The following is a 144,179-nucleotide window of genomic DNA, read 5'->3' on the forward strand; positions in this document are numbered from 1 at the left end:
CTTTTCAGTACATATTCTTTGTCCACATTCTATTTTTCAGGACCACTTCCAACCAACTATTGCCTGACTTCTGTGTCTCACTGCTTTAAAAGGCCCTGGCCACAGCACCTTACTGAGACTTTACCTCTGAATTTTGTGTATCTGCATATGGCCAGTGGCAAAGCTGTGATATAGCTTTGGCAATATGCATGGATCATCAAAAATGACTGTTATGACTCATTTAGGCCATAATAAGACAAATCAAATAAATAGATCTATTAAATCAAGGTCATATATGGGTTATTGTGGTAGCTTCACAGATTATATTTCAATTTTAAGTATAGGCTCTTAGAAAACAACCCTATGACCTATTTGGAAATTTAAAGTGCCATATTGTGATCAGTAAGGATTACATTGGATGGTTCAGAGAAGGTGCTCTTAGGTACTGGGATCTGGAGGCAGGTCCCAGAAATTTGCCTTATGTGAATAAAAAGGGTTCCCCTATACTCTGGATGTGAGTGGGGAACCTGGTAGTGAACTTTACACATTACATTATGTGATAGTAAGATTATATGATGAGAAACATATTAAAACTCAAACTCAATAATGTAATGAAATGTAGATTCACATTTCAGGAAAAGAAAAGTTATGCTGAACCTGGGAAGTATTCCCTTTTTTATTTAAAGAATGAATAATTTAAGGGAATAATTTAATGGAGGTAAATTGATCTTCAATACAGATGCATTGGCCAGAATATTAGTTAACCCTTTAGGAGGAAGTGGTGATTGGAAAAAGAGCTGACAGAACTTTTTAGACTCCTGATAATATTCTGTGAAGTTTTATTGAGCTCTATTTCATAATGTGTGTGTGCACATGTATTTATATACATATATTCTATTTTGAAAGGTTTTTTTTTTAAATATGACAAGAATTTTTGAAGTGAGATCTTTTTAATCAAGCTTTGTCTCTTTTCCATGTAGGCTCATTCATTCTACCTCTGTATGCCTTTCAGTTTCTGTTTGACCTATGAGTTTTTTGAGTTTATCCTATTCCAAATGGGCCTAGTTTAGCAGGTTTGATGAATTGGAAAAAAAAAAAATAGTAAAACATGCAATAATAAATCTGCCCACACAGGATGAGTTCATAAATCATCACAGCCTCTCTGCTCCATGGAGCAGTCCCAGCATGGGTCAGTGATAAGAACCACTTATACCTGAATAAGCAGTGAGAACATTTTACTGGATCTAAATAGCTCAGGGTTCTTCTACTTCCATTTTAAGTGAGGGTAAAACCCAAGAGCCAGAAAACCTCGCAGCAAGTGAAAATTTCAACACATTTTAGAGATCATTATCACTTTTTATTTCATAAATGAGTAAACAATAGCCAAGAAGTTAAGTGAGTTGTAGGAATCTCCCAACTAGTGACAAAAACAGAATCAGACCTCAAGTCTCCCAGTTCCCAAGTCAGCACGCTTTCTGTCTCTGGGCTTCCTTCCTCCCCCCTACCAAAATACTGTTTATCTCCAGGCCCAGACAAAAATTTACATTGGGCTTGTGTTGTAAGAAATGTACACTTGCTTTTTTTTTAAAGTCAGTGCTTAGAGGAATGGATCTCTTTTCAAAGTCTTTGGCTTTTTAGTTAAAAAGTGCCTTCCCAATGTACTCATGAGCCCAAATGCAGTACATAGAACATTTGAAACACAAAATATATGTAAATTCTTGAAAAATTATATAAAGCATTTCAAACAGAGCTGCCTAATCAATGGAGGTTGACAGTTTAATAAAACATGTTGGAAGGTGTCTAGGTCTCTGAAAACTTTTTTAAAGGGTCCTAGAGGTGTCAAGACATTGAAAGCAGTGTTCTAAGTTTCAGTATCATTCTTTCCTTAAAAATAAAAGAATTAATATCCAGATACTCATTTTGAAATAGTGTTATGAAAACTTATAAGCAGATTCATACCCCCAAAGTTTCCAAAAGTGTGTTTGGCCAAATTTTCCCTATAAAATGGTACTTATAAGAAACTCACAAATATAGTTATCATTTATATCTATCATATAAATTGTAATAAATTATCTACATACTATCATTTGAAATGTAAAGTTTTTAAAAAGTGTTTCAGTGCTGATATTTCATCTCAGTTCTTTGTATTGTTTTTTCTCTTTTTAATCCTAGAAATACATTTTGATTCATTTGTTAAGTAAATGTATTTCAAATGTTCCTCTTGAAAAAAAACTTTTACCTAAATGATAACACCATATGTCATATTTCAAGAAAACCAATATCAGTAAAATCATACTATTACTGAATATCTTACTCTTTGTGGGTATATTATTTATCTCCATGTGTCTTTATAATTCTTATTTATAATAGAGAAAACATGAAGCTATTTCACAAAGTCATTAAGAAGAATTTAATTTATGATAAAACTATTGATAATAAAGGGCTTCATAAGAAGTTGATAAAATATTTAAGCTCTTTACTTCCAAATCAACCAAGATTTATACAATAATTTGTTGTGGTCTTTTATTTTACTAGTTGAATGAATTTGGCAGAAAAACAATAAACAATAGATTTTATTCAACCATTTGTCAATACAGTAATGAATACCCATATTGCTTGAGGATATAAAGCATACATCCTGTGAAGGATTATTGACAAATATATTTATGCTTTTCTGCTCTACTGACAAGCTTTTAAACATAAAGTAAATATTTGGTCATTTTATTCTTTTTTCACGTAGAAAAATTGGCTATGTTGGGTTAAAATTTAAATTTAGTTTTGATGCTCTTAAGCTCAGTGAACATTTCTATCTAAATTAAATTGTCGGTGCTCGTTAGAATAGGTAGGAATAAAACATAATATCGTATTCAAATATTCACAATTAAATCAAATATATATTTACATAGATAAAAATATTTTGAGACAATACAATAAAAGAAAGCCAGATAAATGACAGTAAAGATTATTTTTCTACAATAATACTATGCGTTTTTCTTTTCACTGTTTCATACTGAATAGGAAAATGTCTTTAGTTCTTGTCAAAAGCAAGTCAACACAAGATACAATCCTGATATAAAATCCCAAAAAGTTAATATAAGTAATAAAAATATAAATAGTAATATGAATAAAGTATAATATAATAGTCATGTAAGTTTAACAGTGTACAAATATAATCATATAAAGCCTGCCAAATACAAAAAAAAATAATTAGAAATTGAATAAAAACAGGTTAGAATTCATCAGGGCATGTTGCTAAACATCTGTTGGTCAAGATGATAAGTTTATATTAACTTCAGTTTCATTATCTAACAATGGTTATAATCATTTCTACCTTAAAAGTTTGTTATGGTGATAAAAATATATAATGTACATCAAAGACCTCACTGATAGTAGTCAACTAATAGTAGCTTATGTTTTTATTCCATTAATGAGGACAGAGCATGATTTATATTTTGTTTATAAACAATAATCCCTTGGTATCCATGGGAGGTTGGTTCCAGGACCCCAGTGGATACCAAAGTCCAAGAATGCTTAAGCCCCTGATATAAAATGGCATAATATTAGCATATAACCTATGCACATCCTCCTGTATACTTTAAGTCATCTCTAGATTACTTATAATTCCAAATACAACGTAAATGCTGTAAAGAGTTGTTATACTGCATTGTTTTTTTATTTGTATTATTTTTTATCTTTTTTGTTGGTGATCAAATCAATAAAATTAGCATATTCATTATTACAAATCATAATTATTCTTTATGCCCCTTACCTAATCTCTCCCCAATGCCCCTGTCTCTCCCTACCTTCCTGCAGACCCCCCCCCCTGCCAAGTAACCACAGATTTGTTCTCTCCTTCTGAAAGATCAATGTATTATTATGGGCTTTTCTTTCTTTCTTTTCTTTCTTTCTTAACACACACTTATGAGTGAGAACGTGTTATTTCTCTTTCTGTGTCTGGCTTATTTCACTTAACATAATTTTTTCCAAGCTTATCCATGTTGCTGCAAATGGCAGAATTTCATTTTCTTTACGGCTGAGTAGTATTCTATTGTGTATGTATACCACATTTTCCATCGACTTTTAGGTGTATCCATATTTCAGCTGTTGCAAATAGAGCTGCAATGATCATGGGAGTGCAGGTATCCCTTCAACATGATGATTTCCATTCCTTTGGGTATATACCCAGAAGTGAGGTTGCTGGATCATGTGGTAGTTCTATCTGTAGTTGTTTAAGAAACCTCCATAATGTTTTACATAGTGGTTGTACTAATTTATAGTCCCACGAACAGTGTAGGAGGGTTCTCCTTTCTCCACATCTTCACCAGCATTTGTTATTTTTTGGTCTTTTTAATACTGGTCTAACTGGGGGGAGATGATATTTCAATGTAATTTTGATTAGCATTTCCCTGATGATTTGTGATGCTGAGCATTTTCTCATGTACCTGTTGGCCATTTGTATGTCTTCCTTTGAGAAATGACTATTCGTCTCCTTTGCTCATTTTTTAATTGGATTATTTGGGGTTTTTTTCTGTGAAGTTGTTTGAGTTCCTTAAATATTCCGGATATTCATCCCTTATAGGATGCATAATTTGCAAATATTTTCTCCCATTCCATAGGTTGTCTTACTGCTGTGTTGATTGTATCTTTTACTGTGCAGTAGCTTTTTAGTTTTATATAATCCCATTTATTTTTTTCTTTTGTTGTCTGTGCTTCTGAGGTCTCATTCATAAAGTCTTTGCCCAGTCCTACTTCCTGAAGTGCTTCATCTATGTTTCCTTTTAGGAGTTTTATGGTTTCAGTTCTTATACTTAAGTCTTTATTCCATTTCGAGTTGATTTTGGTATATGTTGAGTGGTACTGCTCTAGTTCCATTCTTCTACATATAGACATCCAATTTTCCCAGCTCCATTTACTGAAGAAGCAGTCTTTTCCCCAATTTATGTTCTAGTTGCCTTTGGCAAAATTAACTGTCTGCAAGTATGTGGATTGATTTCTGGGTTTTCCATTCTGTTCCTTTGGTCCAAGTGTCTGTTTTATTCCAGTACCATGCTGTTTTGGTTATAATAGCTTTGTAGTATAATTTGAAATTGGGTAGTGCTGTGCCTCTGGCTTTACTTATTTATTTTCACTAAGGATTGCTTTGGATATTCATGGTCTTTTGTTTGTTTGTTTGTTTCATATGAATGTTAGGATTGTTTTTTTCTATTTTTGTGAAGAATGTCTTTGGTATTTTAGCAGGGATTGCATTTAGTCTGTAGATAGCTTTGGGTAGTATAGACATTTTCACAATGTCTGTTCTTCCAATCCAAGAGCATAGAATGTCTTTCCACCTTTATGTGTCCTCGTTAATTTCATTCAGTAATGTTTTATAGTTCTCATTGTAGAGATCTTTCACCTCTTTGGTTAAATTGCTACCTAAGTTTTTTTTTTTTTTTTTTTTTGGATGACTATTGTAAATGGTCTTGCTTTCTTGATTTCTTTTTTTGCTAGTTTTTCATTGGAGTATAAAAATACTATTGACTTTGGGGTTTTGTTTTTTATCCTGCAACATTACTGAAGTTGTTAATCAGCTCTGAATGTTTTTTGGTAGAGTCTTTCAGTTTTTCTATATATAGGATCATGTTGCCTGCAAATAGGGACAGTTTGGCTTCATCATTTCCACTCTGGATGCCCTTTATTGCTTACTCTTGCATGATTGCTCTACCTAGTACTTCCTACACTATGTTGAATAGGAGAGGTAAGAGTGGGCATTCTTGTCTTGTTCCTGATCTTAAGGGTAAAGCTCTCAGCTTTTCCTCATTCAGGATGATACTGGCAGTGGGTTTGTCATATACAATTTTTATTGTGTTGAGATACTTTCCTTCTATACCTAATTTGGTGAGAGCCTTTATCATAAAGGGATGTTGAATTTTGTTGAATGCTTTTTCTGCCTTTATTGAGATAATCACATGTTTTTTGTCCTTGATTTTGTTGATGTGGTGTCAGTTAATGACTTCCATTTGTTGAACCATCCTTGCATCCCTGGAATGAATCCCACTTGATTACAGTGTATAATTTTTGGAGGTATTGCTGTATTCCAATTGCTAATATTTTGTTAAGGATTTTTGTGTCTGTGTTCATCAAGGATATTGGACTATAGTTTTCTTTTTCTGTTGTATCTTTGTTTTTGATATGAGAGTGAGGCTGGCCTCGTAGAATGAGTTTGGGAGTGTGGCTTCTGTTTCAACTTTTTTGGAATATTTTGAAGAGAACTGGTATTCCTTTTTAAAGGCTTGGTAGAATTCAGCAGTAAAACCATCTGGTCCAGGGCTTTTCTTCACTAGGAGACTGCTGATTACTGCTTTAATCTCACTGCTTGTTATTGGTGTGTTCAGGTTTTCTTTTTCCACTTGTTTCAGTCTTGGTACTTTGCATGGGTCCAGAAATTTATCAGTTTCCTCCAGGTTTTTATATTTGTTGGCATATAGTTGTTTATAATAATCTCTAATGATTCTTTATATTTCGGTGGTATCAGTTGTAATGTCTCCTTTTTAATTCCTGATTTTTGCTATTTAGGTCTTCTCTCTTCTTCTTCTTCTTCTTCTTCTTCTTCTTCTTCTTCTTCTTCTTCTTCTTTTTTTTTTTTTTTTTTTTTTTTTGTTAACCTAGCTAATGGTTTGTCTATTTTATTATCTTCTCAAAAAAACAACATTTTGTTCTATTGATCTTTTTGTATCATTTTGGAGGTCTGTACTTCATTTAGTTCTGCTCTGATCTTAATTATTTCTTTCCATCTCCTACTTTTAGGATTGGATTGTTCTTGTTTATCTAGTTCTTTGACGTGTATCATTAGGTCGTTTATTTAAAGCCTTTCTATTCTGTTGATGTATGCATTTATTGCAGTAAACTTCCCTCTTAGTACTGCTTTTGCAGTATGCCACAGGTTTTGGTATGACGTATCCTTATTTTCATTAGTTTCAAGAATTTTTTTGATTTCCTGTTTAATTTCTTCTTGGACCCCTAGGTCACTCAGGAGCTTGTTGTTTAATTTCCATGTATTTGTATAGTTTTCAAAGTTTCCCTTGTTATTAACTTCTAATTTTAATCCATTGTGGTCTAAAAAGACCCTTGAAAATATTTCAATTTTTAAATTTGTTGAGATTTTGTGACCTAACGTGGTCTGTCCTGGAGAATGTTTCATGTGCTGGTGAGAAGAATGCATATTCTGTAGCTGTTGGATGAAATGTTCTATAGACATCCGCCAGGTCCAACTGATCTAAGGTGTAGCTTAAATTCTGTGTTTCTCTGTTGATTTTTTGCCTAGATGATCTGTCCAATGCTAACAGAGTGGTCTTCAGGTCCCCCAAGTATTTTCTATTAGCACAAAAGCAGAACCACAAATACAGAGGGCCAACTGTGTATTTAAGGTATACAACATGGCATTTTGATATACAGATACAAAGTGAAATTATTGCTATAGCTAATAGCAATAATTAGCTATTAAAGAGAAATTAAAGAAAGAGCCCCTTCTCTCATATATTCATAGTCATTTATTCTTCTGATCATCCATTTATATGATGATTTTGTCTTATGGCTGAAGCAAATGGCAGCTGCTATTTCAAGCAACAATTCAGATATGACAATGTTCACAGGCGGAGGAAAAAAAGTGTTTCTTCTGCAGCTCTCTCTTAAGAGTGAAGCATTTTTTTCTCTGGAAGGCCCTTCATGTCATATTTCACAGTACTGAGTCTTAAGCTCTGCTAGTATATTAGGCTGCATATAACAAAGACCCACAATGACATTGTTTTTAGATTTGCTTTCTCTCTCACTTAAGCATTTAGATGCTGACAGTTCAAGACTAGTACAGTGACTCTGGTGTCTAGACAGAGTTTAGTCCACTCTTTACTCCACTATCCCTAGGACACTAAGATGTGGTTCTAATTCTCATTATCTAAGATAATGCTGTAGCCTTCATATCAATATTGAATGTACCAGCATGGAGGAAGTGGGGAGAAAATGACCTGGTTCTTACTTTAAGAATGTCTCAGAACTTGCACAAGTCACTTCTGCTCCTGCACCATTGCCAGAACACATATGGAGACATCTAACAAAGAAGATAGGCAATGGAAAGTATCTTTATTCTGAGTATTTTTGTTTCTGGATAAAAATTAGAAATTCCATTAAGATATAAGGAGAGAATATTCTGTTCTTATATTTATTCTTATAACTATTATTCTCGGCCAGTCTGCCCCTTTGGTCACTGAAACATTAATGCTCATCCTTCTTTCCACAAGAAAGAACATTTTTCACTCTATTCCTAAGAGAGACAAGCAGCAAGCCACATCACGTTAGTGCATCCATTAAGAAATCCAGGATCCGATAGTAATTCAGTCCTCTGCAAATGTAGCTCTTCATGGATAAGTAACCTATAAATTAAAGTTGTCTACTCCCAAAACAAATATACAATAAGAGCTTACATTTGGAAAAGTTCCATAGCAATTTTCACATCCCACTGGACAGCAATAGCAATATGCTCTTCTCTGTAAGTAGATTCAACTTCTTCATTAGTGAACCTGGAAGCTGCTGGTTTTGTTCTCTGCAAAGAAATTCTTTGTCCATTATCCTCCATAGTTATAATTGACATGCGTTTTAAAAAGAATGGTATTCCTAGAGGCTTTTACGGTCTACTACCTGCTGGTGCAAGTTTAGGAATCAGGTCTTGTTTTGTCAAGCTTTTGGTCCTTTGGAAAAACAAGCCCCTCAAAAACTTGGTAGAGTTTGGGTTTGTTTCTAGTTAATTCCATGTGTGAGTTACCATAGCCAAAGTTTTCATCTAGCCACAGTTTTTTCAGCCTTAAGACACTGTTACTCACCTGTTATGCTCATTCCATTGTATCTCAATCAACTCTCCTGAGGCCATTTGAAAGTATAAGTTTTAATGGTGTTTTAGCCTAGGTCTCCTCCACATCCAACACAGAGCTCAAGGTTTTTCTTGTGTGCAAGTAGTTTATTTGGGAACCTGTTGCAAGGATCAGGCGTGAGGGTTTGGAAATTGAATAGAGAAAGAAGGAAAGTAATTTCAACAGGGCCACCACAGCAGATGACTGGCTTTATGTGAGACTTTCTCAAGAGACTCAAAACTTTTCACTCAGAAGAGACACAGAAGGGCATCCAGCCATTAGCTCACATACTCCATTAATTAAAGGTCACCCCAATTTCCTAAATTATGAGTGTTGAGAGGACTTCCACAGGGTACCATGCCCCCAAACTAGAAAATCTCTGAGTCAGGAAAACATAAATAGACAGTACATGCTTTGAGGTAGGGTACTATAATGATTAAATTTATGTATCAGCTTGACGGGGCTAATCAGTGCCCAGATAGATAATAAAACATTATTTATAGGTGAGTCTGTGATGATGTTTCTGGAAAAGATTAGCATTTGAATCAGTAGACTGAGTAAAGAAGATTGCCTTCACAATGTGAATGGCCATAATCCAATCCTTTGAGGGCCTGAATAGAGCAAAAAAGGAAAACAGAATCACTTTGCTTCTGTCGGAGCACAGACATCCATTTTTTCCTGCCCTCAAACATTGGTGCTCCTGGTTCTCATGCTTTGTTCTCAGACTGAATTACACCACACACTTTCCTAGTTCTCTAGCTTGCAGAAGGCAGACTGCAGAATTTCTCAGCTTCCATAATCACATGAGAAATTCCTATAATAGGTATAGATGTAGATGTTGATACAGATATAGATATACAAGTAGATATACAGGTAGATATATAGATGGATATAAATATATATGTTATTTGTTTTGTTTCTTTGGAGTATCTTCACTGTAGCAGAAGCTGGAATCATAGGTGAAGTCCAGAGAAAGTGAGGTGGTGCATAAGAGGTGACTGATACAGGTGGTAGGATATTCTCTGAATCTGACTTTTACTGCTGAAATTGTAACTGCTTCTATTTCAGGTAGCAAAACAGTTGGGTTCTAACTTATTGTACTCTCAGTCAGTTTAGAGTGTAGGCTGCAAGCAGATAACTCTTCCTTCCATCAAAGCAATATTCCCTTTCCTCTGCATTTTCAGGTTGGCTAGCTGTAGCCTGAGTTCATCTCTCTCCTGAAGAACTTGCAGAAAGCAGCAAGAAGCAGCAATACAACAGCATTCTAATTATTTTTTTTTTTTCCCATATAATAAGACATAGAGTTAGGTCGGCCATTGCTGTCCTTTAAAATGTGGGAAGCAATAGTTTTATCACCAGTTTTGCCACAGCATATAAGAAATTTCAGCAACTTTCCAGGACACCGTATAGGTTACATATGGCAGGGCATATGAGTAAAAAGATGATGTCTAATGTCTGGAAGAGGAGGACTATCCAACACAGGAGACCCAGAAGAAATGATCAGTGAAGTCAGAGGAAAACTAATAGAGGGTGGTGGCATCAAAGCCACAGGTAGCAAGTGCTTCAAGGAGGGAGAGAGTGACTGTATCAAATGCTCATAAAAGGTTAGAAAACAACTTCTGGGAACTGACTACTGGACTTGGCAATGGGGTGACAGTGAGTGATAGTGATGGGAAATGTTTCTTATGAAAGCAGATCCCTAGGCTCCTTGTTTTTCAGAGAATGTCTATCAACCCTACATAATCTCCTTAAAAAATCATAAAAAAAGAATCCTTGCTTTTCAGTATAATGGAGATGATTTGGAACAGTCCTACTAACAAGATTAGTGAAAAATAGGTCAATCTTCAAATGTAATGATATTATTTACTCAAAATATAATGTCAAAAGGCTCATATTTAAATTAATACTATTGCTTACTGACAAACTTTTAAAACAAATATTTGCCAATAATGGGAAAAAGTATCAAGTTGTAATTCTTAAAGTTATAAAATTATTAATATAATCTAGTTAAATGTCATGAAACCCAGTCAATATTTAGACAATAGAAATTTTAGTAATAAATAGTTAATGACTTCATGAAGTCAATGAGCAATCATGATCCTAAATTTTGATTTTCTGATATTTCTCTAAGTAGCTCAAGAATATGATGAAATTCACAATCTCTCTCTTTTTTTTTTTTTTTTTTTCTTCTTACTTTAATGAAAAATAAGCACTGGGCTGGCCAGTTGGCTCACTTAGGAGAGTATGGTGCTGACAACACCAATGTCAAGGGTTCAGATCCCTGTACTGGCCAGTCGCCAAAAAAAAAAAAAAAAAAGAATAGGTATCATAGCTTAGTGTTTGGAAAGAAGAGGAAAATATGTCACTACAGGGGGCCTAATTGAAGAACTGTGGATAGGATTTCCTGTTGATATTATATACATATACAATTATATATTGCATATACAACTATATATATATTGCATATACAACTATATAATTACGTATGTAGTAAAAAGTTATGACTGACTTTAAACAGGACCCTTACGGGGTGGGGAGGGGGATTTAGGCAGTTAGAGATCCTACTGCTACATGCAACTACTCTTTTTTATTTATTTATTTTTTTGGCAGCTGGCTATTACGGGGATCTGAACTCTTGACCTTAGTGTTGCAAGGCAGCACTCTAACCGACTGAGCTAACCAGCTAGCCCAGTGTAAAAGACAGACCGGTTTTTCCAAGGGGAATTCTTAGATTCATGGTATTCCCTATAACTAGTTTCAGTTAACACCACAAAAAGGGCGTGGTGACAGGCTATTTTACCTACTTTTCCTTCTCTAGATGATTAGTTAGGTTCATTTTTAAATGAAAGATATACTCCAGATATTTAAATGTGGGGCATCTCTTCCTTTCAAAACTCAGAAATGAAGACATGCCTCAGTTTCTCCGTAGAAAGCTCTGGTACCTTGCCCGTCTTTTGAAAGAGGAGTAAATCCTGCATTCCCTATTCTTCTTTGCCTTCTTCCCTTCATCAGCATTGAGCTTCTTGGTTTTTTTTAGCCTAAAGGTTAGTTTGTCTTATTCCAGGACATTCAAAATTTGTACTTTGGGAAGTAAATAGAAAATGTTTATCTTTAATAATAAAAACAGAACAGCTGTGATATTGGTTCTTAAACAGTATAAAATGTTAATCCCTCACTATATTAGAATGCCTTCTTAAGACCTAGGGTTCAATAAAAAGCAATACACAAAAATGTTTTGACAACTCATTTGACAGCTTTACAAACAGATTTTTATTCACAATGGTCAATATAAGGCATATACTGGTGCTAGCCAATTAAAATTGAATAATATTTAGACATTTTAAATTACCTTATTAACTTTAATAAATTGTAAAACTGATCCATAAGGTAAAATGTAGTATTATACTTTTTAATGAGAAAAATCAAAGAAATGTGCCTATATGCATAGAGCATATAATTATAAAACCAACTAATGTTAACTGGTCACTTTATTAGGTGTCTCAAGCAGTACTAAGCACTTATATGCATTTTTTTAAACTCAATATTAGAACTTTTAACATGTCCATATTATAAATAAAGAAACTGAGTCATGGAGAGATAACTGACTTGTATGAAGTTGCAAAGCTTATAAGGAGCAAGGAAAGACTCAACCCAGATCTCTCTGATTCTAATTCCCATGCTTTTAGTCACTATGGCGTACTATAGATGATTAGAGATAGGATTTGAATTTGAAAGCTTGGATTCAGTTTCTAGTGTGGCTACATCACCATTCCTCATGTTCAAGGAAAACATCCAATCTGTACTGCCATTAATGAAAATACTACTTTAGAAGAACATTCTGGAGGGAAAGGATATGACATAAATGTACTTCTAAAGCTTAGTTTTTTTGGTTTGACTTCATTTTCTAACTTTTTCATGCTGGAATGGAAGGGAAATAGACTAAACTAACAATTACAACTTGTGTGTGTGTGTGTTTGTGTTTGTGTTTATGAATATGAAAATACAGCTTACATGAAAAGAAAAGGTCCAAGTGTGTATTTGTGCAAATGGCAAATAGATGGAAAGCCATTGGCCTCCATTACAATTAACTATAATTTTTCTTTTATTATAAACCAAACTAAGAATATTTTAAACTTACATATTTCAATTGAGGAAAGTATGTCCATTTTTGAAAATTTATAAATGTAATGTATATTCATTTAGAAAATTTAGTATTTTAAAATTTAAAAAATATTATCTCTTAATACCTAAAATATGTGCTTTTACCTCCATCATATACATGTACACATATACATCCTATATATGTATATGATGGAAATACATATACAACATATATATACATATTAATCATATATAAACATATGCATGTACATACTTATACACTGTGAATATATATTTATGTATATAGATATTAAAATTTTATTTATTTATATTTTTTAAAATCACATTTATTATGATTTTTATCCTATTTTTAGTACATGATTAGATGTAATTTTTCTAAATTTCTATGTTAAAAATACTTTTTTAAAGACATGTTTTTTGTTTGTTTGTTTGTTTGTTTGTTTGGTGACTGGCTGGTATGGGGATCCAAATCCATGACCTTGGTGTGATAAGGTGCACTCTAGCCAAATGAAATGACTGACCAGCCTAATGACATGGTATTTAATAGCTCCTAGATACAACTTAATTAGAAGCTCTCATGAAAATGTGTTTCAAATGTTGAAAAATAAAGTAGTCCAACTGCTGCCGGTATAGATCCCAAGGAAAAGAAAATAGTCAGTTGCTTTTGATCCACAGGAGCAAATGCCTAAAGATCTCTGATTACTTGGGTTAGTGCAGCTATGGACAATGCTTATTTACGGGAATAAATAGCCAGAAAACTAAGAATTCCAGTGCTGAGAGTCCAATGAATCTCTGTCATTCAATAAGGGACAAGCAATACCCTGGAAGCTCATATGGTGTATAAGGATCTGGATCAACTTTGGGCCAGCATCATCTAATTAGTACGTAAGACTATTTGTCCACAGCTACCTAATATGGCATCAAAAAGCGATGACAAGAAGGAGCTAATCAAAGTCCACGTTTGCCATACTCAGGTAAATGTTGAACTGCTTCCCACTTGAAGTGCATTAAGCCCAGAATTTTAGGATCATTCAGGAGAGAGGATTTCCACAAGAGGGGAATATTGATATACATAGTAACTGGCAAATGGGAGCTTGAGCTCATTTTAATGTGTAAAGCAAAAAAATGCATGACGGTATTTCTCCCTCAATTTAGTGAACGGTTCAGAAAATTTATCTTATAGTGCTCTCACAGGCACCATTTTAAAAAAATTGTTAAATATTCTGATAGTAAAAAATGTATCTGTCAATCTATGTTTTATTGATTACAAAAGTTGCTGAAGGAAACAAACTGATTAGATAAAGAATGACTGGAGGGGGAGTGACCTATTTTAGAAAAGGTGACAGAAAAGGTCTCTAGGACAAGGGGATATTAAAGCTGAAATAAGAGGATAAGAAACAGGCCAGATAAGAGGAGGAATAAGAACATTAAAAGAAGAAGCTACCTACCCAAAAGCCTTGCAATGGAAAATCTTATAGCATATCTGGGTAAATGATGAAACACCAGTGTGGAGGAAATACACACAAGATGCAGCTGGGCAGATTGACAGGGTCTAAAATCTCCAAGGCTAAGGATTTTTATTTTGTTTTAGATGCAAGGGAAAACCATTAATAGTTTTGAGATCAGATTCATATGGGATTCTAGGTAGGAGGCTCTTCAAATAAAACAAGGGAGAAATGTAGGTGGCATAGACACACATGCTTGGAGGTAGATTCCAGAGGACTCCCTGATGCAGTCTATGCATAAAGTGAAGAAAAGTAAAGAATCAAGCATTATTCCTAGCTTTAGCTTTGAGTTGCTATGTGGATCATGATGCCATTCACTGAGGAAGAAAAAAATCTGCAAGATTTCCATCAGCTGATATAGAGTGATTTCTACCATACCTTAGAGGCAAAGTGCAAAAGAGTATCTATAAGTAAAAAAGAATGAAATTCTGCCATTTGCAGCAAGATAAATTAACTTAGAGAAAATTATGTTAAGTGAAATAAGCCAGGTACAGAAAGAGAAATAACTCATGTCCTCACTCATAAGTGGAAGCTGAAATAAAGAAAGAAGGAAAGAAGCAAGGGAGGGAGGGAGGGAGGGAGGGAGGGAGGGAGGAAGGAAGGAAGGAGCAAGGAAGGAGGAAAGAAAAGAAAGAAACAATCACAATAATACATTGAACTTTCCAAAAAAAAAAGACAACAGAACTGTGGTTATTATTAGAGGTGGGAAAGGGAGAAGTGGAGAGGGATTAGTGCGAAATTAGTTAAGGGTCACAAAGATTGATTACATTATGTAAACATGATTATAGTAATTATCCTGATTTGATCACCACATATTGTGCACATGTATTGATATTCAAATCAGTACCCCATGAATATATACAATCAATTATGTTTCAACAATAAAAAAAGTAAAATAAATATCCATAAGTCCATCCTGATATAAATAGATAAATAAATAGGAAAGAACAGCTTTTCCTTACAGTTAAATTATAATCAATAACTGAATAAGTAATGATGGGACTAGAAAATGACCGTTTGTGAAACACCACAGTAATTGTTAGAGGCGGGAATTGTTGGTGGATGCTAAAATTAGTGTGGGTGGGCTGGCTGATTAACTCAGTTGGTTAGAGTGTGGTGCTGTTAACATCAAGGCCCAGGGTTGTATTAGTCCATTTCTGTTGCTTATAACAAAATACACAGAACTGGGTATTTTATAAAGAAAATGAAATTTATTGCTTACAATTTCTGAAGCTGGGAAGTCCACAATCTGGGTAACACAACTGGTGAAGGTCTTGGTGGTGGCAACAGTGATACCACAATATCACATTGTGAAAATGACAGAGCAGAGAAAGAGATAGCTCCACATGCACCCTCCTTTTAAAGCCCTCAGAACCATGCCCCTGACTATCATTATTAATCCCTTCACTACAGCATGGTTCTATAATCTAATCACCTCTTCAAGGCTCCACCTTTCAATTACCATAAAAGGATTTCCTTACCCTCAACAGATACAATGGGGATTTAGTTTAGGAGAGGACATTGAACCCAAGGCAAGGAGGGTTCAATCACTGTACTGGCCCGTTGCCAAAATAAAATAAAATAAAATAAAATTAGTGTGGGAAAATGAAACAAAAAACAGAATATTGAAAAATCTCTAATTATCTCCCCAGAAAATTCTAGTTAATTATAGAGGGAAAATAATGATTACATCTGTCCCTATAACCAAGTCATCAACGTTAACATCACCCGGTAATAAGACATACGGATTGCTCATACTTCCTAATATGGTGCACTGAGAAGGGCATAACATCACTCCTGTGGTGTTCTTGTCAAGTAATGCATAACCTCAGTCTAACTGCAAGAAAATATCAAATAAACTCAAATTGAGAAACATTCTACAAAATAACTGGCTAGGATTCTCCATAAGTTCAAGGTCATGAAAGACTGAGAAACTATCCTAAGAAGAAGAATTATATGGCAAATAACTCCACCAAATGATCCTGGATTTAAACCTGGACAAGGGAACAATAGGCAGTATTTAAATATGGTCTGTAAGTTGGTTAATAGTATGTGTCAAGGTAAATTTTCTGGTTTCAATAATTGTAACTATGATTGTATAAAATGTTAACATTTGGAGAAGCTGGGTAAAGGCTACTTGGAAACTCATTTTGTTATATTTGAAGTTTTTTGGTAAATTAAACTTGATAATACAGAGTAATAAAAACTTAGTTTGGAAATTTCTGAGCTTCTTTTTAATTTCTTTATGAAGAAAAGCATCTCATTTACGGATATTACTAATTCAACAGTGAAGATAAGATTTACAGATCAATTCCAACATTCGCAAAGTGCAGCACAGAAAACAATCAACTGCGGCCATTTCAAATAAGACAGCATATACTTGTGTCATAAAGAGTACAGTGCATTGACGACAAAAAGTTACCAGGAGTTAGAAAATCATAAATCCTAGAAGTTTCTCACTGTAAAGGTCCTTATAATTTGCTTTTCCAGCTTCTTATCTTCAAACTCTGCTAAAACACTGAGACAAGGAGTTACAATTTTAAAATGCAGTCTGTTTTATTGTTGAAAGGTTCTAATTATTAAAATGATCATCATTTTATCAACTTAAACCTGTCTCGTTGGTCTAAAATCTTTGGTTTGGAACAGTCTAAGCCTTCTTTCACAGGAGAACTCCTCAGATATTTCAGAGCCAACACCTAGTCCCTTCCTAGTCTTGTCTCATCTCATCTATTTCCAGTTCCTTTAGCTATTTCTCATATAGTGTAGATTTCAGACACTTCAGGGCATTCATCACTCTCTTCGACATAATAACTCATTTGTCAAATGTGGTTTTTTAAACCTGGAAGGAATTGTTTACTGTAACATGCAGAAAATACAAATGTAAAATTACCAGTCGTCCAATCACACGTAATGTGATTCATATACCACAATTGATAAATAAGAAAAATCCCAAAGTAATTCATTCTTAAAGAGTTATTGCAGCATATACTTATGTATAGTGTGCAGGCAATGTGAATTTTCTTTCTGCAATATTACAAGGGAAATGAAAATTGCTCCATTGATACTACCTAACAATGACATTATGTGATATCCTGCTATGAACTAAGTAGTCAGATATTTGAAAGCACTCTTTTTCCCCAATACACATACATAATACAGCTTTCTTCTCTATTCTTTGTGTATCTTTCTTATTTATCTGTGTGTGTTTAACCACATTTACCAACCTGTATTATAAACATCAAAGTAGACTATTTCACTTTATCTTTCATGAGATTGTTATACTTAACAAATATTTGAGCTTTTAGTACAGGCAAATTATCCTAGCCAGCAAAGTTCAGAGATTCAAAGAATGGAACTGAAAGTGTAACATCTAGATTTAAGCATCTCACTTAATTTCTCTAAGGCTTCATTTACTTATGTGTAAAATGAGAATAATTACAATACTGAAATCATAGGTGCATGATAGAAAACATTTAAGAAAGGGTTTATTTGACTGCGTGGCAATAATAATTTACTAATTGTCAATGTGATGATGATGATGATGAAGTTACGCGCAGGTGCCCTTAATAAGAATGGGTGAATACACCACAGGATTACATCTTGCACATTTGCTCTCTAAGGCTAAACTTGACTTTGCCTTCTCACCCTCGGTTCTTGAACTCCATCTGTTGAAATACCTCCCAAGGTATCTTAGGACCTCTGCTTTATGAAGCTTGTCTGAACTACTCCTCTAGAATGAACAATATATGTTGTTTGCATTTGTGTTGTGTACAAACTTCTGCAGTAAAAACTTACAACACTTTATTACAATTTTTGTCCCTACATCAGACTGCAGCTCTTTTGAGGAAAGAAACAGAATCTTATTTCCAGAACCTAATATAGTACCAACCACATAGTAAGTGGTCAATAGGACTTTTTTTTAAATGAATGAAGTAGTAAATAAAGAAGAAATGATTGTAATGACATTCCTTGCTCTCTAGGAGCCAAATCATAAATGCTTTGTTAAGCACATTGAAGTTATTTTTTCTAATATAGTATAGAAAACTCTTAATAAAAGGTCAGACACATTGATGTGCACACAATCTTAACAGAGGACTTTTGCTTAATGTGCATAATTCCATATGCAACCCTAACAAGTGAAGAGTAATCAGTGGCAGGCTCCCCTGCATTTGTGTTTACATGACCTCAAACTAATTGAAAGTCCATCATATCTTTCTCAGTTAATGTGCAAACATTAAGGGTTTTAATGTTTAAATAAGGATGAGACTAGCTTTATAATTCTGTATTCTCATATTTAAAAATAGTGTCAAAATTTGAATTTCTCTGAGTAAGTTCTTCATCTTCTTCCAAACTTAAAAGGTGGTTCTTAACCTAATCCCAAATGTATGGAAACTAATAGAAGAGGATTAAACATCCAATGACTTAACCTCTTTTAGCCAGTCACAACATTTTTTCTTCATTTTTTTATTTTAACGAAGTTGATTGTACAGTCACAACATTTTTTAAAAAATAATTTTCATTTACCACAATATCTGCACGTTCAGTCTTTTCCTATAAAAATAAGCACTCATGTTGACAGTTCAACAATCATCCACGAGGGGGCAAACATGCAGCATACGCACAATGGAGGGGAAATTAGCAATGATAACTTGGATTCACTGGAGAAAAAAATCAAAGTGGAATCAGTAATACATTAAGCCCATATTAGAAAGACAATGCTAGCATAGCTATTTGAAGATAAAGCATTTGTGTAAGTTTGATTTTTTATTCCTATTTTCAGTGCCAGTAGAAGTACCATACATCTGAGAGTTGGAGTCAGGTGTAATAAAGTCATGTAAATGTCTCTCTAGAAATAAGTGCTTGAAAATACTGCAAGCTCTGTTATACTTATTTCTATTCTGACAACTTTAAAATTTTAAAGTAGCTCTGTAAAGTACATTTCTTTTTTTTTTTTTTTCGTGACCGGCACTCAGCCAGTTCGTGCACCTGGTCATTCCTATATAGGATCCGAACCCGCGGCGGGAGCGTCGCCGCGCTCCCAGCACAGCACTCTACCGAGTGCGCCACGGGCTCGGCCCTGTAAAGTACATTTCTGAAAAACTTTATAAAAAATGCATACCTCACCTAAGATGATGTCATTGCTCCTAAAATGCATACCTCACCTAAGATGATGTCAAAACATTACAAAGAGGAATTCAGCTAAAAGAAAGATGAATTATTCCTGTATAACAGAGTGAACTACAAGGTGTTCTAGTTGTGTTTATTCTTAATATATTGCTCTGAGTCAGGTGTTAGAGGGTGAACAAAACTAATGCCATTTTGTGTCCTGACTGCCATCTTGACTTCTTTTTGTTTATTTTATTATTATTTTATTTTATTTTCGATTTTATTTATATTTATTTTTGTGGGGTACAGTGTGTTGTTTCAATAAATGCATACACTGCACGATGTAACCTCATTTAACCTCATTCCTCTTCACTGGCTAATTATACCTTAACCTTAGGACAAACTGTAAAAGGAACATAGGTTTCAGGGAATGAATGATTTATTACAGCAGGTGCCATTGGTGGTCTGAGTACTAACATCAAAAGACACCCCTCCCCCACCACCACCTTGTGAATCAGTAGACACTTGAATGATGCTATCAACTTATTTTTCTTAAGATGTTTCCTTGAAGTTTCTTTTAGTAATGGGGACTTTTGCTATATAAACATTGTCTAACCTGCAGAGAGCTATAGCTCTCATCTGCTGATAAGATTCTGTAAGTCACCCCCATTAATAAATATTTCTCTATATCTCTAAATGGATCTGCCCACTTCCTTCTTTGGTCTCAATTTGGAGGGTATCTTACTTTAACTCCATCCTCACACAGGGTATTCAGCCCTGTGATCCAACATAATGTCAAAAGCAAGTGTGAGACTAGTTAGTGCTCACAGTCCAGTTCCTTAGTTCCCTGCTTACCCAGATCAGAGTCTAGGGTTCAAATTAGAATTGCTCAGCTGCATTCACCCTCAACTCCCTTGACTGTCACCTCAGTTGTACTGGCTGTGCAAAATGCCAACACAAGCAAAACAGAACCCTATATCAACTGAGCACCTACACCAAGCACTACACATGGCTGGAGAAAACCCACCAACCTTGCTAATTGGTCTCATTTAAATTCATAACCATTAACCCCAAATGAACTTTTAGTACTTATTAGACAGCTCAGTGCTAATTAATTCTCTTTTCCTCTTTTCTAAGCAATGATTTCAAAACTTTCTTTTCTCACATCCTCAACACCTATTTCTCTCTAGATTTTCAGGTGTTGCTTAATTCACTGGGAATAGAGGGAGGATCAGAAGAGAACTTTCAAGAGCTCCAAACATCAAGTTTACCAACCTACCTGGGTCTATATAAAATCACATGCTCTTCCTTCCTTCTTTCTTTGGAAGAGGAAATGTTTTGTCTTCTGCTCTCAGGCCAAATCCTCTGCTCTGCACTGGATTCCTTCTCTCTTACCTGCTCAAAGACATCTCTTCTATAGTATATCCTCTTTCCTGTATCATCAATTATTTGCTCTCTACCAAATATTCCCATCAGCATACAAAGCTGTCCATCTTAAAGGAAAAATATCCTTTTCTATTCCCATTTCCCATTCTAATGATTGCCTCATTGCTCTGCTCTTTTTTACAACAAAATTGCTCCAAAGGATAACTGTCTTCAATTTTTCTACTTCTCTTCCTTTCATTTACTTTTTTTTGTCTACTCCACTATACAGAAACTATTCTTATTAAGGTAATTAGTTATTTCTATGTTGCCAACTCCTATACTAAATTATCAGTTCTCATCTCAATCTACTAGCAGTGCAGGAACAAATAGGAGCAATAATCACTCTCTCTTCCTTCTAACGCCTTCGGCACTTTGCTTCTGGAACAATTCTACCTACTTCTTCATGCTCTCTGCTGGGTCCTCTGGAGTGTTCCATGACTCAGTCTTTCAACATCATTTATTCTCTGTCTACACTTACTTCCAAAGTAATTTCATCTGGTCTAAAGACTTTAAATATGATAATTCACAAATTTTCGTCTACAGAAATGACATCACTCCCATAAATTTCAGACTAGTATATCCACTTGTCTGCTTCACATCTCCACTAAGATCTAGTCATAATCACAAATCTAGCAAGTCCAAAAATAGAAGTCCTAATCCTCCAAAATTCACTGTCTAAAAGGCTCTTTCACTCACCTACCTCTCTAACATCTCCCAACAATTTCCCGCTTTGATCATTTCACTGTTAGCAATCTAACCCTCCAGTTTCTGGAGCACCTACTTGCATATGCCAAATTTCTCCTTCAATGTGTTCGTATGTCTTGTTCTCACACTTCTTTCAAATCACTGCCCAAATGTCCCCTGACCACCTTATGTAACTGCCGTCATGCCCGCATTCTTACTCTGCTTCTTCACGGCCCTTTCCACCAACTAACATGCCATATTTACTGGTCATCTCTTTCCACTAGAACATAAGATCTATGAAGAAGAGATTTATTTGTTCACTGCTGCATCACCAGTAATTAGAACAGTAATACCAGTACATGGTACTCCATAAATACCTGCTGAATATCAACCTGTCTGATGACTAAACACAGTTGATTGAAACTGTTGGGGCCCAGAAAGCGATGTCCCAAAGTGAAGGCCTCAAAAGAGAAGATTTCCTCTGACTTTTTCCTGCCCTCCTGTCTCTAAGCCTCATTCTCCCTGGAGGCAAGCTACAGAAACTAGAATCCCTCTTCCCCAAGGCAGGTCATAGATATACTCTAATCTTTCTCCCCTGCCTCTCTGTCTTGGAGCTAGCCATAAAGAAATTCCCTGACCTACCCTTTCTGATTGCACATCATAAGACCCAGAAAGAGTCCTGCCCCATAACCGGGAGGAAGGAATGCTACACAGAGAGGCCAAGAAGAATCTGAACAAACAGGCCTTGCTGGGTTTTCCCACTGTCGATTAGCATTAGATCATACTTTTCTTGTCCAATCACATTTCTACATGGCTGTGCCTGCTTCATAGCACCTAAGTACAAATGTGGCCAATTTTCCCTACCTCTCTGGGTCTTCATTCTGAAGGCTCTCATGTCATGTAAAACTATGATATAATAAAATTTATTATGCCTTTTCTTCGTATTAATCTGTGCTTATCAAGTCATTTTTCAGAGAACCTTCAGGGAGTTGAAAGGGATGTCTTCCCTTGACCCCAACAAAACTTATTGTTTAATCAAACTTATTAGCCTAAATAGGATTTAATAAGAAATGGAATATCTCTCTTACATTCTTGTAGAAATGAGGATAAAAACAAAATTCTTTATAAATATTATTTAATAGTCTTCATTGCTATAAAAATGTTTTTATTAAAGTGAACTTTTCTTGAGAGGGAGATTTTATTGGTTTCATCGTATTCTTAGAAAGACTTGAGGTGAAAAATATGTAAAAGCTTTGCCTAAATAGATTATTATTTATTTTTTTGTGACCAGTAAGGGGATCGTATCCCTTGGCTTGGTGTCGTCCGCACCGCGCTCAACCAGTGAGCGCACCGGCCATCCCTATATAGGATCCGAACCCACGGCCTTGGCGATCTCAGCGCCACTGAGCTCCAAGCGCCACACTCACCCGAGTGAGCCACAGGGCCGGCCCCTAAATAGATTATTTGATCTCATAACTTCATAATGATGATTTTTTAAAAAAGGTTTACTTGAGAATTACCTACACATGCTATTGAATGTGTCATATGCCATTTAATAAGTATTTCACTTAAGCAAATAGACATTTCATAATTAAATATAGAGTTTCAATTACAGTATATTAGCCATAAAGTACAGATTTGGAATTATATGTCAACTTCTTACCAGTAAAAACCAGGTGATTTCTTAGCACTGCCTGGAGAAATGGTTTCTGTTCCGTTTATAGTCACTGCCCCTTCTTTCATTGTCCTATTTCTGTTATATGTGCTGATGCTCTCCAATATCTAATACCAATCTTCATATAATTGATAGTTTTTTGTACCCTGTATAGTGTTTTCATATTCATACAGGAAATTCTTAGTCTATCTATAATTACTTGAATGTGACTCTTTTTCTATTGCTAGCCTTGCTATCCCTGAATTACATTTGTACTTATTTTACATGATATACTTTCTGGCCTCATTAAAAGAGCAGATGTTTTGTTGTAAAATTGTAAGACTTCTGTAGGGCATGATTCATCAACACAAGCCTAGCAGCCACAACACACAAAAAATACTATTACCGTAGAATTCCTCCTTCTACCTTTTCTCATAAGTCAGAATTATGTAAAACAATATTATTTGTCATGCACTAAGTGCCCAATTCTTTTCTAGTAGACCAAGCAGACCCTTATGGAGTGATGAGAGCAAGAGACCTGGCAGTCACCCATTGGGTGACAGATGCTGTGGCCAAATCAGCCTGACAACTCCTCTCAATAATAAATCTGAGAAACTAATCTCTGCTAAATTGTTAATGGCTGCTAATGAGTTACTCAGTTACCCTTCCAGATAGAGTATTTGCATTTAAATGAGCCCATTCTGGAAGGACTCCCTAAACCCAAAGGAGTGGTGCTAACAGCTGACAGCTCCAGGCACACAGGGCAGCTGGCTCTGGTTTCACATTGTCCCATGCTGAGACTCCTTACATCATTAGACCGTTTGATCTCTATTTCAAGAAAATCAGAAAGGAAACAGTGCAGGCCTCAAAGTCAAGATCCAAAGTTTAGCTCTTAAAAAAAGATTATGCAATGAAAAGTTATAGAGTAAAAAAAAAACCAAAAAACAAAAACCAAAAGATCTCTTTCACCCTATTTTACTCATTAAATTAAACTATTTGGTGTATATACATATTTTGTATATATTTGTATATTTGTGTGTGTGTGTGTGTGTGTGTGTGTGTGTGTGTGTGTGTGTGTGTGTGTGTGTGTATTATGGCAAGATCCAGGAAGACAGATTCAAATCCTGTATGTTGACATAAGACATTTTACATTTCTTTTTCTTTTTCTTTCCAGTTTTCCTATGCCACTTACGATGCTTTTAGTATCTGAAGCAGTTAAATTCTGCCATTTAATGTCTTTAACTTTTGGGTTTTTTCCTAGCACCCTCAACACGCTGATATCCATTCCATAAATAGAAAGCACCTGGCAAGAGTACTTTGATAGATGAGTCTATATTATATCATGAGCAACTGTCTTTGTCTCCAGGAAGTCTGGCTTCACAGAATGAGAACTGCACCAGGAAGGTCAAGAAAACATGGACTGTTACTGTCCCAAGTCTCCACACTTACATTCCACTGCTTTGGAAAAGTTAAAGATCTTTCTTTCTTAGGACAAACCTGTGTAACAGCCACAGTTCTCATTTCAAAAAACAAGACAAAGTCAGGCTGTGAGTGTAAAGATCCAAACCCAAGTCTGTCCAACTACAAAACTTCTAAGCAGAGTCAGCCAGTCTTCTGGTTCCCTTAACCTCCTCGTCCTCTCTCGTCTTTACTTTATATGGCCCTTTATCTACAACACCCAATACCTAGCAACTTGTTCAACTAAATTATACATTATTAAGGCTGAGCATGTTCTCTCTCCTAAGGTATTTAGAACTTTCAAAGGAGATGAAAGCCTGCCCAAGTGGGCAAGAATAACACTTACTGAGTGTGAGCTACCCCAAAGTTCTGCACTACGCGATGTCTCAGCCACTTATACCTCGCGGTGATCCTCTGTGATTGAGATTCTAACCTCCTTCTTGCCGTGGACCCCTTTGACAACCTGGGCAGCTTATGTAACCCCTCTCAAAATAATGCTTTTAAATAAATAAAATATAATATGAAAACTTGCAAAAGAAACTATCAATTTCAAAATGCAGTTATCAAAATATTTTAAAAACAAAATTCATCATATAGAAATATATGAGCATTTAAACTCAATAAATAGGATATAGGAGGGTTCTATTAACTACTATATTTAAAAATTGTGATGGCGAAATGGGTTAACAGCTTTGATATTGCTATACATATACTCTGCAAATGAACAATTAAGTAAATAAATGGGGGATGGTTGGGGCTATATTTCTCACTATTGGAGTGGAAATTTACAAATAAGCAAGGGAAGGAGGCTATAATGATCTATGTGTTAACGGATTAAAGTTGGAGACATCAATCTGCACTCATTTTTAGCTTAATATAGATACAGATGGTTACATAAAGAAGTATTTGAAGATATGTGTGTATAAGTGGGTAAGATACACATATTTTTCTTTGCTTTCTTGCTTTCTGTGACCATTCTCTAATAAAAGAAATCAGGGCTTCTTGAAAAAATGGCTGATTCTAGGTTTGGAGCAGGAAATGTACAAGATGAGCCTAGAGTGCGTTATAATGCCAGAAGGTATGGAATTGTTAACACAAACACACACACATACACTCACATATCAAAGGGGGTAAGTCAAAGGAGCACAGAAGTCAACCAAAAAAGCACCCAAAGGCCAAAGCTGGAATAATCTGAACAACAAAATAAAGTAGTATTGAATTATTACCCAATGTATAAAATAAATACCCCTGAATCTTTACTGATATAAATAAATAATTGAATAAATTAATATTTGGGGAAGAACAGACAGATCTCCTGTGCAGAATTCCAAATACTTTATGTCCGTTCTCCATCCTCTAGGAGGTGGAGCATTACTCCCCACTCCTTAGCTTTAGGCTTTTGACTTTATTCCAAGTACAAGATGGATGGGCTAGAAAATAACTTTACAGTGGAGAAATCTGACAAACACATCCTCAGCAAGGTGATAAAGGTCAACATCAACAGTTATTAATCACATTGATAGTATATAAGCTGGATATGATGTGATGAAAATGGAAATTTATCTCTGTGGTTGTCCTCCCAATAACCCACAACACCAGTCTTATCATGAGAAAATCATCAGACAAATAGCAATCGTGGGGCATTCTACAAAACACTTGGTCATTGTTTCTCAAAACTGTCAAGGTCCAAAACAAGAAAAGTCTGAGGAATTATCACAGCTTAGAGGATTCTAAGGGGACATGTTAATTGAATGTAATGTGGCATCTTAGATGGAAGCCTGGAATGGAATTAAGGATGTTAGGAAAAAACCAGGGAACCTGAATAAAGTATAGATTTTAGTTAATGATAATGTTATCAATATTGGTTTAGTAATCATAACAAAGTTACCATATTAGTGTAAAATGTTAATAAGGAAAATGGGAGCAGGGTATATTCCTACAGCTGTGCTATTTCCTCAAATGTTCTGTACATAAAAACCCATTGAAAAAAAAATAGTCTGTTAAATAAAAGAGTGATGATTTGATTATAACATCAGAGTAGTGATATTTTGATATATCTATAAAAGCTGCAATAGGGAATTACTGGTGTTTTCTATTGGGGACAAAGTCACAGGTATTCCTAATATTCTTGGGGTTTGTTGCCTACATTTATATTTAAAGGACATGATAAATGCTAAAATTCAGTTAGAGGTTAGTGAAACTAAAGATGTAATTTTCCCATCCAAATTTGACACTCCTGAAATATATTCGTATTCATACCCCTTTTGAAACAGATTGAGAATCCCTTGCTCTATGGCAATATTTGTGACCTAATTTTGTAAAAGTGAGGCTCAGCGAGGGGAACTAGGCTGTTTCAACTTTCAAAGAGCATACATTCTAGGGCCAAAAATTCTGAGGTTTTTTTTGGAATTCTGTTGCTACACTACTTCCCAATTTTGAAACTAATAAACAGAGGGATGAGAACACTTCATTTAGCAAAGGTGTTTCCCTGGCCTTGCACAATTCCACTGTTTAGGCTGCTGGACAAATCCACAGGGTAAAACTGGCCTGGACCTAGTGATGGGCAATTCCAAGAGCAGGGCAAGTTAAATGAGGGAACTCCATCTCCACAGAACCCTAGTGTCAAGGAACCTCCGTACTTGGAAATGACTCAACAATTGAAAAAGAAACCCTGGCTCAGCTGCAAAGAGGGCAAACCACACGGCCATTTTTCTCTGGAACACCCAACCCCCCCTGAACTGCTGATATGTGGGAAAGAAGCGCATTGGGGGTGGGGGAATGGGAAGGGAGGGAGGGAGAGAGAGAGACAACCCAACCTTGGAGTCTTATATGCTTATTTTACTCCTAAGACAAATTCGGATGAATTCTTTGGGAAAGAAAAAGATGCAGCCATCTGTTAATGTGGACTCTGCTTCTAGGTTTCCAAACGTTATAGCTGTCACCAGAGCAGTCTGCTCAATTAGGTGGCAGGGAAGGGAGGGGGCGCGGCGGAGGAGAGGGGGAAGGAAAGGGTGTCAGAGGAAACATCTGTCCGCTCGTGCACCACTGAACAGCACCAGAATTCTGGGGCGACCCCTCTCTGTCTCCTTCAGTGCTCTCTCTGGTCGGCCCCACTTATCCACTCCTTTGGGAGATCCCGTTCTATTACGTAGGCGCCAGGGCGAGAGGTCCCAGCTTTCATGATTGTGAGTGGTTTGGCCGTGTGTGCGCGCGCGTACGCGTGTGTGTGTATTGGAAGGGAGGTGGAGCGTGCGAGAAGGGGTCTAGAAAGATCGATTACCAATTTAAAACATTTTCGGAATGTTTGAATGTTTATCTTAAAGGACAATCCCCGCTCTCAAATTCAGCGAAATGAACAATACTGATAAGATGAAGAGGGTGGGAAACCCACACAGTCGAATGGAGCTGTCCATGCAGCCGGAGTAACAGGGGAGCGCTCGGAGGAAAAACGCTTTGCGGAGAAAGCCTCTCCGGCTCTTCTCTCTCTGTCCACAACCCAGCGATGCTGCATCTGTAAAAGCATTGATAGAAAATAAACCTGCAACCCGGAGGGGCAGCGCTCGTCCGGCGCAGTTCCCGGGCGCCCTTCCCCCCGGCCGGGAGCGGTGCCGCTCCCCCTGCGGCTGGCGCACAATGGGGTGATCCGACCCGGGGCGGGGGATGACTTCATGCGGCCGGAGCTGGGCGGCGGGAGCGGCAGCTGCAGCTGGCAGGTGGGGCGGGAGCCGGCGCCAGCTAACCACGCACTCGGCCCGGCCGGCGGGGCTGCCGCCCGGGACAGCGGGCGCCCGGGACCTGTGCTGACTCCGCCCGGGGAAGGTAAGCAGCCCGGCTCTTCTGAGCCTTGGCCACACGGCGCGGTGCTTTCGGCTGGGTTAATACAGGGTTCGCGGTGCAGAGGGAAGAAGGGGGATAACCCTGCTGCATTGTACAGCGGGAAAAGGAGCAGCTACCGGGGCTGAAATGTCGATCGGACAAGTGCGGGAGACTGGAGGAGCGGTGGGACCGGGCGAACAAAGAAGGCGTTCGACCTCTGCACCCTGTTAAAGATGATCGACCGTTTCAGTGCCAGGTTCGTTTAGACACTAAAGAGGATTGGAAATGTAACATAATTTGAGTCGCTCTTCCACCTTTCTGCCTTTTCCCTTCGCTGAATTATTTTCCGGTTCTGGGGCAGCAGGTCCCTGGCAGTAGCCTGGGGAAGTAAGCAAGTCTTCCCTCTCTTTCTGTCGTCCTCGGTTCTCTCCCTTTCCAGTCATCAGAATGGAATCTCAATGTCAGAGCACTTGCTTCAAGATTGAACCTTTAGAAAGAGGCTTTATCTGGAGGAGAAACTTCTCTTATCTGCCGGAATTCAGCTTGGGTTGAGAAGCACTTGACATCGCTTCTCCGTGTACCATATCTTCTGTCAATCATTTCATTGATCGTTTTCAGAGATGTGCCCATTCACAGGCTAACTCTTGTCAGCTCGCGTCCACCGCCTCGGGGTCCATGACTATTTTGTCAAGGACCCAGAAAGGGCATTGCTCACACAGCATTTCGTATTGGGCATTTGCTCTATATAATACCACCTGAGTCTCTCCCCGAAATACATGGAATGGAAAATCCTGCTTTTAGCCCAGTACCAACATGGATTCCCGTAACTCCTTCATTGTAGTCACTGCGGCTGCCAGCAGGGTTAAGAGGACCAACAGAATATATTGGGTGTGAGGAAGGCTCTCTATGCATAGGCATAGGTGGGAGTAAAAATGTGATGCCTGTCTATCCAGTGTCTGTTGAAGCTATTTTAGTGCGGCTGGGTTGTGAGACAACTAGCTGTTGGGATTTGTGGCAAATCTTCCCCAAAAGCAAACAGCATGTTTGCCCTAGAATTCCCCAATAACCTCAAAAGAGTTTTCAGAGAGGCTTTCCCCATAAGCAGTCAAAAGCTAAAGGAGCTGCCCCACCTAAACCTAAGCCTCGGGTTATTTGTGCATACTTAAGTCTCCTTAAGTCCTTAAGTCTCCCCATTTACAGGTTCCTACAACTTGTCCTAGGATATCCCCCACAGACCCCTTGCTACTGAGCTCAAGTGCCTATTTTTGTGGCCACCTAGGATGTACATTTGAAGAATATGCTGTGAAATGGTTAAGATGGCTGTTATGGGGATTACAAATGTGCCACTTCACCAACACAGAACAATTGCAATAAGCCAGATTGCGAGGTGTCTGTGTACCAATATTCTATCTAAAAGGACCTCTATTATCTTTAAACTTGAAATTAGAGAGATGGTGTGACACAACAGCCGTGTAATTTTATTTTAGCAAGTTAGAATAGAAGATCAGTGAAAAAAGAGGGGCAGAGTTTATAGATAAATTTACCTCTGCTGACCTTCCTCTTTTCAATATTGCTTTTGGACAAAGATCTGAAAAATCGTCTTAATTCTATTATGTATTATTGTTGCTTTTCTGATTACAAATTCTCTTTTTATAAAGGATCTGAATTTCTTTGTCTCCACCTTTAGTATATGAGGCAGAGAGAGTGGAGGGGGTGGGCAAAGCCCACTACAAAGAGGCCCAATCCAGGAACTGTCCCCTGAGATCTTGAAAACCTCAGGACCAATTTTTTGTTGTTTATTGTTATTGTGCTGAGCATTGGTTGGGTTTAAAATATTACATTTTCAAGACTGTAGAATTGTGACTCAGGTACACCAACTAGAAGAGGTAACAAAGAACAAGATCAACAACAAAACCTTCTATTCTACCACCTTTCTTTCCTAATATTAAACTACTTAACAATATAAATCATTATTCTGAAGAATAAGTAATGACAAATGTTAATATAATAATTCTTTTTAATAAATTAGTCCAAGGTATATGAAATTACAGATTAGTGTAATTGATCTGAGAATTACATTAAACACTTCTGTAATGTTAAGAGTCACTCTCTGTTGAAGAGCAATGCATAAGAGTATCCCAATAATGGTTAGAATTGAAAGTGTCTATTATTTGGTTTCTGAAGAAAATGAACCTTCAGCAAGAAATAGGATCAGGATCAGAGGACTGGTGCTACCTAATGCAGTGATTTTACAGGTGAGATTAATCCACTAAGTTATGGACTGGAGTTGGAGAAACCTTGTTGGGAAGAAAGAAAGCAAGTTAGAAAATTTAACTTTTATTTTGGTGCCACTGAGGAAGATAATTAAATTTAAGGAATTTCTGAATTTAGACCTTGTTATAGTTAAACAATTTTGGGGAAATTTTCTAAATTCGAAGCCCTAAGTGTAAATACCTGTATGATTTTTTTGTCTGAAACTGATTTATGACTTTATTTCCTTTTCTATAAACACTTCCCAGGGAAAGGAAAAATCAATTGGCTGGTGTTCAGAAATAAAGAAGGAATGAAAAATAGAAGGATATGCACGATTAGATGCTAAATGAGCTGCAGGCACTTTCACAGATTTGACAAGATAGAATCGAAGCCAATCTATTGCTTTTTAATCACGTAAAAAATGTTTAGACTGACCGGCAGTCAGTGCTATTGGCAACTTAGTACAAATTTAGGAGTCAAAAGTTGCCCTCTCATAACAAAACAACATTTTCTGGTACTGCTTTACTGCTATAAGCTGCAATTGAAATAGGCTTATCTTGAGATTTTGAAAAATGAAAAAGAAAAAAAGGTAAGGGTAAGTAGGCTGAAGAAGAAACGTCATTTCTATCCAACCAGTGCCTCCACTGAGAATGGGTAGAAAGAAATGCTATTTTGAAAGTTGTCCATACCTCTTAATTGTCACATTTCTGTAATATTTCACCCTGTTCATGATGTCTTTATTTGTAAATTCTATTCTATGTTCTTTTTGAATTAAATAGTTGTGTTTAAAAAGTATTATTCATAAGTAATTTGTACCAGGTACCTTGAGACATCTTAATCTCATTTCTCGGTAATTCCTTAAAGTACCCCATGCTCAGCCTAAACCAAGGGACCTTTATTTCCAGTTTGTGCTCCTTGATAGCATGTCCATGTGTCTTCATTTGTTCCTTTAGCCCGTGCTACTACCTATTGAAACCTTGCTCACATCAGACACTGCCTCTTCCATGAAGCCTTCCCCATACCCACCTTCCTTCCCCTATCAGATGTGCTTTCTCCTTTGTCTAAATTCCTGTAGCACTCTCTATCCTGGTTTATCCTTCTTGTGAACATGTTTTGTCTGCTCTTCTAAAATAGTCCTTGAGAGCAGGACCTGTACTGACAACCTTTTATCACCTGCAACACAGTGTACATGCCTAGTTATGTCATAGTAGACATTTGCAACTTGATTTTAGCAAAGAAATGAATTATTATTTCTTGGGGGTATATATATATCTATTTACCTACCCTTCTCCACCAACCAAGTTAGGCTCTCAATATATGAGCAAATACTAATTTAGTTTTTTTCTTAAAAAAAAAAAATCCTTATATAATAGTAAATATAGTGAAAGTATATTCAAATAACTGTATTCAACAAATGGTGGTGTGAGCTTACATGCCCTTAAATGTATGTGAACACATATATATTTTAAAAGCATGGTAAGCATAACAAAATCTTTGAAGAAGACATTGTACCTGCTTTCAAGGTGCTTGCATTCTAAGCAGGGGAAGGCACTTTACCCATGTGAGCACTAATCTTGTTTTAGGACACTCTGCTAGGGACTTTCATCTCTGGTGTCTCATTTAATGCTTCTACTATATGCTAATTTTGCATTGAGAAAAGTACGGCTCAGAGATGTCACCTAAATGGTAGGGATTCTTTCCACACTACCACATTGCTCTTTGAAGTGTTGCGGAGTGAAGAAAAGCACTCTAAATACATAAGGTCAAAACTATCAGAGTAGTTTTAAATTGTTTTGTGATAATCTTTTCAGTGCTTCATAAATTTTAGTTGTAAATATCCCCTTTGATAATTCGGTCATGCATCTTCTCCCCAAGTACATACATCAACACACACACGTACAATTTTGCGTACAATTGAGGGTGTTTAAGGACCCACTAAAGCCCTCCATAGCAAATAGCTAAAGAACTCTACTATGGGCTCATGTTCACAATATGTGTGTCCTATATTGAGCCCACACATTTTCTGTTCTTCATATGAGGTTCTCTTTCTATTGTTCTCCCTGCTGGGGACCTGAAATGAGAGCCCTTCACTAGCCCTGGCACAAAGACAGCTGAGATGAGTAGGAAGCAAGTGCCAGTGAGAGTAGTGGCTTAAAGGACCTTGATTCATGGAAAAGGCATCCCAGAAGGAGCTCTGAATGTTACACATTCCAAATGATCTATTTAGGGTTTTCTAATCAAAATTATTTTTACAAAAAAGAAACAGTTCTCATCCTCAGAGTACTGTACTATGAAATGTAGAAGAACATTACCAGCAGTTGATTGGTGCATTCTACTTTGAAATATATTTAGGTTTCTTAGGATAGACTTACATGTGCCTCAAAGTTACTATTTTTTTCTGGTAATGCTGTCTGCAGTAATATATTTGCTTTCACCAAGTTAGTGAAGGAATGACAAGTTATGTTCATCCCTCTTAGGTTCTAAAACAATTGCCAGCCTGAAAGAGCTACACAGTAAAATTCTTAGCTGATACTTAAGAGGGCTGGCACTAACATGGTTTCTGCTGATGCTGGTATTCAGAGGTATGACAAGAATGACATTAACCTAGGAAGAAAAAAAAAGAGACATAGATAGAAAGATAGAAAATTCAAGAGGACAACTTAAACTGTTGCTTTCTTTCTATTCCCTCAAATAGCTTTTTTTGTGCCCAAAATATGATAATAACTGTATATAAGCTTCTAAAATAAGTGAAATTTCATGGAAACTTCATAATGTTCTCAATATGAAGTAAATTTGTGCTTTATTTTGTAGTAGATTTTATAGGCTTTTAAATTTTTTATTGTAGTAAAATAGCCTAAAATTTACCATTTTAACCATTTTTAAGTGTACAATTCACTGGTATTAAGTAGATTCACAATATTATACAACCATCACCACTGTCCATTTTCAGAACTTTCACATTATCCCAAACAGAAATTCTGTACCTATTAAATAATAACCCTTCATATCCTGTGCCCCTCAGATCCTGGCAAACTATTCTACTTTCTGTGCCTATGAATTTGCCTATTCTAGGTACCTCATATAAATGGAATCATGCAATCTTAATCCTTCTGTATCTGGCTACTTTCACTTAGCATAATGTTTTCAAAGTTCATGCATATTTCAGCATGTATCAGAATTTCATTCCTTTTTAAAGCAGCATGCTATTTCATTCTATGTATATACCACATAGTACATATAGTAAATTTTAATTGCAAAATTTTCAATACATTGTCTGTCTATTACATAAAAGATATCATCTTTACTAGATGCCTAGTAATGTGTACTGTGAGTGTACCATAATTTATTCACTCAAACTCATTGATAAACATTTGTTAAGTTCCAAGTTGTTTTGTGCTGTCAAGCTATGTGGTAATGCACATAACAAATAGTACATTTTGTCATTACATGTTGGTGCTTTTACTTTTTATGGAAGAATTCTTGGAGTCCTATGAAATGGTATTGTTGGGTCAAAGATTAGGCCCAAACATTTACAATTTGGATATGTACATTGACTATAAAAATCATAATCTTCTTCAGCAGAGAGAGTTTATATATTTTCTGGAACGATTTCAATCTTAAAAATGAATGCAAGTAATATAAAGGAACCCATTTAACATGGTCTTTCAAGAAATAAGGAAATATTCTCGCTTTTTTTCATTTCCATTTCGTGGAGGAAAAACATATGCATGTATGGAAAGATTTCAAGTCTCTTAATGACACATTTAATCATTTCAAAATATTACAGAGTGCATCGTAGATGTAAGTCGCATTTTATGTCAGCAATGTAGAAAAGTAGAAACATGTATCACTGTTTTTTTTGTTTTTTTTTTAAGTTTCAGTAATGGGTCATTTGTATCCAGCCTAAATTTTGCTTTCTTTTAGTTCAAATTTATGTACCTCCATTATGTTGTAGCTTTTTTTACTATTTTTTTCTTAGTTTTCTTTAGTGTATCCTTTTAAATTTATCCTGAAACAAGAATAAAGCCCACGAATGACAGTCTTATTTAAGCTAAACTACAGAATGTATGGAATATGTGAAATATCAACAAAACTGGCAAGACTTTAAACTACTGTCCTCAGTAGAAGACTGTCTCGACTGCATTGTCCACGAGAGGATAAACAAAAGGCTTGCTAGAGATTGCATCATGTTTTACTTGAATTAAATGTTAACATGCTAAAAGGGCAAAGATGAACCAACATCCTCATATTCAGATGTTTTCATAGTCAACATCTTCATAACATATTTCAGATGCTACTTAAAACTGAAAGGTTGCAAGGACATTTAGATGGATAGACACAATTCACAACATAGCCAACCTTAGATATGTCACAACAGTATTTTAAGGTATGATTTTTCTTTGGTTGATTGAGGTGGAGGGACTTATTAATAAACATTTCTCATTTTATTTACTTTGTCTTTATTGCTGTCTGTGTAAACTTTCTTTGAAAAGTATATTTAAAACCAATAAGCATTCTGACCTTTACCTGAGTAACCAACATGGCCACACCTTCTCAAACAAAGTATTGCAGTGGTTATGAGAAGAAAGGGTAGAAGAATCAGTTTTGGGTCCTTGCAACAGTATCAGTAACATAACCTGCTGCATTCTTTCTGTTGTATACTGCAGAATCTAACTGAATAAACATGCAAAAGTCAGTAATATTTTTAATGCCATTTTTTAAACTCCTCTTTATGAACTGTCACATTCGGTTTCTCTGATAGTTGAAATGTAGTGGAAAACAGCCAGGATGTTAATACCTTCTATCCATTTAGAAAACTTAATCCTGCTAGGACTTGCAGAAATAATGTTGAATCTCACTTGGTGGGCACCCAGCGGAATCACTGGGAATAATCTGTCAGACTCACCCAAATCCAAATTCAGATTTGACACCAACAAATTTTATAGAGTAACTATAGTAATATATCAAAATTTTCGTGTATATACGTGTGTTTCTAATTATAGGATATGCTGACTGGAAAATAATGCATATTTAAGAAGGATTCATTCTGAAAAACTGTATTAGCACTTTGTTAAAACCACTACTGTCAAAAATAAATTGTGGTAAGTCATTGTCATCTAAGTTAATCTTTCATCTGGCTCTCAAGGAAGTGAGTAGTTTTGGGGAAACAGCCTTCATCAAATTTATGCTTTCCTGCAGTGAGTCAAGCTGAGATAAAATACAGCTGACGTTCCTAACTATTTGTTACATGCTCGTATTTATTGGAATTACCTAATGATCAGAAAAGAAGGATTTTATAAGTAAAAATGTACTTATTGAAAATCTCCACTGATAAAAGTTAGCTAAGACACAAGTGGTGATCCGGTAGAAGAGAAATCTAAATTACATTTCTTTCATGTTCTCCATATTAGAGAACAACCCAGGATTGTAAAGCAAGGCACAAGAGAGTAGCACTTGATATATCTTATAAATGTTAAGTTTTCTAGGGAGCTTATTAGAATCATATACTATGATAAGCACTCAATAAATGTAAACAGTTATTATTTTATAACAGTAAAATATCAAGAGCATAAAAATTTCTGCAACTCAAGTGGTGAGAATGGTACTTGGCAGAGGCATTTATTGCATATTTGTGGAACAACTAAATCAATTAATACCATTTATTTTTGAAAGCTGCCCTCCTAATACAAAATACTTGGCATTCTACACAAGTTCATTATTATTTTTGCATATGTGGAAGAGTGAATTTTGGACAGGACTACCCTTTTTTCTTTTTCTTTGCAAACCATACTCTCTTTCCTCTGAGGTTTTAGTAAGATGAGAGTTAGAGGAGATTCGTATTTTACTTTGAGATCTATCTAGTAAGCAGTTCAAGACACTCAACCAAGAATAGTCCATTTACCAAGGGAAGGAAAACATGTGAAAGTTCCTTTTTGTCTCCAGCTATAACAGATTTGGACTTTTAGAAAACTCAAAATACAGAATACAGATTTTAGTGATAAAATATTAGTCAGAGGATCTTTTATCTCTATGTCTTTATCAATCTCATTTATTTTGAAGAACACAATCATGGAGAAAGTGAAATCAACAGTCAAATGAAACTTGTTCCACCTGCATGCAGGTTTGAGATAGTGGACCTGTAACATCTTCATGGGGGTTCATAAAGTTACTGTTTCACTGCACAATTCTAATAACACTAAAATGATCTGACACTAGACAGTCAATTGAATAAGAATATGAAAGTTGGCATCTTGATCATCTGTTTAGAAAAAAATTACTAACCTGTTTAGATAAAATACTTAAATATTTAAATTTCCCCTTCTAATAAACAAATGAAAATAAAATAAAGTGGCATTACAGTGTTATGAAAGCAAAACAATTGGGTTGATCTCAATGTCTTACTATAAAATTAATGTTTTTTAATCACATTAATAATATTATTCTTAGAGTTCTGAGGCAGTGTTTGGTCACTTTCAAGATCAATCAAAAAGCTCTAAACATTATCTTCAAAGTATGCTGATTCCTGGACCTTCCCCTTCCCTTTCTCTGTTTAGTTTTATTTTTTACTTATTTGTATTTGGGAGTTTAGCTTCCATTTATGTCCAGATCATGTCTTTCAGGAAATGGATTTGAGCTTTGAATCCCACTTCTACCATTTATTAACTATGTAACTTGTAAGTTACTTAACATCTGTAAGTTATTCCCTGATATTTAAAACAGGAAAATCACAGGGTTGTTGTGAGGATTGAAGAAGAAAATATAAAAGAGAACTTTTGTAGTGTCTGAAACATACATATTAAGGGTTAATAAATGTTTTCCATTTTTATTCTCACAGGTAATTTATAGCCAGACCTCAGTACCACATCTTTTCCCAAATGTTTATGAACTCTTTTTCCTACCTCTCCTCATGTAAGTTAAACTAATCCTTGAAATGACTCTGAATCTCACGGGAAGATATCTTAATAAATGTATGCAAGTATCGGGAGAGATTGAGACCACCATAGTGCAGGATTGTCAGGCTCTGATCTGTGGGAAGTAGACTTAGCTTCTATTTTTAACTCTTCAAGTAGTTGATTGGATGACCTGGGAAAAGTCAAATGGCTATTAATTCTGAATCTTATTTTCTTACCAAATCATACCATATGTCTAATCACTCTTTTCACTGACTCATTATCAGAAATGGTATTAAGGATGTTGATAAGTGTGTTGATTTCAGAAGCAAAGTGCCGTATAAAATAGGAATGCCAAACCCTTTTGAAGATCCTGCTAATTACCTGGCCGATACCCATTGTAACTCCCTTATGCATCGTCTAATAAGTACTCTGTTTGGTCTGTGATACATTTCCACTTTATTGAAGCCCAAAGAATTTACAGAGACCATGTAAGCATTAATATTCAGGGCCTTGTAGATTACTAGGTACTACTTATCAAATCATATGAATAGCAACACTTTTAAACTAAAATAAAAAATAGAGCCATACTTAATGTGAAAACACTATCATATAGAAGCTGTTTTTAGTACATACACATACTTTAATATGATGGCAATTTGGGAGGTGGGGGACTTGAGAAGCACATAATTTTATTTTATTTTTTCTTATATGGCTTTCAATTATTGACCATTGAAATCCGTTTGGATTTAAGAAAACAAGTACAAAAACTGCCTAGTATTTGTAAATCACAGTTGTTCATAAATGTGAATTTTGGGGTGATTAACAACTCCAGCCAAATTTGCAATAATTCATTGTGGTTGGTAGAGTCTCTACCAAAAGTTTGTGGAGCCAATTTTGGGCATAGTGTGATTCTAAGATGAGATGTTGCAAACAATGAAAGTACGTGTTTTAAATATATATGTACATACATGTATACATGTATACATTATAAATAAATTTATATTTTATGTGGATTATAAACTCATATTTAACCAATTATGCTTGTGAATATATGTGTGTATGTATGTATTTATGAATCTTTTTCTTCTATTTCAAATATTTCATTATTTTAAAGTTGGATTTTATTTAAAATAAGCAGACAAGTGCTTGGAGGGGCATTAGGAGAACCTTGATTTCCAGAGTCAAGTTTTGCAAAGGAAACCTATTTTTTCACTGGCAGTTTATTTCTCAAAATTATAAGTACATTTATAAGATTTCAAAGTGATTCTTTAATATATGGGTATGAATATGTATTTCCCTATTTCAGGTTGCTATATATATGGTATATTAACTTTAAAACATATATATTTATTTAAATATTTCTAAACTACCTCTTACCAGGTTATAACTACTGTTCAGTTATGTGAGAACAGTGGTATAGTTGCCTTTAAGCTGGGAAGTGCACCTGTTTCACTTTTTTTTTTATTTGTAAGTTCTTCTGCCTTCCATCAGTTTTTCTGCTTTGAGGAATACAAGTACGTTGTCCAATGCATGAGAAATTCTCTTGGACATCTGTGATCCATGTCATAATTTTCCAGTGCCTCACAAAATCCTAATTTGGAAGATTTTCATTTGAATTGAGTGTTTCAGAATAGATAATTATCCTTGGTGAATCATCAGATCTATTTGTTAGGTATTTCTCCCATTTTTATGTTGGAGAATGAGTAGAGAAAGGGAGAAAGAAAACTGTGTGCACTGTGGGACATTTCAGTTCTTTTTCTACCCTTATACCTAGTAAATGCCTCTCCTAGTGAAACTAGAAACCTGACAGTGGCAGTTACATAGCCCCAAGTTAGGACGTAGACCAAATATACAGTAATTTTTTTCAGAAGAACCAAATTTGGTCTGGCATTTATTTCAATCTTCCACACCACCCTAACCCAAGTGGTATACTATTAACTAGATTTTTTAAAATAGCCATGTGTTGATTAATGATGAGTATTTTTTGGTTCTACTTCAGTTCAACTTAGTTTCACAGCACTTTTATACAGAGGATTATTTTAACAAATGCCATAAGTTGGATTGTTGGGTTTCCTCCTACTTAATATCTGATCAGCTCTACAATTTAAAAATGCTTAAAGGTCATAACTGTCAATTAGAAGAGATAAGCACAGTAAAAGTTATGATTCTAAAATTATCTCTGGAATACATTTCTCTTAATGTTAAAGATATATATTCTTATAAATGTGTGTATTTGAATACTTTATAAAGTAATATGTTTAATCATGTATTAACTTATACTACCAGAAATTCCCTCTAGATCATTTCTAGAACACAAATAGTTCTGACATTTTTCACTGTTTTCATTTTATTAACATACTAAGGTATTGCATATTTCATATTTTATATAAACTTCCAAAATTTAATACCAGTTTAAGAATTTTAATTTAATATGTAAATACACTACTTTTGAAACCAGTACAACTTTAGGGTCAAAATTAATTTGAAGGTTATTGGTGTTATTCTGGTTTCTAATAATTGGTGTATCAAATAAATGCATTATAAAGATAAAAATACCTCTGGTTTAGAATTTCTGCTGTATTAATTACATAATAAGATATACTTTACAGATATTAACAAAATGTTGTCTTTTAGAACATAGCCTATAAAATGGTTTGCCAATTGGCAGGCAACCTTTGGCAATACTTGATACTTCATTTTTGCAAGTTCGTTGTACCACAGAAATGTAATCATAATAACATAATTGGTAAAAACCTATTAATTCTTAATCATTCTCTATAAATGCCTCTTATCAGTTATTAATAGAATATGGCGTAAGCAACAATTCTGTAGTATTTCAGATTTTTGTTAAAACTCAAGTGTGATCTGTATTTCTTTAGTGCTTTTATACCTACCACTTCACTTAAGTAAAAGGAAGTTTTCTAGAACTTTTATGTCAGCTTTCAAATAGATTGGTCTTTATTTCACATTTTTTATTTGAAAAATACTAAAAATTTATACATGGTATTTAATTAAATATAAATATTGGGATAGTCTATAAAACATTTGAAATTATCAAACAAAAATATGGCAATATCCTTCAAGGCATATAAATTTCTAACATATTTATTTAGCTTATTTACGCTGAACTTTATAAAGTTCAGAAGTGCTGCCTTTACTATTTAGTATTGTAAGATGCTTAGAGTAGGAAATAATATAGAAACAAATAAATTAAAATTTTATTTTTGTAAAACTGAGTGAAAAGAGCAGAATGGTAAACAATAAACAATGCATATTCAGAACTTGGTTTTGAATACCAAATACATAGAGAAGAAGATCCAAAGAAAATTTAACATTTAAAAATCAATTATCAGTGATAAAATCAAGAACTAGAGAGTCAGTGTGATGCCACTGTGTATTTCTAAATTCATTCTATGTTTACATATTACTTTTAGAACTGTTTAAGAAGAAACTTACATGTTTGGATGTGTTTTTCTTTTTTAACATCTAAACATTGCTAAGTGTGGCTAAAACGTTTAATTTTTATATAGATTTCTTGGCAGATCTAGGTTGGCCCTGAAAATACTTAATATAGTCGAGGAAGGTGGGCTTCCTTCATTCTGGAATAATAATAACAATTACATTTTAAAAGCATTATATAATTCTCAAAGCAATTTTATATCCATTCTGTCATTGGGCCATGCTCTCTAAAGTTGGTAGAACAAGAATTATCCTTATTTTGCAAACAGGGAAATTGAAGTTCATGAAATTTAGTGATTTGCGCGCTTAGGCAGTATACACATTATTAAGTGGCAGAGCCAGAATTCAAACCTGTTTCATGCCATGGCCAGTCTTGTGCTTTCCTCTATGCTATAGGAAGTGGACATGTTTAAGAGGTAAGCACTAAAATGGAAATAGGTCTGGTTCTGCTGCTAATTAACAAATTTGCCTACAAACCTCACTGGATCCTGAACCAGGAATATCTGTACGGATTACTTTCATCAACCCAAAGATGGGCATGTTAAACAGGTTGTTAGGTTTAATTAAACCTAAACAAACAGGTTGTTATGTTTTTTCATCATATTTCAGTTTGTATATCTTTGTGTCTGTCAACAGCTTCTCCTGAGTGTACCGTGCCTCTGACTTATAGGGTTCTGTTGCTTAATAAACAAACATTGACAATGCTGATGGCTTACTGGAGTTAAATAATATGCCAGTCTAGTTTACATGGACATAATGCTGACATTCAATAGCTTATATCATTTTATTTATTACACACACACACATTTACTAGGTCTAATTTAAGTAGTATTTTTTTCTTCATAGTAGAACATTATTTATATAGTTTGCAACCTAATTGCAACACATGTCCATATAATCTACCATTTTAAAAGATAACTAAAATTCACAGAAAATTCTCTCCTGTGAATTGTCTACACTGGACAATTTTAATGCATTTCTACTGTATCTGTAAAGTATAAGATTATTTAAAACAGACCATTTATGAGATCTGCCTTAGTTTATTTAGGCTTCTGAAATATCAGCACTATAACCTGCTTTTTAAAAATAGATTGACACCTACTGAGTACTGATTCACCTCCTACAAGAAAGCAAGAAAAAGGAAGCATTTCTATTTTTATTTTTAGTGAGGGTTCTTGATTTAAGAATTAGTCATTTGCTGTCATTTCAATTTCATGTATGCTATAAGTACTTGAGGTTCTTTCTGTATGCATTTTCTGTACAGTTTTCACATATATCATCATTAATTTCATCTTTCATTTGGAATTAATGAAATCAAAAAGTTGATTTTCTACTGTTTCTTATTCCCTTTGTTCCAAATATTCAGAACCTTCTCAAAAATAATATTATGGTTTGGGACTGCTTATTGATAACAGATAAAGCCAGGAATTGATGATTCTGAAAAAACAAAATGAAAAGTAAAGAAATAATTACTATTGCATTTTTTCTTCATTTAGCTAATCAGTCATTCACACCAATGACTGTTATATTTTGTGACAATGGATCCAAATACTAAATGTTTTACATATTCAGTGAAGTGAAAAATAATAGTTATTGTGCTTATTCTGTGATAAACATTGTTCTAAAACTAAATGGATTCCCCCACACAACAATCTACAAGGTAAGCATTACTGTTACCTATTTTACAGATGCACAGACTGAGGCACAGAATGAATGATTGAGTAAATTACCTGTATTAGTCCATTTCTGTTGCTTGTAACAGAATACCTGAAACTGGGTAATTTATAAAGGAATGAAATTTATTTCTTACAGTTTTAGAGGCTGGGAAGTCCAAAGTCCAGGAAATACGTCTGGTGAGGGCCTTCTTCTGGGTGGTGACTCTATACAGCAACTTGGGGCATCACATCACAAGAAAAAATGTCATGAGCGAAGCAGCTAACCTTCTGACTTACTCTCCTTATTAAGCTATCAGAGCCACACCGATGACAACCCATTAAACCATCAACCCTTTACTCCATGAATGGATCAATCCATTCATGAGGACGCAGTCCTCACAATCTAATCACCCCTTAAAGGCCCCATCTTTCAAATACCGTAATTGGATTTTCCACCCTCTTAATACTGTTACAATGGGGGCCAAGCTTTAATGAGTTTTGGGGAGACATTCAATCCACAGTGTTACCCATGGTCACATGGCTAATAAAGCACAGAGATAGGATTTAAAACCAGGTAGTCTGTTATAGTGAGAGTCCACATTCTCAACCCCTGTAGTGAATGTAAGGGTTTTGATCCCGACTTTTGTTATATGCCCATTTACTTGCTCTGTGGAAAGAAAGGGAGGGAGCGAGGGAGGCAGGAAGAGAGGAAGAGAGAGAGGGAGACAGAAGAGATGTCACAGTCCTTCTAGTTTGTTGATACTGTGTGCTATAGCTTATAATGAAGTTCAATTTAAGAACTTGAGATTTTTAGGGTAGCAGAACTATTCTGTATGATAATGTAATGCTGACACATGACTTTATGCATTAGGCAAAACTCATAGAACTGTACAATACAAAGAGGGAACCCTAATATAATATTAAATTAGTAATAATACTATATCAGTATTGATTTATAATTGTAACAAATGTGCTACTAATGTAACATGTCAATAATAGGAGAAACTATATGTGGTGGGGGAGGGGGAGGTATGGGAACGATCTATACTTTCTGCTCAATTTCTCTGTAAAACTAAAACTGCTATAAATATAAAGAAAATAATAATTAAAAAAAGAACTTGTAGAGATTTCAATAGAATAAATACTTTCAAATTTCCTCAAGTGAAGTCTCTGATAATATCAGATGGAGACAGCAAGTGAATTTCTATTTAATTATAACCAAAATTGAAATACTGTAGCAGTCTCATATTTGGAACAAAAACAGTTCTAGTAATTCTAGCAACAATAATTCTACTCTTCTTAAAATTATTATTAGATTTCTTTTTACTCCCAACTCTCTCAACTTATTTAATTTCAGTACTTAAACTTTTTAAAAGTCCACAAATTTTAGTAAGTTTATAAATTAGGCTTAAATGATAGGAAAACTGAAGACAATTTAGAGCTTTTAGCAGAAAGGAAGTACCCAAGCCCACATCTGTCCATTTCCATCATAGCTACTCTACCAAGAAGGAATTATTCTGATTGGCCAGATTTAATTAAACATTCACTAAGCCATATTTTACTATCACATAGGCTCACTGTGTGTTAAAGGTACACAGCAATGGTTCCCACATTCTTTCCTACCCCTGCCTGGCTCTATGAGAGCAAGGGCAGTGAGTCTCCTTGAAATCTGAACTTTAATCTCTTCTCTTTCCCACTCCATGCACCAGGGTGGGCTTAATCTGACAGAACAATGGACTCTTTTTCTGCCTCACCTGCTGGTTCCATGAAGATAAGTCAAGCTCCATTTGGAGCACAGTCATCTTTCATGCTCTCTACTCTACATTTCTGCTTTTATTTATGACACATAGTAACATTACTGTTTTGAGAAACTAAGCTCTAGCATTTCGGAAATTAGGTTTTACTCATTGATTGCAATTCTAATAGTTGCCCATTAGTTTTATTTTGCAACTCTAAAATTGGATTAGAACTTTCCAATTTTAAGTGAAATGCTGGCATATTTATAGATTCTAGGGATCTGAGTTTTGTCATAAGAAAAGGTAGGTGAGAAGAATCCCCAGCTCAAAATCATACCCAAATTCTAATTCTGACACTCTTTTTTTTTGATTGGCTAGTAGATGTTGGTATCACAGCATCATCTGCAATGACAGAGGGCATGGTCAACTTGTTATCAGCATTCAGTCCAGCACTAGGTTTTGAGAATTTAGTATTTTTTTTAACTACTTTTTCTCCTCCTGCTCCACAACTGGTTGCTTCCAACTCTAAAAGTATCTCAACTCATTCATGTATATACGTTCAAGAAATAGTTACTGATCACATATAATATTCCATATACGGTGCTGGTCACTTGGGAGTCAAAGATGTCTAAGGCACAGACTTGGCTCTCAAAGGCTCCCAATGTAGTGAGCCTCTGCTTCTTACTCAAGTGGCATCGATCCTAGGCAAATAGAAATAACAGGGAATTAAGTAGCATTCACACCATAATCAAATGTAAATTGGGCCAGATGATTTTTCAAAAATCTGGTTCAATCAAAGAAAGCACATTAATGTTCTTTGGGATTTGCCTTTGATGAGCATCATTATCTATCATTGAGTAGTAATAATAGAAGTCAGTGAGTAATTCATCAAATGCAGCCCTATGGGAACCCAAATGAATGATATTTTCTCCTTCAGTCGTTGACTTTCTATAGACATAGTCAAGGCACCTAAACTGTTCCTGCCAAGAAATTACCAGAAAAAAGCAGTGGTAGTGGATGCAAGCTATTTTCTGCCATTGCTTAAAAAAAATAGTAAGCTACATTATGACTGTTTGTCAAGCATTTTGACATCGTGCTTTTGAAAGTGCCGTTTAAATATAAAGAACATTTTGTAGTGAATTGCTGTTAGTCATCCTCATGAGGAAACGATTTATCAAACATAAGACTGGAGTATAGGAGGACTGGCATGATATAAAATTGATTTTTGCTAAAGAGACCTTAAAGCAACTATATATTTCAATTTGTGGTTGCTTCCAGTCATTTGTAAATTACCCACAGTAAATACCCAATATAAAAAGCTATTCGAATTTGCTTTCTAGCATACTCTCCTGGGCATTTTTTTTCCCCTCTTTCTCTCTGTTTCTCTTTTTGCCTGGAAGGGGAGCAGCAGGTCTCGAGCTTTAGTATGGGGCTCCACTTCCAAGTGACTGATACAGTAGGCCTGGGTGGGACCTCAGGCTTTGCATTACTAACAAGTCTCTAGGAAACACTTTTGCTGCTGGGCTGCGGTTCGTATTTGACTAACCATTGCTGAAGTGAAATGATTTGAGAAGCGGAAGGAAGAGCTCTGGAGAGCTGAAGTCAGCCCCCCGATCGCGTTCACCAAGCTGCCCAAGCTGGTGTGAAGATAATCGCTGCTGCTGAGGAGCACGCTGAAAATAAATGGCTAAGGGAGTGGCTGGCCTAGGGCAGAGGTAGAACACTCCTAGCCTTCCCACAATTAAGTCCAGGTTCACAGCTGAATCTTTACCCTCCCTCTGCTCCAGTCTTTCTCAGCTTCAAAATAGTAATGCTAGTTTCTCTTCTGTGTTATTAAAAAACAAGACAAAAAAAACAAAAATGAAAAGTTAGGCCCACAAACAAACAAAACCCTGTAGAGACCGTAAGGTAAAATCTATGGTGTATTTTTAACCTCTTAAATAACTTGCCTTATTAATATTTTAAGTTAGGAGTATATATTTTTCTAAATATAAATATGTACTAAGTATGACAGCCAAATGATACCTGTTCCTTATTCAACATTAGTTATAAATAAAAAAGCAATTCCAAGCAAAAATAATAATAACACAACAAAACATGTAACCATATTTTGTGAAATAAGTACCTTTGCCTCAGGGACCATGAGAAGCTATTAAAATAGTGCAGGAAAACTATTTGTCCTCTGGTTAGAGACTCTGGAGGTAGTGAAGACAAATTTCTTTGGAAGAAAAAGAAGAGGAATCTGATGTGGGTAGACAGTCCAGTTCTAGTTACTATCTTTGCTTATTAGTGATGGTCTGTAGTCTAAAAAGGCATAAATACTATTATTAGCCTGAGGACAAGTTGACAACTGCATCTAATCCTGAAGTGCAAAAATCCAAGGAAGGTAGAAATAGCAGTTGCATGAGGATTGTTACTCAATTATTTTTTGTCAAAAAGTTATGTTTCAATTTTTTTTTTTACTTTGGAACAGCATACATAAGAATTTCTGTTGACTCCAAACATTACATGTATTTACCCAGAAATATTGATATGTCTTGGTACTGCAACAGGATCACAAAATACATTACAACTCTACGGTAGAGAGAAAATATAAGAATGTCTCTTGTTAAATCTATAAGTCATCTGGATAGCTATAAAACACACACACACACACACACACACACACACACACACACACACACACACACACACACACACACACACACACACACACACACACACACACACACACACACACACACACACACACACACACACACTATTCCAATCCTGCTGTCTCCTCCAACCCCCCAGTCTGAATGTTTCCTTCAGGTAATGCTTCTGAGTCTCTAACTTTACCTCTCCTTCTCTAATGCAATGTCCGGGTTTATGGTGAGAGAGACTTTACTAGATAGATCTAGACAGAGCTCTGGGACCAGTCGTACTGGGGTTGAGGGAATCTGCAGACACTTCCTTTTAAACACAAACAACACTCTGTGCCAAGTCTTCTTATTCTGGGAGGTTAGGATTCCCCAAATCCCCCAGAATAAGAAAGTTTAGTTTCTTTTAAGCTCATTCATAACCTCCGTCTTCCATGGCATACCCTAATGGCATTTTCCTAAGCAGAAAATTTGTTTGATTTATCCATCTATTACACTGATGTAGTAAAGAAGAGCAATAAAATTTTAGCAAAATCTCTCTCCATGAAGATTTTAGACTTTGAAGCTTAACTATTTAGCTAAAATTATTAAATACCTGTTCTATACTGCCTGGAGGTTAGACATTTCCTTGGCTCTGAGAGTGGGGGAGCCACAAGGGAACAAGTCCTTAAAGACAGCCTCAGAAGTCCTATCTAATCTGTACCCCTCCCACACCACCAGCTCTGATTTTATTTGCTACTCTTCTCACTATCTCCACACCAGGAACACCAGCCTCCTTGCTGTGTTTTCAACACACTCAGCAGTCTCCAATCCCAAGACTTTACACTTACCATTTTATCTGCTGGACTATTCTAGAAAAGTAATTCATATGCATACAAATAAACAGAATATTATAATAGAGGGTGTTATGATAAATACGATAGAACTACCTTCAAGTCTTTGTCACGTCACTTTATCAGTGAGGCTTTGATCATCCTGTAAAAAAATAACAATGTGTATGTAGGTGCACTCATTTATTCTTATAAACACTCAGATACACGTGCTGTATACATCCCTGATATATTTTTCTTCATACATTTGTCTGTCTGACAGACAATGTATTTTTGAGTTAGTTTATTTTTTGTCTCCTCTCAACTAGAGTGCAAATTCCATCAGGGCAGCGTTTTGGTTTTCATTGTTATTTTTTCCCCGCAGGACCTCGCTACAACAATCAATGGCACAAAGCCACTCAGTAAATACTTTTAGAATGAAAGAAGAACGGTGATATATCCTTACAGTAGATTAACCACTGTGCGTTTTGGTTGCTAACCATCATGTGTCTTTTGTACCACTGGCTCAAATGGATCTTATAACTGCGGTCGTAATTGCCCATCAGCAGTTCTTTAGAACCACCATGGCTTTTTATGCCTTCTTGCTTTAAATCATGCTGTTGCCTCTGCCAAGAAGGTTCACTTCTGGAACTTTTTGTTTTCTTTCACACTTCTACATTTTCTTCAGAACATGAATCAGGTGTCCAGGTCTCCAAAATTATTACTTGATAAACTTGTTCTTTCTCTGTGTCCGTTTGCATCCCAGCACCCTATGCTGGCACTTAACCCACTCTATACTGTCCTGTCTAGTTGAAACTCATCCCTGACTTTACAATGGACCACTCAAAGGCAGGAACTGTTCGCTATTTCTGGCATCAAAAGCACAATGCCTGAACGCCTGGCACATGACATCTGTTCATAAATGTCAAATAAATGAACAACGATTCACATTTTTTCTCATCATGATAAGCTACTCTTCATTGCTCTAAACTTCTAAAATTATTCTGGCAGACCTGAGAGTAAGAAGGAGTGTCTCTGCAAGTCAATAGCATGGACACTTATGATGATAACCAGCTTGAAGATCAACCAAGTCAAAGTTTCAAGGTTAACTAGAATAATTCTCAAACAAGGAAGAGGAGAGAGGCATTCAAGCTTATTTTGGGATAGTAAGGAACAATGAATCTTGTGTCCATGCTGCCATGAGAAAACCACTGCCATATTAAGCTCCTATTGATAACAAAAGTGTCAGGTATCTCTTGGGTGTGTGGTAGTAGATCATGACAAAACTCTTAGAAGCCCTGTTTCTGGACTTTACCTCATTTGGCATCACTTGGTGTGTGCTGAGTGAATATATTAAGTTTACTATATAATTAATCTAGAAACTATTACTCTAGGGAAGAAAAATGGTTAAGAGTTAAAGCTTGTATTAAAGTTTATACCAGAGAGCTGGGCGGTTAGGTCAGTTAGAGTGTGATGCTGATAACACCCAGACCTGGAGCTCAATCCCTGTATCAGCCAGCAAAAAATAAATAACAGAAAAGGAAAGTTTACAGCCTGGGAGACAAATAGAATTTGGAGACACAACTGTAGTATGTGTGCCTTAGTTTTGCTTGTATTCAGATGATACAAGCAAGAGAGATCATCTCAGCAGAGAGATCCTGCACACACTGAGGAAAACACGACTCGGCATTGTGAATGAGAGAAGTTGCCTCACAGAAAAGCATTAGGTCTGTTTCTCCCACTTCTGCGAGTGAATCATGCATGCTATTACGAGAGGATTTTTTACAGATGAGAAATCTAAAGCAAAAATGATAGACAAAAAAAAAAAGCAGAGAAATAAGGTGAGTGAGTAATGAAAGGCACAGTGGCTTGGTAGCCTGGAAATCAAGTGTGAGTAATTTAAGTTGATTACATGTAGCATGGAACGTGGAGGAAATGGCTGATGGGATCCAATTAACAGGCAAAAGGAATAATTTTCTGAACAGTAACATTTGTGCTCCATGAAAGGAGAAAGCAGCACACGTAAGCGATGGAGAAAAATAAGTACAGCAATCCTTTTGTCAGATGACTGAATCTAAGGTAAAATTGAGAACATTTCTCAATGTAAGCAAGGAATCATCTTCAGGAAATGGCAATTACATAGGTTTAGAAAAGAGAGACTCAGAGGCGTGAAGCAGTAGTAAGAACTTCTCTGATGTATTCATAATCAATCAGATTCAATTTAAGTTTCTTCCTCAGATTACTTGGGAACTGAGAAGTACAAGGGTGCTTCAAAAATTTCATGGAAATATTTGTATTATCTTTTAATTCTATTTTTCCAGGAATTTTTTGAAGTGCCCTTTGTGTATTTTCACCATAGAGTTTGTCTGTCACTTCATTCAGATGTAGGATATCTAACATCAGTAACTGATTATGGAGTTTTGTTGTGTTTTTCTCCAGCTCACAGTTTTATCTTAAAACAGCTATAGGCAGACTTTAATCCATAGGCCAAATCCATTCTTGAACGAAAAATGGTTTTTGCATTTTTAAAAGAATATGGAAAAAACAAACAAAACAGGATATGTGATCAAGACCATGTAGCCCACAAAGACAAAAATATTTATTACCTGGACAGCTTAAATTTAAAGGGATAAAATTAGAGAAATCCTTACATTTGAAATTGCATGCTATATATACATATAATTTGAATGTGAGGATTTCTCTAACTGCATATATATGCACACACACACATATATAAGTGCACACACATACATACAGTTCATACATTATGAGAGAACAATTTTATCTTACATATTATAGGATTTCACACCCTGAAGGATGGATTGCTAGATAAAAGAGAAAGAGAAAAAAAATATTTAGCAGTTTCATAGTTCATTGGGGTCAAGAAGAAACAGGATTGAGGTAAGTTCACTTTATTTTTGCAATTATAACATCAAAGAAAAATAAAAAATGTGAATCAGAAGCCTGATCATGGGAGAAGCATGAGAGAATGAATAAGGCAACAAAAGGATGTGAATCAATTCTCTGAGAGCTCTGATGCCAGGGGGAGAGTGAGATATAGTAATGCAGGTCCCCGAGGGTACCATCAGGCTGACTTGCCCTCTGAGACTTCTCTGCCGTTCCCACTGCTGTTCTTGCCCTTAGCAAGTGTCAGGGAGGGTAAGAACTCGATCTGCAAAGCTCGTGCTGACTTCTCCAAAGAGACATTGTACAAATAGACCCACATATAGAGTAAATATATATCCATCTCTTTTTTGAATGGTCATATTTAGCTGCTTCTGCTTGTGTGTATAAAGCGCTTCAAACATGCTTCCCCCATTCAAGTGCCCACAGAGCCAATCAAATTGTGCCAAGTCAAAGGCAAGAGAGAAGGCAGAGGCCTGTTACAAACAGGAGAAATTGTCCCTTTCCTAAAACAATTAAAATTGTGTTAAGTTAAAAGCAAAGAAATAAAGCAGCTAGAAGTCACTGGTTTTCAACCCCTGCTCTCTTTTCTGTTAACCATTTCTCTTTTTCTGGAAGAGTGGGGTAGGGGTGGGGGGTTTCCTTTCATTTGTTACCTTCTTGAAACTCTGTTCTAATCCAATTCAGCCCAACCTCAACATCCCTGCATTTCCCCTATGAATGCATCTGTTACCATCATCTACTCGCCTAACTCCTCCTGATAAACAAATAATATTCCTAGCTGCAGTTATTGAAAACTTAAATATATATCAATTACTGTTTACCAGTGGCATTTAACTCTCAGAAGTATTCACATTTTATGAATAAAGATAGATTTGAAGAAAGTAGGTAACTTGTCAAAAGTTGCCAAATTAGCCAACAACAGGTTTAGGATTCAGACCCCAGAGACCAGGCTCAACCATAAAGCTAACCCCTCTTTGAAGAAGTTAACCCCTACTTGAGGGAAATGAAGGTCACATACTGACTCACTTATTTATAACACCAGCCAGAGGGGAACGTTTGACAGGAAAGTATTCCCATGGAACACTTCTGTTTCTCTAACCATCGAATTAAACAATAGCACATCCTTGTTAAACATGATCTCTCTTTTCAAACTCAATTCAAATTTTCTGATAGTTCCATTCCAACCTCAATTCAAACTTTCTGATAATTTCAGAAATGTCAAACTTTCTGATTATGTCATAAATTAATATATATATATATAGAAATATTAGTTTTAATTTGAACTTTTGTTAAAGTATTGCAAAATACCAACTGAATTGTACTTCAAATAAATATATTGTTTTCCTCAATATTAACTTAACATGCACTATAGTTCATATTTTTTCTGGTTAGCCCACAATTATTCAGCAGTAACTAATGAGTGACAAAACCATGTTTTAACCCTGGTTTTTGTCATGTTTGTAACAAATAAACTGTATCACTTTCTTCATCCTTAACATATTCTGACTTCTTCAGCTCAATTGAAATTGGGATTTTTTTCAAATTCCATCTGCTATCTCCAACAGAAGTCTAGCTTTCTCTTTCAAGAATATAAGAAGAGACAGGCTGCTCCTTACATTTATGTCACTTTCTGATTCCTATTCCACCACCATACTGCACTGCCTTAGTTGGAAGTTCATGTTAGGAAGTAATGCTGGCCCCCTCTCTGTTCAGACCACTACATTTATCCAGAACCGGTGGTCTTTTATAGCTCCCTGAATGAGGTCAACTACAACTCACCGAGATTCCTATTATTTTCGTAGTTTCATCACCCATCTTCATCTATGCCGTAACTCATTTACCATCCACACCTCAAAATGCACACTTCCAAAACTCCACAATAATCAATAATAATCAGACATCATCTTTTATTAGATGACCAGAAATTAACTACTGTAAACATCAGGAATATAAAAGTTCAACCACTGTCTGTTCTACAAATTAATATATGATCAATAATAAACTGTAATTTTACAATATGAGCCTGCTTTTTCCAGCATTTGTTATATTCCTACTATATGAAAAGATTCGTGTTATCTTTTAGTTCTATTTTTCTATGAACTTTTTGAAGTATCCTCATATGCCAGGCACTGATTGACTATGTGGTTTCATTTTTTCCCCAAATAATGACAATTTTTAAAAAATTTGTTTTCCAAACACTGAATGACAACTTGGTAAAAAATGCTGTGGTATGTACCAGATTCCAAGACGTCCCTCCTTCCCACACCGGCTTTTGTCTTCCCACTCCTACCACCGTAGTTTAGATTCTATTACTTTTCGTCTCAACTCTTACGATGGTGTTGTGTCTACTCCCCATGTCTGTCCATCTGTTAATCTTACTAAAGATGCAGAGTGTTGGGGTGTTCCTTCAGGGAAGAGCCATATCCACCTCCTAACTCACGCCCAAGGTCTCAGAGGCTAGAACTTCCTCCTTCACAAATGGCAGGAAGTGGCCAGAGGACATGCCACAAAATTCAAAGAAGACAGTGTTTATGAACATTTTAATCCCCTCTCAGAAAATGTACATACATATGTATGTGCGCACAGAATTTTCAGTGTGATTTCAAAGGGATTCTTAGATATCCTGTGTGCCTTAAACATTGCAATGAGAATCTTGGTTCCAGGTATTCTAAGATTTACTCTTGAATAATGCAACCTATAGTTGTGTACCTGAATTAAATTATTTAGATCCTTTATAGTGTAGCCTCTGCTGAATTGCCACATCCTTGGTTTGTATTAACAGATAATTGCAGGAGTTTCTTTTCTGTCTAATGATAGAGATCGTCATAATCATATCTTTCATACATAACCTATACAATTGCACGCAATCTCCTACATATTATTTCAAGGGCTAACAGATATTGGAGTCCAACCTAGAGTTCCATGGACTCCAGGTTAGCAACATTCAACAAAGAATAAATTAGTTCTTTATAAACCAGACTATATTTCTCAGCATTTCCCAGTTATTCTACCTTCTTATTTCTTAAACTATTTTGATGTTTTAGCTATATCATATGAACAGAAGTCAAATGAAGCAAGACGTTTCTGTTTTGTCCACACTTGGACCCAGGTGTTAGAGTGGAGGCTTAGAGGCTGACCTGGCAGTGATAATCAAAATAAGAGAATCCCTAAATGAATGCAGGTTTCCTCCATCACCTACCTGGAGATAGTTTGTCAGTGCTAAGACTGAATTTTGCTTTTATTAAGAGAACTGGTGTTTCCTTTCATCGTGAGTTTGTTTCCTCTAAAATTACTACATCTTGTTATTGCCTGTTGAATAAATCCCCTAGCTGGTTCCTCCAGGCATTTCTGTTCTTCTGATCTATTGCTGCAGCTGCTTCAACTCCTCTTCCCCTGCACATAGGCCTGTGCTGCTGTCAAACTACATAAGTTTCTTCTCAAGTGCTGGTGAGTTTTCTGATCTCTGTGCCACTTTTCCTGCCACTGACTGTGCCAGACATTTGATTTTCTCAGAATCAATGCATATTATAGCCATGCTACTAAAATATGTTTTTACAGATAATAAATTAGACAAAAGTATTAAATGACACTTGATGATGGCTATGTTGTTATAGAATGGGATATATGTACACACACACACACACACACACACACACACACACACACACACACACACACACACACACACACACACACACACACACACACACACACAATATTCTACCCTATGACAAACCAGTACCTTCACGGTCCCACTCCAGCTCACCTCTACAGCCGCATGTCTTTCAGCATTTAACTTCACACTCTGTGTTCTCATCATACTTAAAAATTTATTGAATGTGCTTTGTCATGGCATGTGGTGCTTTCTCTGCCTGGAATTCTCTTCTTCCTCCATATTTCTCCTGCCTGCCGCTCCTTCCCCATGTAATGACACACTTTGGGGAAGGCTGGTTTCGACTCTTTCCTCAGTTCTCCTAACATTCTATTCTGAATCCTGTTACAGCACACTGTATTTTAACTCCCTGTTCCTTGTCTTGTTTCATCATGTGTCCCCAGTGCCTATACAGCACCTAGCACATGGGAAGCACTCGAATGAATGAATGTTGATGATACTGTAATATATGAGTAACTGGTTTTGAAGAGTTAAATAGTAATAGCTATTGAAAGTCATAAAAATACTGATACCTTTTGTTTAGTAATCCAGGAGTTAAAAACTCAAATGCTTTCAGGGGTAAGGCAGGTGATATAAATGCAGTATGGCAGGAGAGAAGAAAATGGGATACAACTGCTGTACAAGCCTCACCTAAACACATTCAGTTTTACATTTTTGCAAATACTATTCCAGCCAAACAAACCATAAACCCTGTCTCACTCTATTTAAAGCATTCTGAAAAAACAATTCCTTAGAATAAAAAAAATAATAATTATAAAAATGTGCTTGTGAATTTATCTGTAATAAGGAAAAAAAATGAATACAAATTAAATAGCTAGTAATAGAGACCTGGTTAAATTAAACAGGGATTATAGCCACTAAATGCCATATATTTTAAAATATTAAAATAATTCCTCAAATTATAATATATGGACGATGCTTTCACTATTGAAAATAATGTGGGGGGGAAGCAAAACTTGTTTGCTATAATTGCAGCTATGTAAAAATATGCATCTTTTCTTGTTAAAAGAAAAAGACTCAAAAGGATTATGCAAAACGAAAATATCTACTAGGATGCTCACAATAGAAGTGATTTTGTTTTAATTGAGCATTTAGCAATGCTATTGTTTTTCCATTCCAAGTCTTTGGAGAGAATGTTGGGAATATTTTTTTGACTCTTAGAAGATGACACCTAGCAAGCAGAACCAGGTTACTTGGGGTGAAAGCTGAATTGTGGGCTGAGATAGAAATACCATTGTCATAGCAACCACCAAAGATTTCATAGAAGAGACATGGCTTGGATTTTTTTTAATGAAGATGACTAACAAGAACCCTTTTGAAATAGTTCTGATATAGTGTGGGATAATATACAGTAAGTCTGATAAAGTTGTGCTGGAAAATTGGTATAAACTGGCATAACCTTAAAATCAGAAGTTAGAATCCCTAACGTTTCCTGCCCATTTTGTGTACTGATTAGCTTTTATTGACATAATGCTGATATAAAACAAGTCTGTCTTCCCTGCATATAAAAATTATTTATTTAATAATAATTAATACTATAATCTATAATGGTAATAATTGCTGTTATTAATTTTAAAAAAGCTCTGTTCTTGTCAGGAGAGATTTAATATATTTTTCTGATTCTTTATGAAGATTTATTAAGTGTCTTCGGTGTTCTTCCATGATACTATGTAGGAGCATACTTCAAAAAGTTTGTGGAAAAATGGAATTAAAGATAATACAGTATTTCCATGAGCTTTTTGATGTACCTTCGTATAACCTACTAGAATCAGGGACTTGTGGAAATAATAATAGTATCATTGTGACTTCTTCCTTGGAAAGGGCATTTCCATCAGTCCCATTTGCCTCACTTGTTAAGCTGCGTTTCCATCCTAAGTGACAAATCTTTTCAGTATCCAAACTTCCTGCAAGCATTTATGTATTTAATCCGATTCTGAGTTTAGATCTAGAATGCCCTTTACATTATTTCATGAGCCCAGGTTTGCTGTAGTTTGCAAAATCTGGCTCAGCCCACTAGCCACATGGTGGTTCTCTTTATACAGTGAAGGTTTCTGAATAGAGAATGAAATTCTTGGCTTTGTGTGATACAGCAACCAATGCACTAAATCTGCTAATTTTGCAATCATACTGAAACCATGGCTAGTTTCTTTGGAAACTTCTGCAAAATCTGCTTTGCTTTGGAAAATCTCCTTTAATGGCATGCTTCAGTGGTGACACTGGTTATCTTGCACAAAAAAAGCATCCTAGATAAAGGGCCATATAGTTAAGGAGGAAGAGACTGTCAGTCATTACATTCAAGGGGAAAATTCTAATTAGCATTTCTTTTTAGTTTGAGGTAAACTTATGTAGATCTGAATTGATCATAAGTAGCAGTGTATCCAAAGCATCATATTTCTCATGCCATATACAAACTTTTGATCTAGCTTCAATGTAACATTAACTAAAAACAACAAAAAAACTGTAAAATTTGATTACTTCAAAATAAAGGACTTTGTGTCAACATCAAGAAGCATTATCAAGTGAGTCAAAATTAAATGAGTTGTGGGACTGAGTTTGAAACCCTCATCATTGCAACTGGCACCTGACTCTTGTTACAAATAATTCGTGTTCACTCAGCTCACAAACCAGTTAAGTATATCGCATAAATATCATGGTTCTTTCAACCTGTTCAGTCTATTGTTTTCTGAAGTCACCCATAAAGCTAGTCTTATCCAGCTACTGAAGACAGAGGTCATGTTACAAATCAAATAGAAATATTGACTTCTGTTCTCATTTTTAAGCATTTGGCCACAAAATTAAACCTCAGATTCTTAAAGAAAAATTCAGACATTATGATAGTATAAATGGGATCTGTCCACTCATTCATTCAACACTTAGTTGCTGAACTACTACATATAAAAGACTGTTCTAATGGGTTAAAAAATGTTTGAGGAGCTTACTGTCTAGTTAGTCATACAACTATTCATACCGAGGTTTTGAATGAGAAAAGAAAAAACGAGCTGACCAATGTTTTGTTTTGTTTTTTAATTTTGCACACAAATAGCCATAAGAAATACTTTTCTATTGAATAATTGTGACTTTTCATAATAAATTAATATTTATCTTAGCCACCTATGTTTCAATTGAGGAAAATATTAATCTACCAAAATAATTCTGTAAAATCTTTCCCACTTGAGTCATATGAAAACTTGTTGCTAATTTGAGGCTTTTTGAATTTAAAGTCATAAGTTGAGTAATTAATAACTTTGAAATTTAATTAGAAAAGTAACTGAGGAGGCTAGCCAGGATGTTTGCACTCATTTGATTTATATAACCCTATCCTAGTTACTCTTAAAAATCAGCCAGACAGTAAAAATTCTCCATCTTCAAATATTAGTAAACCTCATGATGAAGTTTTCCAGATTAATACAAATGCAGTTCAAATGTGAAGAAAGAATGGAGGTTGTCTTAGTTTCTTTAACCTGCATGAGCAGCAGCATACTTTGTTCAATTTACTTAACTTCAGAATTTTCATGTGCACAGTTTGAAACAGGGGACGTACCTTTATAGGTCCGTTTCTTTTCTAAAATTCTAAAACTAAATAAAATATTTTTAAAGTCTTAATATTATCTCACAAGAATATTGAGATAAATAATATGAAATAACTGAGGTTTCTCAAAATGTTATTCAGCAGAGTATAATTTCTAAAAAATATATCTCAGGAAGGATTAAACTGCATTAGTATAATGTTTAGTGCACTTTCTCAAAAGACAAGAACTTACTATCAGAAAAATGTAACATTAATAACTTCATAATGGAGCTGAGATTCTCTCTTCAGCAGAGAACCATCAGAGGATATATAGTTAATGTTTTATTTTTTTTTACATTATGTTTCCTGTCATGGTCTCATAGTGTAATAGCATTTGAAGTGTATACTTAACCATTCGTCAATTAAATAAACTCAACATAAAGACCCAATTTGAGCTTGCTGAATAATGTAGTTAATACAAACTGTGGGTCATTGGAATCTAGTTTGTTATAATATTATCGCATACCTAGCTCTTAAACTGATTTCTTTTGGATTCTGGGCCAATTTCTCGGTACCCTGGTTAAGTGGTCTTGTAAAGAAATTTTGATATATGTATCCACTTTGTATGGAGCTAATAGCTATGTGTTTGACAAGTATTTCGTGGAAACAAACAATTAAAGAGCAAAGAAAGCCAGATTTTCTAAAGAACAATGGATTGCAATGTGTATGTAAAGTTTGGGTAATTACTGTAGAAAAACAGCCCTGTCAATAAAAGCCAAATATATGCAACTTTCTTCTTTTGCTGAAAATCTTAGTCATTTCATATTAAATTACATATTAAAAAAATATTGCACTTTCCAACAATGATATTATTTATCATAATGCAGGGAATATGTTTCTGACCAAAGACTATACCTACAATATATGATGAAAGCAAAGGTGTAATTTACTCAACTCATTGAATGAGTAAAGCATATTCTCAGCCTCATTAAATGGACAAATATATGCACTGTAAGATAGCTATTTGAGTCTACACTATACATGAAAATTGTATATATTTTGATATTAAAGCCACATTTCTACTCTGTCTTAAATTACAACAACATAAAACTAATTTTCTAACTTTAGTTATTAATTTACACCAACATAAGTCTGTTTCCAAACAAAAAAGGTATATATGGGTGTATGTATGTGGGTGTTTGTGTGATTTAGATGACTGGCACCTTTTTAAAAACTATCCAAGGAAGTTTGAAGTAATAATTTCCATGTAGCATGAGGACATCAAAGTCATTCTCTGACATTTCCTTAATTCTTAGGTGCCATGTGTTGTGTGATATGACGTGTATATCATAAGGTAGTAAAACATTTTAGGAGGAGAAAAAAATCAGTACAGCAAATGTGCACATTAAAAGTCAAAAATCTGGTTTTATAAATTTTATAATGAAAAATGTCAAAATGTAGGAAATATTTTTATTTAACTTACAACTAAGAAACTGATATTTATTTTCCATCAACCTTATTTCCATTTTGCTTAAGAGCTTATGGAAGAACAGCTTAAGACCACTCAGTGGTTCCTACCCATTCAGTGGCCTGAGCAATGGGAGATGCAGACCGGTCTTCAGTAGCTGGCCAAGCACTCCAGTCTTCAGTAGGGAACTGTTGAATAGGCACAGAGGGCACCTGTACACCATCAGACCAGTGTGCAACCTCAGGTTGAGTAGCAGTAAACTCAGGAGCTGGAGCAGTCCATTCACACGGAAATTCTTCCTTGGTCACAGCTTTTTCAGCAGGGCCTTCTCTTCCTTTTCAACCTCTTTAGGATCTCTGTAGAAGCAGAGATCAGGCATGACCTCCCACGGGTGTTCACGGGAGATATTGCCACGCACATGCAGAACTTCTCAGGCCATCATACACCACATCAGACCCACTGAGTGAGCTCCCTTTTTAGAATCTTATATCAGGATTCATCAAGATGGTCTGAAAACAGCATGATACTATGCAGTGTTTATTGAACATTATTTATAATATTTTGTGATTGATTTAGAAATTTCCATCAAATTTTAGAATCAGAGTTCTGGGTAAAACCATCAATCATCTGAAATCTTCTCTCAATCTAGATCACCCATGAAGCCAGGTGTCTAAGTTGGTCCTATAATGACCCTCATGGAAAGTAAAGAAGGCAGAATAGGGAGAGTCCTTATTGAGTAATTTGTAAGTGATGGACACGATGAATTACTCCCAAGTTTGTTCGTAATTTTGAACCTTTGAAATCATTGAAATACCAAAAGAATAAGCACAAAACTACCAAATGTGTGCATGCTTTAGCCTACGGACAATCTTATTAAAACAAAAGCATATTTTGTGCATAAGTGTAAAGACATATATTTTTGGAAAAATAATTCTAGTTACAATCAGACAATGATGAACTCTGAGGTTTCATTTATTGCTAGTGAGAGAGTTTAGAGCCATTTTAAATAGTTTCCTCTAGATATTGACCTGATAGGCTTCTTTTAATCAGCAATTACAAAGGTTGACAAAATCCTAGGCATCACTGAATAGAACATTAGGCAAAAATCACTTTTGCTTCCTTGTGCAAAACCTGAATGCATCTTTTCAAAAGACAGAATTAAACAGGCAAAGGAAGATTTATTCAAGACTCTTTCAATAGTGGAGAGATATTAAACAGCTCTTCTGAAACTCTGCCGAAAGGCAAGAAAGTTTTTAAATACTGGGTGAGCTAGTGGTAAAGCGCTAGAGAACATTAGTGGGAAGATTGGTCAATGTAATTAGGCCAAAATTGTTAGCTAATTGGAGCTTATTCCAATTAGGCTCCTACCCTCCCATAGAGATTTTGCAATAAGGACACAATCATTCTTGATGATTACATTTCAAAATGATGGCTCCCAGGTCTGTGAGAAAGACATTTTGGGGTTGTAAAAGATTTACATCTCAAAGGGCCAGAGAAAAAATTTACAATTACAAATTTTCTAAGGTAAGTGCTCTAGAAATAGAAAAGTGAGGGGCCTGTAGTCCCAGAAGGAAGAAACCTGCCTGAAGTTAGTCAGGCTGAGGAATACAGATGCAGATCTGATTGCCAACTCTGGAGAAAAGCCAAAGACGGAAGCTCCCCGGATCACCCATTCTCTCTAATCTGATTTAGATATTTCATTTTCGTGTTCCTGTAGAGGCACAGGATTGCCAGTTTATCAGGCAGAAATACAATTTTTTGTTTGTTTATGATTCTTGATAGACTGATCTTCATGAGAATAGGGATCCTGTTACTTCCGTAACCTCAGGACTTAGTGTAATGCCCCTCACCTCATAGTAACTCAGTGCTTGCTAAAATAAACTGAATTCTAAACAATTCAGAGAATGAGATAGGAAATAAGAATGTGGGAATAAGAGTGTGGGAATTACAGAAAAAATTAAGAAACTTTACTATGGTAAAATGAAGGTTGTTAAGGGAATATGATTGGAGGCCATGTATTCCTGGAGGTATAAACTTTTCTAATAAATCCTAAAACACTAAAAGTGGGCCACACTCAGTGAAGGTAGGAAAGGGGGCGCATGTCTAAAGTATGCTATATGATGTTTTCATAACTAATTTAACCCTTGATCTGTGAGGAAAGCATTACTACTTTATAAGTGAAGAAACTGATGCTTAGAGTAACCATAGAGCTACACTCACCCTCACCTTTATCTCCCCAAGGCATAAAGCCATTAAACTTGGCTGTCTTAAACTTAAATTGTAACAGAAGAATGGAAAAAAAGAGCTTTTAAAAAAAATTTTTATTCAAAATATTTTAACATTTATTTGTACATATGTGTGGGATACAGTGTGTTGTTTCAATATGTGCATCTACTGCACAATGATTCACTTAGGATAGATAGTATTAACTTTACATATTAGATCACACCCTTAGAAAGGATCATCCCTAAAATATAAATGAAATGTATACAATGTTAGATATATCTTTAAGTGCTAGAGACAAGGAAGGTTATAAAGGTAACAGGTGAGGTTTGGGGGCACCCTCCAAAACTCTGGAAGGTGATCTCAACACAAGGAGAATGTCTTTTGGCAGAACCATCAGCAGTGTAGACTGGGTTGGATGGACATTGAGATGGAAATTAAAGAGGCTCTTCTCATATACTTAGAACATTCTTTGTGATTCTTTAGTAATGAAATGTCTCTTTGTTTCTTTGGTTTCATTATCACTGAAAAAGCTTGTTTAGGGGAACAACCTTATTGTTTTTTCAGATGTTCAGTGAGAATTCTATTTGTTAACTCCCATTATGTGCTAGAGAGGTGTTGGTAGTCCTTGTGTATATCTCTATATATCAGGACACAAAATACTAAGGCTGCTGGTGCCAGTCCCCTCTAGTTAAACAAACTGTTTAAAGGAGGATTTTCCTGAACTGAGGAGAGGTCTTGGATAAGAGAAAGCAGGGTAGAGAGAAGTTAATCAAAAATTTAGTTTTATCTGAAAACCCCGTAAAATTCAAATACACATGTTAGGCTGATATGGAACTTATGTTCTGAAATAATATAGCTTGATAATTTTTCTTGAGAACTTGGGGTGAGAAGAAAATAATAATGTCATCTAGTGAATACAAGGGATATCTATTTTCCTTACATTTCTTTGAAATCTTTGACTTGTCATCTGACTTATTTTACCCTTCCTCAGAAAAAAAAATGCTTACTGGGAGGAAGTACAACTTAGTGCTTTTCCAGTGCACTGTTGGCTGGCATTCTTCCAGTTGTGCTGGAAAACACTGTTCTATCATTTACAATCCTACAGAACTATGAGTTGAAATGAAACACCCTGTACAGCCTCTCGGACAAAATATTAAGGTATTCTTAAAGGGGCCATAGCCAAACAGACATGTTTGAAGTAATTGTTAATTCAGCATCATGTCCCAACAGTACTGCAAGGTTGCTTAGCAACAAAAGCAGGCACTCTTAACAGGAACATACATGGGAACAATTGTGAAAAATGATCAAAACCTTAAAGAAGCAAATTCTTTGAACTGAATCTTAGTGAAAAGACAATATATCATGGTGAGAATGAGTTTTTTAACTTTATTTTAACTTTTAGCTTTATTTCATAGCTAAACATGAACAGCTTTGAAACATGAGCACGTAGAGCAGTGGTACTTTTAGTTATTACATAATTTAGGGCACTTAAAACAAGATTATTTATCAAGTTTAGCTCAAAAATGTGTAATATCTCTACTCTGTTCCATTAATTGTCTTTAAAACTGTAGAGATATATAAAGAAAAGAATGTTATTACAAAACTAAATATTGCAAAATATTTGGTTAACTGCAAGAGTTCTATTATCATGTCATCACATGTAATTAGAGTATCAAAAACCTCAAAAATTGTATTCTTATCTTTTCAATTTGAGTAATATATAATTATACACACAGGCAAACAAACATACATTATCTAATTCCCTTTCAGCAAAAAAATAAAATTAAATTAAAATAAAGCCTACAAAGCACTGACTTTTAGAGAATGAGATTGAATTTTTTTTTTTTACTAGTTTGACAGAATAGGCTGACTTTATACTGCAATACCTCTAAAAGCACTGTCTTGTTTCTTTTAATAATAATGGAAATGAATCTGGTGCATGTGGCCTCTTTTGATGTAACACATAAACATCCAAAACGTTTAGTGAAAGAAGAAGCTTATGGTCCTGGATGGGGAGGCAAAAAACCTCACCTCTGATCATAGTCCTGTGTCTTGCTCTGATACCTTACACCCTAGTCCTCATATTCCTCTTCTGTAAAATGAGACTTCCAAAATCTTTTCCAGATCTAATACTTCTGAGTCCATGTCCATCACTCAAGTAGTGTAACTTTTTTTTCTTACAGAGGAGTTGGTCATTTTATTGAGTTGGTTATTTGGCCACTGTCTTTACGTACATATGAGAAGTAGCAGGCTTGTTCACCAATACCATTTGAGCATCAGGCAGAAAAATTTTATTACTGGCTTCTTTTTGGCTTTTCTTTGTGTCTGATTATATATTGCAGAGCTGATTTTTAGTCCCTAAAAGCTGAAAACATACAGGTGCTTAAGTAATATGCTGCAGCCCTTTATAGTAAGCTATTCTGTTTAAAAACAATTGGACTTTTTTTTTTTGCACAGTCTTTAGAACAGTGTTGATGAGCATATATGTTTTCCCTTTCTTGAGAAGTTTTTTTTTTCATTTCTTATTTTATTGTAATATATCAATATACGATATAGTTGATTTTCATGTCCCTTTATCAATTCCTCCTTTTCCTCCCTCCTTGTCCCCCCTCCCCCATCAATATCATGTCTGTTCACATGTCTTAACAAAACCAAGGAATTGTTGTGATTGTTGTGTCTTCTTTCCCCACACTCCCCTCATTCGTTCCTTTACTTATTTATTTTTATTAGCTCCCACAAATCAGTGAGTACATGCAGTATTTCTCTTTCTATCCCTGGTGTATTTCACTTAATATAATTCTCTCTAAGTCCATCCATGTTGCTGAGAATGATAGTATTTCATTTTTTTAATAGCAGATTAGTATTCCATTGTGTAGACATACTACATTTTCCGTATCCACTCATCCGATGATGGGCATTTAGGCTGGTTCCAACTCCTGGCTATTGTGAATAGCACTGCAATAAACATGGGAGTACAGATGTCCCTTCAAAATAGTGATTTCCATTCCTTTGGGTATATACCCAGCCGTGGAATAACTGAGTCATATGGTAGATCTATCTTTAGTTGTTTGAAGAACCTCTATACTGTTTTTCATAAAGCCTGCACCATTTTGCAGTTCCACCAACAGTGTAGGAGTGTTCCTTTTTCTCCACATCCTTGTCAGCTTTTATCATTCTCTTTTGGATATTTGCCATCCTAACTGGAGTGAGATGGTATCCCAAAGTGGTTTTGATTTGCATTTCCTGGATACTGAGTGATGTTGAGCATTTTTTCATGTGTCTTTTGGCCATTCATAAATCTTCCTTTGAGAAATGCCAATCAGCTCCTTTGCCCAGTTTTTAATTGGGTTACGTGCTTTTGTACTGTTAAGTTGTTTGAGTTCCTTTTATATTCTGGATATTAGTCCTTTGTCAGATGTATATTTTGCAAATATTTTCTCACACTCTGTTGGATGTCTTTTTGCTCTGTTGATTTTTTTTTTTTTTTTTTTTTTTTTGCTGTGAAGAAGCTTTTTAGTTTGATATAATCCCATTTGTTTATTTTTCCTTTGGTTGTCTGTGCTTTTGGAGTCATATTCGTAAAGTCTGTACCCAACCCTACTTCTGGAGTGTTTCCCCTATGGTTTCTTTAAGGAGTTTTATTGTTTCAGGACATATATTTAATTCTTTAATCCATTTTGAGTTTATTTGGTATATGGTGAGAGGCACAGGTCTAGTTTCATTCTCCTACATATGAATGTCCAATTTTCCCAGCACCATCTACTGAAGAGGCAGTCCCTTCCCCAGTGTGTGGTCTTGGAGCCTCTGTGAAAGATCAGATGGCTGTAGGTGCATGGGTTGATTTCTGGATTCTCTATTCTGTTCCATTGGTCCATGTGTCTGTTTTTATACAAGTACCATGCTGTTTGGGTTACTATCACTTTGAAGTATAGTTTAAAGTCAGGTAGTGTTATGCCTCTGGCTTGATTTCTTATGCTCAGGATTGCTTTGGCTATTCATGCTCTTTTGTTCTTCCATATGAATGTTAGGATTGTTTCTTCCAAATCTGAGAAAAATTTCATTGGAATTTTGATGGGGATTGTATTGAATCTGTGGATCACTTTGGGTAATATGGACATTTTCACAATGTTAATTCTTCCAATCTCAGAGCATTGGATATCTTTCCATCTTCTGTATCCTCTTTAATTTCTCTCAACAGTGGTTTCTAGTTCTCATCATAGAGATTTGTCACATCCCTGTTTGCAGATGACATGATCCTATATATAGAACAGCCCAAAGACTCTACAAAAAAACTCTTAGAGTTAATAAATGATTTTAGCAAAGTGGGAGGATACAAAATCAACATGCAAAAATTAGTAGCATTTCTATATTCTAACAATGAACTGACAGAAAAAGTAATTAAGAAAGATTGCCCATTTACAATAGCCAACAAAAAAATAAAATACTTAGGAATAAATTGAGAAGTTTCATAGTATCACCAGAAGGTTATTCATAAACAGTCAGACAAGATCAACCACAAAACCTTGGAAAACAGCCAGTGCACCAACAAAACAAACCCAGTGGACTATTTACAAACGTTAAGTTTAAATAGGCAGGAGAACACAAGAGTGGAGAGGAAGGGAGAGAAATACTTGACAGAGCAAAGAAATAGCTTCAAGAGATGCCCCATGACATTGGTCTGTTTGGAAACAACAGCAGCAAACAAATCTGACACCCAGCAGTTGGTAAAGATTGTATTCATATAGATGTTGGAAGCAGCAAGTCTAAGATCATAAGGCAGAGCAGAATCATGCACCACACCCATAGTGGACTCTTATTGCAGTTTTTAAAGAAAGAGAAATTGGTGGAAATATTGTAATTGAGAATAAGTGAAAAATTGTTTTGTATCTCCACTAGTTGATACCTGGCCAGGTTTGAGTACGCAGCCCAGGATGTAGCCTAAAAGTTTTGACTGCGAAAGAGTGGGGAAGACACTCTTTTCTTTCCCTCTGAATACCTCTTTTCCTGCTAAGGATTCTAAAGGAAGAGAAAGCCTTTAACAGAGAACACTTTAGAGGAAAGCCACAGATATTTAAATCCAGGAACTTATATTGACCTAAGAAGCAAGTAGCCTGAGGAAGAGAGCAAGCTGCGGAAATCAATGATGAAGGCTTTGCATTTCTAGTTGAAAATTTTAAAATTATGAATGGGAATAGAGAATTCTCTGTAATTTGTATTTTATCCATGATTCAAGGAAGTAGCTTATTAGAAGTTTGCCAGGGTGAAAAGTAACCAGCTGGGGAATGTGGATGCCACTAATATAGAAATAATGATATAAGGTAGAGATATTTCTGTAGCAAAGGATTTCACCAACTTCCTAAGCGAGGCTTTTGTGGTTGACACCAGAATCAGATTGTAGTTATACCTAATATAAATTTTAGATTATGGAATAAATAAAGAAATACTTAGGAGAAACAGTCAATAAGTTGTACATAATGTATTGCAATAGTAAATGTTATGTTCTTTTCAATGAGTTATTTATTTATTTATTTATTTATTTATTTATTTATTTATTTATTTATTTATTTAATTTTTTTTTTTTTTAGGCAGCTGGTCAGTACAGGGATTCAAACTCTTGAACTTGGTGTTACAACACTGCACTCTAACCAACTGAGCTAACTGGCCAGTCCTCAATGACTAGTTTTACAGTCTCTTTGTGGTCTTTTTAAAGGGTATAATTTTAAAAATTGTTTTAAATTTGGGAAATGGAGTTTAAGATAAGATGAACCAGATTTCTATAGTGCAGTTTCTGATCCTTAAAGTGTGCTGGCTACAAGACAGTGCATGCCTGAGGCCTATGGGAACCTGTGTTCCCAGCACTGTTTGAGTGATATTATACATTCTGTAATATGCAGGGGTATCAAGCACTCATAGGTTATGCTTTTCAGGCAAATAGCAGTTACCTTCAGAACCTTCTTTTCTAACTAATTAGGAGAGACCTTAGGCAAAACTGTGATGTCTGCTTAGGTTTCATCAAGCTCCACTTTCTGAGTTTCTTTCCCCTTTGATTCTATTTATTACTGTATCCTCTCTGTTACCTAATACCCTCTGCAGAAACCGTATGCCCTAGAGTTCTCTTCCCTCCTCCACATCATCGAAACTTGCTTTTGGATCATTCCTGCTGCAGTAAAAATGACTAAGATCTAAAAGTACAGATATTCGAATTTCAATGGGAAAGAAAGATTTGAGCTAAAGAAATGAGGTTCTCAGATAAAGGTATGAGAGTTGAATGCCAAGGATCAGTTGGTAGGGGAAAGACATTTTTAGGCAGCAAAACTTTTCTGCTTCTCCTGATCATAAAACTAGTTCTACAAGCCCTGTAGTTGGAGAAAAGTAACTGTACAAAAGGTACAAGGTATCAGAAAACAAAAACAAAAATCATTTCTACTTTTTCATAAATAGAAAGTAAGTTTACTTAAAAGAACCCTAAAATTGTTCTGTTTTCTGAACCCAAACCACCCAACAGGGAAAAGGAGTTGGATAAAGTGGCTTTGTTGTTGTTGAATGGCAGGGAAAGTTCAGTGTGGAATTACAAAAGGAAAGCAAATATCAAGATAATGTGTATGCCTGTGTCCGTGTGTGTTTATATAGAAGCCACTTCTGTCATCCAGGAAAAGACATTTAAACCCACTAAAGTTATTACTGCACTGAGAAGAAACTATAAACATCAACATCATTGTATTGCTAAATTGGGTCATATTTGAAGGCTGAATCAATAGCAGTGACTTCCCTGAAAGGTCTCCCAAGACAATTGATTTATTTTATTTGATTTCCTTTATGGCGCTTGTATGCAAGAATTTGTCCTGAAAGGACAAATCAGGTAATACTATCAGTCAAGAATTTTGGCAGTAGTTGAGTAAAAAATAAAATATAATAAAAAGCACAGTTTGTTTTCTTTGTTTCATATACAAAGTTAAAATGAAAAAGTGAAAAACACTGACTTTTATTATTTTATAGTTAGACTTTTATTATTTTATAGTTAGCAGTTATATAAATTGAAACGAACTGATCTTACTACCCATTATGTTTATTAAGTTACCAGAAGAACATTTTCTTTGAAAATGATTTCTGAATATGGATCCATTTTTCTTTTAACAGAATCAGACAGCAAAAGAAGACTCCCTGTTATCTACATGGTCATTATTTAATAATTGTTTATCATTTTAGATGGAAAGTAAATGATTAATTTTCTAACATTCCATTATTTAGAATTATTTTTTAACAAACGTGGGATTTTGTTTTTCTTATCAAGTGTTTTGTTTTTCTTATCAGGTGTTCTGTTCAAAAGCACTCACTTATTCTAGACAAGTCAGCTCTTTGATTTGCCTCATAGTTATGAATATGAATGCAGGCCTTCTCTACCATACTGTAGCTCTTAATCAAAAAATGACTGGCTCTAAAATACTCTACAAAGAAAACGAAGTTCCCCAAGACATAGCCATCCTTTTTAATTTCTTGAGGTTTAAAATATTAATGTACTTTGCATGAATGTTTACATTTCACATGAATAATTTTTACTATGGAATTGACAATGCTATATAAAACTATATTTATGAAGAAACTATAGTATTTTTCACATATCTCCATATTTTACATTGATGACATTTCCATTTGAACACTAATTTTTATTGTTTCATCAACTAGGAGAGAATTGATCTTATAACAAGCAGAAGAAGCTGGCAGAAACAATAGATTTGCTTTCTGTTGTTTGCAAGCCTAATTACTCCAGTTGGCCAATTACTGGCAACACATTACAAAATTTTCCTTACTACTAATTAATTGACTCTAATCTCCCTAGTTTTGTTACTGTCAAAGCTTCCACTAATTCTTTACGTGCATAGCTTACCCTACTCATTCTGTTTTCCTGCCAATTTTCCTCATACTCAGAAAGCCCATCTCACTTTTTTTTAAATTTGATTTTATTTATATTTATTTTTGTGGGTACAGTGTGTTGTTTCAATACATGCATATCCTGCACAATGATTCACTTAGGGCAGATAGCATAGTTTTGTCCCCATTAGTTCACCCCTAATTTTCTCCCCCAGCCCTGCACCTCCCAGCCTCTGGTAAACATTTTTCTACTCTCTACTTTTTTTTTAAACACTCAGAGATTAATATCCTTATTGCAAAAAATTTCTGCTTAGATATTTCTAATTCATTTTTAAGAGTTCTTTTTCCATCTCACTAACTTCAGATTCAGATAGTACTTGTTATAATCAAGGAAAAAGCTAAGAAGAATCAACGTAATGCCAATTAATGTAACTACTAATTAGAAGCCATGTGTTGAGGGCATTAAAACAGGAGGAGGAGGAGAAAGGATAACAGCTTAGTTTTAAGAAAATTATAACATATATATAGAACTCAAACTGGCACCACAGGTAATTTTCCAGGGACTTAATACTGTATACGTATAATACAATTTGTGCCCATGGATAAGAGCAACTGGTAGTAAAGGAGGATCAAAGAGTTACTTATCTGGACAAATCAGATTACCAAAACAAAGAAATAATGGCATTGTTTACTCGATAATTAATTAAGCTTTCTTTGTTTATTATGCTAGAAATTACATGAAATTATCTGAGTAAAAGTATTGTGGGACTTCAGCATTGTGGTACATGAAGCAAAAAGAGAACGCAGGGCAGGGAAGGAAATAAGTAAAGAAAGAAGGGAAAAGAGAAAGGAAAGAGCTGAAAGATTTATTACATGGCTGTCAGGTGCCAGGAGAGATTTTTTATGCTCTAATAATCTTCATAATGCTCCTGTCAGAATGGTATTAACATACCCATTTTATAGACAAGTGAATGAGGCTCTTCCACTGCAGGTTGTTTTGCAGGTATTCATGCCTGTGGTGGGGACAATCATGTCAGGAGTTTAAATCCCAAGACCTTGGGGAGACACAATTGTGGAAGTTTTGACCCAAATTTTGACCACATTAAAATATTGCTTGTCCTTCATCAAGATGGTATCTGTGTTTCAAGTAGAACTACAACTCTTTCCTCTGCAAAAATTTTTCTGAGTTGTTTGTACCAACTACAGCCTTTAGTTTGTCTGGCTTTGTATTAGCAAAGGCTTCGAGTTACACACACAATGTTGTGCACAGTTTTTTTGTTTTTTAGTGAAGGGATGCAAAGCCATTGTCAGATTCTCAAAACAAAATCAAATTATCTGATATTTTACATTAAATTGGGTGATAAATGCCTCTGCTGAATCCAAATGCTATTTTAATTATTTATAATCCTTACGATGTCCCTGAAATATTTATTACCTCAAATTGACAGTAAGAAAATTGAGGCATAAAAGGTCCAAGTAATTGGCAGAGATGGAATTCAAACCCAGGTCAGTTTCAGTCTTGAGCCCCACTAATTCTATACCCACTAATTCGCTGCCTCTCACTGTAGATAATCAACAGATGTTCATTTATTCCCTTTACCCCAGATGGGAACAAAGAACACAGGTGTGTGAAAGAAGCAGAGTCATTAAATAATACCAGAACCATTATTTTCTTTAAATCTCACATATATACTATGACCTACCCTGGGAAATAGCTAAGGTGATCAAAATATCGACATGATCAGGTACCAGCAATGAAATGAAAAGAGGTGTCTGGGCTGATGGCTGAATTTTGATCAAGAGATTAAGGAGAGAAGGGAAAGGCACTGGTAGTAAGACTGAGAAGCTATTCAAAGCAGGGAGGTAGCACTACTGTATAGCATTGTATTGCTTGCTTAAGAACTTTGATAGCCTGAAAACTGAGGTTTCGATGAAAACTGAAGAGTGGTTTCTTCAATGCAGTTTGGGAAGAAAATACACTGATACCTATTCATCTCTTCATGTTTGAACATGACTGTTTTGCAGGTGTATTGAAATGACTGATCTCAAGTTCTCATTCAAATCTGAACTAAGATTTATGCCTGTGTCATGGAGGTAGAGGCCATGAAGCATCTTTCCCAAGTCCATAGGGTATCCCCCCAACCACCCCAGCCTTTTTAGTGTTTTACATTCTTGCAAAATAAATAAAAAACAACAACGACAATAAAAATGTAGTTCCTTTTATCAATAGTTATTATGAACCTAGTCAAAAAAAACCCAATTTGATTTATTTATACCAAGGGATAAATGAAATCTGAATTCATTAGATTAGTTCTTTCTGTAAAGTTTTATTAATTCCCGTCACATATATTATCATATAAAGATTTTTGGAAGTATCAGTACCGAAGTGATCATCTGATTCTGTGTTTTCCATTTAAGTAAGAATAAATCACACAAATATTTCTGAAGCAATATTATAATTAATCCCCAAAGGTAATTAACAATTCTACATGCACTGCTTTCACACGTATTTGACATCATTTTGACTTTCACTGTTTATTGTGTTTGCAAGCCTTTTGTTAAAATAGCTGGTACACAAATCATTTCCTGATTGCCACATCTAGAAAACCAATTATATTTGTATTTTAGAGTTATTATGCTTTAAAGCTAGAACAGACTCTGGGAACTAGCAGGCAAAACTGTTCTTCCTTCTGGCACTTTCATAAAAGGACATTTGCAAATCTGCATTACTGTTCAAAGAAAGCAGATGTATTTATCATTCTAAATTTATGTGACACTTTCTTTTAAACCCATCTTGAAATGTAAATTAGACTTACTGTCAACTGTCTTTTTACCCCCAGTTTTAGTACAAAAAGAAAAGATTTTCCTCTCCACATCTTGAATCATTGCTCTCCCCCTCTTTGAAAGTTACTTCTGATTAAGGTGTATTTTATGTCTTGGTGAAATCTTTGACAAAGTGAGCTCCGCTATTTCTTTGAGTAATGATTTGTCTCACATTGAAATATCTTAAACATATGAACAGTAATAACTGAAGAGACAAACACCAGCAATATTGAGGCGATTCATCAAGGAGAATACATAGGGAAAGCAGATGAACTGTGAAGGAACAAGAATTTTTAGCTAACTGTGGGTTTGATATTTAGACCAATGGCTAAAAAGAAACAAAGAAGAAACACGAAGAACATGAGAACAGGTTTCATCCATTCCAAGGAAGCAGAGTATTGCACTTACCATTTACTAGACATGTTCTAACAAGATAGTCTGGAAAGATATATAGCATTTTATATGCGTCATTTAATTTAACTACATCCCTCTGTTATAGATAGTGTTATTTCTATTTACAGATAGAAGGCAGGCTCAGAAAGATTAAGAATGTTACTTAATTCTTACTTAATTCTTTGGTTAGTACCAAAACCTTAGCTGATCTAATTCCAGAACCAAGCTCTTTCTGCTTTATCAATGTGGGTCTTTATTCTTTGAGAATGGATAAACTCTATGAGCCTTCTTCCAGAAAAATACATAAACAATATGTGGGATGGTATATCAGTAGAAATCTCACTAAATGATCGGTGTGGCAACTTGATTCTACTGGTAGATTTTTGCAAAGTATCTTTCCTCTGGCATAGAAGGTTTTAAATATTTTCTCTGAAGACATTCCTGAATTATACCTATCCGAAAACTGTTTTGTTTTAAGGTTGAGGAAAGTGAAAGCCGACTTAACTACACAGCTAGGTTCCAGCATTATACTGGGAACATATGTCAGGATTCAAGCTAAGATGTGTCCACAAACTGTCCATTATATTATGATTTACTTTGGATATTGTGAAGTAGATACAATTTAACAACTAAAAGAAAAAGAAGAAGAAACACTGCTTCTTGCTCCTCAATATCATGCAGTTAGCCTGCCCCCTGGCCTATGCTAATTTTCGTGCTTCTGTTGCCTGTTAGCGCAGACAGCATGTTTTGTGACCCTCTTTCACAATTTTCGCCACTCCAAGTACATCTTCCATAAATCCACATCATTCCATGCAGTTTTTGCCAGATACTCTTAGGGTCAATTACATTCATCTGTGTGTAATTTTGAACTTTTAAAGTAGGGTCCCTGCAGTCAGTAGAGTACAGTGGTTGCCACTGATATCAAACCTTCTGAGTCAAAATATTGCCTACATCCCTGACTAGCTGTGCCACCTTTGGAGAAATGACTTAAACCCTTGAAAAGCATCAGGTTTCTCATCTTGAAAATAGGATAATAAACGCACTTACCTCCACAGGGTTAATGTGAATATTAATGTAAGACGAGATAATGCACGGAAAGCATTAAGCACAGTGCCTGGCTCATATTAGTAATAACTCCTCTCATTATTAATTATCCCCTTTTTCTCCCCATTCCCAGCTCACTGCCTAATGTATATGATCGTCCCTCAGTTTCCAAGGGGGATTGGTTCCAGGACCCCGACAGATACCCAAATCCGTGGATGCTCAAAACCCTGTAGTAGTTTTTCAGCAAAGCTATGCTGGATTGCATTCGATCTCAAATCTGTTAATACACCAACAACAGAGTAGTCATGCCTCATTCTCCCACTGAAAGGAGAGTAGACAGAAGCCAACTATTGTACCCTCTTTTCCTAAACCTCTCATCCATTCCCCGGTTATAAAATAATATTCCTGAACCCCAAACAATATTAGGAATTTTTAAAATCATGCTAGTCTGGAAACAGCTGGGTTTCCCTTATTTCATATGCTCCAGGATCCCAGGGTGACCAAGCTCATATTAATGCAGTTTACTGGTGATAATTATTGAACCAGTTATTTTTGAGTTCACTGGACTTTATTGTCATTCAACCCATACTTCATAGAGGCACAGCTATTTTGTTTTTTGTAGGAGACTTAATAGTCAAAGTAATCTTTTTTTAACATTTACTTGTACATATTTGTGGAGTATAGTGTGTTGTTTCAATATGTGCATATACTGCACAATGATTCCTTTAGGGTAGATAGCATAGTTTTGTACCCATTTTCCACCATTTTTCCTTCCCCACCCCACTTCTGGTAACCATTATTCTACTCTCTACTGCTGTGAACTTCTATGAGAAAAACTTTTTTTTATTTTTTAGATTCTACATGAGTGATATCATGGGGTATTTGTCTTTTTGTGCCTGACTTACTTCACTTTAAGGTGATGGTTTCAAAAGCATGAATCAAAACCTCTAAAGGCTACCTATTGCAGAGACTAAAACATCAACCACTTAGCAAGACTTACAAGCACCCTGTGCTCTGGCCGCCTCTAGCGTCTCTCCCAGACTTTCACCTTGTTCCAGGTACATTTGCCTTTTTCAGGTCCTCAGATACAGCAAGCTTGTAGCTATCTCATGGCTTTGTCCCTTTGATCCTTAGGTCTCATTTCAAACGCCACAACTACTATCTTGGCCACAGAGACCAGCCTCCTCAGTACCTTTCTATCCCATTATCCAGTTTTATTTCTTTTACTCTGTAAAATTCATTTATATGTTTGCCGTACAGCCCTCCACAGCTGGGGCGTTGCTTAAGAGCAAGGACTTGGTACTTTTTGTTCATGACCAAATCTTCCAAGGCTTTCAGCAGAGACTGGGGTGTGGTGGATGCTCAGGAAATGCATGTTGAATAAATGAGTGAATATGTGAAGGAGCAAAAAAAGAAAGAAAAAATACTATAACAAGAATATTTCTCTTTCAAAAAAACAGTAATGAGAAAATCCCATTCAATAAGAATCAATCTTATGTAGTTACTAACATATGATTTAGTGGTTCACATTCAATACAAAGCATTCCATTGGTTTCTGGTCCTTTTAAATTAAATTTTAAATTAATTAAATTTCACTCTCTTTAAGACCAACCTGTGAGACATTATTTAACTTACCTACTCTAAAATTTCAGCATTAACTCAGGTAGGGGCATAACCAGTTACTGGTTGTCTGACCTTGGGTAAGTTATAGTTAACCTCTCAGTGCCTCAGTTTTCTCATTTGTAATGTGAGAATAATAATACCACTTATAGGTTTATGAGGAAGATAAACACATTAATAAATATAAAGCTCTTAAAATAGTGTCTGACACATGGCAAGCATTATAGAAGTGTTGACTATGACTCCTAGTTTTATTATTATGAAAACTAAATTTTGAGAATAATCTTTTAGACGGTTGTAAATTCCATTGAAGGTAAATGAAACTAACAGAACACGAGTATTTAGAAACCAGATTAAAGAAGCGGAGCCAGTAAAATATACTGAGATAGAAGATTACGAGGATTTAAAAAGCATAAAAATAATTTTTTGTGTGTTTTTTGCTTTGTTTTCTTTTTGAAAGAAGGAAAGAGCCTAGAAATAAGGACAAAAACTATCCGTTGGCTGAGGTGACATGGAGATCACTGATGACCTTCATGGGTAAAATTTCAGAGCAGTGGGCAAAGGGGTTGGGGTGGGGGAAGCCAGATGGAAGTACGTTATAGAGGAAATGGGACACAAGGAAGTGGAAACAGTATGTGAAGATGACAATTCTGAGGAGCTCAAGTGTGAACTGGATAAAGAATATATTAAAAAAACAAGGGAAGGTTTTGTGTTGCGTGTATACTTTTTAATATTTTAAGTAGGAGTTACTAGTCTAGAACAAGCTTGAGTTTTGATAGGAATAATTCCTCAGGAGTAGGTGGGATGCAGAAGATGCAGTGCTTGTGAAGTCCTTAAAAGAAGAGAGAAAATGAAATACCCTCTATGCACAATGAAAATGACCTTTTGATTCTTAAAATGAAAGGGAATGCGTAGATCAGTGCAGATGATAATGAATGAATGGATTTGACAGTGGGCCATTCACTAGTGGCTTCTATTTTCTTCATGAGATAGGAGGCAACACATCAGCTGAGAGAAGGAAGCAGAGAGGACAGAGGGAAATGGGAGGAGAGTAAAGAAAGTTTATATTTAAAAAGAAAAAGTAGTCCTTAAGGAGAATGAAAAAAGAACTTGCTGGTGAGTCAGATCCATATTTCCAGTATTGAAAGCCCATCTGAGGTTGGTAATCATTAATTTATCGAAATACCAATTTGCTCTGTCACATGATTTTTCTCTAGCTACCTGGGCATAGGTCATGAAGAGGCAGAAAAGGATGACAGAAAACAATTAAGAAAAAATATATTTAGTGTTTTAAATATAGATATAAATTTATATGTATTTATGAGGGTATTAAAAAGTTCATGCAAAGATTCATATTATCTTTTAATTCTATTTTTCTGTGAGATTTTTTTTCCGTGAACTTTTAATATCTGATCTCTTAAATATGATGTGCAAACTCATAGCTTGCAAAAAATTCAGAGAAATGGAACCTGAGATTCCAATTTATTAATTTATCAAAATCAAAAAGTATATATCATAATATCTTTTGTTGGCAAAGTTCTTCACAGTCTGATTTGGTTTGATCACTTGAAAAATAATTTGGCAATGTCTAGTAAGATAAAAGTGTTCATAAATTTTTATACATTAATTATAACTCTGGAAATTTACTCTAATAAATAATTTAAATTTAGAAAATTAATAAATAAAAGTGTTCATTCCTCTGTCATTTATAATAGCAAAAATTTGAAAAGAGCTTTAATTGTCAACAATAGGAAAATGATTTAGTAAGGTAAATTATATCCACTTAGAAAATTACATGGTCATTAAAATTATAATTATAAGACTATGCAGCAAGATAGAATAATGCTTAATGAAGAAAGGTGATTTCAAAAATTATGTACCTTATGACAACTATATAAACAGATGAATTTGTTTAAAAAATTAAACCAAAATAAAATTTTTAAATCTCTGTAGCAGTAATGGGAATTTTTCTCTTTATTTCAAAATATTCTTTAATACAGTTCATTTTATAAGTTTTCTTTTTAAGGAGACTATTAAAGGAGTGTTTTTCCTACCTCTTTTCTGAAAACTTTGTGATTATTACATCATGTAACACTTCATACTTCCAATAAAGCCAACAATTCTGTTGTCAGAGACGATTAGACTTATATGACAGTTCACACTTCCAAGTTATTTGGTAGAAAAAGACCATATGCACATGTGTTTTAAAAAAAATTTATTTCAAGATCTTTTTTTGCTGTATTTTTCCTGAAATGGAAATTAAGCAAACTACCTAAAATTGCTAGCCATTCTTTTCCATTATTCTCATTTTTATTCATTTATCTTACCCTTCACATCCAATATTTTAAGAACTCTTTAGTTATTGAATTATAATTTAGCCTTAAGTATAAAATGTGGACTGAACTTCAGGAAGCCTTTTGATTTCAAAACTGAGAGATGGTTAATATTTAGCCCTATGATGAACAATTATTTGCATAGTTAGGAGTTCCTAAATTATTCGTTAATGGATACCTGGCAGTACTTGCCATTTCTCAGAAGTTCTCTATTAAAGTATTAAAGTTCCTCTCTCTCTCTCTCTCTCTCTCTCTCTCTCTCTCTCCCCCCACCTCTGTCTCCTACACACACACACACACACAGATAGAGAGAGAGAGAGAGAGAGAAACTGATTTATTTTGATTAAGAGCACAGATATTCTGGCTCTATAAAGTCTAAGGTTCTAATTTGAGTTCTTCTGTGTCTGGGCCATTTTATGTCGGGCAAATGTTCCTCTGTAAAATGTCTAGTTATATCAGGCAATCCTCAAAACAAGCCTACTGACTGTCTGATATAATGTTTACAGAGCCAGGTATGAAGCAGGCACTGAATATATGGTTAGTAATTTTATCAATTTTAAATTATTATTTAGGTCTTGATTTTCCCTTAGTCTGTGAGCACCCACATGGTAATACAATTTCTTGTAGACTGAGTAGCACCTTTAGCAGAGATTTTGATGGAGCTCATTACTCAAAAAGGCAGATTAGCTTTCTGCTTTTTGTGTTAGCCTTATATAGGTTCAGTAAAGATTTATTTAAAAAATAAATGAATGAATAAGTGAATGCATGAATGAATGATTAGATACTACTTTTTGAGAAAGCAGAACAAATACAATATGATAGAAGAGATGAGAGAATGGTCCATGGGAAAAAAAAAAAAAAAAAGAAAATGGCCAATTTACTTGTGTGCCCAGGGCCAGCCTAGAAAGAGTTGCTCTATTTTGAAAATCACAGAAAAATGTGTCAAGTAACTTATTTTTAAAAGTTAAGCATGAAATTCCCTGATGATTTCTGTGTTTGATACTAATAAAAATAATATGGAATTAACCATAATAAAGATAGAAAATTAAGCTACACACACACAGTCTAAATTTATGGAATATTTCAGAGTTGACTGATAAAAAGTAAGATGGTGAGTGACCTCTGAGTAGTAAAAGGCAGAGAGAGAAATGGCCTTTTCTATATTCTATTGTGCCTCTGGGAATGCTTGTAAATCTAGCTACAAAGCTGTATGTCATGTGATTTTTAGGTACCTACTGTGTCAAAGATTTCCCCTGGGGAGATCAAACCTTGCCATGGAAGGGATTTGTAAAAGTGACACGCATGCCAGTATCAACCACAAGCACAAGTGCCAACACAGTGAGCCTCCAATTTAAATCGATGATCACGCTATGTTATATGGAACCATTAACTTTTAAGTTTTTCTGAGAAAAGGTGTATAGAAAATATATAAAAGTGAAGTCTTTATAGAGCGAAATAACAATGCATCATTTTGAAAACGTAAAATACATTAGTGAAAGTTATTACAGCATCTTGCATTGGTATTTCACCATCCATTAGACATTGCCTATCAATGTTCATGATAATTGCTATCCTCTGAAGTAGAATTATGCCCCTAGCACACATTAATCATATAAAAGCTTAAACACTGAAAAGAAATTCAGCTTGCTTTGATTTTTTTCAGTGTGTTCTACCAAAAAGTGATACCAAGAATTATTGTTTATTGAATTGGAGTTACCAACCCTTTTAGAGATATTTAGTTTTCTTCAATATCAGTATCATTAAGGTAAAGCAAATTTACCCATTCATTAGGGAACTCAAAAACCTAATTATAAGACAAGAAAACACTTGGCTTTTTTTAATAGACTTTTTAGAAAAGATTTAATTTCACAAAAGAATTGAGAAGATAAGTACAAAGATTTCCTATACATACTACACCTATTTTCATCTAGTATTAACAACCTATAGTAGTATGTTATATTTGTTATAATTAATGAAAAAATATTGATACATTATCATTAACTAAAGCCAGATAAACTATAGTCAGATTTCCTTAGTTTTTACCTAATATTCTTTTTGTGTTCCAGGATTCGATCAGGATACTACATTACATTTAGTTGTCTTGTCTCCTTAGGCTCCTCTTGGTTGTAACAGTTTCTCAGACTTTCCTTATTTTTGAAGACCTTAACAATTTTGAATAATACTGGTCAGGAATCTTGTAGGATGTCCCACTATTGGAATTTGTCTTATGCTTTTCTCATGATAAAAATGGGATTATATGTTTTAAAAAGGAAGACCACAGAGGCAAGGGGCCATTTTGCCACATCACATCAAAGGTTCATACTATTGACTTGGCTTATGACTGCCGATGCTGACCTTGACTACCTGGCTGAGGTAGTTAGTGCTTGTCAGCTTTCTCCACTGTGAAGTTACTATTTTTTTCCCTTTCCATACTGTACTCTTTGGAAAGTAGTCACTGTGTTCAGCCCACAACTAAGGAGCGGGGAGTTTGCTCCCCTCCTGAAAGTGGAGTAGTTACATAAACTATTTGTAATTCTGTACTGGAGACTTGCCTGTTTTCCCCCATTTAACTTTTTGTTTTTTTATGTAACCATTTATTTTTATTAGTGAGAACTCATGGATTTTTATTTTATACTTTGAGTTATAATCTAATACTACTTTATTTATTCTGTTGCTTAAGTTATTCAAGCTTGGTCATTGTAAGATCTTTCAGTTGTCTCCTGTCCTATTTTGACATGACTCAAATCAATGTTGGTTTATTTATTTATTTATTTTATCACTTCCTTAATTTCTGACACTACACGATGGTCTAGGCTGATCTTTAATATTTCCTGTCCCAGTCCTGGAATCTGCCATTTCTCCAAGAAGATCAAATTTTTTATTGGGGAATGGCATTAGGCACCAAGACCTGCGTGCTAGGTGTGTTCATTGCTACCAGGGAATAGTTGCTTCTAGCTCTTCTCAGATGACTGAGCAGATATATGTATGTTTGTATGCTCACTAACCATGTATGTACACATGTCTATAAATATTTCTATATGTAGTCATGGGTATCTATATTAAGCTAAGCATGAGTTTTATACTGATTTCTCCAACTCTAATTCATTACCACATGCGTCATTCTATCCTTATTCCCTTGCTTATCTGTTGGGAAGCCATATTATCTAGCAGAATAATTCCTAAAATGTATGGAGTATACCAGCAAACTTCAGTTTACAACCAGCAGTGCCTTTTGACTTCTAGACCTTCAGAATTCTGGTCCTGACAAGATGGAATAGCCATATTTCTCCCCGGTCCTCCCATTTACAAGTAAAACCTTGAACTTAATTCAGAAAATGAAAGGTAGAAACTAGACGGTAGACTTCCTGAGGACCATGGGACTTGAGAAATGATGCGATAATGAGTTCCTTACGTTTCCGTATTGCCTCCCGTATATCCCAGACAGGGTACTAAAGGAACCTTCAATCCTTAACCACCAACAGACACAGACAAAACAAGCTCCAATCAAAACCTGTTTCTCCTAATAATAATATGAGGAAAGGGATTGCTAACAACAGAAAACCCTTTTGGCAATACATACACTTCTCTCACCAACTCTAAAGGAGTAATTGCAGCCATTCCTTGTGCCTTTGATTTCGGCGGCACCAAGTAAGGAGTTGATCTTCCACAACACCCCTCCCCTGCCCTTTACAAGCAGGCAGCACTCTGGTTCCCCCTCCAGGATTGTTTCAGTGTGGTCCAGTGGTGATCTGAGCCTTCACTCCACCTATCAGGAAGGGGACTTAAGGAGGTGGTAGCAGACCTAGCTAGTTACCACTGGGTTCCCACATTCATGGGGTCCATTGGGGAGCTTAGCCTCCTCTACTTGACATCCATAACAGGACGTTACAAGTTGGAGCTAGTAGGAACTCCACTTTTCCCCTGCATCTAGTGTCAGCAGGGCCTGGTGAGGAGCTGAGGCTCTACCCACACCAGCATCAGCAAAATGAAATGTGGTGATGTGAAGAAAAACAGCTAACACTTCACTTCCCCCTCCCATGCTGTCAGGGGGCCCTTTAGAAAGCTGAGCCTTCACTCCCACTTGCAGGCAACAAGATGGTATGAGTGGTTCCACTTTTGGGGAGAAGTTATCAGCAAGACCAAAGGCAGAGCTGAACTTCTACCTCATTTGTCTGCAGTAAGGTAATGTGACTCGGTGCCTCACTTTTTCTGGGCTGATGTCAGTGGGCCCAATGGAAATTTGTACATTCTCATCTACTTAGTCCTCATGCTACACCTTAATAGAGGAGAACTTTCTGCTAAATAATAATGATGATGATGATGATGATGATGATATAAAATAAGATCCAGAGCCATATAGTACTCATAATGTTCAGAATACAATTGAAAATTACTTATTATATCAGGAAATCACAAAATGAATGAAAAAAGAAAAGTAGCACACACCAACACTGAGATAAATCAGATGTTAGAGTTTTCTGCCAAGAATTTTAAATAAGCTATCATAAATGTTTCAATAAGCAATTATGTATTACTTGAAATAAATGGAAAAAAAATAGAAAATGTAAGTCAAAAAAATAAAAGTTATCAAAATAAAAACAAGTGGAAATAATAGAACTGAAAAATACAGTAGTCAAAATAAAAACCTCATTTGACAGGCTCAAGATTAGAATTAGAGTGGATATGACAAAGCATAGAATCAGTGTACTTGAGGACAGATCATTTGAACTTACGAAATCTGAAAAACAGAGAGAGAAATAGACTTGGAGTGGGGGTTAGGGGTGGGAGACAGGATCTTAGGAACCTGTGGAGCAGTAAAAATAGAGCTAACATTGACATCATTAAAGTCCCAGAGTGAAAAGAGGGAGCAAGTGAGAATGAAACAGTATTTGAAGAAATAATGACTAAAAAGTTCACAAATTTGGCAAAAGACATAAACTTACATGTCGAAAAACCAGAGAAAACCCCAAATAGGATAAACACAAAGATATCCATGCCAAAACACATTATAAATAAATTTCTGAAAAATAAAGACAAAGTAAATAAATGAGTAAATAAATAAATCTGGAAAGCCCACAGAGAAAAACAATGCATTACTTATAGAGAAACACAATTCAAGTTGACAGCAGATTTCTGATCTGAAACTATGGAGGCCAGAGCATTGGCATAACTTTTTTTGAGTACTGACAGAAAAGAATGTTAATCATAAATTTTATATCCAATTTCTTGTTTGACTTATCTTAATGAGCTACTGACTAATATTTCTGTACCCAGGATTACAACCACCCTTCTCCAGCAATTTAGCCACTGTGATTCCAAAATTACCTCTCCAAAAAACAAAAACCTGATCATGTTATGCAAATCAATTTTTCTCTCTTCTAACTTCAGCCTTCCATTTAAAATGATTCAATAACTTCACTTTTTCCTTCACATTCTTACCATACATATGGGGACCATTTATTATCTGGCTGCTACCATCTTCTCCATTATTTTCTTTTTTATATACTCCTCTTAGCACTCTTAATGCCAGTTGTATATGGCACTCCTTTCTATTCTGTTCCTTAACAATTCTTTTTCTTGCCACTATGAATTTCTCTTCTCTTTGACTGAAAAATTCACCCTGCCTTTGCATTATATACCTATCTCTAGTATTGCCTTCTATAGAAAGACCTGCTAATACTCCTCATTTACTACTGGATCACAGCATGGATTAAGGCCCTACCTGTGTCTTTCCATAGCACTCTGTAGTAATTTGGATTTACTGTAATTTTTGATTTATTGTAATTACAGATTTACTTATCTGGATGCCCCAGTAGAGTGAATTCCAGTTGGTAATATAATTATTTTAATAACAGCTACACTGGTGTCTAGTTTAATCCATGGTATACATTAGGTGTTCAGTAAATGTTTGTTGAATGAATGATTAAATGAATGGTCAGCTTGAAATCTCAATTGTTTCTTTCTTTGTTAGGAGTTTATCAAAGATACTGACAGTTTCCCAGAAGATTAGGAACTTAGGATCTTAGACTTGATCTTATAGAGGAAATTGTTACTGAAACATCAGTGCTTAAATATCTCAAAGGGAAATTATTAACCCAGGAACTTAGGTTATGCATTTGGACTTACAAGCCAGTTTTTATTACCCCATTGCCACTGCATGAGATGCTGTCAGTACCCCACCCCACATCTCCCCAGCATTCCTCATTCTAGTACATACTAATAGAATCATGCTATCACCTACTTTCAAACAGGCCAGAAGTGCCCAGTAGTTAATGTGCCTGGGTCTAGCATTCAACCAGTTTCAGAAAGGATTTGGCATAAGTAATTCAGCTTTCTCACCTGTCGATTGGAATAACTCTGAGACATGTTCTGCAGGATGTTACCGAACTCCTCTGAAAAACTAACAACAGTTCTCTGCAGGGGTAACCTGTTTGGTAATGGGCCTGTATTAGCTTCCTTTTATGCATCTATTCTCAATTCCCACTCTACTCCTGAGTTTTCTGGGACTCCCCACCCCACCACCCCAATAAATAGTTTGCATTCAAATTCTTGTCTCAGGTTCGGTTCTGGGGGAACTAAACTTGAAACAATCCCAATCCATTTTTAGCCAGCTTACAATATGGTGCTCTTTACAGAGCCATCACTGGCAGCAGTACCAAGGGATGGTTCATTATATGTCACTCCTCCTAGATCCTAATATTGTTAAACAGATGGGAAAAAGCATGAACTTAAAGAGAGAAATAACTTATATGAAAATGGCCAGTGGGTGGAAGAAAAGAGATAGCGCTCCTTGCTTCCTATTAATGATGATGTGAAATTTATAGGCAGATGGTCTGTAACAGGAGTGACTATAACTTGAGTACACTGTTTTCTTAGTCACTCAGAAAATGCTATTATTATTTTTAAATTACAGCCTTGGGACTTAAGCGCTTCATTTGCTTCTCTTTACTCTAATATCCATCTTTCTAAACCACTGACTAGCAGTCTACAGATTTATCCTCTTCCCACTATCCCTTCACAAAAAGAGCTACAGACACACAACACACACACAAACACTTTCGTGCGTGACAAAGCTTGAAAAGACATTAAAGGCCTCTGGGAAATATCCGTCAACAAGTTTCTATATTTATTTAATGAATAAATAAGTTTAGTCAAATTAATTTCCTGAAGATCTAAGTGAAGACTAAAGAAAGGAAGTCTTGATAAAGACTGAAAAACAGAAGTGAATTAAAAAAACAAACAAAAAAAAAGCACCACTTAGAAAATTTGCCTTTTTGCCCTCACTTTGTGTCTTAATTAACAAGGAATAACAGGACATTTTGTGAAGTCTTTGCTTGGCTCAGTGGCCCAAAATGCAACTTGTACGTTTGTCATAGTACGTGCACTTTGTGGTTATTCAAACTTATTGTGTATGTCTCTTAAGTCACTATACTGTTTAGAAGGTGTATGCTTGAACATTTACTTAAAACTTTAAAAAAGTAAAATCTATATGTACGGATAATTTCCCTTTCCTTTGCTCTCTCTATTTCAGTTTCCTGACTATCTGGGAAGGCCTGGTTTCCCCAAAGAAGCAGTTTCTGGTAGAAGTCTGAAGGTAATTTGCAAGAAAAAAAGAAATCCAATATAGTCAATGAATTAAGGACAAGAAGGTTTCCAATCAGGTAGGAACATTAAATTTCACACATTCAATCACCTTAAATTAAGTGTGCTGATAGCTGGATATGATACGACTGTTTGAAAAAAGATGGATATCTAACCTACCCTATTTAAAAAACTGTTCACAATTCCCTTGGAGGTTGTGGTGTTTATCAGAGAATACCTTGGAGGGAAAGAAATACAATAACAGCCTGATGCTTTTCTTTTCCATTTTTAGCTCATTGTTACTAAGTCGGAGCCTGTGGTTTAATCTCAGGAGGTTAGGCATGGAGAGCAGCAGATTAACTCTTTCAATATCTTCTCCTAAGACAAGTAATTTTCATAAGTTGTGTCCATGACCCTCCATATCAAAATTAAGGGTCATGATGGCATAGAGTGTTCTAAGTGAGAAATAGCCAACTTAGTAGTAACGGTGGGAGGCACCTGGGTTGGTTCTTCTTGGGGCACGCCTAGGCTTGATCCTGGCATGACCAAAGTGAGTGTACAGAGGAAGTTAGAAGGGGGCAGAGTGCAGCATGTGAAAGAGCAGTTTTGTTTTCATTTACCTATGTATGTCAGAATCTCACTGACAACTCCCTTTTTACTTGCAATTTGAGATCAAAACATGGGCCAAAGAAATGTCCCATTTTACGGCAAGACAATAGTAGAGATATCAAAATCCAGGGCTAGTCTCCTTATTTGCTGTTATGTAGTCAGTGTTTAGCATAGCACTTGACCCCTAGTCAGTAATCAAATGGAGACATGTGTCAAACAAAGGATAGATGAATGGATGAAAAAAAGTTAAAAAGGGTGTTTGTCCTTGTATTACTTTGTGTGTTGACTTCTGTAGTTTCAGGACCCAGCCCTATAACTGGCACATGGAATGTAAGGAGTAAAATTTGTTGAATAAATGAATGAGTCCCCATGATTCTAACAATAATTATAAGACCAACATAGACCCCATATTTGCTAAGGTCTGTAGCATAACTATCCATGACATAAAAGCCTGGATCTCAAACTACTGATGTAGCTGACAATTTATTTAGTTTTGAGACTGATTCTTAATAACTTAAATGTTATCCTTTACATATAGTTATAGTGCCTACGTTAGATTTACTATAAAATGACTTGAATATGGGTAGAAAATTTTTCTGATAAGCTTCTAAGCCATGTTATTTGCAAAATATGTTTTTTAGAACACTTTTATAGTGACACAGTTAAGAGAAATTTCAGAATCACTAGCTGTTAAAATTGTTATTTATACTTTTTCAAAGGTAGTACAGCCATAGCACTGTAGCAGCTATTTCTCTGTAATCTGCTCTTGCTCTCTTCTGCATTCCCAAGGGAGAACAAAGCCATTTCATTAAAGAAAGAAATGTAAAATTTACTGCAGACTAAAATGCACACAGACACACACTCCCCCAGATATGAAGATGAAGTAAGGATCTAAAATAAATCCCTGGACCTCATATCAGAATAAGAGGAAATCTACTCATATTTGAATTTTTATTATTTTTTCAATGTGTGATGTTCAGATGTATTTACTAATTTACTAACTTATTAATAATTCTGGGTTGCTAGATGGGGCATTATCTATGTACTATTTTGTCTTTGTATGTAATTACAATAATCTACAAGATTGTTTCCCATGTCCTATCCTTTTCTTGTATTCTTTTGGGAACAGGAGGCATAGTTATCATTTGTTTTTAAAATTGAATTTCTAGACAGCCAAAAGACTACTATAACTCAAATAAAGATGAAAAATTGTCCTGAAGCAGGAGGTCCCATTATGGAGCACAAAGTCCTCATATGAAAAAGGAAGAATCTTATAGCTAAATGGTCTCATAGTACAAAAGATTTATGATATATGTTGTTTCAAAGTGGATCCCCATTTCTGTAATTAATGTCTAAGAGATATCTTTGGTATCTGCAGGATTTTTATTTTTTTAATATTATCATATAGTATTTGATACATACAAAATAATACATGCAAATCTATGTAACTTATGAAGCATAATAATAAAATAAACTCTAGCAAACACACCACAAAATAAGAGATAGAATAAACACTGCTGAATCTTCCTTTGTGCTCTACCCTGGTCCTACCTTTCTGCTGTCACAAAAGAGGTAACTCTGCTCTTGGTTTTATATTCAACATTGACTTAATTTTTGTGTATTTTTAAACTATATATGTGATTTGCTTATTTTTGAGTTTTATAAAATTGGTATCATACTTTATGTATTCTGTGCTTGCTTTTTTTTTGCTCAATATTATGTCTCTGAGGCTCATCCATTTTGTTTTAACTAGTATTTATTATTTTCATCACTGTATCATATTGTATTGTATAAATATTAAAAATATATTTATTATCCTCTTGACAATTTTGTGTTGTTTTGGACCTATTATGAAGTACTTCATAAACATTAATTTTAATGTCTCCTGGTGCACATGTGCAGGATTTATCTTAATGGATGTACCTAAGAGTAGAATTGCTGAGTATTTGAGAATTCAAATATTCAATTTTAAAAGGTAATATCAAAGTGTTTTCCAAAGTCATTGAATCAAGTTGCAGTGCTGTTGCTCCACAGCCTCACCAGTTAGATTGGCCAATCCAGTTGCTATAAAACCTCAATTGATCTTTGTGTTAGTTTGCTAGGGCCGCCATAACAAAATACCACAAGCTCTATGGCGTAAGCAGCATATTTATTTTCACACGGTTCTGGAAACTAGAAGTCTTGGAAGGCTTTGGCAGGTTTAGTTTTTCCTGAGGCTTCTCTCCTTGATTTGCAGATGGCTGCGTTCTTGCTATGTCCCTGCAGGACCTTTTCTCTGTGTGCATCCTTGGTGTCTGTTCTTCTAAGGACACCAGTCGTATTGGATTAGGGCCCCAGACTCATGACCTCATTTCACTTTAATTACCACTTTTAAAAGACTGTCTCCAAATATAGTCACATAAGGGGCTAGGACTTCAACACAGGAATTTGGGGGAGCATAATTCAGTTCATACCAGTTTTAATTTGCATTTCTCTAATTACCAGTAGGTTGAAAATCGTTTCATTTGTTTAATATTCTCTGTTTCCTAATCTGTGAAATTACGGGGAATATCTTCTGTTTTTCTTTTTATCTTTTTCTTATTTATTTCTTATTGTTCTTTCAATACTATAAAATTAACAATCCTTTATCAACTACGTATGATACAAATAACTTCTCCCTTGTTGTACTTGTCTTACTTTTTTAACGGTGCCTTGTAATAAATAGCAGGCCCTAATTTTAATGAAATCAAATTTATCTTTTGGGTTAATGCCTTTTTGTCTTACTAAAAATACCCTTTTCTAGTTCTATGTTATACAGATGTCATTGTAAATTTTCTCCTACAAGTTCTAGTCGATTTTCATTTGTTTTCTTTTTTTTTTTTTTTTTGGTCTTTTTCGTGACCGGCACTCAGCCAGTGAGTGCACTGGCCATTCCTATATAGGATCCGAACCCGCGGCGGGAGCGTCACAGCGCTCCCAGCGCCGCACTCTCCCGAGTGCGCCACCACGGGCTCGGCCCTCATTTGTTTTCTATTCAAGCTATCAATCCATCCAGAAATGATTTGTGTGTGTGACCCAATTTCTTTTCTTTCATAAGTTTTTCAGGGTCGTTTATTAAGTAGTCCGTTCTTATCCCAGTAATCTGCAATGACTTCTCTATGATTTACGAGGTTTCCAAATATGTTATGGCCAATCTATGTGACACTCTGAAACAAGACCAGAGCATCTTAATTAATATAGCTTTACAATAACTTTATATCTGATGAGCAAATCCTTCTACATTAACAACCTTTAGGAGTGTCTAGGCTATTCTTGGACATTTGACCATTCATATAAATTTTAACATTAATAGTTCCACACAACCTCAGTTAAGTATTTTGATTAGAATTATACTAAATGTGTAAATTAAGTTGGGGGAAAATATACATCATTATGGTGAGCCTTTCTATCTATAAATAAGGTGTATCTTTCCTTTTATTTTGGACTTTCTTAACATCTTTCCATACAGGTTTATAGTTTTCTTTATAAATGTCTTACATGTCTTAGATTTATTCCTAGGTAACATTTTTTTTTCTATTTTAAATGAATTTTAAGGTCTCTCTTTGATAATGGTTTATAGAAATGCAATACTTTTTTGTTGTTGTTTTGTTTGTTTGTTTTTTGTATCTTGAGCTTATATTCACCAGCTTGCTAATATGGGTGACCGTAAGGTGTTTAAGATAGTGTGTTACAATAAGAAATAATACTCAGTGACCAGAAGACCTGAGTTCTAGTCTGTATCCATAAAAATACACTATACGAATTCAAGTAAGTAATTTTATGTGTAAGCTTCTCTGATTCTAATATTATGATCATTTATAAAATTCTGTTTGAAATATGATGAGTTTTAAGCCTATAAAAATTTTGAAATCTATTTTTAAAAATCTGTAAGGAATCAAGTATTTTCCCCTTTTCACCTGAATTTGATATTAAACTGTAATCATTCATCTTGCACTTACATGATGCTGTAGCTGTAGTTAACACAATAACAAATATTATGTCTAAACATTGTGTACTTATGTACTTATTTCTTTTTCGTGGGTTGGGGGGCAGCTTGCCAGTATGGGGATCCAAACCCTTAACCTTGGTGTTATAAGACTACGCTCTAAGCAACTGAGCTAACCAGCCAGCCCATGTACTTATTTCTCATTAAGGACATTTTTGTTTAAAAGTGTTTTACCTAAATTCTTGATTTTCTTTTCACAACTTTTCCATTCCCCATGCCACTGCAACTGACTCATAATAGAAAATTATCCTCTTTTCCATTTGATAAAGCTCTTCTTAGAATATCAAGTTTTAAGTTATTAATAAGTGAAACTTTGGAAAATGAGCTTCCATAATTTCCAGCATTAACGCTTTGTTTCACTGGATTTTACAGCACCACACTCTCCTAGTTTTCTTCCATTCTCACTTGATATTCCTTCCTAGTCTCCTTTGGTGATGCTTCCATTCCTCAACCTCTACTGTTAGAGTTCCCTAAAGTGTATTCCCAGCCCTCTTCAGTTCTCCATCTACCTTCACTACTCATGAGTTTTATTCTAGCCTCATTGCATTAATAAGCATGTGATTATGACTCCCAAATTTACGCTTCTAGCCCTGATTACTCACCCAAGCTCCATACTCATAATACAAGTTGCCCACTAAATATGTGTCTACTGTATGCATCATAGACCTTTCAAAGTTCACAAATAAAACCAAATATTTTACTTTTTTCTATCACTTTCACTCTAGTTTTTCCCAGCTCCATAACTCATCCAATTGCTAAGGACAAAAAGTTTAGGTTCATCCTTAAACTCACTTTTGCAGAATTCCTACATCTAGATCATCAGAAATTCTTGCCAGCTCTAACTTCAAAATCTGTAAGTCTCTTCCCATATCAGGACTTTGGGATTTTTTATTCCCTCCAGCCTGGGTGGTCTGTAAGACTCCTTCAAAAAAGATCTCAGAAGGCATTTACATTTCATCTTATGGAGACATTTGGTAGAAGACATGGTGCAAAAGATATATGCATTTTACTTTGCAGACTATTCACACATGTAGCATTTTGCAAGTTTGTTAAATAACAAATGTGAACTGATAGAGCTAAAACAAAAGAATTACAGTTGGAGAAAACTATGTGTTTTAAACAGTGAACTTTAAGGAATTGTAGACATGTGAGTTACACCAGGGTTTCAATATTGAAAGCATGAAAATCACCTGAGGTGGACTCCAGGCACACTCAAGTGCCCAAAGAGATTCTGAACAGGAAATCAGGACAGGGCCCAGGGGCCTGCCTTTTAACAGCAACAGTTGATTCTGCTGCTGATGGTTTGTGAACAGCATTTTGAGAGACACTGAGCTAGTATATTTGCTGAGGTACAAGAGAGAAACCTGACATGAGCTGGTACAGATTACCAAGAGTATGCAATTGAGGATCACCAGGTGATATAAAACCTAAGTGACAGAAGAGGAAGAGAATCAAATCCATTCATAGAAATGGACTTAGTGCTGGCCAGTTAGCCCACTCAGTTGGAGTGTGTGCTAGTAACACCAAGGTCAAGAGTTTGGATCCCCATATAGGCCAGCTGCCAAAAAACCCCGAAAAAACCCATCATGTAAGAGGCTAACACAGAAGGGTAAAATAAGTCTTCATGAAACCCAGAGAAAAGATTGTAAAACTCCTCTTTAGATCCTGTCTGAAGTCATAGCTGAAAAAAAGAAAAAAAAAAAAAAAAGACAGAGAGAGAGAAATGGACTTGTATTTAACAGCCAAATGGAATTAGATATTTTTTTCAGTTGTATGGTATTCAAATATTTAGATAAATATCATAAGTTTTGTAACATATATTTTTATTGCTATAAAATTGTGCATACATGTGTGTCGTAGATATAGATAAAAAATATAGGTAGGGGATATAGATATAAATGTATGGGTATGTAAAAAATTTGTGATCTAGTTTTTCTTCAGCTGATACTTAGTAAGGTCTTTATAACTTCCTAAATAAAGAACCTCTCCAAATGTTGTTTAGAGAAAAAGATACCTGTCTCTTTATCCTTTTCCACTTTCCTTTCCTCATCCTCTTCCTTGTCTTTTCCCTTCTTAAACAATTTAGCTCAAAAACCATTAGATAAGGCCAAGTAAGCCTTTGTCACTGTGGAGAGGGTGTGGAGGGGACCACAATGGCTTGATATGGGGCACAGAGCTGGAGAAAAAGAGCAGAGAGTGTCTGCGCAGAGGAGCCTTGTGCAGGGTGTTGGAGTCTTTTGGGAATGAGAAGAGCATCCACGTGGGGAAGTGGTCCCAGCAGTCACTCTATACAGGCGAGGAAAACGTTATGTGGGATGGAAGTGTGGCAGCAACAAGAATTCGTTTAAGTACGGGGAGACCGATCTAATAAGTAAGAACACTGAAGATAGTGGTAATCAGTGTTTCTCATTGACTGAGGAGGGAGTTAAAGTATGAAAAAGGCAAAAACTAGAATGAACTCTATGGTGTTAGAAGTGAACTCAGTTTTCAAGATATATAGACAAATATAGAAATAAATATAGATGTAAGGTGTATGTGTGTATGGTTCTATAAATGGGATATGCATGTGTGTTTTCATATGTGTGTGTGTGTGTGTGTGTGTGTGTGTGTGTGTGTGTGTGTGTGTGTGTGTGTGTGTGTGTGTGTAAATCCTCTAGCTCTGTCTGTTAAGAGGGTCTGTCTGGACCAGCTGCTCCCCGATAGCAATGGGCACACCTACTGCCCAGATCTTTTTTTTTTTTTTTTCCGGTGGGATTTGATTGATTGGCTAGCTTTATTTTTTTTTATTTTAATTATTTATTATTAGCATATTCGTTCTTACAAATCGTGATATTTCTTTATGCCTTTTACCCAACTTATCACTTCCCAAACTCCCTCCCGCTCCCCCACCCATCTCTAGTGTCCTTAGGTTTGTTTTCTCCTTCTCTTCTTTCCTTCCTTCCTTCTTTCCTTCTTCCCTCCCTTCTGCCTTCTCTCCTTCCCTTCCTTTCTTCCTAGCATACTGCCCAGATCTTGATTTCTAAATACAGTTCTTCAATCAAAGGAACCCGAGCTCTTTGGAGAAATGACTGATTCCAGAGCTAGAGAAGGGGAAGTATAAGGTGATCTCACAACATATTATTGTTCCCAGAAGTAAAAAAAAGATATAAAAGAATGATGGGGAAATGTCAAAAGACATATCAGCCAAAGTGAAGGAGTTTCCACTGGGAAAATCATGAACGATCTGAGCCTCCACATAAGTAATGATAGAAATAGATTCTAATTCACTGAATAAAATAGCAGTCTGTGAGTTCATATTCATAGAAATAATTAAATTGAATAGTTATAAGTTTGATGAGGAACAGGATATTCACATAACCACAAAGTACCTTACCACAAAACTTATTGGCGATGAAGGAGAAACAAATAACTTTACAGTGGAGAAGACTGAGTGGCACCTCTTGATCAAATGAATAAAATTAATGTCACAGTAAGGGTCTAAATCAAAAGTTTGCCAAAATGGTTTGACAGGATGCAGTGAAAAGACCAGAGCTTTACTACTGCCGTATTCCTGCCAAAGAACACATATCCTGAACATATTATGAGACAAACACAAACAACTAAATCCTATATAATAACTGGTCTGTAATCTTTAAAATTTCAAGGTTATGAAATTCGAGGGAAACCCAAGAAAATTTTCCAGACTAAAAAAACTAAAGAGACAGGACAACTAAATGCAACCTATGATATTTGATTCTAGACTTTTGTTAGGAAGGGCATTGTTGAGATAATTGACACAACTTGAAAGGGGCCTGAGGATTAGACAGTACTGTAGTAATGTGTCAGTGTTAATTTTTTATTTTTATTTTCATGGTTATATTTGCATATATGTTTGTAGGAAATACTAAAGTATTTGGAGTTGACAGTATATCATGTTAGCGACCTACTTACAAATGGTTTGGGAAATAAGTTACTTTTACTGTCAATTCAACTTTTATGTAAGTTTGAGGTGGTTTCAAAAAATTATGAAAAAAACACAAAAGATCTTTGAGTTAGATTATCCTTGTCTGGGCAAGTAGTAAAAAGCTGTTTACAGTGGTAGTCAGCTTCTAGTCTATTTGTGCTAATCTCTGACTAATATGTAATTCTGGCAATAATCTCATTTTCTATTTTCTGTTTTGGGATGTTTTTCTAATGATTTATTTATTTATTTTTGTTTTCTTTTGGTTTTTATTCTATCAAATGTCCGTGAAATTGGTGAACTACACTGTATGATAATAAAATCAGTAAGATTCATAAAAATGAAAATAAGTTCTTGAAAAACTTTATAAATTTCTATCTGCACTCAAATTGGAGCAAATTGGCATGAAATTTGTACAAAAAACAAACCATAAGGAGCACTCGCATGCAGGAACCCAGAATAGCCGAATACGTTTATCCCGTAAGAGGTGATTTACACATGCAGCAGGGTGACAACTGTATGTCAAACAGAAATGCAACCTTTTAAATCATGACCATGTTATATGGCCATGTCAGGCCATATAACAATTGGGAATTCGGTAAATAAATAAAAATATTCTTATTTTCAGCAGTCTTTTAAGTCAGTACTTAGAATAATGAAAAAAATATCTTTAACTCTCAGAAGCCTGAGCAATGTGTAGTTAAAATAAAGCTGTTGTCCTACTGGCCTGTACCTGGTTATAAATAGCAGTTAAGACATGAGAACACCCCGGGACGTTGAATGTACTTTCTAAATATAGCTTTTCCTTTCTCCAAAAGCTTTTTAGAAGAATGCTATCTTTTGTGAAAACTTGGCTATTATAAAGGGCACTAAAATCAGAGACTTTTGGACCTACAAAAGATTTGAAGTATTTCTTTAGCCTGGGAACCCAGATTCTGAAGCCATGAAAACCAAAGCCCAGTGAAATTAAATATATATTTTTTTGCATCAAATGGCAAAGAAATAGTAATTATGGCACTCAAACCCGTCTTCTAATTCCATTGAATGTAGCATGTAATAGGTTATTTTCATTGCCCTCAGCACCACATTCACTCTGCCTCATCTTTCTTGCTTCTCTAAGAGAGACGAAAACATTACCTGCAGACATTATCTGTAATAAATTTTTTAAATTTTGCTCTTTTGTAACTCACTTTTGAAATGCTATTTCTATGTGAAAAATCTGTAAAAGCATTTTCCTTCCTTCTTTAAATGACTCTGCCTACATTTACAGGTTGTTACTGTGGAACTATTGTATGACAGCAAGTACGGAAATACATTCTAGCAGAGATAAGGGTTGGCAACAGCAAGGTAGGAGGTAGAGTTGTTATACCTTAAAGGGAGATGAGAAGAGAGGAAAGAAAACAAAAATATAATTTGTTTTAAAAGTTACTGTCAAGGTAATGTTTGGCTACACCTAGTACGATACAGCCTTCTTTAATTTAAATTCCAGAGTAACTTCAGTTGTTTACATTGCCACAGACTAGGGAGTAAACAACACGATTTTTATGTTTTATCATTTTATATTATTTTCCTAAAGATTTTTACAAGACTTTTTTTTTTTCCCCCCTGACCGGTAAGGGGAGCGCAACCCTCAGCATGGTGTTGTCTGCACCACGCTCAGCCAGTGAGCGCACTGGCCACACCTATATAGGATCTGAACCTGTGGCCTCAGCGCCACCAGCACCACACTCTCTTGAGTGAGCCATGGGGCCGGCCCTACAAGACTTATTTTTTAATAAATAAAAAGGACTTGTTTCTAATTATTACCTGTTTATTTGCATCTTAATAAGTTGATAAATGGCAATTAAACTGAACAGTTATGATTAACCCTGTCCAACAATTTTTAAAAGCACTGGGGATTATGTATGTGTATGTGTGTGTATGTGTATGCACTTGCTATTAAAATTTTTCCAACTAGGGTGCTACCTTTCCAACCAGTTAAATGAAGCTCTCAATCGAAAAATTAATGTCATGTAGACAAAAATCAGATTTGACAGTGGGGCCAGCCCTTGGTAACTTTAAAAGTCACCCTAGGTGATTTATACAGGCAGCCAGGTTGACCAGCTCTCTTCAGATGAAGCCATTACATGGAAGTATAACCAAACATGGCTCTAATTTCATATCCGAAACCTGTTTTATTCTGAGCCATTTGGCAATTTCTTATTCTGTGTATTTATAGAGTCTTTGGTTGTGTCATAAAAATGTTAAGGTTGGTGTGAACTAAAGAAGTGATATGCAACAAAGAAAGCCTGGAGGATATGATAAACATGAGGTCTTCTAATTACCACTCAAATGAGTTTGGTTGACACAAAAACATTATTGGAAATTAGATATTATTAATTTTTAATGCTGAAATAAAGTCTTTTATTTAAGTATCAAAGAAGTTCTAATTTGTGCCACCAGATAATGAATTTAAAATTTCTATTTTTTGAGTATTTTCTTTGTACTCTGCACTGTGCATAAAACCATTTCCTGAAATTTGGAAGGCAAACTAGAAAAATAGAAATTCTCCACTTTCAAGTAGTTTATATTATAGTCAAATGAAATATATCTAATTTGAGATATTTTAATCAGTTCATTGTAACTTCATCAGATGAGTTGTTTTTAATTTAAAACTAATGTTTAGCATTTTGAATAGTTTTTGAATGTTCCTGTAATGCCATAAAGTTACAATGATAATTTTTAGTACCGATAAAGTCAATAGTAGAGATGCTCAATATTGATAGTAAAGTGATTTTGATAATATACAAAATGCCAGATTTTTTAGGCAACAACTTGTCTCTTGCCTAAAATAAATGCACTTATTCTTTATCTTCTTACCTTATAAAATTTTTCTTATTAACATAGTGACTTTACCATATCTTTTAATTCATATTTTAGAATATTTTGTTCAGTGGATTATCTCATTTTGAAACTGTCTATGGATTTATATGTCAATTATAATATTATACAATATGAATATGTTTATCAATGGCCAAATTAATACTTTTTAAATTACATTTAAATTTAATTCATATTTATGTTTTTCAGCATTCCCTTTTCTCTCTGGAGCTTATCCTACTAATTTTAAAAAGGCTGAAAGATCTGAAAATACTAGTTAAAGCAAATGTATGAAAAATTCTTGAAATAACAAAATAATGGCAGAGAAGAAGGGTATTAAACATTGTATCGAAGAGCATTCCATTAATAAAAAAGATTTATAAAAACTACTAACATTCCAACATATCATGAAAATGAAAAACATTAATTATAGTACTGAGCAATGACATTTTCAGTAAAGGAAATAAATAAATACTACATAAGAAACTAGCATCTGTAAAAAGATAAGTTGGCAATGATTATGCATATATTTAAAATATGTTGAAACATAGTTATAGCAACTGTTTTTCTTTTTGGCTGACAAGAGGCATATTGGAATGTTTAAGCACTATTTCAATTGGAATAGATATTTAGACACTATACAGAAAATGCTTGCAGAAAAGCAGATATTAATACGTATGTGAAAAGTATGTCTTTAATTAATGCATTTTCAGTCATTTGGAAAGAAAAAGATCACCAAATTTAATTTTAAAGTAGCATTGTGACATCTTAAGTACATTCCTAGACTTTTCATGCTACTCTTCCTTTTGTATTTGCCAAATAGCACCATCCTCCCATTTATCCAAGTTAGAAATCCGGAAGCAATCCTAAGACTGTCATCCTCGGGTCCCTACCTTCATACTCTCCTCTCAATAAATCACTTATTTCTGACTCTTCTATATTATACCACCAGACAGCCCTTTTTAGTGCACCCCTGCTCTCCCATTCTCAGGACCTAGCATATCTGCCTCTGCCTGCCTGTAGAAGTCACTTCTAGTTCATTGTGAGCAGGGCCTTTGTTAAGCCTTCCTCAGTCCTAGGCAATTGGACTTTTGAAAGCTTCACACTACACTTTATCAAATATATTAAAATGCACCCAGATCACATATTCAATATAATTTGCAGGGAACTATATAAGTGCTGAGTGACATTCGTTGTATATTAATAGTAGTATACAACTAATCATCAATGAGTTGTACATTAATATTATGTGTTGAAAATATTAACTAAACATTATATTCTCAGTTTTGCAGGGTTTTTTTTTTTCCATATTTTGAGACTATTTTTTCATGCGTCAAATATTTTTATAGGTCTTTCTCAAACTCACAGCCCCTAAGGAATGTGCTTCACTATCCCAGAGTTAACCAGCCCTGACAGCGAGGCATATGAATATGAGAACTATCGCCTAGATAATTAGACCAGAAATGTGGGAGTTGGAATAGGAAGTGTTTGTAGAACAAATACAGAAGTCAAGAAAGAGGTGGTGGTGCCAATGGTAGCAGATGATAACATTAAACAGCCAGGTTCTGTTGAGATGTCAATAGACTATCACCCTACGGAGTAATGTCTCAAAACAGTATGTGAACTGCTTACATATTTAAAAAGAAATATTGATGGCAAACCATCAACAGGAAAGTAAGTTTAGTATGCCTCAAAATAAATGTTAGAAAATGGCAGCTGGTTGTGTAAGTGGTTAAATTACCTACTAGTTTTATTACTTAGGTTTTCTAAACATTTTCTAAACATTTCATCTTTAAAACTGAAATAATGAGAATACCATTTTGATAGAGTTGCTAAGAAATTGAAATTATATAATCCCCATTCACTTCTTAGTGTTGTATCTGGCACGTATTTGATATTTTTGTTGTTGTTTTATTCATAAAGCACTAGTAAACAGTAACTGTTTTCTCATTCTTATGGTCATTGTTATACCTTAGAATAGACCAGAAATTATTGCTGAGCTTGATTGGATTCTTTGTTTTGCTTTTAAAGATGGAAAAGTTAATAATGAGTCAGTTTTGAGAAGAAATGTGTCAGTGTTCTAACGTCCTTTAAAAACAAATATTTATTTGTCAAAGGGAAAAAAGTCTCAGTTTGATGAGAAGGTGTAGATTTTAAAAGTATCTTTCTTCCTTGGACTCACACAGAGCCAGTAAACTAGGAGATAAGGCAAAGGATTTAGAAAGTTTTATGTAACAAAGAACATTGCCAGCCCAAGGCTCTTAATGCTTTTGTAATTTTGATGTGAGTAAAATCAGATCCCCATTCTGACGTCAGTACTGCCACTGACTGTGTAAGACATTCGTCAAGTCGATTAACCTCTCTCTGCTTTATTTTCTTCATTTGTAATATGCAGGTAATATTACTTGTCACTTGCCAACCAGCAGTACTTCTTCAGCTAATTGACTGTCTTAGCAGGGGTATTGCAAAGATTAGCTGATAAATGATTTATAAACCCTTAAAAATATTAGATAAATGATGTAAAAAGTTCTAACAAGTGGACAGAACAAATTATCCCATGCATTAATTTGCTATTTAATTCATATATATTCAATTAAAGAAAAAACTTAAAAAGAGGAAGCCCTCAATAAGATCGAAATAGGGTAGATTACTAGGAATTCTAGAATGCTTTGTATTGCTGTTGTTATTTTTTTAATTCTCTTTTATAATTGGGAATACAACAAAAAACATGCTAGATAAAATGATTACAGTTCATCTCCTTAAATTAATGAAAAGTCTTTTATTAGGAAAATGAACTGAATAAGAATAAGGAACCGTGTTTTTCTTAGCCTAGTTTCACTATGGACAACTGTGTGACACTGACAAAGTTACTTAACCAATGAGAATCTTGAGTGAGATGATAATGAACAATCTACAAAATACTTTTTGTTGATAAAAGAACAACATACAAAATTCTGTGCCAAGCTTTGGAAGGAATTCAAAAATCGAAGGCCCAGATCTCATGGAAAATATAATATAGAGAGAAGATCAACATGAAAATAATTATTTCTCACATAACGCAGAATTAAAAAACACTGCAATAAAGTTATTCATTCTACCTGGAGATGGGGAAGAAGGCAGAGCTTATAAAGTGGGCTTGAAAGATTAGAAGGATTTTTGTTGTATTGATTGGAGGGAAGGGTCATACTAGGTTGAGAAAACAGCATGAAAAAACCTATAGGAGCACACCCACAGATATTGAATGTGTTGCTATAATTGGAGCTCAGTTAAGCACAGGAGCAATGTTGTGGGAAAAGAGGCTAGTATAGTATAGTAGGTTGGCTCCATATTCTTAGGTGCTGTGCAAAAATTTTGCATTCCATTTTGTGGGTTCCCAGAAGCCTCTGAAGATTTTTGAGTACTATTTATGTTTTATAAAGTTAGTTCGGCAATAGAGTGAAAGGTAAGTTGTAGAAGAACAACTTTAGGTAAGTGTAAGTAGTTAGCCTACAATTGCAATAATCAAGAAAGAGGTGATGCAGTAGTGGTCAGAAGAAGACTGGAAATGAGAATCATTTAAAAGACATTGAATGGAGAGAATTAAACAATGAGATTTGAGAAATGATTGGATGTGAAAATTAGGGAGATGGAGTAATTGAAGATAATTTTGAGATTTCTATCAGAGATGCCTGAGAAAATAGTGCTAATATACACTAAAATAATGAGGATAGTGGATATTCTGGAGGCAGATGTGGTGATGCAGAAAGCAAGAGATTCTACTTTGAAATGTGCTGAATTTGAGATTTTAAGGACTTCCATGGTGGAATATCCAATAGGCAATAAACACTCTCTTAGTGAAGCTTCAGAAAAATATGGGTCCACAAAATTACAGATTTGAGCGTCATCAGTATACAGGTGTAGGTTAAGGTTTTTAGGATAAATGGGATTATCAAACAAAACATAAAGAACAAAAAAGAGACCAAAGATTCTTTAAGAGATAAGTGGGAGAAATATCAGGAAGAAGTACAAGATGATTGTGGGGGAACCAGAGGAGTATAGTAACTATGGTAACCAAGGGAGGAGAACATTTCAAGAAGAAATCACAACGTAAAATGCTGTATACAATTGATGTGGATGACTATTGAATTTGGTGAATAATCTGTAGTAATTTTTCTTTGAGAAAACAATTTCAGTAAACTGATAGATATGTAAATCAAATCGCAAAGAGAATTCAAAATAAAGCAGTGTAGAGGAAGCAGGAAAAGTTTGTATCCACCTGTTTTTTGCAAGTTTCAGAGTAACTGAAAGAAAAAGAGATGAGTTTCTTAAAGAACATGCAGAGATAAAAGATGAAAGATTTTGTAACAGGGAAGATGTAAACACTTTTATATGCATTGGAGAAGTGGCTAGGGAAAAGAAGAGACTCCACAAGCACAAAGCAGAATGGAAGGAACAATAATGGGTGAGAAGACAGAATCAGGAGCACCGGTCAGGTATTAATGTTGGCAAAAGACTCTTGAATAAAGAGATGGAAAACTTTGATATGAAGATAAAGAAAAAGGAAATGAAGAATTTTATGTAGAATGATCTTTATCTTCTCCATAAAGCTGTTAGGCAAGATTTTCTATGCAGAGTTTAGAAAACTAGATGTAAGTAAAATTTAAGGAGCATACAAAAAAAAAAAAGAAAAAGAAAAAAAGAAATTGCTGTTCTTAGGAATGGTAAAAGCATAAGCCAGAAAAGATCAAAGGGATTTATGAGTCTTTGAGGTAACTTGTTGCCTAAATAGTGAAAATATTTCCTAAAAAAAGATAGTGCTTCTGGCTTTATTAACATTTGCAGGCTAAGATTTGTTTAAGTTCTGATTTATTAAATATTGTGGGGGGAAAATGTGTTTGAGTCTGGGCTAAAGAAAGCTTTAGACAAGAAATTGAATAATGATACAATTGACCCACTTAAGAATTTCCAAAAACAGTATGAAAATGTGCCCATATCAAAAAAAAAAAAAAAAAAAAAAAGGAGGGGGGCTGACATTTACACTAGTGGTGCAAAAACATGGTGTGGGAAACTGCTGGCACTTTTGCACTAATCAAGCCAGTGGCACCAAACTCTACTAATAACCCATATATCCTACACCAACACACACTCACAATTAATATTTTAGTAGTGCCATATTTAATCTAACAGTGTACTTGTATTAATTTTGTTGAATCTCAGCCCTTGAGTATGCATCGTTTTTAATATCCTGTGTGATGAAATGAGAAGTCTCATGAAGCACATCTTCCATGTAACACAATGCGAGAGGATACTTTAAAAAGTTTGTGGAAAAATAAAATTAAAAGACAATACACATCTTTCCCTGAACTTTTTGAAGACCACTCGTACGTGGTTGCCTCAAGTAAAGCACTTGTACAACTCTTTGGGTTGGGAGCTAAACCAGCTACTATTTCCATGGATCTTTATTTTTCCTTGAAAGAACAATGGACAGGTAAACTGTGTTTCTTCACACCTGGACATTTGGCAGAGATTTTCTCAAAAATGAATAAAGTGAACTTGTCACTTCAGTGGAAGCAAGATCCAACATCATCAGTTGCCAGTGACAAAATCTGAGCTTTCAAACAAAAATTACAATTTTGGAAAACTTATTATGATTTGCCCCGGTACACGTTAGTTTCCCCATTCCTAAAGACTTTTCTGATAAGACAGGTGGCATTACTAATAAATGTGATATTGCATAATAAAATTTGCTACCATTTGGAAAATTTACATAACCCAGTGATCCAATATTTTCTAAATGACCAACACCTGCTCTTAAAAAAAGACCTATTCAAAGTGCAAAAGACCCATTCAAAGTGCAAGATAGACAATGGGGATTTTAATAAAACGAGTATGGAAAGCATATTTATATGGTTTTAGATTCCACATTGCAAAGAAAAATCCGCAATTATCTGCAAAGGCTACTAAAATTCTTCACATTTTTTCAACTAACAAGAAATCTGTGTCAGGCCAGATTTTCTTCATATACTTCAACTAAAACAACATATTGAGACAGATTAAATGTAGAAGCAGATATAAGAAACCAGATGTCTTTTATTAAGCCAGAATTTGCAAAATTAAACCAGGGAGTTGGAAGTTTTAAACAATAACATTCTTGTCACTTTTTTTTTTTTGCTTTAGAAAATATATTTCATTTTCACTAAAAATATTTATGTAAACTTGTAATGGATTTATTACTGATATTTTTAAGTAAGTTAATAAATATTTAAATTTTTTCAGTTTTTTAAATTTCTTATGTGGTAAATATTAGTAGATTTATCTCATAAAAGAAAGCTCTCTGGGGTTCTTCATAATTTTTGAGAATATGGTAAATATCTGAGACCAAAACAATTCAGAAATACTAATGTAGACCAAGCACTAAGCATGTAATAAACTATTCAAGAGCTTTTAACACATGTCACATGATCTCATAAAGTAAGAGTTGAAAAGTTATATAATTGCACTTGTAATAGTATAACAGGAAGAATTTTCTTTCTCTTTCTTACTCTATAAACTTTAAAGAAATCATACCATTCCTGTGAGAGAGAAGTGTTCAGTGCATGCTGATGACATTCTCTCCATTCTTTCTTCCAAGTCTATGAGTCTCATTTCATGTGTCCCATTTACAGGAGTAAAATTAGCATGTTATCCAGTCACCATTTGGCTCATGACTCAATGTCACTATAAAAATCATTTTAGCAGCTTCGTAGGCCCAATTTCTTCTAGGATACATTGATGTGGAACGCTTCAGTTTGTTTAATATAGGAGACGTAAGTACATACTTTTGATAGCCTTATGAAATCTATCTAAATCTGTAAATTCTACTAGAGTAAAACCTCCTGGTTTATTCTCTCAGATATTTTGTCTATATGTTATTACAAAAGGCAAAGGGCATAAACAAAGAAAAGACCAACAGGAATCATGAATCTCAGTTCAGAAATCCATTATACAAAGAAAGAATTCTTAGAGCAGTGAGACGCTGCTTCTGTTGTTAAAGCGTTGGAAAGTGAGGATTTTTTAAGGAGGAAAAGAGAGACAAAACTTATTTTTATTTATGAATTTTGGTTGAATTTTTAGAGATTTGTGCTATAAAATTTAATCTGTTCAGTATTTAAATAGTAAGATATCTTTTCTTTCTCCTATTAGACTTTAAATATTAGCATAATTGGATCTTTTGTATAACTGGATACAAAAAAAAAACACTGTATTACCTTGTCTATATCCAATACTATCATTTCGTCATGTCTAGAAAATTCCAATTACAGCATCATAAACAGGAAACTCAAGTGAGGAATTAACACTCACTTTTGGTAAATTTTCCAGGTTTTTTTTCTGATTAGCTTATTTTTATAAGATCAGCATAAGTGCTAGTTGCTACTCTATTAAACTATCAGCTGCTGACATTTATTTGATTTTTTTGGAATTTTGTCTTTTTTTGGTGAATATTTGTCAGACATAATTTTTTGGTGACAGTTCTTCAGAATTTCAAAGCAAAAGTACAAGTCATCAATACAGCAGTGTATTGGTGTAAAAGTTATTCTGGTTCTCTGGTAGTTGTATCACTAAATAAAAGAACTGTGTCTAAATACTTGACTGAACAAAAACAAAATAAAAGTGTAGCTGCCATGCATGTTAAAATAACTGTTTTTGAGCACCTAATAGGAATTCACTAAAAGAACTATAATTATGGAGAGAGAAAAAGAACAGTACACAGCATTTATATATTTTGTTTAAAAATGTGATTGTATTTCTTCCTTCATTTGTGTATTTTTAGTGTGTGCTATTTGTCAGCTATTGTTCTTTTATTGGAAAAGAAATCTACTGTCTGGAAAAGGAAGACATAAAAAATGAAATACTACTTTTATAATAATATCTCTTATTATGATGATAATTATAATAACTGGACACCCAGTACTTAGTTTCTATGTTACAGTATAGAATTGGATGCACATCACTCTAGCAAATATATTTCAAAAATGCTTAAGAGGAAGGGAAGTTTATAGAAATAAGCTCTTCTCACTCATATTGCCTTTCACTCAATCTAAATGAAAGCATCTATGAACATTTTAAATGTGAGCATAACATATATTTATATCTTTCATAACCCTGCTCTTCCTCCATGTGCTCATTACTTAGGAGGGCACTAAATGATAATTCAAAGTAAATTGTTGGCTTCCTTATGTAAGCAGAATTGCCACCAGGATCTCTTAACATTCCCAAGTAGATAAATCCTAACAGTATACCTTCTTTTGATTCATATCTTCTCATGGAAAATGTTACCACCTTTCTCTGCCTCATTTTTGATATTTTAAATTTCCTTAAAACTATTACCAGCAAAGTGAATTAGATGTAAACTCCTGCATGCCCGTGTATTATTGTTACAGTCTGCACAGAAAAATGATAATAGCCAAAAACAAGGAACTTTATTGCAAAATACAGTGCCCTCTATGCAGAACTCACAGACCTGGGTTTAAGTCATATTTCTGTGTAGGGTTTAGCAGTCACTTGAAATCTCTGAGACTTTTTTTTCATCTGAAAAATGAGGATATTTTTCCTACTTCATTGAGTTGTTACCAAATGAGAAATAATAACAGGTGTGAATTTTTTTAAAGCCTATGTTTTAAAAAGCCATAAGAAGAGACAGAGTTAAAATGATTATAAAAAGAGCCTATTTCTGTAATCCCACTTCCACTTAAACATTTATAAGATACATTTGCTAGGTTGATGTACATGTCCAATTCTAAGCTGTAAAAGTAATGTAGGAGCTAAATCTTGTGTTGGTTAATGGTGGCGGAGTAGATGATGAAAATATCTTTATAACTAGTAACACTAAATTACTCCAAGGTCAAAAACTTTACCCAAATTCTTACTTATTTATGTAGACAGGCAGCCTGGAACGGTAGATAAAGTGGGCTAGAACTTTGCAGGCCTAAGTTTCAGGCATGTAATTAACTATAGGAAGATGGGCAGAGCACTTGAACCACCTGGTCCTCATATTCCTCACCTCTAAAAACTTCTAGATTGAATTAAATGAATTGTTAGGATTTGATAATTTAGTATTATCGGGGAGCAGGAAAGTTCTCCATGGCTACTAATGAAAGGTTATTAATATATTTCTTCCTCAATGGTCAGTTCTATTCAGCGTACTTTTATTTAGCACTGACTGTGTGCAAGGGACTCTGCTAGAAATTGTACATGATTAAAATACTAATGAAATGTAGTTTCTGTTTTGTCAGATCCTGTAGCCTGTCTAGAAGAAGTAATCACAATGCTAGTTAGAATTTATGTGCTCTGTACAGGCACAAATCAGGTCCATGCAGTGCTAGCTAAAGACATAGGGAAAAGAGAAGATGGTGTTTGGTTGAATTTGGAGGGCTAAATTTATTTCAACAAGCAAGTTTGTTAGAGATAAGGCATTCTAGGTAGAGTAACAAACCTGAGCAAATGCACCAGCAGAGAAGATCTAGAAATATATTGTGTGTTATTCTGCAACATAACAAACATAAGATCAAGTGGTTGAAGTTAAAACAGCAAAAGTGGGTCCCTTCCAGACCATGGAAATGCTTTAAAAATTCAGGATGTGTTTTATAAGCTGAGGGGCAGACTTTGAAGGCCTTTGATAATGGTCAAAGGTGACTTTAATGGCAGCATTTTGGATAAATTGGGGAGTGAAGAAACAGGGAATGGAAGAACTCAGCAATGGTCCTTTTAAGAGCTTTTCCTGTGTTTTACAGGTAATAAATATGAGTGACGTCAAATAAAAACAAACATGACCTGGCAAGTGATTAGACATGATATCAACTGATTGAAATAAGTGAGAATATGCTCCAGCATGGTGTGTCGTGTTAATGGGAAGTGGCTGATGACATCAGAAATGGAAGTAAATGAAATTAATAGTATGCCTTCAAAAGACAGGCCCAGTTTATCCAGAAAAGAATAGTGCTTATGCAGAGAAATTTTGTGTGAGTAAGGAAGAGATTTAAGAGAACTTGCAGCAGATGTTCTATATCTTCTCAGAGAAAGAAGATGCAGAGTCATCTCTTAAGGCAGGTGGTGTCTGGTGTGTGGACTAGAAAGGATTTGGAATCCTTTCCACAGAGAAAAGCATATGGAAGAGTCAACTAGAGGTAAACAAAAGAATTTCTGAGCAGCACCAAGTGTATACTAATAATAGAGCTGGAATTTCTAGTTGAGCCAATTGGCACCGTTTTGTGACTTTTTCTGGTAACACTCAGCCACAGATCAGAGAAAGTGCACTGTGTGTTTTCCCAGTGGTGATGCGTTGGTAGGACGGCAAAGATGACAATTAATCAAAGATACTTCTGATGTGAATAAGACGCTGCACAAAAATGGTGGGCACTTGATTCACGTACGACTGGACCTAGAGGAAACTAAAATAAAAAAAGGTTAAAGGAATTAAACACAGGACCAATGTGAAGAATTCATTTATTAAGTGTAAGAGGAAAAGGAAAAAAATAATGTGGCTATAGCCAGACGAGGAAATGTTCAAGTTCAGGATTTTTTAGAAAGAGGTCGTTTTGAGAGATCATTGTTTATATGCCTTTGAAATTTCATTTCAAAGATTCAGTCAAGAGAGTTTTTAATACTTTCAAACAGTGACTTACCAAGGGGATCAGAGGGAGCTGTCCTCCTGGACTGGGAGCAGTATTTGACCACTGACTGTGTTTAGAATTGCTGGTGTGTGGTGATAATAAAAAGCAACCTGAAATCTGGTCCATTTCATTAATATTCTTAGACTGTCTACAGACAATGCACTTGTGTACTGCTTATCTCTAGGATGGACCCATACCACTTGACACCCCCTCCCCACCCGACCTCAGGTTATTCTCTCTGGAGTTGAAGGCTGACTAAAATGATACTAGAGAAAGAGAATTTTATAATCTAGACCGTATGTCAACAAATGCAGGAATGTAGGCCAAATCTGGCTCTCTGTTTTGTAAATAAAATTGGTTTATTACATTTTTTTTAACATATTGCTTATGGCTATTTTTGAACTCTACGGGCAAAGTTGAATAGATGGACTAGAGACTGCATGACCCTCCAAGTCTAAATATTTACTATTAGGCCTTGTACAGAAAGAGTTCCCTGATCTTTGATCTAAATACTTAAGACAAGAAAGAGCACTACTTGCTTGTGGACATGTAAACAAGACAGTTGTTTCACATTTGTAACATAGGCCAGTAGTTTAATTAAGTGTATTTGTTAGATGTTTATCATTGACTACCATTATATTTACCTACTAACTTTTCTCTCTCTGTAGTCCCTGCTATGTGGATATTTGTTAGCAATGACTGATGTGGAAACTACATATGCAGATTTTATTGCTTCAGGAAGAACAGGTAGAAGAAATGCAATACATGATATCCTGGTTTCCTCTGCAAGTGGCAACAGCAATGAATTAGCTTTGAAATTAGCAGGTCTTGATATCAACAAGACAGGTGAGTCATTTGACACACATCTCTCTATGAATATGGAATAATTTGCAGCATTTCACTAAGTAGGATTAAGGCACGAAAAGCCACCTTTGAAAGCAACCTAATAAAAATAGTTGTAAACGGTCTAGGGCAAGATAAAAGTCTAGGACTAATACCTTAATCACTCCCTCTCTGTTCTCAATGACTTCTCTTCACAAGGGTCCCCACTCAAATACAGAGTCCTCAATCTGATTTGATTAATGCAATCAATAAAACACATGATTTTTAAAAAATCCTAATATCTATAAAAGCTCTGAAGTTGCTTATGTAGAATATTTAACAAAGTTGGAGCTCCTACACTTGACACTATTGGCCACCTCTAACATTTAATACATAGATATTTAACAAGGTTCACAGGTGAGTCTGATGGACCTTAATTTTAAGAACCATTTCAGAAAAAAGTGTCTCCAGAACCAATTTTATTGGGAATGAAAGTGAAATAGTCTCTTATATAAGTAAATCTTAAGTACAAGGGTCTTTTAGTGCAAAAATAACCTTTAAAAGTAAAAAGAATTCATGATTAAAGAACCATAATTTTACGTACATGAAAAGCACTTAACTTGGTTTCTGACTTGCAACCAACCATTCAATAAGTCTTCACCACTAGAGTTTTTATGGCAAAGCTTTCAGGTTATTGGAAAACTGAGTCAGAGTATATAAGGTCATGTGCCACATAACAACGTTTTGGTCAGTGACGGACTGCATATAAGATGATGGTCTCATAAGGTTAAAATGGAGCTGAAAATTTCCTATCACTTAGTGACACCGTAACCCTGGTCACATTGTAGCAGGTTACTTGCATAGGAGTAACCTGCTATACCGTATAGCCTAGGTGTGTAGTAGGCTATACCATCTAGGTTTGTGGAAGTACACTCTGTGATATTTGCACAATGATGACATTGCCTAATGACACACATTTCTGATGAAATCTCCTAATGACACATTTCTCAAAATGTATCCCCACCATCAAGTGATGCATAATTGTTTATATTAATGAAACAATTCAACAACATTACCTTTAAATACTTAAGGACAGCATTTTAGTCAGTGCCTAAAGATCAGTAGGTCACAGATTGGTCTTTCCAATTTCAGATTAATAATAAACCTTTAAAATAACCACTTTGGAATATATAGACCTATGTATATTTTAGGTTTTATTGTTATTGTTTCTCTATTACTGATACCAGTAGTTACTTCCCAAAACACCTCTGAGAAAGGCTATAGGGAATTATTCCAATTTGGTGACGTGGGATGGATAAGTGCATTTTTTCTGCAGTCTTTGAACATTTGCTAATTTCTTTCATAAGAGCTATATTTTTATTTTTTACGTGAATATGCTACTTAAAATTATCTGCATTAATTTTAGCCACCCTTAGTATTAGGACATTTTTATTTATAGTATAATTTAATTTCTTTTCTGTTTTCCCTGAAATTGAGAATTGTTAGCCTCAAAACCTTTCTTATACAAGAGAGCATATTAAATTGCCACAATAATTTAAATAACAAATTTGTATTTTAAATTAATAAATTTATTTATTTTATATTTTATATTAATTATGTTATAATTAAATAATTCAAAATAATTCAAGTATCTTTATGCTTGACAATGTCTTCTTTTCTAAATATTTCCGCAGGTCAATTATAATTCTTTAGGCTATTACAAAATTTTCTTTCTCTTAAAATCATAAAATCCCAAACTAGGCAAAGAATATACAGCACTGACCTTATTATTCTAAGTAGAAATAAATAAAAATAATAACTACAATGTGAAAGTCTAAAATATAAAAAATGACAAATGTGTAATGGCAAATTTAATATCACTCACTGAGAATAGTGAAGGATTTTCTTTGTAATTCCTGAGTGTTTCATTCCCATTTGAGGTCATGCTCAACAATGTTGCTGTCCCATATTTACCTTGATTTAACAAGTATCTATTTAGACACAGCTCTGTTGTGCAACATAATGCTCAGTACTGTGAAGTATCCCCAGACACCGAGATAGTCCCAAGCCCCATGGGACTCAAGTTCCTCATCTTATATTTATGTAGTCACTTTCATCCTTAAATCTGACATCTGCCCTAATTTGACTTCATTCCTTTGGTTACCAGGAGCTTCTCCTATTTATCAAGTTCTTATTGCGTGCTAATCCACACATCTCAGTTTTAGGCCACCTGCACATCTTGGGAGCCTGTTCCTTATGCTAATAATAAACATAGTGTGTGAAAGCAATATAATGTCTGGTCGGACTCGGTACTGCTTTAGAACAGAATATGATTTTTATGTAGAAGAACTGCTTTTAATTTTCCTAAAGACTTAATACCACTGGAGTATAGCAAGGTGCTGTGTGTGCACTTGCTAAGAGCAGAGGAGAAACTGCCTTTCAACATAGTCCGAAGAATGGACCAACCCACTTAACTTCCATCCATATGCATTATGATACCAGACTTCTAGCAAATATTGATATAATTTGTATTATTGCAACACCCCAAAATATTTTGTCCACCAAGCCATATAGTTTGCCTAGTAACCAAATAACACATGCAAATATTTGAATCTTTGAGTCAAGGATTTCCTACAGCTTGACCTCATGTAGAGTGACCTAATATGGAATGAAAGCATTGTTCAGTTTCAGTGATTGCTGTGTCACTAAGATTGCAGCTGAGGGTGCAGTTATGATGGTGGTTATATTGGAGTGGTGCATGTGTTCTCTAAGGGCAGGCCAGAGGCTCTTATAGCTATTTGACAAGGGACTGATCAGCTGACATAATGTCTTTTCATCTTCCACTATTGCTTTTAATGTGAACTGATAGAACCTCTGAGAAATTAGCTGGGTTATTATCAAGTGCTATAAATAATGGAAAATGTAATTTAAAAATATTTCTTTAAATAAGATAGTCAGGCATAAAAAGGTAAACATGCTCCCTCTTCTGATTTCTGCTTAAAGATACTTCTGATGTCTGCAACCTGTGAAACCATACTTAAGTGCCATGTCCTGGTCATGAGATTTGCTAGCTATTTATCAAAAGCATAGCTTATCACTAACCACTGTGAAAAATCAAATTTTCTTTTGTTTTTGAGCCATGCCATCCCAAGTTCACAGAATTAGCCAGCCCTTAAAAACTGAAACTGTTCTCTTGATGGTGATGACTCCACTTGTCTCTAAGAATTTCAGACTTCTTGAGTATTTCTGAAGTTTCCAATATAATATATTGAGAATTGGTAAATATAAGCAATAGTTTTTATTTTGCTTTTATCCTGTTTTTCATTTTCTCTTACAGAAGGTGAAGAAGATGCACAGCGAAATTCAACAGAACAAAGTGGGGAAGCCCAGGGGGAAGCAGCAAAATCTGAAAGCTAACACCCCACTTTGACCTTCAGCAACACCTGACAATGTCTCAAATCTCCAGACGTGGCTGGAATGCATTTGTTTCCACGAGTGAAAAGGGGAAAAAGAAAATGGCTGTGCTGCATTACAGGAACCTGCTCATTATTATGTTAAAAATGGGGGCAGAGGCTGTGGCTGCAGACAGACTTTTCTCTACCTCTGTCATTAGCAATGGTTGAAATCATGTGGCTTAAGTTTGGACGTCATTTCTGTATGGATCCTTTCACTTGACCATATGATGAAATGCTTGTAGAGAGTAGCACAGACCTAGATGATGATTCTTCCTATAGCATCTGGCCCCTCACAATGTCAGAGGATTTAATTGTGTCTAATTGCAAAGGGTTGGTTGAACCCCAGAGTTTTAGTATCTCTGGCTCAAGTATTCACCTAGTAAAAGAACCATCCAGAAAGCACTGTTTTTAGCATTATGTACCTGTGTGTTACTGCTGCGTTATTTACACTGTTTTGTATTGTACAATATATACGCTCAGCACTGCCCCCTTCTTTGACTGCTTATGAAAAACAAAAATGATGTACATTACTGTGAATTTTTATACCACTCATTTTTAAAAGAGCATCCCTTTTTTTTATTTTCCATAGTGTGATGGTGTACACAGGATAGAACACACTTTTTTAAAACCTAACCTTTCCCCTTAATCATTGTTTGTTGGTGAATTGATTAAGTCTAACAGATTCATCAAGACTCCTTAGCTTTGTTATCCAGGCATTTGAAAATATCCATTAATGTGAATATTACCCAAATTCAGTATGTTGGGTGTCTGCACAGACCTGAATTCAATCTGTCAAATTTTGTTTTATTTACGAGTGGAAAACTTCTCCCAACTAATATTTTTATTTTTAATTATGAGAATTTTGAAGAATTGGAAAGGTAGGAAAGAAAATCCAAGACAATACTAAGAACTGGATATATTTTATTCAATGGAATCAAATTTCTCACAATGCTGTATGATACTATTTAAATTTGGAGGACAACTTATTTCCACCAGGCTGAAAAAGATGGAGAAAGTGATCTTGCAATCCTGTGGACACCAATCACAAAAGTGAAGCGCTCGTATTGTGTTTTTCATGTCTTTTTTCAGCCCTATGAGATTCAAATGTTATTATGCACTTTTTAATGTTTGTAAACTTTTACTAATAATTAGTGTGAATTGCATTCTGATATAATTATCATCATTAGAAGCTAACAGATCCTCATCAATGCTGTCGTTGGCCTCTGCTGTGTTTCGACATCATGGTTCTTGTATGGAAAATTTCTATGAGCTGCGAATCCCTCTGGTCAGTATTATAAAATCATTTAATGGTGGTAATAAGTAAGGAACCAGTAATATGCCAAAGGTTCATGAATTACTGTACAAATAGCAGACAACAGGAAGTCCCTTTACAATAAAGAGCCTCCTTAACTGTCCTTGAGGGCTTAGATACAGTTCCAGGTGAAGCAGAGAGCAGCATTTCAACTGGTGATCTGTGTGGCTATGCCAGGGACTCAGGCCTTCTCTGTAGTTACATACAGATGAAAGAAAAGTCTGCTCACATCTCCCTTTATAGCACTTTTCAACTGCCTGGGATAAGACAATCAATATCAATAAGATATTACTAGAAAAAATGTTAACAATATAAGTCTTTCCAAGAACAGAAAGAAGAAAGAGTACTTCCTTCTATCCAACCCATCAGTGTCCAAAATGTCCAGTTAAAATTCAAACAAATCCATCTGTTTAGACTCACAAGTATAAAGAGAGGTTCGTGGGGCTATTTTAGACAATCTCTGATAGTATGTTTAAAGCTTCCAACCCATATAATCAGTTTTCAGTATCCTCATGTACTATCCTCATAGCTTTCTTGTGAATCTAAAGTTCTCTTCCTTAAAGTTGTGTAATTACAAACTTATTTCATGTGATTTTGTAAAGTTTAGAACCTGTGCTGAGTATATGTGGAGGGTTTATATTCCTATGTGGTGTACTATTATTAATGCATGTGATGCCATGCTTGTTTTTGAATATATAAATAGTGCTAAATTGCAAGTCATATGGAGCTTTTGATTTAGTTTGACCTCTTACTGCTACTTTGCTATATTTAAACCCATAGGCATTCTCAAACTGGGAAGATAAAAATCAACTTTCCAAAATGTCTGCATCCTATAAATTTTGCTTAGCAAAAATTCAAAGTATCTTCCAGATTTCATTTTAATATATTTTATTTGCAAGTCAATAATGCACATGGATCTGAATTTTTAAGGAAAGAAGAAAAGGGTAAGAAACCAAGGCATTGATTTGATAATAGGCCTTTGATCCCTGTTAAGCAACTATACCTATGCTAATCACTTGGCATATGTTCTCCCATTTAATCTTCAAACAATTCAATTAGAATGGAATCTTTATCCCATTTCAAAGATTAGGAAATTAGCACCTGGTAAGGTATAACTTTTGCAAACTTAAAAAGCTAATAAGTAATGAAATTCAGATTTGAACCCATGTTTGTCTGTCTCCAAAAAACTTTCTACTCCACATGCCATAAAATTAAAGCCAATTACAGAGCATGTTTATTTGTAAGGGAACTTTTAGAGATGGACTTGTTCAGCCCTTATATTTTAGAGAAGGAAACTGAGTCCCAGAAAGGGGAATTGCCTTTTTCAAGGTTACCCAGATGGGTAATTATACAGATGTGACAAGATCATAGAAAGTATACTTTTTAAAAAAATTTAATTATTACATGGGGGGCGGGGGGTGGTGTTCTTCCCAGAAGAAATTTTTCTGGCATGTGGTCTGTAAGCTTAGCATCATTCAGGTTTTTTATGTTCCATTCTACTCATTTTGTTCAATTAGTTAGAAACATGAAGATGTTGATTTTTTGACTTTTGCAACAAGAGTGAACTTGTCAAATTCACCTTTTATTAGTTGTAAGCATCCTATGCCAACGTATTGTTATCATAAATTCATAGAAATGTTTTTCCAATAGGTAACAGACATTGTAGCCTCCAATTTTTAGGCTGTGTCCCCAGAACAGCCCCTGTAAATGTCGTACACTTGAGTCTTACTCAGACATGAAGACAAAACACCATTGTAGAAGATGAATGATATTGCTATTCCTTTTCAGAAAAATAATAATGGATAACGAAATGTAACTGCTGGGCAGCAAAGCTTCTGAGTGAAATCTGTAGTAGTAGTGAGAAATGTATAGTCATCAAGTGAAAACAGGAAAGGATCTATGATTTATGATGTCTTAATAGGCCCTCAATTGTTCTTTAATTAAAATAGTGGCAGTCTCTGAAGTCATTTGTGAGCTTGTATGACTTTTGTATTTAGCAATGTTGCATGCTCACATAATTGATATTAAAAGTAACACATTTTTCTGAAATGTACAAAGTCTATTAAGAGTATTTATTGAACACACATAATATACTTGGTGCTAGAGAAAGTGCTACAGGTGATAAAGGAGAAATCCCAAGCCTCAGTCATCCTGTGGCGGATGTGCCCAGTTCTCCAGCTTTGCTCTTTCCTGGCCTTTATTCCAATAATTTTCACCTCCATTCCACTCTCGCAGCCCACTTCATGGACTTTGTCATTTACCAGAACCATCCTACGTTCTAGATCTTAAACCCCAATATCACACCTACAGTACTTGCTCATCTCCAGGGAGGTGATTTTTCAATCAGGAGAAAGGTAGATGTTTATCAGAATCCCCTGAAAGTTTTTACAACACCCACTCTCTACCCACACACACATAGATACATCCATACACAAACACTCTCCTTCCATTGAAATAACTCTGTGCATGACTCTGATAGCTTTTTCCCTTCCCACCCTTACTCCCACCCCACAAGAACCACTGATCTAGAAGAAGTCGAAGGCTTCCCGATGCACTCACCCTGCCCACTCTACTGAAAGACTTTCAAATGAGTCAGCAACAAAATGCAGTCCTTAGAGATACCCATGGTTACACTGTGTTAAAGATAACATTTTGGGGTAGAGGAGCAAAGAGAGATTAACTTCTATAATCTTGGTATTGTTTTTTTTCTTCATATTTTTTATCATACACAGGAAGTAAAGACCAAGAGAGACCAAGGTGGGACTCAGAAGAAAGCAGGCATCAAACAGCATTCAGCCTGAGCCCAGGCAAGGTCTTAAGCTGAAGGAGCAAAAGAGGATGTAAATATTTAAGGCCATCCTACTCACGTCACAGGGATAAAACACTACGTAGGGATTGGGACAAAGTGCTGGCCAGTGAAACACATTTAGGGGCTCTAATGTCTCTTCTCCTTGTATATTCTTTGCATCTGCCTTGTTCAGGATGTGGGGTTTGGGATCCTGGCCATCTCAAAATAAAGTTATCTCAAAACAAAGTTATCTGACTATAACCCACTAACTTTATAATTTGCACCACATCTCCTTTCTGATCATATCAAGATGGATATTTCCTTAGCAACCTTCCTCATAGTCTGGAATCCACTGTTAACATTTCTCCTCTGTTTCTCAGGTTCTTTAATTGAGGTTTTTAAGCAATTTTCTTCTGAGCTTAACAGGAGGTCAATTAATTACCCTTTTCACTGACTACTCTTTTTCACAAATGTGCTCAACTTTTCAAGTTTCTCTTTTTCCTTCACTATGTATGCTTCTCAAAATAGTAATCTATGTTCTCTGTTTTCATGGTTCGCCTCATCTCCTATCCTTTTGCAATTTGACTTCCGGTTAAATTTTTCTTGTTACCAATGATGTCTTCAGTGGCTCCTGGACTCTTAGTAATTGTCACTGAAGACTTGGCCAATGTGGAAATCAAAAAGTTATGATGTTTCAGAGGACTCAAACTTCACCTAAAATCAAATTTAATGTTTTTTATAATTTTAATTGACATTACTGTGACAGGTTATAGCTGCAAAATAAAGTCTTCTTTAGGATGGAGTCACATTCCCCAAGAAGAAGTCAATTTTCTCTCTACAATAGCACCTTCCATAATACATAGATATGTTCTTATTCTATGTCCACAATCTCCCCATAATGTTTGTTTGCTACATCTTCAGATCCCGCAGTGCTCCTTTCTTCATAGGGTTAGTTGCCACACATTTGAGCACTAACCCAGAGCCTAGCCATCCAGAGATGGGCAAGATTATCTTGTGATGCTGCACATTTCTGTGTTCTATTACACTCTGGGATGACTGCCAGCAATGTCACTAGTTTCTCTCAACAGCAGCCACATGCAAAATCCCAGTCTCACTGTACTTCTCTCAATTAGACCTAAACAAAAGAAATCAACCCCAACTACCAAATATAATGGAGAGTTTATATATGTCTTATTAGTTTATCCATTGACATTTCACCCGGTTTACCATGGAATCTCTTTTTAAATGCTTCATTTGCTTTCCTTCTCTCCCCCACCCCAGGTATTTTTATTTAGTTATTTACTTACTGTTCTTTTCCTCTGACAATTCCTCACTCTCCTCACTATTTCTTCCTTCTCTACCTCCCCACAAATATTATGTTTTCCTAGAATTTGATTTTTATTCCTGTTCTTAATTCCTCTTTCCAAACAACCACTTCTACATCCAAGCCATCAACCACCACACTTATCATGGTGAATCTCATCTCTTCCAGCCCAGAAGTAACTCCCCATCATCATGACCTATTGAATAGTTGAAAATGGATTTCTCAAAAACATCTTAAAATTTAACATTCCAACACTGCATCCCATTTCTCTAGTAGCCCAGAAAAAAACGGGAGTTAAGATAAGAATATGATAAACTTTAAGGGCAGAAATTCATAGGGGAAAAAAGGGAGCAGGAATAATAGATAGGAATTAAAGAACACATTTTTATATACTTAAGGAAGGAATCACAAAACACTGATATTTAGGGTACCTCAAAAAGTTTGTGGAAAAATAGGATGAAAAGATAATCTTCCAGGAAATTTTGAAGACCCCTTGTACATATGTAGAACCTTAAATTTATTTTTCCTGAATGCTATATCTTTTAAAAAAACACTGGTAATCAAGTTAACATTGGAAATCTAGCAGGAATGAAGAAGTACTGTGTACTTTTTGACTTTGCAACTAAAAAATAAGACCGGCCACCATAATGATGTGGGTTAATCCTAAGAGAACACACGTTTGCACTTTGGCTATCATTATTCAATTTTACATAGCACTTGAGTTGGATGGTGTAACTCTTATGACTGTCCTGTTGAATTTCTAAGTTTTGTTTTATCCCACATGTACTTTGGAAATCATAAAACAATATATAACCAAGTAAAGGCAAAAGTTATGTAGAAATAGCTACAGCTGAGGAGTGACAACTTAAACAGAACCTGCCTTCTGAGATGGTCCTAAATAAAATCCAGTAAATCATAAAATTTGTTTAGGAAATAACTATTGAGCATTTACTAAGTTTAAGTCACTTCATCAGCTGCAGTAAGGAGTGAAATTTTAAAAAGACTGCAAAGTCCAGTAGACCAATAAAAACTGAAACACATGATGGGGACCATAGCTTTTTTCCATCATGATTCACAGTCTTCCCCCATCACCACTCCATCCCTCCTTGCAAGGAATCTTTCTTTAATTTCACTCTCTAATGAGAATTTACTTTTTTCCCAGCTGATTCCCAGGCTTTTTAAATACAGAATTGGGAGAATAGATGCACAGTTTAGGGTCATAAGAAGAAAAAGAAGATTTCTACATGAAGATTCAATGTTCTTTGTTGGGGATAAACCAGGTAAAGATTGGAATGGACAAAAAGAATTTATTCTAACTAGCATGTTTAAGTTAACTGCATAATTGAGAGCTAAGAATCAAAAGGAGAATTGGAAAAGCAATAAAACTGGGGTTTCTAAAAAAAAAAGTTTGGGAGGTATGACAAGTAAGCTTCGGTAAAGAGACAGAATGAAAGAATTGGGAAGGTGAAAAAAGAGCCTCTTTGTGGGTTTTGAACTAAATCTTCTTTAATATTCTTAAAGAGAGGAAACATTGGGAATCCTTTTCAATTATTTTTGGGTTTTTGATGAGACTTTTTTGAAAAGTCTTCATACAAAGACAATGTCACATGGAACCCTAAGGTTTACTACTAAAGCATATTCATTTAATAGAAATGTTGACACAAGTACATATCTATCTATAATAAACTTCTAAATATGATAAGCAATACTAGGTGAACATGGATGATACAGATTCAGGGGGAGAAACATCACTCAGTAGCAAATATCGTGGAGAAGTATGCACTGGAATTATTTCTTGAAATATTAATTTTATTGAAGAAAGAAATTAGGCATTCTACATAGGAAAAAAATGACATAAACTAAGGCATGCAGGTAGGAACATGGGATCATATACTTTTTAAATAAACCAAGTTAGCTGGAGCAGAACGTATAAGAGTTTGAGGAGAGACTGGTCGAGATGGCAGGAGTGGAAATCTGAGACCTGGAAGCCCTCAAAGCTGATGAAAGTCACTGAGGACTGCAGGGTGTGTCTGCTATAGTTCAAGATCTCTTATTACCAGCAACGTCTTTGGTGGCTCCTGGATTCTGCAGGATGTGGCTGCTACGGTTCAAGATCTCTTGGACCAGTTCCAAGAGATCAGTGAGGGGGAAGAGTGTGAATATCAAGGCATGTCCCCCACACAAGGACCTTGAGCATGGAGTCCATGCCAAAGGGCCTAACAGAGAAACGGAAGAATTTTGGAACTGATAGTGAAGTTTTTGAAGGTAGGCTAAGGGCTAGAGATAAAAGTGGACACAGGACTTATTCGAAAGTTAGGCATTCAGCAGCTGAGAAAGCCAAAGAGATGTAAGAGGGAAAATGAGAAGCAGCAGAGATGCACACAATGAGGCACAGACAGAATTCTTTCTGGCAAAGCATCTGCTACTGTCCTTTACCCAGACTTTCTGCTCATGACCTGATCTACTCGTCAGGTTTTAAAGGCACCATGTTTCTCTGCTGACAACATGTGGTTCAAGTATAAGACAAAAGTGTCTTTTTATAGAGCACCATAGGAAGGGAGTGGAAGACTCCTTTACTTTTCTCAAGGTAACAGTAACTACTATGTTCTGAACGTGTGTCAGATGCTTGATTATGCTACTGCTATTTCTCACAAATACTCTGAAATAGGAAGATATATATCTCCTTATAAATGAGCAATCCAAGGTTCATTCAATCCGAGGTTACGTGGCTTGTCCAAGGCCATGTAGTTTCTGTGTTGCAAAGCCAGAACTAAAATTTATGTCCATCTTCTCTGATGACAATTCCCATGCTCTTTCAACTGCACACGAGCTGTCCAGTACAACAATAATACAAGTCAAGCATGTAATTTTAGATTTTCTAGTAGCCACATTAAAATAAAAATCAGGGGCCGACCCCGTGGCACACTCGAGAGAGTGCGGTGCTGGGAGCGCGGCAGTGCTCCCGCCGCGGGTTCGGATCCTATATAAGGATGGCCAGTGCGCTCACTGGCTGAGCGTGGTGCAGCCTGTCACAAAAAAACAAATAAAATAAAATAATAAAAAATAAAAAATAAAAATCAGTATGACCCAATATATTTAAAATACTGTAATTTTAATGTATAGTCAATATAAAAATAATTGATACAGTATTTTTTTCAGTGCCAATTCTTCAAAATCCAATGCCAATTTTATATGGATATCTCAATCCAGATCAGCTAAATTTCAAGTGTTCTGGCTACTGTATTGCACAGCATAGAACTATACAACACATTCTGCTTTCCAAGGATTAAGCAGGGAAAGGATTCACTTTTGGGGTATGAAGGTGTACCGTGTGTGTGTGTGTGTGTGTGTGTGTGTGTGTGTGTGTGTGTGTGTGTGTGTGTGTGTGTGTGTGTGTGTGTGTGTGTGTGTGTGTGTGTGTGTGTGTGGTTCTTTCTCAGTGATTCTCAACTCTAGCTTCCTCTCAGAATCACCTGAAAAACTTTTTAAACATATTTTTATGTTTAAATAAAATCTCCACAGATTTTGATTTTATTGTAGGGTAAGGTCCATGCATCAGTATTTTGTTAACTTTGTACTGAAATATAATAAATATTAAAAAGTGCACGTAAGTTTGAATTTTATGGATCTTCTTAAAATGAACACACTCAGGTAACCAGCATCCAGATGAAGGGCCTAAGTATTTCAACACCCGTTAAGCCCCTGTCATGTTTCCTTCTAGTCACCACCCTCCGGAAAGGGCTATATCCCCTTCTACTGGTAAAATGGTAAATTCCCACCCCTCCTTCCAGAGCAGGCTCTGGGGCTCAGCCCAGAACTGTCACCTAATGCAACAATGCTTATTGCAGGTTGCCCTTCTATAGAGTTCTATTGTCATGTTCCTCAGGTCAACCTGAAGCTTCAGAAATCATACCCCACCTGCTAATCCATTCATCTTCTTGAGGATCTCTACCAGAGAGAGCACAGGTCCTTCAAACTACTACACCCTCTGGTCTGAGCAGGTCCAATCCTCATTCAGTCCTGGACAATCAAGCTGCCTCCATCTCTGCTCAGCTCTTCTTAGCTGTATGATCCAGGGGGTTGGTCATCTCCCCTCCTTTCCTGAACGATCCACCTATTTTCCCAGCTGAGTTTCACTTCCCTTATTATCAGCAGATCTGATGGATGTCAGCCTTGTGAAGCCAGTGACACAGATTTTAATTTCCTACTGAACAGGCTTTAATGTAAGTCCCAGGCTTATTCCCTTTTCCTTGGTACACAATTCCCCAGCTTTTTGCTCCAGATCTTCTCATTACCACACAGATCCTCTGGTCCCGTAAACTAAATTCTGTAGAATCAGCATTTGTTCTTCCTGTTGGTCATTTACCTTTCCCTTTCCCAGATTTAAGAAAAAAGATACATTTATCATTTGTAAGTGTAAAATACATTTACAGTGAACATTCAAAGTTGGTGTCTTAAATGGATGTTCCTTCATTGACAGAATCAGGAAATGTACATTTTCTAACTCCAGTCAGCCTGAGAAAACACAAAGGTTGATTGAATCCTTGAGCCTAATGCTACAATAAGTCCTGAGTAAACAACTTCTAGATATATTAAATACCCAGTAATACTTGGCCATCCATTTGTCGAAATTACAATTGCTTCACAGTGTTTTTTTTTTTCCCCTCTGCTTTCAGAACAGTGCCTTTTTGTACTTCCAGCCCATACAAGAATATTTTGAATGAGTCTGACTTTGCAAAGACAGCATTCTCAGTTGAGAAAAGGAAAACATGGCCATCTGTTCTCTCCCATCGTGGTTCAGTCTGACAATATCCTAATACAGCTGTCTTCCTCCTGACTCCGTCCTACTCAGCCCACCTGCCTCGTCCCATCAGTTTCCACTTGAGTTTCCTCACTTACATTGTGTTTCTCTGTATCCCGCTTCTCCTACACACATATCACTATTTCCTTAAATTTATCTTCAGAATTTTTATAATCCCTCTAGAATACCCAATTAGTTGCTCTCCATTCTCTAGTCTCTCACCCCCAGTTTCCTTCCTCGGTCCCTCTGCCTTGTACTTTCTGCACACTGTTCAGCCACTACCCAACTTTATGAAGAAAGGGAAAAAAAAGGAAAAGAGCTCCATATCTAAGCTTCTAAGATATGGTTCAGCCTAAAGTTTGTTGGAAGTATGGAAGTAATGCATAGGAATTGGTGAGGGACAAGGGTATAAGGCAAAGTGGGAGAGGAGGGATGTGTAAATAACACCAGTGGCAAGAATAATCTTCACCTCTATTATTATAAACTTACACCGAGTCATTCATCAAGTGTGAGAGAGGTGGTAGGTGGTACCCAGTGCCACCAACGGCCACCACCATCAGAAGTCAAAACTTTTAAAAGTTCCCCAAATATCAGAGAGGTACCTTGAGTTCTCACTTGTCCAATCAGTGAAACTCTGACAATTTTAACACTTGGAAAAAATATATATGAGAAGCTGATTTTAATATCATAGGTTCAGAACCCAGACTTTTTACTTATTAAACATTTGAGTTTGGACAATTTACTTAGCAGATCTGGGTCTCAGTTTCCTACCTGTGAAATAAAATAGAGAGCATCTCTTAGGATTATTCAATGATGGTACGTACCTAAGAAGAATGTTAAAAGGTTGAGTTTAATCAATATATATAAAGTATTGAGGACAGTGCCTGGCACTTAGTATAAATAAATATCTGCTGTTATTGTCGTGTTATTATATGAGATATGTAAATTATAGTCTTAAATGACTCAGAGAGCATAATCAAATGGCTTTTACCTCTTAAGAATCAGTGCCACCAAACTGCACAGAAGTTTTATTTATTCATTTATTGAACAAATATGAATGTGTTCCTTCTATGTGCCAGATGCTTTCAGGATGCTGACTATAATGTGGTTTAACCACAGGCGTGAAAACCAGTTTAGCTGGATCCCAGCAAAACAAATATTTAAATTACAGGATTTCCTCTAGTGTATCATAGGAAAGCCAAATTTTGAGGAGCAGAGTGTTATTAACTGTTCGAATCAGGAGTTGAGAGAGAGAGATGGAAAAAGAGGTAGAGAGAGATAGAAAGAGAGAGACAGACAGAGAGAAACTACTTCAGGACTATTTTACGGCCAATTCAAGTTCAGCCTAACTTTTTCTTACAACTGTTACCTTTGCAGTTTCACCATGTCAATAGGTAGTAGGAAGAGACATAAGTTCTCTTGATATAAAATATAAAGCTGTCAGGGATCGGCACTGAAAAACAGAGAGAGTACGGATTGACTGGCTGACTAAAGGAAGATTTCTTATTTTTAATCTAGTTAACTTCAGACCAGGATCTCCAGGCCTTCTCATTACTCATGAGAGTCTCTAAAAGGAGATGAGATCCTATCCAGAAAAAAATGTTGCTTTTTCATCTGTAGGCTCTTCCTCCCATTTCAGTCTGTAGACGATGAGAGACTCATCTTCCTTTAGTTAGATGTATCAGAAAAGCTATCTTTAAATAATTATCTACCTTCACATACACTATTAATGATATGATTAACATAACACTCACAGGTTATTCATACATATGAAGAAATATTTTCTTGCTGATTTAAAAAAAAAGGTGGTCCTGAAGCCCTCATAATCTCAACCAGTGGATATGAGGGTTATGATGCTTATAATCTATTTACTCAGTTAGAAAAGCTAACTTTTAAAATTATTTATAATAACTGCAAAATAAAAAGTATTTTCTTCTTAGCCCTAAACAAATTCCATATAACAGATATTCTAGTTAATCAGTTATTTACTGTAACTGTGCTTCAGTAATATTTCTGGGTTCAATAAGGCACACTTCTCAATCTGATAGGAAAACCAAATTATTTAACAATAATTAAACCAGTCTTTCATTTATCTCAAGTGAAAAATAAAAATATACCTTTGTATTATTCAATGTTTGTATTTTCTAGTCTGTACTTCTATAAATATTGATAAAAAATAAGTAATAGATATCTGCCTCCTGGTGGCCATATACAGTTTTAAGAGAAAAAAAATACCCTGTATGTCTCTTAAAACACAACAAAAGGATTTTGTTTTAGAAAACTGCTTACTCTGAAAAGTAGTGGTAGGTTGGCTTGGTACCAACAAGGGAAAAAGTCAATGGTTGCAGCTGATATGACTGTCCTCCAAGGATATTGTGGAATACAACCAGTCCCCTTTTCACTCAATTGAACTGTAGGCCATAAATACATGCAAGTAAGCTCCAAAGAGTTCTTGGGAAAACCAATGTAGAATGAACTATAATGTGCATTTACTACAAATATCTTCCCGATAGCCCAAAAGTCTTAAGGCCACCACACAATTTGCCTTTATTACCTTTAGCCAGATGGAATATCCTTCATATATGTTCTCCTGATCTAACCTTCCTTGTGTTAATCAGATATGGCCAAAGAAATGTATGTTTCTTTGTTTGGTTAAGTGTCTTTACTTGGAAATGGGACAAACCTTTTGGGAAGTATAAAACATGCCTTTACAGGAATATAGCATTGCTTACTAAAAATACATCTTAGAAATGAAGGAGGTTTTGCCAAAATAATAACTTATTGAGGCAATTTTTAAAACTATGAATTATTAAAATTGAAATCAATTTTTGAAGTGTTACCTGTCATGTAACTAATAAATATTTAGCTTAAATACCTATGAGATTTGTGATACAGAATAATTTTTGAATTAAAAACACACATTTTAGTAGACAGTAAAAGCAGCTAACATTAATTTGTAATTTTAAATTGTTAGATGAATTAACTCAAATCTAACTAAGCACTTAAATCACTTTTGATTGGAATACGAGGATTTGATTGGGAAAGTGATACAAAAAATATTTATATCTTATTCCAAAACATCTTATAATGTTCTTTTGATTAGTACTAGTTGGCAGATGGTGGGGGATAGGATTTAATAGATATTATTTTAACATAAGTAAGAAACATAACAGACAAGTTAACTGAACCCAAATCACAGAGCATAACAGTATACAAGATACTCTGTTAAACTTTATCAGAAATTTTTTTTTGTACTTCTGTTTTCAGAATACAGCTTGTTTGTATTATCATAAAAGAATGCCCACTTAAAAAATTGAAGAGACAATTCACAAGAAGAAATTGAAGAGACAATTCACAAGAAGAAATAATGTATTTGACTACCAAGAACATTCATTTACTCATGACAGCTCTCTAATATGAATTTAAATTTTTATAAATATCAATAGAAAATTTTATGCAAACACCAAATAAAAAGTAGCATAATAGACTTCCATGGAGACATTATCCAGCTCCACCTTTACCCAGCTTCAACATCCTCGGAAATTTTTTTTTGTCTGTACTCCTATAGTCCCAGCTCAACTGGATTATTTTATTATTTTTTTTTTACATTTATCATCATCCTTTTTAAAAAATTTTATTTTACTTCTCATTATACATTGTAGTTCATTTTCATGCCCCTTTACCCATTCCTCTCCACCCCCTCCCTTATGCTGACATCATATCTGTTCACTAGACTCAAAAAGTTCAAGGAATTTTTGTGATTGTTGTGTCTTCTTCCCACCCCACCCTTTAATTGTCTCTGTGTTTATTTATTTATCTATCTATCTATTTATTTATTTATTTTTAGCTTCCACAAGTAAGTGAGAACATGTGGTATTTCTCTTTCTGTGCCTGATTTGTTTCACTTAATATAATTTTCTCTAGGTCCATCCATGTTGTTGCGAATGGTAGTATTTCATTCTTTTTTTTATAGCAGAGTAGTATTTCGTTGTGTAGATATACCACAGTTTCCTTATCCACTCATCTAATGATTGGCATTGGGTTGGTTCCAGCTCTTGGCTATTGTAAATAGTGCTGCAATAAACTTTGGAGTACAGATATCCCTTTGGCATGATGATTTCCATTCCTCTGGGTATATTCCCAACAGTGGAATAGCTGGGCCATATGGTAGATCTATATGTAATTCTTTTTTTTTTTTTTTTGTCTTTTTGTGACCAGCCGCACCACGCTCAGCCAGTGAACGCACCGGCCATCCTTATATAGGATCCGAACCCATGTCGGGTGCACTGCTGCGCTCCCAGCGCCGCACTCACCCGAGTGCGCCACGGAGCCGGCCCTCTATATGTAATTCTTTGAGGAACCTCCAGACCATTTTCCATAAAGGCTGAACCATTTTGCAGTCCCACCAACAGTGTATGAGAGTTCCTTTTTCTCTGCAACCTCTCTAGCACTTATCATTCTCAGTCTTTTGTATATTAGTCAACCTAAATGGAGTGAGATGGTATCTCAAAGTGGTCTTGAATTGCCTTTCCTGGATGCTGAGTGAAGTTGAGCATTTTTCCATATGTCTGTTGGCCATTTGTATATCTTCCTTTGAGAAATGCCTATTAAGCTCCTTTGCCCATTTTTAAATTGGGTTATTTGGTTTTTTTGCTGTGAAGTTGTTTGAGTTCCTTGTATATTCTGGATATTAATCCTTTGTCAGATGTATATTTTGCAAATATTTTCTCCCACTCTGTTGGTTGTCTATTTACTCTGTTGATTGTTTCTTTTGCTGTGCAGAAGCTTTTTAGTTTGATTTAATCCCATTTGTTTATTTTTCTTTTAGTCGCTTGTGCTTTTAGGGTCATTTTCATAAAGTCTGTACCCACTCCTACTTCCTGGTAATGAACTCCTGCAGTTTTTGTTTGCTGAGAAATATACTATTTGTCCTTCAGTTCAGAAGGATAGCCTTGCTGGGTAAAGTATTCTTGGCTGGCAATTTTTGCTCTTTAGTTTTTTGAATATATCATCCCATTGTTTTCTGTCTTTTAGAGTTTCTGATGAAAAGTCTGATGTTATTCTGATTGGTGCTCCATTATAGGCGACTTGATGCTTCTCTCTTGCAACTTTTAAGATTCTCTCTTTGTCTTTGAGTTTTGCCAGTTTGATTATCACATGTCTTGGAGAGGACTGTTTGGGGCTGAATGTGTTTGGGGATATTTGTGCTTCCTGAATCTGAAGATCTGTGCTTTCCGTATACCTGGGAAGTTTTCTGCTATTATTTCATCGAATATGTTTTCAATGCCATTTCCTTTTTCCTCCCCTTCTGGAATACCCATGATTTGGATATTTGAGCACTTAAGGTTGTCTGTTGTCTCTCTTAGATTTTCTTCAATTTTTTAAATTCTTTTTTCTGTTTTCTGGTTTGCCTGTGTTAATTCAAAAAACCTGTCTTCAAGGTCAGAAATTCTCTCTTCTGCTTGTTCTATTCTGCTGGTTAAACTCTCTGTTGTGTTTTTTATTTCGTTGCATGAATCCTTCAGCTCCACAAGCTCTGCTGCATTCTTTTTCAAGGCATTGATTTCTTCATACATTTATTTTTTCAGATCTTGTATATTTTTTCTCATTTCATTGTGTTGTCTAACTGAGTTTGCTTGTATCTCATTTAGTTTCCTTAGAACTGTTACTCTAAATTCCTCGTCAGTCATTTCAAAGACTTCCTGTTCTATTGGATCTAGCGCTTGAGAGTTATCATTTTTCTTTGGTGGTGATGTTCTTTCTTGATTTTTCATATTTCTGGTATCTTTCTTTTGGTGTTGTGTCATTGTAGCAGGGCGTATCACAGTACACTCATTTCACCCTGATGTCTGGCTTGAATCCTGAAAGGACTGCTGATTTGGGGCAGGAGGAACAAGCCTGGTCTGGGGGTCCCATGGTGCCTACCTGTTCTGGGACAGCTGGCTCAGGGTGTGTGGCCCTGAGGCTCTTAAGTCTCTCCCAGCAGTGGGGACTGGCCTGTGCTGACTATCCCACCCCTCCTGCCTTCTGTGGGATGGCTGGGACCAGCATGAGCTGGCGGTCTCACACTGCCTGCCTTTTATGGCATGACTGGCTTGAGGCATGGGGGCCCAGAAGCTCTAAAGTCTCTCTAAGTGGTGGGAAGCAACCTGGACTATGGTCCCATGACATGTGGTTACTGCCTGTTCTGGTGCAGATCTCTGGCCTTCTGTTGTTGCTCCTTACTAGTTGCAAACTGGTCACTCTGTGGGAGCGAGCGACACCAGGAACCGACTATTCTGCTAGAACTCCCCAACTGGATTATTTTAAAGAAGGTCAAAACATCATATCATTTAAACTTTAAATATTTCAGTTCATATCTCTAAAATATAAAGGATGTTTTGTAATCATAACAACATTATCACAACTAAAAAAAGGGGAATGTCTTATCAAATAGTTGCTGTTCCAATTTATGATTGTCTCACTAATGACTATAGTTAGTTGGTTTTAATCTGTGTTCATAATAGGTTCATACTTTGTAATTATTGATAAGTCTCTCGAAACTCTTTTTTTTTTAAAATTAATAGACTTTATTATTTAGAACAGTTTTGGATTTGCAGGTTAATTAAGCAGATAGTACAAAGAGTTCCCATATAAACCTGGCACACTGTTTCCCCTATTATTAACATCTTACATTAAAATGGTAAATTTATTAGATCTGATAAACCAATATTCATGCATTATTGTTAACTAAAATTTATGCATTATTCAGATTTTCTTGTTTTTACCTACTGTCCTTTCTCTTTTCTAGGATTGTCCTCAGAATATCACATTATATGTATTATCATGTCTTCTTAGGCTCTTGCCTATGACAGTTTTTTAGACTTTCCTCGTTTTTAATGACTTGTTAGCTTTGATGAGTATTGGTCAGGTATTTTGTAGAATGTACCTCAGCTGAAATTTGTCTGGTATTTTTCTCATTATTAAACTGATGTCACAGGTTTTAGAGAAGACTACAAAGGTAAAGTGCCATTCTGATTATATCATGTCAAGGACATGTACTATAACCATGACTTATCACTGTTGATGTTGACCTTGATCACCTGGCAAAAGTCATTTTTGTCACATTGCTCCTTTGTGAAGTTATTTTTTTAATTTCCCCCTTTCCATACTGTACTCTTTAGAAAGGAGACATGTGCAGCCCATACTAAATTGTGTGGAGTTATGTAACCACTCCTTTAGGATAGAGTTTCTACACAATTTATTTGTACTTCTTCTGCATGGGACATTCGTCTTTTTTCTCCCATTTATTTATTCATTCAGTCATTTATGGACTCATACATATTTATTTTATTTTTTAGGTTGAGTTCATTGCTACTGGGAGCTCATTTCTCTTAGGCTCTCTCAGCTGACACAACTGTGTAAATATACATATCTACAAATATTTCTATGTGCTATCATCTGTATGTATGTTACCTTAAATGTAAGTTCATACTGATGTCTCCAACTCTAATCCATTACTACATAGATCATTCTAGCCTCCTCCCTTGACTTTTCTCTATTGAAACATAATTGACTGTACATATCTGTGAGGTATCACACTGAATATCAGCCCCTGTATGCGATATGTGATGCTCAAACCCTGACATATATAAATGCCCATTCCAGGAATGAGAAACCTAGCTTCCATCACATCATCCATTTACTTAATTGTCCCATTCCAGTTTACATGTATAGCTGTATCATACTTGATAACCTATACCCGCATGGGTCACAAATTTATCAATTACAGTACACAGCACTTATATGTGCTGCTTCTTTTGCCTTTAGTTTTACAGATTCCAGCTATTTCCAAAATTACTTAGGTTGACACCATTTCCCCCACCACCTTGAGTAAGGTTGTATTGCACGTTTGTAACTCAGTTAGATTTTCTTGTCATGGTCTGAATTCTTTCCTGGGATCCCCCACCTTCCTAAATATTATATTAAAATTTGCATACAGTAAAGCTCATTCTTTGGGCTGTAAAGTCCTATGAGTTTCGACAAATACACGATGATATGTATTCATCATTACAGTATGACACAGAATAGTTTCCCTGCCTGAAAATCACCTGTGCTTCACCTATTCATCAATTCCTCCCACCCCAATCCCCAAGCAACCACTGATGTCTTTACTGTCTCTGTAGTTTTGCCTTTTCCAGAGTGACATATAATTGGAATCACACAGTATGAAGCCTCTCCAGACTTGCTTCTTTTCCTTACCAATATGCATATAGGCAATATGTATTCATCCATGTGATTTTATAACTTGATAGCTCATTTTTTTACAGCTGAATAATATTCCATGGTATGGATATACAACAGTGTTTTTAGCCATTCACTTATTGAAGGACATCTTGATTCCTTTCAGTTTTTGGCATTTATGAACAAAGCTATAGTAAACATTCATATACATGTTTTTTGTGTGGACAAAATTTTCCAGTTCAATTAGGTAAAAATCTAAGACCACAAAAGATAGAGTATATGGCAAAACTATGTTTAGCTTTGAAAGAAGTTGCCAAATTGTCTTCCAAAGTGGTTGTCCCATTTTCCTTTCTCACCAGCAATGAATGAGACTATCTAGTGCTCTGACTCCTCACCAGCTTTGGTATTTAAAGGTTTGGGGGGATTTAGTTATTCTGATAGGTGTGTAGTGATAATTCATTATTGTTGTGAGTTGTAATTCCTTAATGACAAATGATGTTGTCTACCTTTATTAGATGCTAAATAACCATCTGTCTATCTTCTTTGGCAGGGTGTGTGTTCAGATCTATTACCGATGTTTTCATTAAGCTTTTTGTTTCATTATTATTGAGTTTTAAGAGTTCTTTCTACATTTGGGATACAAGTCCTTTATTAGGTAGGTGTTTTGAAAATATTTTTTCCTGGTTTGTGATTTCTTTTCCTTGTGATTTCTTTTTCTTGATAGTAACTCACACAGAGCAGAAATTTTTAATTTTAATAAAGCCCAACTTATCTATATCCATCTGAGTATTTCCAATTCCTTCCTCCCTTTCCTTATCACATGCTATCATTCATTTCACTTATCCACATACTATAATCATCTAAGGCATTATTGCTGCTATTACTTTGAGAAGTTTTCTATTAGATCAATTAAGAATAAGAAAAGTTAAAAATTCTGCTTTTACCTTAATTTAGTCCTTCTCTAACACCCAGAATTTCTTTATGTAGACCCAAATTCCTGAGCTGTATCATTTATCTTCTCTGAATAATTATTTTTTTTTTACATTTCTGGTAGGGCCGATTTGTTGGCAAAAGTCTCTTGGGCTTTTGTTTATCTGACAAAGTCTTCATTTATCATTTATTTTTGAAGGATAGTTTCACTGGATATAGAATTCTAGGTTAATGTTTTGTGCTATTGTCTTCATGCTTGCATGGTTCCTGAGAATTCTGATGAAATTCTTATACTTATTCCTTTATAACTAAAGTGTTTTGTTGGTTTTTTTTTTTTCTCTGTCCTCTTCAACAAATTTCTCTTTGTCATTGGTTTTCTGCAGCCTGACTATGATAGCTCTAGGTGTAAATTTTTTGGTATTTATCCTGTTTGGTGTACTCTGAAATTTCTGTATCTGTGATTTGTTGCCTGTCATTAATTTTTTTTAATTCTCAGCCATTATTAGTTCAAATATTTCTTCTGTTCCTCTCTTTCTTCTTCCAATATTCCTATTACACATGTTGATGGAGTTTGGGTGTGCTGTCCCCTCCAAAACTCATTTGGAAATATGATCCCCAATGGCAGTGCTGGAAACTGATTGAGTTGTGGGGGCGGATCCCTCATGAATGGATTAATGCTCTCCCTGGGGGTGGGGGGAGTAATGAGTGAGTTCTCACTCTATTAGTTCCCACGAGAGCTGCTTGTTTAAAAGACCCTGGCACATCCTTTCTCTCTCTCTCTTGCTTCCTCGCTCTTGCTTCCTCTCACCATGTGATCTTGTACCTGCCGCTTTTCTGCCATGAGTAGAAGCAGCCTGAGGCCCGTGCCAGATGCAGCTGCCCCAGAATCATAAGCCAAATAAACCCCTTTCCTTTATAAATTACCCAGTCTCAGGTAGTTCTGTTATAGCAACACAAAACTGACTAAAACACATGTGTTCCATCTTTTCCAAATGCTCCATAATTCCTCAATATTCTGTTACATTTTTTCATTCTTTTTTCTTTTTGCATTTCATTAGAGAAGCTTCTGTTGTCATAACTAAGCTCACTGATTGTTTCCTTGGCTATGTAGGCTTTCTTCTTTTCCATTATGGTGGGGGTTTTTTGTTTTGTTTTGTTTTTTCTTTTTAAATTTATTTTTTATTGTAACATAGTTGATCGCACACATCTATGGGGTAGAGAGTTGAAATCAAAACCTGTGTGCAATATGTGATGCTTAAATCAGGATAATCATTATATTCATCATTACCCAATGTATTTGTTTTTCATGTCCCTTTACCTATTCCTCACTTAACCCTTATCCCCCTTCGCCATTCTGACCTCCAATAACCTCAGGTCTGTTCTCTCTTTTAGAAAGTTCAATGTATTTTTGTGATTGTTGTATCTTTCTTTTTAAAAATTTATTTGTTTATTTTTTAGCTTGCACTTATGAGTGAGGACATGTGGCATTTCTCTTTCTGTGCTTGCCTGATTTCACTTAACATGAATTTATCTAAGTTCATTCATGTTGCTGTTAATGGTAGAAATGCATTCTTTTTTATGGCAGAGTAGTGCTTCATTGTTTATACATACCACATTCTCTTTATCCAGCTGTCTGATAATGGACATATAGGTTGGTTCCGATTCCTGGCTGTTGTAAATAGAGCTGCAATAAACATGGGAGTGCAGGTATTCCTTCGACATGATTTCCATTCCTTTGGGTATATACCCAGCAGTGGGATTGCTGGATCTAATGGCAATTCTAGCTGTAAATGTCTGAGGAACCACCATACTGTTTTCCATAATTGCTGCACTAATTTACAGTCCCACCAACAGTGTAGGAGAGTTCCCCTTTCTCCACATCCTCACCAGCATTTGTTATTCTCTGTGTTTTTGATAGTGGCCAGTTTAACTGGCATCTGATGATACTTCAGTGGAACTTTGATTTGCTTTTCCCTGATGCTTAGTGATGTTGAGCATTTTTTCATGTGTCTGTTGGCCATTCGTATATGTTCCTTTGACGAATGCCTGTTCAGCTCCTTTGCCCATTTTTTAACCAGGTTACTTGTCTTTAAACTGTTAAGCTATTCAAGTTTCCTGTATATTCTGGATATGAGCCCTTTCTTAAATGCATACTTTGCAAATATTTTCTCCCATTCTGTAGGCTTTTTGCTCTATTAACTGTTTCTTTTGCTGGGCAGAAGCTTTTTAGTTCGATATAATCCCATTTGTTTATTTTTTTCCTTTTCTTGCCTGTGTTTTGGGGTCTTATTCATGAAGTCTTTGCCCAGTCCTACTTCCTGAAGTGTTTCCTCCATGTTTTCCTGTACGAGTTTTATAGTCTCAGGTCTTATATTTAAGTCTTTAATAAATTTGAATTGATTTCAGTATATGGCAAAAAGTACAGGTCTAGTTTCATTCTTCTACACAGGGGTTTCCAGTTTTCTGAGCACCATTTATTGAAGAGGCAGTTTTTTCCCCAGACTATGTTCTTGTTGCCTTTGGTGAAGATCAGTTGGCTGTAAGTTTGCAAGTTGATTTCTGGGTTCTCTATTCTGTTCCATTGGTCTGAATGTCTGTTTTTATACCAGCACCATGCTGTTTTCATTATTATAGCTTTGTAGTATAATTTGATGTCAGGTAGTGTTATGCCTCCAGCTTCATTCTTTTTGCTAGGGATTGAGTTGACTATTTGAGGTCTTTTGCTGTTCCATGCAAATGTTAGAATTGATTTTTTCTATTTCTGTGAAGAAAGACATTGGTATTTTTATGGAGATTGGTTTGAATCTGTAGATCGCTTTGGGTCATATAAATGTTTTCACAATGTTAATTCTTCCAAGCCAAAGTTATGAAATGTCTTTCCATCTTTTTGTGTCCTCTTTAGTTTCTTTCAACAGTGATTTCTAGTTCTTGTTGCAGGGATCTTTTACCTCCTTGGTTAAATTGATTCCTAGGTATTTTATTTTTTTTGTTGACTATTGGAAGTGGGTAGCTTTCTTGATTTCTTTTTCTGCTGCTAGTTAATTGTTGGAATATAAAAACACGACTGATTTTTCCATGTTGATTTTGCATCCTGCAACGTCACTGAAATTATTTATCAATATGATTTGTATTTCTTCCTCTTTGAAATATCCAGATACGCTGGCCAATTTTTTTTAACAGTATTGTTCATCTTTGACTTTATTCTTTTGAGAATCTCTTTATATATTATATAAGTTAATATTTTGTTTAGGATCTAAGTTGAAAATACTTTTTTCTTCCCAGTTTAACATTTTTAAAAATTTGACTATGGTGTTTTTGCCATGTAAAAATACATTTTATTTTATGTAATCAAATGCATCAGTCTTCTCAATTGAGTCATAGGGTGAGGTCATTCCTAACTTATCAATGAATTCATTAATTTTTTCGCTGGTTCTTTTTAGATTTTACTTATTTACATATAAATCTCTGATACCTTTGATATTTATCATGATGAAACAGAGCAAATTTATCTTCTTTTATGTGGATTCCCAAGTATCCTAACAACATTTATTAAAATGTCCATCTTTGCTTCATGCATTTGAGATGCCACCATTATCTTATATTAAATATTCATATGTTGTTGAACCTATTTCTGGAGTTTGTTTTCTGTTCTATTTTTGGTATGTCGAGTCAAGCAGGACATCATGCCCTTTTAATTATAGACATCTTAAAATATACTTTAATATCTGCTAAGATGAGTAGTGTACTTCCCACACCATTGCACTCTTCCTCTGAGGTTTGCCTAACTACTTGTTGCTTATTTATTCTTCCACATGAACTTTATAATCAATTTTTCAGCTCCAGGAAAAACAAATTCTGATGATATTTTTACTGAAATTCTGTTAAGTTTTTAAGTTAACTTAAAAGGGACGAACATCATTTTGATGCTGAGCTTTCTCTTCAAGAGCATAATTTATTCCCATACCAGCCAGCCACCAAAAAAAAGGGAGGAGGGCTTTGTTTTCTATTTATTTAATTCTACTTTTTTACTTTTGTATCTTACAGAAGTATTTTATGTTTTTTGTCAAAGAGGTTAGGACTTTTTTTTATGTTTATGTCATGTTTTGTGATTTATTTTATATTTTTGTTTGGCTGGTTTTGGTTTGTGCTACAGTGAGATCTTTTCTCCCCTTAAATTGTCTATCTAGTTTTATTTGCATGAGTGAAGGCTATTAACGTTACGTATTGACTAATAGTTATACGTTTTGCATTGATGCTTGTAAGTTTTTCTGATATGTGACTGTATAACGTGCAAATAAAGATAAGTTTGTTTGTTTGTTTTTTTGGTCTGGCCAGTAAGGGGATCCCAACCTTTGACCTTGGTGTTTCCAACACCATTCTCTAACCAGATGAGCTAACCAGCTAGCCTTTCTGTTCAAAATTGTTGTTTCTAAATGCTTTGTATTTTTTATTTTATTGTCTGCTATTTGGGACTTAATGTGAAATAGTGGTGAAGATAATAGGCATTCTTATCCAACTCATTTTACTAGAAAGTCTCTGCTGCTTTCCCATTAAGTAAGATACTGGCTTTGAACTAATGTGTATGTAAATTATCATGTTAAGGAGATGTCCATCAATTTTTACTTATTTGAGTATTTTTAACATTAATTTGGCACTCCACATCTTTTCTACCTAACAAGATGCTAGTATTATTTTTTTGAATTGATACGTTTCAACTTACAGTTTTCTAGTATTGAATCTCCCTTAGTTTCCTATAATAAATCCCACTTTGTCAAGGTTTATTATTTTTTAATGTGATGATACATTTTGTTCACTAATATTTAATTTAATATTTTTTTAAATTAATATTTAGGGCCAGCCCATGGCTCATTTGGGAGAATGTGGTATTATTGGTAACACCAAGGCCACGGGTTCAGATCCCTAATAGGGATGGCCGGTTAGCTCACTTGGGAGAGCGTGGTGCTGACAACACCAAGTCAAGGGTTAAGATCCCCTTATGGGTCATCTTTTAAAAAAAAATAAATTAAAAAATAAATATAAATAAATAAAATTAATATTTATAAGTGAGATTGATCTGCTGTAAAATTTTCTTATTTTTCTGCCAAGTCTGGCAAAGTTTTGTATTGAATTTTAGAAAATCCACATTTACCCATGAGTTGGCCTAAGTAAGTTCTCTGAAAAACATTGGGCCTCCTTTGGTCACACCTGGAGCATATCTTAATGGAGAAAAGAAAAAACTGTCCCATTGAGGTTGAGAAAGATTGTAATGTCCAGATTCTGCTTTCAGGGGTCCTGGTTTTCAAAGACTATAAGTTCTATTTCAAACTCTAAATAATACTATGTTTCACATTTTATACAATATAGATAAAAATAAATTATGATTGAACTTTTGATAAATGCCTCCTTGAAAAATAGGTTGTATGAGAGGGGCAGCTCCATGGCCTCACTGTAGTCACTCATTGCGGCCTAAAACTTTGGCTTATTGTGAAGTGAAATATTCAAAATGCAACATAGCTAAACCACAGTATACAATCTCCTATTTAAAAAATGCCTTCCGGGGCCAGCCCGTGGCTCACTCGGGAGAGTGTGGTGCTGACAACACCAAGTCAAGGGTTAATATCCCCTTACCGGTCATCTTTTAAAAAAATAAAATAAAATAAAAATAAAAATAAAAATAAAAAGTGCCTTCCCAGAGTTAGGATTATCTTTCAACTCTCAGCATTGAGAAGAAATCAGAATAAGAAATCATCCATGATAAAAATATTTCTGTACTTTTATTTAAAGTCACAGTTGAAATATTTGCCAATGTCTCCTATACATGAGCCTATAAAATAATTTCTCCCTACAGTTAATGTAAGGTTAGAATTACTGTTTGAAGACATTAAATATAGTATCTGCTTCCTAGAAAATCCAGCCTGAGAAATAGGTGAGACGTAAGATTTGAATAAAATAAAACAAAACAATATAACAGCAACAAACATAATCATGGAACTCAAGGGAACTTTCTGACCTCCAACATCTCCCTGACTCCAAAATTTAAATAATTTCTTTCTTTAATAGAATTCTAGAGTACATAATTTTACTTGGTGACTATCATTACTGCTAATCCTAACCCATTTGAATATAAATTGTTTGGCACCTCCTAGGTGCTCAATACATTTTTATTCTTATCTTAACTGCCAATTATACCTCTACATTCCAGTTGATTTTTCATCAGGCAGCATTTGTGCTCATGAGAGTCAAGATAAATATAGCCCATAAGCACTTGAATGGCCAGATTATTTCCACAGTCACAGACATGGAGAGGTTCACATTTGAGAAGAACTAGTGTGACGTGTATGGAGAATTCCAAGCTAAGATTCATAAGTTGTCTGTGTTCTAGAATTTTAATACAAGGGACAGTATTTCTTTATTGCTCTCATCTACCACTTCTGCCAAGTTTAAGAAAAATAACAGCTAACCATGATTTTTCTTCTCTTCACCTACCATACCGTACTTATGTCACTCGGAAAGCAACAGAACCAGCAAATCTCACGTTTCTGAATATTATTATATGCCTTCTGCTAACTTGAAAATGGACACTGCTGTAGCCTTGAAATAGTTTCTTCTTTCAAGTGCCAGTGTAAACTCTGGCTGATTCTGATAAAATTATCTGAATTTCCAAGCATTGCACATGTCAGCATTCCAGTGAAGAACAAGCACAGAAGTGAGTTGTTTCAATTCACCCAAAAAATCTACTGGCTTGAGCTGACTTGTTTTTTATTCTTAAGAAAACCGCAAGTGGTGCCTTACTGGTGAGAACCAAAATACTTCCTGCTATTCTTAACAGAACTTAAATTTGTCTCCTGGCTGTCCTGCAGTTGTCTTTGTCTGTTAAGTGAGACAGCAAATGGCACCTTCGTGTTCCAGTTGGCCTTTCAGGGACAGTCTTTTTGCTCTGGGGATAAAAAGCAGCTTAATTTAAAGAATAACAGAATCATTCTTCTTTCCTAACTTTGGTTGAGAATGACCACATTAATTTCACAAAAAAACATATGATTGAAAATAATATAGGATTTAGTAAGGAAGCTTTTGTTACAAATGCCACCAAGAATATTTCTCCTAGGAAATAAACTAGTGTCTGTGGTTGCCTTAGAAGATTTATTACTAAGAAATGGGATAAAATAATATAGAAGTTCTGAGGCAATTATTTTGATTTCAATTGTGCTGGAATGTGCCCTGTCACATTGCTCTGAAATGGTCATAGATTACATATTTTGCAAGTTTTATGAACTATAAAATTTGACTATAGGAAGAGCCATCCACTGCGTGTTGCTGGACAAACTATGATTTTTGTTCTCCTATTTAGCCCCTAAAATTGTGCAGATAAAATTAGGCAAAAATGAAATATTAAGAGCCACTTTAAAAGAATAAGTGTGTTACAAATAAATCATTTACAGACTCAGGAAGCAGGGGAAGGGTCAGCATATGTAAAAAATCTATGCTCCTGGTCCTCATAGCAGCCTTAAGTGTTGAATGCTCATATTCTTCTATACAAGAGGAAACCGAGATGTAAGAAAATTAGTTCATTTTCCCGAAGCTGTCAACTATAAATTGCCTATTGCATATTCAAATTCAGTTTATTCTGTTAGAAATATTCTTTTACATGCTCCATGGAAAGGAATTAAACAGCTACCCCTACCCCTGGTATAATGGCTGTATAAGCATCAGGTTTATATTTAGCAGCAATTCTTACCATCATTTCTTCAACTCAGTTCCGCCACGGTGCCTCCATGACAGATTCAGGCCCTATAACAAAGGATCCAAGGAAGACACTTAAACATTCTATGATAGAACAATAATTTTGGCAGTAGGAAACTAATATGCTATTCAATTTATGATCTATTTCTTATTCAGGAGGAATTCAGAGTTTTGTAGTAGATATATCTTACTTTGACAACCTAAAGCATATTAGGACCCCCCCACTTCTCACTGTCAGCCTGTGTTTATGCCTTTGTGCATCTGTGTGTACACATCCATGTTTCATATTGTGAGTTTCTTTGAGAGCAACAACTGTCATATCTAATTTTGTATTCTTTCTGCTGGATAAACCATCTCTTAACATATGACTTGGCATATATATGACGTTTTAAATATTTACTATTCTAATTTTATTAAATAAGACTGTAGGAGTAGCCCTCTTGTGAAAAGCTAATTGGATTTAGTTATTTCAGCTTCTATTACTTCAAAAGTTCTGATATTCAGTTTTATACATACTTTGTTGACTATAACACATGAGCTAAAGTAAGAAAATTTTCTCCTAATTTAGAAGTCCTCTCTGGTTTCTGACCAATGTGTGACATCATGCTTGTCCTTAACCCCTGATAGAAAAAGGATGGACTTTTTTGTGTGTGAAAATGAGAATCTGAACATGATCCCTGGCCCATATTTTTCACCAGTGGTGGTGTGTATAAAGTAGAGCTGTGATCAATGTTACCGAACCAAGAGGGGTTTGTCATCTGCTGCCCAAATATCTTAGAAATCTCTCATGCCACAGTTTGTAGTGTTAAAGATTAGCATTTATTTGAATGCCATTCACAGGAGCCATGGTAGCATAGGGAACTTTTAAGACCCCAGGCTCCCTGACATCTTAGAGTCACAAGCATTTATAGAGCAAAATCATGGTTGGGGGTCCCGGGAGTCACGTGTAAATCTGATTGGTAATGGTGAGTTCTGGCATCTTGACCAATATTTTCCACGGCGTCTTAGGGTCCAGAGTGTGTACGTTTCAAAGCAGGTTTGTAGTTTGTTATCTGCAAAGACACTTGAGACTGGCATTGTAGATGTTATCCTAAGCCATAAGGCATTTATTTAATGAACAAACATTCTGGCCTTCAAATCAAGTCTTAGCCTAATGAAGTTTGTTTAATCAACTCTGCTCTTGTTATTGTTATTCCTGGGAGTCCAGCCTGTCCTGCTTGGTCAAGCAGTTTTTTTCTTTAGTTATCCCTCTCCACCCCAGACTGGGGTCGGGGGATAGCTAGGAGAGATGGGGTTTGTTCCCTGGTTTCATCCACATAGAAAGAGATCGTATTCTAGGAGTGCAGCTATTTTAGCCTAAGGAGTCTGTGATTGGAAGACATGGAGCTTAGTATATACTATTAAATACAAAACTGTAAATTTAACATAAACAGAAAGTGAATATAGTTCACATTTTTCTGCATATTCTGAAGAAGTCTTGAATCTGTAGCATGAACAATAAGCATAGTAACAAAGTTTGGAAGAAATATTAAAAGTCAATATTCATTTGTGGAAAGTGTTGGGGCTCAGAAAACTATACCCCCAAAAATGGTGCTTTGGCATACTGAGCACTTTGAATTAAAGGAAATTGGAAAGTCTTAGAAGCTGCCTCAGAATTAAGGTCTCCCTGACCTTGTATTTGTTTCCTCAAGTCCAAGGAGAGGCTCTCTCTGAAGTTCCGTTATCTCACTGAGGGAAGTTCTTCTAAAAAAATATAATAAAATAATAATTGCCTTCAGTTCCCTGACTGAAATCTCATTAGCCAGGGAACATTAATCACTAAAGAAGAAACTAAAAGGTCATTATCACACCCACCCACCCCACAGACATTTTCTCTATTCTTTGTGGGTTGTTACATGAGAGACTGTATTAGTCCATCTCTGTTGCTTATAGCAAGATACATGGAACTCGGTAATCTGTAAGAAAACAAAATTTATTGCTTACAGTTTCAGATGATGGGAAGCCCAAAGTCCAGGGAACACATCTGGTGAGGGTTGTGCTGGTGGCAACAGTGACCCAGGGGTCTCACATGCAGAAAATGGCAAAGCAGAGAGAGACTAACTTCTCATGTGCTCCTCTTCTAAAGCCCCCAGAACAATGCCCCTGACCACCATTATTAATCCACTCACTATGGCATGGTCCTACAATCTAATCACCTCTTCAAGGCCCCACCTTTCAATAACCATAATAGGATTTCCCACCCTCAATAGTTACAGTGGGGATTAAGCTTCAATGAGGTGGGGGTGGTTGGGGGGCATGGGAATCCATTCTATAGCAGAGACTTTATCTGCATAATAAGACGACCTCTGTTTGGGGTGCAGTTCTGCCCCTCACCTTCCCTTAACTTATTGCCATCTTCCTTACAGCCCAGAGGAATTTTGTCCCAGGCTCTTGTCTGTTCTTAGGACCCATTCATTTCCCATAAATATCATTTATTATTTCTCTAAAGTTGCCTACATCTTCCACTTCCCTCTCCCCTATAAAAAAGGTATTCAAGCTTCAACCATCTGGCCCTTGTTTGAGTTTCATACTTCGGACGATGAGCTTGCACACTGGTAAATTCGCATGGCTTCTTTCCTGTTAATCTCTCTATTGTCAGTTCATTTCAGCAGATTCAATTATTGAATGTTCAGAGTGAAAGTTTGAGTTTTTCTACAGTGGCATAATGGATGATGTGTATCATGAATAAAGATGTAATCAGATTTTTAAGACTGTATTTAGGAAGCATAGCAGCAAGAAGATCTTTTGGTTTTATGTTTTTCTAATACAGTTTCCAAAGAACCATGGCATTGTAATAGCAGCGAGCCATTTTTATTGTGATGGGAGCTATGGCATTAACCAAGAATGACACATTTAACAATAAAGAACATGAAGAGATGGTTCTGCAACATTAACAGGAAGAGATGGGGGTCTGGATACTGCAAAGAATAGTCATGAGCACAAGGGCCTCTTCACTGTCTGAATCTATATCAATAAACCTCTATTCATCACATGGGTCCATGAAATTTGTTATACAGTTTTTTAAATAAAATTTTTAATATAAATGTCACTTTTGACCAAGATGCAGCAACAGTGACCAGATTCACCCTCACATCTTGTACATAACAACAACAACAACAAAAAAAAAAATTCGTAGCTATTTTTATCCAAAAATATTATAGATAGAAAAAGGTAAAAAGAAATAAGCAACTGAATACAATTTGACATTATCGTCCCTATCATACTCTCCTAAAAGAATATTGTGTTCTGTTTTTCTTTCTATGGTAACATAACCCTCACTTTTTTGTTTCTTTCTCTTGCTTAGGATTTTCAGTGTTTAACCCTTCCAAATTCACTCGATTCTCTGAATAGCTCTTTGAATAAAAGTTACTGAAACTATTCTCAGAGCCATGCTTATGGTATGTGTAATTAAGAAAGGTAAACCACCGGTGGGTAGCAAAAGCTCTAAATCTGTCATGCCATTCTAAACGTTACTGTCTCCTGGCTTTTCTTCATGTGTCAGGACAAAGAAATTATGAAAATATAATTAGGATTTTTATTTTTCAATATTTAACACAGTAACTTTGACTATCCCTGTAGCCAAGCAACTTTTCTCTCTCAGTATAAACATAACTGTTAGTTACAGTGTTTCCTAGTAATTCAAACTGTCTTACTTAGAAACTTTTGAATTATTCCTGAAAACAATCACACACATAATATCAGCTATACCCATTTTCTGAATCAAGTGAACTTCTTGTTATGAATTTAAATGTATATTAAGTGAGACTTTCAAAATATATAATCAAAACCCTTAACAGATTCAAAAACTGATTCTCGAAATAATTTTTCCACTTTATATATATCTTTCATAACTCTTTCTGAGCATAGGCTGAACAGCACTAATTTTGAAATAATGATTAAAAAAATAAAGAATTCTAAGGAACAAAACAAGCCTTTTTGCTTAAAAAATCCCCCAAAACTGATCTCTTATTAAAATGAATAGACATCCATTAAGGAAAAATATCCTAGTATTTTGTCCTGAGCACTTGGTAAGAGATTTATTATATTTGCTTCTCAAGAGACATGCATTTCTATCTTACAGAGAAGGATACAGACATAGAGAGGTATATTGCTGTTATTCGCCTCAAGTCATATCAGTAAGTAGCTAAAACAGGATTCAAAAGCCAGACCTACAGTTTTTACTTCATTTCTAAATCCTAAATATTTATTTTGGCTATGTTGTATACCTTGATCAGAATCAAGCAAAATTTAAGATATGTGAAATTCAAATACACACGTAAAGTGGCACTGAAAATTAACTATTTATTCATTAAAAACACCATAAAAAATAGACTCACAAAATAATAATACTGTTAACTCTAGTTACATTTCTTAAATATAAACAGATACTTCCTAAACATATAAACTGTTAATATGAAAAATAAAATGAACATCCACTAAAAATCATAAATTTAGAGTAAGATTATTCTTTCTTCATAAGCAGCTGTTAAATGTTTTATTTGCTTTATTTAAAAGAAAATTTAAATTAGCTTTCGACAAAACTCTTTTTAAGTTCTTATCTATTTTTTATAAAATGATATACTTATATTCTTTAATTACTGATTTAAATGTAATCAAACAGTCCCAAGATCTGTAACTATTTTCATAAAAGTAATCTGGCATCTGAGTTTTCATTTTCTATGGTTCCTATGCTAGCGCAGTTTCAATTCTTAATTAATTCCAAGTCAATTCCTAATGAAAAACCACTAGGGGGTATCCAAGCATCATTTCTTTTCCCTCTCTTGTTCAGATTGCTAGCATTACTTAGATTATATTAACATTGTACATATTTATTTTAATATAAATTAATTCATTGACACTGTTGAAGATTTTCCTTTACTAAGATTGTTTGAGCAAAATTGAATCCAATAAAAGTTAGTCATAAGAAGTTTGAATATTTTTAAGTCTCCCATTTTGCTCTGTCTTAACCCAAGCATTTGTTAAGCATGTGCAATCCTCTTAAAATCTGAGTAAAGGTCAAATGTAAAGTACGAATTGTTTACCCCTCCAGAAGTGTATTAGTCAGACTTCTCCAGGGAAACAGAACCAAAAGGACATATATTTTGGAAGAGATTTATTTTGAGAAATTGGCTTATGCAACTATGTAAGCTCAGAAGTTCCACAAT

General features: G+C 35.3%; 1 protein-coding gene and 1 non-coding gene across 6 annotated transcripts; both read left to right on the top strand.

Annotated features, from left to right (window-relative positions):
• The first annotated feature begins 28,509 nt into the window (after positions 1-28,509).
• Positions 28,510-115,226, top strand: PKIA (cAMP-dependent protein kinase inhibitor alpha). 5 transcript variants are annotated; one of them, XM_063079452.1, is made up of 4 exons: positions 28,510-28,631; positions 85,471-85,600; positions 108,249-108,426; positions 111,740-115,226. In XM_063079452.1, the coding sequence occupies exons 3-4, from the start codon at positions 108,276-108,278 to the stop codon at positions 111,817-111,819; spliced, it is 231 nt and encodes a 76-aa protein (XP_062935522.1). In that variant the 5' UTR covers positions 28,510-28,631; positions 85,471-85,600; positions 108,249-108,275; the 3' UTR covers positions 111,820-115,226. The 5 variants fall into 5 exon arrangements, with proteins under 5 accessions (XP_062935522.1, XP_062935521.1, XP_062935520.1 ...); XM_063079450.1 differs by lacking the exons at positions 28,510-28,631; positions 85,471-85,600 and adding exons at positions 103,644-103,737; positions 106,702-106,847; XM_063079454.1 differs by lacking the exons at positions 28,510-28,631; positions 85,471-85,600 and adding exons at positions 103,644-103,737; positions 106,702-106,781.
• On the top strand, positions 91,695-91,836 carry LOC134364255 (small nucleolar RNA SNORA26). The gene has a single exon (XR_010021813.1). It is a non-coding gene; the product is annotated as a small nucleolar RNA SNORA26 (small nucleolar RNA).
• Positions 115,227-144,179: the final 28,953 nt, after the last annotated feature.

The sequence above is a fragment of the Cynocephalus volans genome, chromosome 15 (assembly GCF_027409185.1).
Source record: "Cynocephalus volans isolate mCynVol1 chromosome 15, mCynVol1.pri, whole genome shotgun sequence".
NCBI classification, from domain to species: Eukaryota; Metazoa; Chordata; class Mammalia; order Dermoptera; family Cynocephalidae; genus Cynocephalus; species Cynocephalus volans.

Bases quoted from the DNA above. Each gene is read 5' to 3' on its own strand.
- PKIA (XM_063079450.1), top strand. From the start codon at position 106,800: ATGGTGTGTCGTGTTAATGGGAAGTGGCTGATGACATCAGAAATGGAA. The intron at 106,848-108,248 runs GTAAATGAAATT...CTCTCTCTGTAG, and splicing joins TGATGACATCAGAAATGGAA to TCCCTGCTATGTGGATATTT. The intron at 108,427-111,739 runs GTGAGTCATTTG...TTTCTCTTACAG, and splicing joins TCTTGATATCAACAAGACAG to AAGGTGAAGAAGATGCACAG.